Below are 144,179 nucleotides of genomic sequence, written 5' to 3'. Positions count from 1 at the left end.
GTTGTACTCGTACTTAATTACAAACTTGTAACAGTTAGAAAAAGAAAAAGAGTATGCCAATTTATCGCATTCACTTGTTCTTGCAACAGAGCCCCCTTTAGTGCAGCAACCTCCTGCTCCTCCAAAGAGAAGGAGCCATTATAATTTGACATTACACGTGCTAGAAGAGGAGGAGAATGAAGCAGATATGGATATCCCTATGAGCGCTTTTCTTAAGAGAGCTCAGAAAAACAAAAAAAAGAAATGATGTTTTAAAAATCTTCTTTGATAAACCTTGTTGGATAATGAAAGAACTTTTTTTTAAGTAATTATGTATGAATGATGTGTATTAATATAGATTTTTATTTTATGTTAATGAATGTTATGTGATTGTATTGATTGAATGTTATAGTTCATAAATGAATGAATGAAGTATGTAATTAGATGATAATGGGTACTTTAGAATGATGTTAGGGGGAGGGGGGTGAGGCCAGATGAGCTTCCACCTTCACGTGGTTGGCCTTGTTAAGTAGAGAATATTATAGTATTCTTGAAACCAAGTGAAGCCCAAATTTGTTAAGTCTTCAAACACACATCCCAATTCTCTTTAATGAGATTGAAGTTTTTTTGCTTGTAATAGTCTCATTGCAGTCATATTTTGGTTCCTTGAACATATAGTTCTTGCTTAGTTTAAATCCCAATTATTAGATATTTGTCCACATTGGAGTTAGTTTGGCATAGAAACCTGCATATTTTATTATATATATTTAGTCAACTGAAAGAAATGTAGAAAGCATTCACATAGTTGATGTCTAACAAAAGAAGACAAGATACATATACTATTTAGCATGGAAATCCTTGTAGGTGAATTGTGTGTGTATGTACACACACACTCATATATGTATGTATGTATATAGCTTCAAACAAATGTGTAGACTCAATTAGCAAGAGACACCAACCTCAAATCTTGCAATGCAGAAGGAACTGGCCTTTGAAATGCAAATTGTTTATAATGTAGGTAGATTTGCCTTAGATCTCCTTCAAGGTCTTCAACAAATCTGCCTTGTACTTATGAATAATCCACCAAGATTTGAAATAGTGTTTTTCAATAAATACTCTAAACTTGGAATACACCTTCATAAAAATTCTGTCGTAGATTTGCTCATCATATTCAAAATAAGCCTTCACATGTCTGTTCACTTAGGTCTAATTTAGGTCTTCCACAAATTTGGCTTATAATTATGCTCTTGAATCTCTTAAAATCTTCTTTGTATTCAAATGATATTTAATGAATTGATTGATACAAATTTCCTCATACTTGAATCCAAATATCATTGTCATTGTCAAACATAACATGGACATAAAATCATTTTGGTTATTCTCTTGTTATAGAAAGTTAGTCTTATCTTTTTGGTTTTCACAAGTCATGCACTTATGCATCTTTGGGATATCCACAAGCTATTAGAGATGTTTGGATGGTTCATGTCCTTTTTTTTTTGTGTTGTTTGTAGGGTTTTTGCCATGAAGTCTAAGGACAAACATATTGGATGTTTGTGATAGACATGTCCACCTATAAGAAAAGTATCAAATGTAGAAAAAATGCAAAGAAAATCTTGTAAGGGTTTTAGGTGTCTTTAGGCCTAGTACAACTCGTAAGGGTTTTAGGTGTCTTTAGAAGGGTTAGTGAAGTTATAAAACCTTTTAAAAGGTTAGTGAAATATATTAAAGGCATATATGATTGTAAGTTGTCAAAGTTGACACTTTTTGTCAACTTAGACAACAAATTTCAGTTTATAACTAACTAGTAACAGTCAGATAGTTAGACAGCAGTGGTTGTTTACTGTTGTTTGGTTATTTAGAAGGGATTTGTCAAGTGTTTGGGGGAGAAGTAGAGTTGGGGTGGTGAGACAAGGCATTGTGAAAAAACTATAATCAATAAAATGTTAGAATTCTTTAGAATAACTGAGAAGGGGGGGGGGGGGTGAGGTGAATCAGTGATCCAAAGTCCAAATGCCTTATTAATACTTTTTCACTACTTTTAATGAATCCATACACTTTTCATCCATCCAAAATTTAAATCAACCATATTAGCAAGTTACAGTAAATCAACATGCAAAGATAAAACATGCAAGATCAACACATGACACAATGATTTACGTGGAAACCCAATTTGGAAAAAACCACCAGTAACATGCTACTTGATTCTCACTCTTCTGAAGTGATGCCCTATTAAAAGCCTGCCCTGTTAAGGGCTTACAACACACTATTAAATGTGACCTTGTTAGAGGATTTCACCAAACTGTTAGGAATGGGCCTAGTTAAAGGACTTTAGAACATTCACTTGGAATGTCACCCTATTAAAGGATTTATCTCATGGCTATTAAACCAACCTAAGTCCATAGGATTTAAACTTTACTATTACAATTGCTAGAAAGTAACGATAATGGTCTTTTGATCTGATATAACTTACAACATACTTTGCAGATTTTAGATCACACTTTCAGTTCAATCCTAATGCTTGGCTTCAATCAGTTCAGCTCTGACTGCTTGACTTCTTCTCAAGCTTCGTCTCCTTGAGTCTTCTAACTCATTGTACCAATGCATCCATATCAGGGGTCTTCTTACTAAAACAGAGTCACTATGCTCTCTTATCTCCTTAGCACCTCCTTCAGCATTTCATGCTTTCATGCTTGACCGCCTCTCTCTCTTTTTTCATTAACTTATGACTCCTTAAATAGAAATTTGATTTGCCTTTGTCGCTCATTTCTCCCTTTCCAATTTTAGGGTTTCGAATGGATCCTATCTTGTTCTTATCTTCAAACTTTGTCAGTTGTATTCATAAAAATGTTTTACATGGTGTTCTGTGCCACCAGCTCATCATTCTTATCTTCCATTTTAATTCACAAACTTCCAGATAACAACCTTGTCGGCTTAGATCTGGTAAATCTTCAATTTTCAAAATAATGCAGCAACTCGACATTATTGATTTATTGGTACTCGGCACTATTGGTTTTACTGGCGCTCGGCATCTCTGTGTTACTTGGCACTATTGGTTTTACTGGTGCTTGGCATCTCTGTGTTACTCGACACTATTGGTTTTATTGGTGCTCAGCATCTCTGTGTTACTTAGCACCTATCTCTACTCGGCACTCGATATCACTCGGCACTTGAACTTTCTCGGCACTTGAAGTTTACTTGGCACTTACTAAGAATTTTCTCACCACATACTAGCTTGCTCAACTCCTTCTCTCCAATGAACTTAGTTGAGCTTTACAAATGTCTTAGCTAAAACCTTAGATCTTTGATATGTTTCAGTGTGCCCATTCTCTGTATCTTATAGTATGTCATCAAATACACTTTTTCATCAATGGCTTAGTTGATCTGTGTACTTCATTACAACATCATAACTTCAACCTTTCTCTAGGTGTTCTAGTTACATCTTATTGATTGCCTCCTCCTTGACAATCAACTAATTGATAGTATTTGGATCACTAAAGCAATTGTCATTCCTGCAAGTAGCAAGTTTGACATCAATGAAAAAACAATGATTGAGGACATTCTTTACCAGTTCCATATATCATTCCAACAACTTTTCTTATGATCATTTCAATCATTTCCAACATAAAATAATCTTGTTCTCTGCAATTCAGTCTCTGTCCTATGGAACTGCAAGTTCCTATGATGTATCAAATGCATTTTGACTAATATTTAATGTAAGAACATTTTATTTATTTTTTTATCTTGTCCACACATTCTTTTAATTTTCATTGCAGGTTGAGTAAGGAATAATAGATTGTGCATTCAAACCAATGACTGGTTAGGCATAGTCAACTGTACTTATTCTAAAGTTTCCAATGCAGATTCTCTCCTACCACCTGTAGTCACTGTTATTGGTGGGAGACAATGAGGTTGTGATAATTTATTTGTACTATATTAACCAAATGCAGGAGAGTGGGAAAACTTGGTGCAAGTGCAGTGTTGGATGGTAATTGCTGATGGAGGTTTAGCTTGGATTAGACACCAGTCTAATAGACAGTGGATCATTTCATGTTTGAAGATGTTTGGGGGGTGAATCCTTCATGTTTGGGGAGTGTCTCTGTTACCAAAAATGAGATAGTAGAGCACTGCTAGTGTTATGATGGGCAAAATATGTCTTTCATTGTGATAGACTATTTCTAAGTCATCTGTGTTGTTTCTTGCTATTGTCAAGCAGTCTTTTTTTTCCTTGAGACCATGAAAAAAATTATCTACCATTTTTGCTAATGATAAAATTTTGACTTGAACAATGATAAAGTTTATTAGTAATCATTATAGTGGAACAACTTTTGACTTGTTCAAAAATTTTAGTCGAAGGTGTTGGAATTGATAGTGAACCCCAAGCTCCTAGAAATCACTTGCAACCAAAATGCATGTTACATCTGTGTCTGAGAGAAAATATGATCCAAAAAGCATGCCTACTTTGGTGATTTGGCTATTATTGCAGCACTACAAAGTGTCTTATAGTGTTTCTCATTTTCTTAAATAATAGGCAATTAGTTCATGATTTCATCATATCTTATAGTGGAACAACTCCAAGAATCTTGGGTAAATTGCTTGCTATAAGACTTTCTTGTATAGGACACTCAATAATGTGGGCTAAGTGGTGGACACAAAGAGGAACAAGAAAGGATCTGTACAAGTGCACGGTGTAGTAGAATTAAAAAATGAAATTATCTTAGTTTCATTATGATTCTCCTCTATTACCCTCACATACATACACAGCTCACTTCAATTCTTCAATGCTTTCAAACTTATACACATCCCTTATCAGCAGATCTGGTCATAATTCTCCTAAAATTTACAAATATTCTTGGAAATAGCAGCTACCTAAGACTCAGGAATTAGATATAAATGAGTTGAGACCAGCATTTATAATTCTTGAATAGGATTGAAAATAATTTTGATTTTGTAAGATGATTTGATATGCAGCAGTAGAATTCATCCTTGTTTACTTCTGATTTATGGGACCAGTTCCTTATCCATTGGGCAAGAAATTGACTATTGGCGGGAGATCTAATTCAAATAAATTGTATAAGAATTAATCAACTGCAATCACCCATCTCCATTCTTATGCAATATCCCTTTTATGAACTCGTAAACCCTACTGATTTACTGAAGCATTTATATAATTGCTTGAATTAAAAGCAACAATAAAACCAGCATACAACCCATCCAGATTGCATTCATCCAAATAAACCTTATTTAAATGACTTCAAAGTAAACAACCCATAAACTGGAGACAGAAATTGATGATCCACAGATATAGTGTAAATATCCCTTTGTATTATCCTTTTCATATGACTAATACAATAACCAATAGAAAACCAATTGAATGCCCAGAATAGATTGCCATTTTTGTCATTTCAATTTGCTTATCAAAAAGTACAATGGAAGCAAACTCAAAACCTCTGCATACTATTGGACCGACTGAATATGTACTCTTCTTGAAAGAAACAAAAAATTGCGCAAGTCTCAGACCATCTCAATGCCTTGAAAACTCATTTATATAGCATGAGTTGCAACAAGAAAGGACAATTGTGATCTGACAAGTGTCCAAGGACCAAAGCATCATACAAAAGACAAAAACAATCACAACAGAATGCCAGGCATATCAAATATTCCTTCAGGTAGGCCCGTTCCAATTTTTGTTGTGAATCATCAACTTCTGATTTGTCTCTCATTATTTTGGCTCCTCAGAATACGTGGCTACCAAGTTGGCCAAAGAAGGATGATCTTGTGATACCTCCAAATCAGTTTTCTCATGTGGGTTCTCACTCCTTTCACCCTGAGAAGGCATTATTACCTTTTCCCCTTCTTATTTTTTTAGTTTTGGTGCAGAGGTGTCAATAACCTACACCTCACCTTCTTGTTTCTCATCATCATTTGAACTGTCCTCCTCTAACTGCTTGTCCAACAGAAGATCTACCATCCAAGTTTCAAATTGTATATCACCCGGCCAGATGAACTATAGGATATCATTTTTCTTTTTTAAAATATAACCAGCCTCCTTTTCAAAACCAAGAAATTCTTGCTTCAAAGAATTAAAAAATAATTGGACTTTAACCAATTCCTCTATCATGGTGGCCCACCAGGCATGCCCCTTTTCATTAATAACTTTATTTATCCTTGTGCAAAAAAGGTCATCCAATTCTTTACTCCACTCTTCCTTATTTTTGAATTTCTTCTTTCTATCCAAGGCACAAGGAAATAGATCAAATTTTTTATTCTTGTACTTATTCAAATAAGAAACAATTTTCAGTTGCAGAGCAATTCTCCTGTTATCAAAATTTGACAGGTCATTAGCAATATCATACAATTTTTCAACATGGTCATTGGAAGACTTTATAACTGAATAACATAGAAGGGTGATTTCCTTTTCCCTTCTTCCCCATTTATTAACAATAGGCTTCAGAGTATCATCATGAGTTTTCAATTCCTCCCATATACCTATTACTTTTACCAACTAATCAAAGAATAAGGGCCACTCAATTTTGTCCACTAAATACATTAGAGCCTTTCTAAGCTTATCCTCATACTGCATATTTAACTCTACATGTAAGGCCCATAGTTTGCTCTTCTCTTCTTCAAATTCCTCAGCTGTATAATATTCAAGCCTTTGAGGTGTGTCTGGTATCTCTACAAGGGAGGTGGATTTAAAAGGTTCCACTGGAGGACGGGGGTATGTTATTCTTGGCCTTGTGGATTTCCCCATTGCCTTGTTTTCAAGTTCAATTCTCCTTTTTACCTCCCTATTATAGGCCTCAAGAAGTGTTTCATATTTATTCTGTAACTCGGACATAACCTGTTCCTCCTTCTTAGTAGTGGCCAACACAAACTTAGAAGAATCCACATTCCAATATGCTACCTGTACATGTGAAGTGTTAGTAACCCTTCTTACAAGTATATTTCCCATCAACCCAGACTCATCTGATTGTGATGGTGTGGCTTTAGATCCCTTTCTCAATGACCAACTAACCAATGCAACTTGATCTTCAATGAATGAAGTGCCTTGAAAGTCTCTTCTATTTGGGTCTTGCAACTCCAATCTACTTGAAATAGAATTGAAAATTAATGCATTTGCAAACATCCCAATTGGGCAATAATAAAATGTTAGATGCCTTTATCATTTTCCTCCCCTCCTCAGGGCTTATATTCTGCAATTCCTTCATCATTTCTTCTTTAATTTGGTTTTGCATGGAAGTTTCATCCATTTCTGGGTGCTCTGTTTTCATCTTTTTACATTTCTCCTCAAAAATGTTCATGTTTATCCTCCATGCAAACTGCTGAAAATCCCTTGATTTCACAAAACTATCATCAGTCAAAAATTGATGACTTGCCTGCTCTAATACAGGGTCCAACTCCCTGCCTCTATAATCAGCTATTGTTAGATCCAAACTTGGGAGAGGAAGTTCTAAAGGGTTACCCTCATGTAATTCTGCTTGAGTAATAAAAATATCTCCCTGTGATCCCATTTGTTCAACCTGTTCACCAGTGAGTTGCTCTTCTCCAATCCTCAAAGGGGACTGGGTGGGTGAATATTCCTCATCTTGAGGCCTTTCTTCTGTCATTACCTTTTGCCTCTTAGGACTAGGCTCTTCAGGTCTCTCCTCTTGGGCTATACTGGTAGATTCTATTATTTGTTTTCCCTTGTCTATAGGAACCCTTTTATTTTGAATTATAGTATATCCGGGCCTCTTTTGTACAATTATTTTATCAGTTCTCACATTTGGAGTGAAAGCCAACCTCCTCATGACCTCTCTGGCCTTATCAGGATATGAATCAATAAAAAATTATTTCTTTTCATTCATGAACTCCATTATTTCAGGTAAGGTATTCATGAGCTTACTTATTTTGTCAGCCTCTGTAATAGCATTATCCAAAGGATCATATTTATTATCAAAACAATGAATGAATTCTAAGACCCAGGAATAAACTCTCCATTTTTCCTTTTTAGTTTCCTGCTCCTGCAATGAGAATTCATTCCTTATAATATCCTTTGGATAATAAGAATCGTTCTTGACTGGTCCCAACTTGATTCTATGCCTCAACATCTAATTGAAAAATCCCTCAAAATCACAAAAATGAGGATGAGAGATAGCCATCATATACTGCTCCAAAATTTTATGCAAAAAGATCCATCCCCCTTTTGTAATCACAAACTTATGGGCCACTGTGCAGGTAGGGAAAATTGACCCTAATTGCCTTTTCAACAAAAAAATTTCTTCCACTCCCCCTAACTGCCATAAAACTTCAGCCATTCCCACCTTCAAAGGAACTTGGTAAGGCAAAACATGAGGGTTTCCCTTGAAACCATAGATTCTAAAAATAGTATAAATAGGGTAGGGGATGATATCTCCCCAATTATGTGAAACTTTCAAGTCACGAGGGTTATCCATAGGCCTGATGAGACTCATTAGTACCCTAGGGATTCTGGGATTGTCAATCAATATGAGGCATCTCAATTTAGCAGCAAAATATCTATCAAATCTGACAAAACTAGCATTACTTGCATCCCAGGTCATATCTGTACTCCACAATTGGACTGGCAGTATTTCCCCATTCTCCTCTCTGTTTAGTTCCATCTCATTACCAAAATATGTCACTCCTTTTAACAAAAACATATGCATTAATAGAGAGTAGTGACCAAAAGTTTTTTCCACCTTGCCCTTCGCAATACCAACTAAACCAATGTGAATTTCTTTAGCCAAAAAGGAAGCAAAATCAAAAATAACATCTACACTAAAGGAAGCAATCTAAACCATCATGTACATGAAACCAATGGGCATAAATTCTTGCTCATCTTCACCAAAAACTCAGCATAAGGTCCTGTATATCTCTACAGCCCGAGAAGTGAAAAGACTCTTCTTAAAAGGCTCTCTAGAGGTTGTAGTAATTACTAGCAAAGTTCCTATTGTACCAATATGTGCCCTTAGTGCACCTCCCCTAATTACATCCTTCTTTGCTTTATATTCATTCTCTAATTCTAGCATACTAATTTGCACATGGTAGTCTGATAATGGTTCTAGGTGAAAAACCTCACTAATTTTTTCAGGAGTAATCGAGACCAGAGACACACCATCCTTTCTTCTTACAACCCTAATGGGTTGGTCATAATTCTTAGCAATGGCTTCAAGCAAATCATAATCCATGAAAACACTTAGGACTACTAACTTTCCCAAATCAAAATTCTAGACATTAGCATGCGGGACAAACAACTTTCTTTTTGAAAACCACTTTTTAAACAAGATAAGGCTAGTTTGAGTAGTTGTTGCATCCCTAACCCAGTTCCCCTTGTCATATAGGCCATCACCAATTTTAAGCCTAGGGTTTAAGGAAATTAACTTTTTAACTTGTTTAGGCTATATAGTAGATTCTAGGAGTAATTCTAATAAATCATCGTGGACATTCCTATCCATATAATTAATTTTCCCAAAGAATGGTTTCTTAGGAGGTATTTTGACAGTATTGAGAGAATTGGAATGCCACAGATGTTATAATATGGGTACTTACTTGACTTGCTGAACTTTTTCTTCTCTGAACTTCTAAAATTTCTCTCGAACAACAGAAGAATAGTTTCATGTATTTACCAAGCTTAACACGACACAATCAATCAAGCTCTTGTGCTCAAAAAATTTGCAATCTTTGTTCGCATGGGACTAGAATTAATGAAAATCTCTATGTTATACTTTGTTTCTCCCACACGCGAAGCTTTCACTTATCATAAATGCATCGAACAAAAAAATAGAGTGGCATCACACTTTCTTTTTTAAACTTGTGTTGTTGATCCTTGAAAAATCCTACGATCTAGGAATGACAACTAAGCTGACTCAACTTTCTTCTTAACACATTGGCAGTCAAGCCAATAAAACACCTCCACCTCTACCTTTCCTTCAAGGCTGGCACTTCAAATCGGGCCCATGGATGACTACGGACACGTGTCATCAACTCACTAACTCATTATACATAATTCTCGAGCACCTTTCCACAGCGAGCTAGCGATGATCACTGATCTTACTTTAATCATGTGGTAGACAATTGAAACAACCTTTAAGAACATGATGGTGGGTCCATTTCTCGTTAACTCACTATACCTAATTTTTGCACATCTCTTTATAGTGAGTCAAGGAGCGTCGTCGATCTAGACTTGATCTTTTGGATAGCAATTTTACTTCAATAGTGGTGGGCCACACTCGCTAACTCGCTATACTTAACTTTTGAGCACTTCTTCATAGCGAGTCAATGCCACCCTTTGATCTCAGCTCGATCTCATGATCAAAAATCTTTGTACCTAGTACATGGGAAGTGGGTCCATGATATCGTTGTCCATGATATGGGCCCTAGAGATTTCTACCAAGCATTGGTCGAAAGTTCGACCAATGAATGACAAAAAATGTGCTGACAATACCAACATTTTTTGACCACCGTATTGGTCGAAGTTTCAACCAACCTACTGGATGGTCGAATTTTTGACCAAAAAGATTTCAACCAATGCCATCTAGTTTTCTACCATGCATTGGTCAAAATTTTAAACAATGTCCCACAAATTTCTACCAAGCATTGGTCGAAAGTTTGACCAATGAATGGCAGAAAATGGCTCAAAAACCTTAACATTTTTTGATCAACGTATTGGTCAAAATTTTGAACATCCAGTAGGTTCATCGAATTTTTGACCAAAAAATTATCGACCAATTCGTTGGTCGAATTTGGTCGAAGATTGGTCGAAAAATGGGTCAAAATTTTGACCAATAAAGGTCAAAAAATGAGCCCAAATGTACTAGTGTTGGTACTTGTGAGTCAATGTTAGGAGACTTTGAATCCTTGTTAGAAGATTCCAACTCTATTAGGAGTTGTTCCAACCTTGTTAGGAGTTGATAAGAACACAACTATACCCATTGTCCAAACTACTTCAGAATTGTTACACAAAATATATCTCTAGCATAACATATCACAAGTGTGAGCTGACCAATTTACAAAACATTATTTTCCAATATAGTTCCTTTGAGTTTATCAACACAATCTTATCATCATATTCCACTCAACTCTGATTAAATTCACATCCTCAACATCAATACATTAATTACCACACAACATCATAATACAATGACACTTACAACCAAGGAAACAACCTCTTTCCTTTATTACTTGTCCTAATAACTAATTGAGTCAGCCTTGAGGCTTCCCCAATGTACAATGAATAATATAGGGCCTCATTAAGATATTACATTACATGTTACATTACATTTACACATTCCAAAAGAATACAACCAACAACTTGACTAAAAATGAATATATCACATGTTATTCTTTAGTGGCCTTCATTGAGTAAACTCTAGAATCTTATACCTCGAACATATCACCATGAAAATGTGTTCAATAATAATCAAATCACACTCAACTAAATCCCATCTTGCTAAGTAGATACAATTGATTTACCAGTAAACTATTTACAATGTACTACCTATGATCAATCTTTACATATCCAACTCTAACTCATGCAATCCATCAAATAAATTTTCGTGAACATAGATATAGAATCTAGACATATCCATGAACATGACTTCAATCTTACATAGCTTAATTCTTCATATTCTATCTTTGTTGAAAAAATGTGCCTCTATAACTTTGAATGTCATACAAAAAATATATATACATTAATATCAATGAAAAACCAAATCATGAGCATAACACATAAACGAGAAATCCAATTGTTAACCACTCAATCATCTCCCCAAAAATTATAACACTAAAAAGTGAAAAGAAAAGGGGAGAGTAGCATACAACAAGTCCAAAATAATAGAGAAAAGGATTAAAAAACCTACATCTAAAGAAGAAATTGCACAACAAGAACAAATGGAGAAAGATTTGAAAATACTAACACAAAACTTGGATGAGATCAAACAATAACCCGAGGAAGAAAGATCTACTTCAATAGGTTTATACAAAAACCTATAGTCTAGTACTATAAAAAATAATAAATTAAAGGATTAACTTGAGTATGAGAGGGAAAATGCACAAAGAATAAGAACATATATTAAGGTCTAGATGTCACAATTGAGATGAGCTACAGAAGAAAAAGAATACAATTAGAACTTCCATGGGCATCTTAATGAAAAATAAAAATATATTGTCAAGCCTATTAAAAATACATTTGGGGGAAATATTGCAGAGAAGTGAGAAGTTGTATGAATAGTTTGAATTGATTGATACTTTGATAAGCTTTTGGAAATATAAAAGGGCACATTAAGAGGAACAAATATCTATATTTTAGAGAGGATATTACAAACCTTATCTTGCAAGAATTCTACATAATTAGTGATAGGCATTTGACATCCAAGGAATTTAACAACCATGTTTGTTCCTCACTAAAGGCATCATCTGTCATTAAAAATGTCAAAGACTAACAGAAGGAGAGAAAATTATGGAGAAATATGGCAAAAGATTTCCAAGATGAATCAAAAGACAATCAAATTGTTAAATCTTGGTTTTCCTAATGTTGTGGGGTCATCAATGGAATTCATTGGAATAGAGGCTTACAAAAATTTGTTGGAGGAAACAATGAAGTTTGAATTAGATGTATTTCCAAAGGACACAACTCATTAAAGTTTTGCAAATTGCACCAAAATATTGTCAACTTAGAATACAGTATTGGATGAAACATTGGCTTCAAGTCAATCTTCCAAGACAAATTGTTGATGAATTTGTACATCTTTTACTATAATGTAAAAAAATATTGAAATTCCATCAGACAGAGATTGGAACAACTCACAAAAATTGGCAAAAAGATCTCATCAATCATAGTATTTAAAATTAATTCAAGATTTTGTAATATAGTGATATTCTCTATATTTTCATCATGGCTCAAATAAGGTTTTAAGTTTGAACTTTATTTTAACATGAGAAATGTCGTAGTTTCTAAGTTGCTGATTTGGCCTATGATTGTGATGATCATAGACTCATAGATACATTCAACTTTAGGACTTTGTGATTGTACTAAGGTTCTGATACTAATATTGATGTTGAGTCTTCACATGTTGCAAACTAACTTGAAGTTTTCATTAATCCCTTATTTCTACAAAAAGGAATTTAGGGTCATTTGCTAAGGGTTATGAGATTGAAATTAGGTATTGACTTTTAAAAATAGAATGAATGAGTTACATCATATGTGTGAATAAATTAACGAATATCTATGAATTGCTATATTTTCAAAACATTAATGAAAATCTTCAATAATTGTACTATATGAGATGAATAATGCAAATGAAAATCAATATTAATTGTAAAATTTTATTGATACATAAAATATAATCAATTTATCAACCACACTCATGCTTTTGACATTGAAATATGCTATTATGCATGATTAATGATGAGACATAGACAATACATCAATAAGTTTAATAAATACATAGGACTTTCTACTTTGACAATGGTTCAACTTCCCACATCATCTAATTATCAATCCTAAGATTCCTCGCCATCAAGTTTATAGTTTCCTTGATTATTTGTTGTGTTTTCTTCACTCTACATACCTTTGTTTAATTGCATCTCAATTTCAATGCTACTAGTAATAGTACATGAGTCACTGATATCATTGTTTTTGGCACTCTCACTTTAATTTGAAATGTTGCCCAACCCTCTTCTTTGACATTTCTTCCTCCACACATTCAATTCCCTATCGCAAGGAATAGTATGGACATCATACCTAGATGTATAGAGCCTTAAATAAATTTCCAAATTCTTGTCTAGTTTGTTTCTTAGCTTTGACTTTAGGAATAAAAAAACACTAAAATCTCTCTCATCCTCTAGCAATCTCAACATCATGGCTAGACATAAATCATAAAGATTGACAAATTATGATATTGAATCAATAAAAAAAATTCTATGTTGTATTTTTCCAAAGCCTTGTTACCAATCCATCTTTGTGGGGGTTCCAAATAATTTAGTTACTCCATTGGATTCTTTGGTTTTGCAAAAATGATTCATCAAATTTAGTATCTTAGTTCAAAAATATTTAAAATAATTCAAACTCCAATATCAAGGAAACTTAATAGTCATAGATTCAAGTAGTTTGGCTAGAGGGAATCTCACTCTAATTTGTAAGGAAAGATCATAAGCAATGTGCTTCAAAAAAGCAGTTACAAAATCAAAAACTTGGTAAGTCTTCCCTTTTAACTCATGATAGTCACTTCCAAGTGTTCTTTCTTGGTTCCTCAGAATTGACCCTAGAAAAGTAGTGCATTGGTATCTCGACATCGTGTACTTCTGTACATAACTCCCTATTTGCACTGGTTTTTAAAAAGTTATCAAGATTGTCCAAATTTGTGATTCTCATCCAATTGGAAGTTTTTATATCACAATCTTGGTTGGCATCGATAGATATTATCAAGGGTCACATATGTCAATTTATGCAACACAACATATTTTGCAATATTCATAGCTCTTTGTGTTGGTATTTGGAGCCCTGGGGCAGTGAATTAGTGCAAAAAAATAGACTACCAATTAATCCACTAATGTAACTAACCTTAACAACAACTTTTGAAACATATAACATATAAATACATTAATGAAATAAATGTAAGCAACATCAAATGTCCCCACAATCATCACACATACATGATGATTTTTATATGTGGAAACCTTCAGCTATAGGGAGAAAACCACGATGGGCATGGCACCCACAATCCCTTCACTATAGTAAATAGGTTTTTCCCTGTTAAGAGCTACAAATGACCTTTCTAAGTATTCTCCCTATTAGGAGTAATTTGTACATTGTTAGGAGTAAAATGAAATCTATTAAGAACTACCTCACAAGAGGATTTTAGAACTCCTTCTAAGAGTCCCCCTTGTTAAAGGATTCACACCACAAGACTGGTTAAGGTCCACCATATTAAGGGATTTATCTTGTTGTGACTAATAGGGAACATGTTGTATGATCTAGATGTAGCACTCCTTGACTTTCAAATCCAATCTATCATATGCATTCTAATACCACCCTCAACCAAATCTTTTCTCAATACCTCGATCACAACCCTTGCACACCGAGTTCTCCTTCACATATTTATCCAACTTTTTTCACATCAACTCTAATAATTTTTTTATATAGGAAAATCACTTTTGTTTCTTAATACTCGCTACTCATTCAACTGTCAACCTTGGTGCTAATTTACTATGTTCAATTCATACATCTCGATGCCATAGCATGTTTCCCTTCACCATCTCAATCCATATTAGATTTTACATGAGATAATGGTCAAAACATGTTCAACCAACTCTAAAAGTCTTCTAGAATCTTATTTTCACACTTTCTTCAATCTGCCACCTTAGTATACCCTCATCAATTAAGACATGTTAAAATAAATTTTGATCTCACCACTTCATTCATATTGATCATTGATCATTGATTTAAGATTGATAGCTCAAGAAGACGAGTTGTTTATTCTACAACTTCATCTATTACTAAGATTCTTTATTACCTAGCATCTTCATGAGTTGCTTTTGTATCCATAGTTACTACTAGGCATGTACATATTGTATCTATGACTACTCCATATAATTATCATTGTACACTAATTGCTACCAAAATAACCTTGTGTTGTTAGTCTACTTGTATATCCATCATTGTACTTAAGTACTTTCCTTTCTGCCAATTTATTTATTTTCTTACTGGTCATCCTCTTCTCTTAGTGGTTGATCTAGTAGTTTTCTATGATTATATTTCCATAAATGATAACCAAATACTTAACTACCTATGAACACTACACCAAAATTTATCAAATTCCAAAAATCTCCCCCTTTGGCATTGATGGCAACTTCTTATGTGAAAATGAGATATAGGTAACCTATCAACACTTCATCAAAGTTGGTTTTCTCCATTGATCAAAGAAAAACACACAATCCATATGCATGATTCCCCTAACATTGTAAATCACTCAATTGGACTTATTTCTTTGCTAATATTTTCACATATGCCAACACTCCCCCTTTTTTCAACAATGACAAAGGTATAGAAACAAAAAATATGTATAGCTACATGGCTCCTTATACTTACATCCTATCAAATACCTCCTTGAAGTTTCTCTTAGATGAATCCAATGACATTTCCCATGACCTCTTCAAATGATTCATGGAAATTATTTTCCCAAGAAGGTCTATTGTCAACTCTTTCATTGAGTCCAAAGTGCTCATGTTTGGTCAACTAATTAGAACTTCTACATTCTTAACATTTTTTTATAAACACTTCCATAGTTAGGGATAAATATGACTACAAATCCAATAAAGTAATTACCCTCTTCTCATGTTCATCTTGGAATTGCCTCACCTTATGCGTAATCACTTTCACCTTTGTATTGTACTTTGTTACATTGCTTAATATAGGACTGAATTGCTTAATTAGTACATCTATCTCATTTTGCGCATACTCTACCTTCTCCAAATCTTTAGTGATAATTTTGACACCTTAGTCAACAACTATCCAACTTCCTTTAAAGTAACCTTAATTTAATCTACCAACTCTCCAAGTATTTTCCTATATCTAGCAATTATTTCATAAACTTTGTAGCTCTTGTATTCCCACATTTATATTCAACTGACTTTATTGTTGTAGACTCTAACTAAGGAACTTGTCTTGCAACATCAATAGTGGTTTGGGTCTCCTCCTCCAATTCATCTTCTTCCATTGGATTGGCCTCATTATTATATTGTCTCCTCTTCAATCCACTTACTTCTCCTAAGATCAATTTCATCTTTACTATCATTGTCTCCCCGATTGCCTTTTGTTCTTCTTTCTTCTTCTCTATTACAAGTTTTAGTATTTTCACCTTTATAGTGTCTTCAACCTCTTCATAAGGAATGTCTTAAATTGTTATTTTTTCTCTACCAATTTGACCAACATCTTTTTTTTCAATGTCATGAACCTATTTGGGAATGCTAGTCAATACTTCACCAATTATTTTTGTTGGAGTAGATGTTTGCAAAAAGACTTTGTCTTTAACTTCCTTTTATTCTTTGTTGGCCTCATGTTTTATTTACTTCTACATTTACATGATCTTATTCCATGTCTTCATTGTTTCATCATGCACACTATGTGCCACTAACTAGGATCCTTGATGATATATCTCTAATCTTGAAATATTGCTTGTAGATTTTGATTAAGGGTGATCCCCTTAATACCACAAACACATAACATAAACAAAGGAATAACATAAATTAGCGAGAACAAAATATGGGCTTCTTACTATTGTTGCAAATGTGGAATTAATTTTTTTTGATATACAATATGCAAACCCACATGGGCACCTTCCTTACAATAATTTCGAACATAGAGCTATGAACTATCACCTAGAGTCATCCTAGACAATGTACATGCATTCCTTAAATAGGCATTTTTACACTGTCCAAAAAGTTTCTCGACATCAAACCCTAACCCTTGAGACTGAATAACTCTAAAATTGCATATATAGTTGGCCTAATACACCTTTGGCATTGATTTCAAAAAATTTGGTTGTCCCAACTTCATAAGGCCATAATTTTCAAACTATTGCTCTAATTGACTATTATAACTAATTTTCAGAATCCTCGACTTCTAATCTATAGGGTCTAACTCACACAAGCTCTAGTCGACCCCATTTCAAAGCCCATCTAAGGCCTCTAAGGTCTTAAATGGTGAGCCTGAAGCTTTTATACCAAAATTGCACCCCAAAAATTCACAATAAATCTATAAATACTCATGATATAGTATTGAGCCTCAACTGGTAGGTTGATATATCCAAGATGAACATCCACCTTTGAAATTAGGACATTTTAAGATCATGTGAATGACTTACTAAGTAGAAAGCTTCCAAAAACAACTTTGCACTAAGACAACCCTTATTTAAGAAACAAAAATGAAATGTTTTTCAGTGATGCAAGATTTCTCTTACACCCAAGGGTAATTTGAGGATGCTCCTGCATCAGACACTCGGGGTAATTTGAGAAGTAACATCATCATGTCTCAAGTGTTCAGAGGAAAACCAAGATGGTTAACCTCCTCCCTTGCTTGCTATTATGAATCTTCTAGTGGCCTCTATTTCCATTTGACCAGGTACTCTTCACAGGTTTTGTTCCTTGTACTTTTACTAACATGATAGTCTAGTATCCCCTCAATCTCTTATCTAGAAAAACTAGCTGCTAGAATACTCCACTGTGCTTCAACAAATTCATCTCCATCACCTCCACCATAATACCCTATCAAATCTAAAATGTTAAATACTAGTGAAATATTCAATTCAATAGGCAGCTCCACTTCATAGGCATTTCCAGAGTCATGCCTTTGCATTATCTTGCATAGTCCAAACTTCTTCATTTTTCATCTTATTATATGTACCCACTAGAAAATGCTCCTTTCTCAAATGAACCATGACTTCATCTCCAATTTGAAATTCCTTATACATCTTTTTCACATCTACTTTAGCCTTATACTAAGTATTCATCTTTGTAATGTGCTTCCTTGCCTCCTCATAGATGTTCTTCAAATGTTCAACAAGATCTTCTACTTTAGCAATACTTATCTCTCCTTTATCTAACTGCTTCAATTCAAAAAAATTCCTGGGAGTTCTCCCATATACAATCTGGAATGGTGATTTATCTATACTCCTATTAATAGAATTATTGTATGCAAATTTCGCCTGTGGTAAAATTAGATCCCATCCCTTTGGTTTATATCCAACTGCACATCTCATAAAATTCCCCAAACTTTGATTTGTAACTTCAATTTGTCCATCAGTCTATGGATGATATGATGAATTGAATTTTCTTTAATTTATTCCACAATGTTTGCCAAAAATGCCCAACAAACTTGGTATGTCGATTTGAAACTATACTATTTGGTAGACCATGTAGTATTACCACTTCTCTGAAAAATAACACTGCCACATGAACAACATCACTAGTCTTCTTGCACAAAATGAAGTGTGCCATTTTTGAAAATCAATCGACCACTAGAAATATTGAATCATGCCCATGCTGAGTCCTTGGTAAACCAAGAAAAAAAATCCATGCTAACATCCTCCCATGGCTTCTCTGGAATAGGAAATGGCCGATACAACTCAATATTCCGCTTCACACCTTTTGCCATCTGATATACTCTACAACTCTATAAAAACCTCTTCACATCCTTCTACAACTATGGTCAATAATTCTTAGTATCTAAAGAAATGGTCTTATCTCTACCAAAGTGTCCAACCAACCCTCCACTATGTTTCTCCTTGATAAGATTCTCTCTCATACAACTTCTGGGAATGCACAATTGACATCCTTTCAACAACATACCATCTTGGATTATGAAACCCGATCACTTTTTCATGTCAAGTGCAATCTAGGTTATGTACAAGCCTTCCAAGCTATGACAAACTTAGGATCCTCTGGATACAAATTCTTAAGTTCCTTGAACTCAACCACCTCAATCTGCATTTCTGTCAGCAAAAAATGTCTTCTACAAAGAGCATCTACAACTCTATTAGAATTTTCACTCCTCTATTTCAAAACAAATGTAAAACTCTGCAAAACTCAACACACTTTGAATGTGTTTGGTTTAATTTTCCTTGACTATTCAAGTATTGCAAATTTTGATTATAAATATACAAAAAAGACTCCTGAGGAAGAAGATAATGTCTCCACTTCTTTAATGCCTAAACTATAGCATAAGAATTTTAATCATGAGCCGCATGAACGTACTTGGTGCATTGGTTAGCTGATGAATGGTGCTCCCCTTAATACCATATGCACATAACATAAACAAAGAAACATAGAAAATGTGAGAACAAAGTATGGGCTTTTATTTGTGCCACAAATGCAAAATTAAAGAATTGACAAGTACAATATGCTAGCCCACATGGGTGCCTTCATTACAATAATATGCAAGACTAAGCTGTGAATTCCCACCTAGAGTTGTCCTAGACAATGTTTGGGCCTTTGTTAAATAGAAAATTTTATGTCACTTGAAAAGGTTCTAGATGCTCAAACTTAATATGTAGGGTTGACAGACCCTAACAATACATAAAGTGTTGGCCAAATACATCACTGATTTTTATATTAGGAATTCTGGGTAGCCCAACTTTGGAAGGTCATGACTCTTGAATTGCTGCTCTTATTGGCTATTATAACCACTTTTCAAAAATGTCAGCTCGTGGTCCACAGGATCGAAATGTTGGAAGCACCCTTCCATCGAGTCTTCGAACCTCATCCGGGCACTCTAGGCCTCCAATGGTGAGCCTGAAGATTTTTATACAAATATTTCCACTAAAAATTTGCAATAATTTCTCCAATACTTAAGTTGGAGAAATGAGATTTTTATGGTAGCCTTATATCTCTAAAATGAACCTTCATGTAGAAAATGAGAACATTCTAAGCTCATATGAAAAACTTATTAAAAATAGTAAGTTCACATAAATAGTGACCACCCTATCTACTAGTCCTTATTTAAATAGAAAAGACTAAAATTAAAATATTTTTGGGTGATGCAAGATTACCCTCACACCTAGGATGCTCCTGCATCAAACACTTGGGGTAATTTGAGAAGAAACTCTGTCACATCTTAGGTGTTTAGAGGAAAACCAAGATGGTTAACCTCCTCCTTTGCTAGCCATGATGAATCCTCTACTGGCCTCCTTTTCCATTTGACCAGGTATTCATCATAAGTTCTATTCCTTGTACTTTTTCCAACACGACTATACAGTATCTCCTCAATCTCCTTTGTAGCCAAACTAGCTACTGGAATACTCCACTGCGCTTCTTTAACTTCATCTCAATCACCTCCTTCATAATACTCTATCAAATCTAAAATATTAAATACTGGAAAAATAGTCAATTCAACAGGCAACTCCACTTCATAAGCATTTCCAGAATCATGCCTTTTCACTATCTTGCACAGTTCAAACTTCTTCATCTTTAGCTTATTATAAGTACCCACTAGAAAATGCTCCTTTCACAAATGAAACACAACTTCATTTCCAATCTAAAATTCCTTATACCTCCTTTTTACATCTACCTTAGCCTTATTCTGTGTATTCATCTTTATGATGTGCTTCCTCACCTCCTCATGGATGTTCTTCAAATGTTTAGCAATTTCTTCTATTTTAGCACTACTTATCTCTTGTTTATCCAATTATCGTAATTCAAAAGAATTTCTAGGACTACTCCCATATACAATCTAGAATGGTGATTTACTAGTACTCTTATTGACAAAATTATTACATGCAAACTTTGCCTGTGGTAAAATCATATCCCATCCTTTTGGCTTGTCTCCAACCAAACATCTCAACAAATTTACCAAACTACAATTCACAACTTCTGTCCATCCATCAGTTTGTGGATGATGTGATCAACTAAACTTCAAAATTTTCTTCAACTTCTTCCATAATGTACACCATAAATACCCAACTAAATTTGGTATCTCGATCTGAAATTATACTCTTTGGCAAACCATGTAGTCTCACCACTTCCTTGAAAACAAATTTTCCATATGAACAACATCACTAGTCTTCTTGCAAGGAATAAAATGTACCATCTTTGAAAACCTATCAACCACCACAAAAATAGAATCATGCATGCATTGTGTCCTCAGTAATCTAAGAACAAAATCCATGCTGACATCCTCCCATGACTTCTCTGGTACATGTAATGATTGATACAACCTTGTATTCTGCTTTACTCCTTTCACCATCTAACATACTCTGCAACTCTATACAAACTTCTTCACATCTTGCTACAACTGTGGCCAGTAATAATTCTCATCAACTAAAGCTATGCTTTTATCTCTACCAAAATGTCCAACCAACCCTCCACTATGATTCTCCTTGATGAGAGTCTCTCCCATTGAACTTCTAGGAATGCATAATTGGCTTCCTTTGAACAACATATTATCCTTGATCATGAAATCCAACCACTTTGTCTTGTCAAGTGTAACAAGTTCTACAAGCCTTCCATGCTTCACCAAAATCAAGATCATCTAGATACAAAGTACTAAATTCCTTGCACCCAAAGATCTCTATTTGCATTTATGTCAGCAAAAGTCATCTTCTACTAAGAGCATCTACAACTCTGTTAGACTTCCCACTCATGTGTTTCAAAACAAATGTATAACTCTACAAAAACTAAACCCACTTCAAATTTCGGTTCAATTTTCCTTGACTATTCAAATATTGCAAAGCTTGATGATCAATATACGAAACAAACTCCTTAGGAAGAAGATAGTGTCTCCACTTCTTCAATGCTTGAACTATAGCATAAAATTTTTGATCATAAATAGAATACTTTCTTTTTGCATCATTCAACTTCTCACTAAAATAAGCAAGAATAAAACAAATCCTATTGCAATACCACTAGCATCATAGTCTACTTGAAAAATCTTGTTAAAATTAGGAAGTGCTAAAACATGTTGCTCAGTAACTTTCTATTTCAACATATTATAACTCTTATTTGCACCTATAGTCCACTTAAATTCTTTCATATCCCCTCTCATTGTTTCAGTTAGGGGTCCACAAATACTGCTAAAACCTCTTATGAACTTTTGGTTAAAACTAGTGAGTCCATGAAAAGATTTTACCTCTTTTGCACTTCTTGGAGTAGGTCATTCAAGGATAGCCTTCATTTTCTCTGGATCCATTTTCAGACCTTCTCTTGACTACAAATCCTAGATACACCAACTGCTTTACAAAACAGCACTTCTTTAGGTTTGTCAAAAACTTTTCTTCCCTCAACTTATCAAACACCTTGTGAATATGAATCAAATTCTCCTCCAACATCTTACTAAAGATAAAAATATCATCTAGGTAAACAATAACAAACTTACCCAAAAACTCCTTCAATACCTCATTCATGAGCCACATGAAAGTGCTTGGTGCATTGGTTACCCCAAAAGACATGACTAACCACTTGTACAGTCCTTCTTTTGTCTTGAAACTAGTCTTCCATTCATCACCTTCTCTGATATGACTTTGATGGTACCCACTCATCAGATATATCTTTGTGAAATACTCAGCTCCACTCAAATAATCTATAATATCATCCATCCTTGGCAATGGAAATCTATACTTGATTGTGATCTTGTTGATAGTGCAAGAATATGTCCACATCCTCCATTCTCCATTCTTCTTTGGTGCTAATACGGCTGGTACAACACATGGACTCAAACTCTCTTGAATCAGCCCCTTCTACAACAACTCATGAACTTGCCTATTCAACTCTTCACTTTGTGCTAGTGCCATTCTGTGCACTGTCTTGTTTGGAAAACTAGCTCCTGGAACCAAATCCATCTGGTGACCAATCTTCCTCATTGGGGGAAATCCATCAAGTACTTTATCTAATACAATATCAAAAAAATCTCCCAACATATCTGCAACTTTTGCAGGTACCTCCTCTAGTTCTTCTTTACTATCTTTAGGAATTATAGAAAATCACATATGCTCACACTTAATACCTTTGAGAAACTCTTTTTCATCAACAAAACATATTTTGGTAGCACTACATACTTTTTCTTCTTTCTCCTTTAATGGCTTCAACTTATGTTTCACTCCATCCTTGGTCAGAGTGTAGGTATTTTCTCGCCCATCATGTACAAGATGTCTATCAAACTACCACAGCCTACCCAGTAAGATATGACATATGTCCATAGGTATGATATCACAAAGTAGCTCATCCTAGTAGCTTCCAACCTTGAACTTCACTATGCACTACTCATTGACCATGACCTTGTGGTCATCTTGCACCCAAGTAATATTGTATGGATGTGGGTCTTTTTGCCTCTTTAGCTTCAACTTGGTGGCCATCATATCTAATACCGGATTGTCATTACTTCCAACATCAATGATCACATCAAAAAACTTATCTTCACATCTAGACCTTGTACAAAACAAATGCCTTCATTCATCAGGTTCATTCTCACCACTCAGTAGGACTCTTCTATTAACTAGGGCTTATCCTCTTTCAACATCTTTAGAATATGATGAACTGGCATCTTCATCAACATGTGCAACTCTGGCCTAGCCTTTTATTCTTTGATCTATCCTTCGTTGATGTTGGATACATTCAAATTCTCTATGCCTTCTTCTTCGCAATGAAAACATTTCCCACAGAAGCCTCCTCTTCTACATCCTTGTCCTCTACATCTTCCTCTCTGATCTCTATTGTTTTGATCATGGAAACGATTTTAGAATTGTTTCCCCTCTGGTTTTGACTGTTACTCCCAATCTCATCCTTGTTCTTCTGATTGTCATTACGACCTCCATAAGATCATCCACCAGATCTTCCACAATGACCTCTTCCACTATTCTTGTTGTCAAAAGTCTTGCTCAGTTTTTCCTCAACTCTTAGGAAAAACTGGTATGCTTCCTCAATACTGCTCATTTGAACTATACTTAGCTCATCCTGAGTACTTGGCCTCAATCCATTAAGATAATGGGCAATTTTCTCCTTATTAGTTTTTGCATGGACAACTTGGTAGAACTCTTTGATATACTCTTGAATTGATTTTCCTGCTTGCTTCAACCCTTACATCATCTTCAACAGATCCAACTAAAGTGACAATTCATTCTCCTAAAGTTTGATTGGCTATTATAACTACTTTTTAGAAACACCAACTTCTAATTTTAACTTCTAATTTACAGGCTCAAAATGATGCAAGCACCCTTCCATCAAGTCTTCAGACCTCATCTGGGCACTCTAAGGTATCCAACGGTGAGCCTAAATATTTTTTTGTAAATATTTCCACCAAAAATCTTCAATAACTTCTTTGATACTTAAGTTGGAGCAATGAGATTTTTATGGTAGGCTTATATCTCTAAAATGAACCTTCATCTAGAAAATGAGAACATTCAGAGCTTGTATGAAAAACTTACTAAAAATAGCAAGTTCACATAAATAGTAACCACCTTGTCTACTAGCCCTTATTAAATTAGAAAAGACTGAAAATAAAATATTTTTGGGTGATGCAAGATTTCCCTCACATCTAGGACGTTCTTGCATCATTAGCCCAAATGGCATGACCAACCAGTTGCACAATCCTTCCCTTAATTTGAAGGCATTCTTCCACTCATCTCCTTTTCTGATGTGAACCTGATTGTAGCCACTCTTCATATCTATCTTTCTAAAATAGATAGCTCCACTCAAACAATGCATGATATCATCCATTTGTGGTAATGGAAATCTATACTTGATTGTGATCTTGTTGATAGCCCATGAATCTGTGCACATCCTGCATTCTCCATTCTTCTTTGGTTCTAATATTGTTGGTACAACACATGGACTTAGACTCTCTTGAATCTACCCCTATTGCAACAACTCATGTACTTGTCTATTCAACTCTTCACTTTCTACCAGTGTCATTCTATGTGCTGCCTTATTTGGAAAATTGGCTCTTGGAATCAAGTCTATTTGGTGACTGATCTTCCTCATTAGGCGTAATCCATTAGGTATATTATCTGACACAATATCAGGGAAATCTCCCAAAAAATTTGCAACTTTTGCAAGTACCTCCTCTACTTCTTCTTTACTATCTTTTAGGATTACAACAAAACACATATGCCCATACTTCATACCTTTGAGAAATTCCTTTCCATCAACAAAACATATCCTGGCAGCACTAAATACCTTTTCTTCTTTCTCCTTCAATGACTTCAACTTATGTTTCCCTCCATCCTTTTTCAAAGTGTAGGTATTTGCTCTCCCATCATGTATAGCATGTCTATCAAATTTCCACAACCTACCCAACAAAATATGTAATATGTCCATAGGTATGATATCACAAATCAACCCATCCTAGTAACTTCCAATCTTGAACTTCACTAGGTATTGCTCATTGACCATGACCTTGTTGTCGTCCTACACCCAGGCAATATGGTATGGACGTGGGGTTTTGTTTCCCCTCTTGAGACTTAACTTTGTGACAATATTTTTTGATACTAGATTATCAGTTCTTCTATCATCAATGATCACATTAAAAAACTTATCTTCACATTTACATTGTATCTGAAACAAACTGCTCTTTTAATTAGGTTCATTCTCTCCACTCAACAAGACCCTCCTATTATCTAGGGCTTTTCTTTCAAGTTCTTTAGAATGGGATGATTTGGAATCTTCATCAACATGGAAAACTCTAGCTTGGCCTTTAGGTCTTCTACCAGTCCTTCCTTGGTGTTGGAAACATTCAAATGCTTTAAGCCCTTCTTCTTTGCAATGAAAATGTTTTCCATTGAAACTTCTCATTCCATATCCTTTCCCTCTTCATCTTCCTCTTTGATCTCTGTTGTTTTGACTATGGAAATGATTGGAACTATTTCCCCTCTAGTTTTGACTACTACTGGTTGCCTCATCCTTGTTTTTTTAATCATCATTTCGGCCTCCATAATACCATCCACCAAATCTTCCACCACAACCTCTTCCACTATTCTTGTTATCAAATTTCTCATTCAACTTTTCCTCAACTCTTAGGGAAAATTGATATGTCTCTTCAAATCTTTTCATTCAAACAAAACTTAGCTCCTCTTGAATGCTTGGCCTCAACCCATTAAGATAATAGGAAACCTTATCCTTTTCAGCTTATGCATGGCCTGTTTTGATGAGAACCTAGTATAAATCTTATGTATACTCCTAAATAGATCTTCCCATTTGCTTCAACCTTTGCATTTTCTTTAGTAGATCGAGCTTATAATCCAAGGAAATGAACTATCACTTCATTTAAGCTATCATTTGATCCCATCTAGTGATTTTTTCCTTCCCTCTTCTATTTTACTCCAATTGGATCTCTTGCCACCAAATCTTCATGTTACCCTTCAATTTTGCCTTTGAAAACTTGACCCTATCCAAATCTTCAATATCTTCATAATCAAAGTACTCTTCTAATTCATTGATCCAATCGATCAATTCCTCTGGGTTAAGTTCTCCCAAAAATATGGGAACATCAAACTTAGGTCTTTTTCCAATCTTGAAAATGGTGTTAAAAATATTTTCCTCCTCTAGGTTAAGAACTTCATCTACTACTACTTGATCAACATTTCCTTCTTCCCTTTCATCCTCACTTTCATCGTCTCCTACGACAAGATTCATTCGTCTATGCATTTGTTCTTGCAATACTTGTATTTTCCTCTTAAGGGCTCTAAAACCCTTAGGTGTAACACTTACAACTCTCCCACCACACTCTCTTCATGGAGACATCTTCGTGCGTCCACTGAAACCCTAGTACAAACTGCCTCACAATTAGTGATATGTCTACATGCCCAACCCAAACCATAGTCCTAGTGCAACTACCTCACAATTGGGGATCTGTTTACCCGCTCGAGAATAACCTATCTCTGACACCACTTGATGAAGGGTGATCTCCTTAATACCACAAACACATAACATAAATAAAGAAATAACAACAATTGGCGAGAAAAAAATATGGGCTTATTATTATCGCTACAAATGCATAATTGCAAAATTTTGTAATACAATATGCAAACCCACATGGGAACCTTCCTTACAATAATTTGAAACAAAGAGCTATGAACTATCACCTAGATTTTTCCTGGACAATATAGAGCTATTCCTTAAATAGGCATTTTTACATCGCCCGAAAAGTTTCTAGACACCAAACCCTGACCCTTAAGACCAACTCTCCTTAATACCACAAACACATAACATAAATAAAGAAATAACAACAATTGGCGAGAAAAAAATATGGGCTTATTATTATCGCTACAAATGCATAATTGCAAAATTTTGTAATACAATATGCAAACCCACATGGGCACCTTCCTTACAATAATTTGCAACAAAGAGCTATGAACTATCACCTAGATTTTTCCTAGACAATATAGAGATATTCCTTAAATAGGCATTTTTACATCGCCCGAAAAGTTTCCAGACATCAAACCCTGACCCTTAAGACCAACTAACTCTAAAATTACATATAGAATTGGCCTGATACACCTGACACTTATTTTAGAAATTTTGGTTGTCCCAACTTCAGAAGGCCATAACTTTTGAGTCATTACTCCAATTGGCTAGTATAACCATTTTTTCAGAATCCTTAGCTTCTTATCAACAAGGACCATCTTGTGCAAACTCTAGTTGACCCCATTTTGAAGCCCATCTAGGGGGTCTAAGGTCTTCAACAATGAGCCTATGTTTTAATACCAAAATTGCACACCAAAAATCCACGATAAATCCAAAAATACTCATGATATGGTACTAAGACTCAACTGGTAGGTTGATATATCCAAGATGAGCATCCACCTCTGAAATTAAGACATTTCGAGCTTGTATGACTAACTTATTAAGTAGCAAGCCTCCAAAAAAAATTCTGCACTAAGACAACCCATATTCAAGAAACAAAAAGGAAATATTTTTGGGTGATGCAATATTGCTCTTACATCCAGGATGCTCCTGCATCAACTTTCAACCATTACATTAATGTCTTTAAGATCCAAATCAGGTGTTACTTCCATAAGTTCTCTCTTCATAATCTCTTTGTTCATTTTGAGTGTTTTTCTCCTTCTTGCATTGATTAACTAATAAAGTTATTTAGGTAAGATATTATATAGTTCACTAGGACTCCTGCAAAACTTGTACATACTCCATTTTTTCCCTCTAGCTTCCTCTTGTCCTTGTCACTATTGATTTGACAACTTCTAGCAACATTTCCTTATCTACCACTCTTTATTATGTCTTTGGCAACGAAATCAATTGTATGGGTTTTCCTCTTCCCACTCTCCTTTAACTGCTTGACATCCTTTTTCAGACTCAGTTCTGGCATCTTCCTCTATTGCAGTATCCTTTTGCTTTCTCTTTCCTTTCTTCTTTCCTCTCACTTTCAATTCCTTCTCCTTCTTGGCTAGTTATGCTTCTTCTTGGCTAGTTATGCTTCTAATGAATCATTTTTCCTTTCTCTTTTCATGAGGCTTCCCTTTTCTCTTATAGATTTTCACTGTTGCAAGTATCTCCTATGTCTTTGTAGGTGTAATAGGAATGGAAGTGCTTTCTTCTTTACTTCCAAATTTCTTTGACAATGTCTTGATTATCCTCCTTGATGCAATGCAAGGTAGGATAATACCCAAAGGAAATATCCTAGCCCCCAAAAAATAACCATACAATGGAAACACAACATAAGAAATAAGATTGGATACAAAACACAACTCTCTATTCATATAATAACTTATTACATCCAATGTGTTGGGTTGTGAGGCCTTCCCAGTTATGGCCAAATACAAAGCAAGTAATAGTTCTACAAGATCCTCAAGATCCAACCCAAACCCTAGCTAGTCCAGATCTGTAACACAACAACACTCTAGTAGAAACCTCCAACAAGATCTAAAATTGTGCTCGCAAGCCACCAAGCAATCTCCTTGTTTTCCAAGTTGCGGCTACTACCTCTTCTCAAACTTTTCTCCTCTACTTCATCCTTCTCTCCAAGCTTCTAATATACAAAAAGATATCACACCTTGGAAGCTTGATTACAAATTCTCATATGCCTTGCTTAAATAGGCACTTACCACACAACCAAAATGCAACTACCATACAACAAATATTTAATTCCCACCCAAATACAACTAAGCACCACCATGTGGCCAATTAGAAAATTACATTGCCTTTGTGGATCACAACAAATGTTAAATGCATGATTTAAGGAACTTTCCACAAAATTCTAAGATGCCACCTACACACCTCGATAAATGAAATAATAACTATTTTTATTTATTTCCTCTTCATGCCACCTATGCGCCTTGGTAGACGAAGAAGATTTTTTTCTCCATTTTTTTATTTTTAAATTTTTTTAAAAATGTTTCCCCTAATTTTCATTGCTCTCTCTCCAATTTTTTTTTGTTAATTTTTTTTATTACACCCCCTTTTATTTTGTGATGCAAGATGCTCCTGCATCACTCCTTGTCTTTGTTTGTATCATTGATTTCTCTAAATCCATTCGTATCTTTGAGTGGGATTCCTCATAGGTTCCAAATCTAGGTGTTGTCACATCTATAAGTTTAAATAGTAGAAAATATGCATACATCTTCATCATTACATCATCTAATTTATAAGACATGTCAGGCATCTAAAAGGTTCTTGGTTGCACAACTTGAAAAATACAAGTGTCAATATCAACAAGAAAATATATATATCATCTTCATATTACTTTATAGTGTTTCCTAGGATTCTTTCTCTTTTATTCATTATAGTTTGAAATTCTTTGAAATAATTCCACAAATCATTATTGACATTGTCTCCTAACTCTCTAATAAATTCACTTATTTGCAGCACTACATGTTCGTTTGTTTCCCATTGAACCGCTCCTCTACCAAGAAAGATATTTTGCACATAAAAGAAGATATATACTAGAATTGCTCCATACTTGAAAAATTGTTTCTTGTCTCTCTTTATCTTTTCCATATTTACCATAAATGATGAAGGGTTCTCCCCTAACAACACAGAGACGTAACATAAATAGAGAAATAATAGAAAGTTGTGAGAACCGAAAGTTGTCTTTTTATCATCTCCAAAAGTATGGAATTACAAATTTCAAAAATACAACATGAAAAGTCACATGGGCATTTTCCTTACAATATTTTGTAAGCCAGAGCCACCACCAGAAACTCAAAACTACCCTAGAAAACCCTATGGGCCTTCTTTATATAGGTATTTTTCCACACTGAAGAAGGTTTTAGAATATTAACCCAAGACCCTAAGGCCAACCAATCCTAAATTAATATTATTTTTTTAATTTTACTACATTAGAGTTGGCCCAAACAATTTCATTTTTATAGTTTCAAGTAGCACAACTTCTAGAGACCATAACTCATCAATTGTTGCTCTAATTGATTCTAATTACCCCTTTTTGGAAATGACAACTCCTTATCTAGATCACTTAACTTGCACAAACTCTAGTCAACTAGAGCCTTCAAAACAAAGTTCAAAAATTTCATACCAAAATTTCTCAATAACTTGTCAAATACAATTGGTATTGCTATGAACCTTTACTAGTAGGCTAATATATCTAAAATGAACCACTATGCATGAAATCAGAACATTTTGAGCTTTAATGACCAACTTACTAAAAATAGTAAGCTTAAATAACAACTCTACACCGAAATAGCCCTTGTTGAAAAGAAAAAAGAAAAATATTTTTTGGTTGATGTGAGATTTCCCTTATACCCAAGATGCTCCCACATCAATAAATTGGCTCCTCGACATCTCAAATAGGTCATATGTTGCATTTTCCTTTATTATCTGATATGCAACATGAATAGCTCCATCGGGTAAACTATTTATTTGGCTCAATTGATATACTATGTAACTTATGAACATGGAGTCAAATCAAACTGCATGGTCTACTATGTCATTGATGGTCATGGTTTTTAAAATTGGTTTGGGCTCGGTTAACTTGGTAACTAAATTTGTATCTATCGTTCTTACGGTTGGTAACTCACTGGTTGTGCAAAACCTTGTAACTCTGTGAATAATCTCCTTGGTTATTTTGTGTGGTATATCTAGCCACAAGAATTGATCATGGAATCAACTCAAAACATACCAAACATGTTCATGACTAAATTCATTTGGAATATCGACTGGATATGCCAAACCCTTTTTCTTCAAATGCTCATGTTCACTCTTTAACACTTTATCCTTGCACAATGTTTCCTCATATACCTTATTAATGAATTCCACTTATAGTTATTTAAGTTTACAATGGATGTCCTCATTCAATAGAACTCCTAGTGGGATAGAAGACATCACACTAATCATATCATTTTTGTTTGTGTTCATTAGATGTAGCTTGAACATGGGTCATTCATCTACAACATTGATCAAAGTAGGTGTGTCCACTATTTATGTCATGATTCAACATAGAATTACTATCAAAATATTATCACAATCCAAAAGAATACCTCATTCTTTATTGGTTAGTGTTCTTGAACACACTTTCGCACTTTCCATCTTGCAAATCACAGTTCTTTTTGAGTTGGTCACTTTTTGAAAACTACAAGTGTTTGTAAGAAAGTAAAGTGACAAATGAGCTTATTACACAATTTTTTATCATTGGAAGTAGTCATTACACTACTCAATGGTAAACAATACTTTTTCTATCAGTTAACACTATTTAATTGTTGCACTTTATGCATGACCAATTAGAACATAAAACTTTAATGTTATCACCTCAAAATAACATATGACTTTGAAATTTCAACACACTCTATCCAACACATGTAAGAATCGTCCTCAAGCTTTGATATCATATATAAATTTTCCTAAGGCAATGAATGAAAATGCCAAAATATAGAAGCCCAATTGATAGTAGAAGACACACAAATTATATGATCCTAAAATTACTTGATTCATAAATGATAAAAAAAAAAAAGGTAATGGGATACAATATATGTAGATGTGTCTTAATATATACACAATGCATGATAAATAGCAGTGATACAAGTGATAAGCATAACAACTAAGACCATGTCTACTGAATGTGGACTATACTCCATTGTTCATGAAAGTATGTGCAACAATGAGAGGATAAGAACACAAAGGTGTATCACACAAAGTGAGGTGTGAGACAACATCTACTCAAATAAAGTGAAAACCCATATGTGTCTACATGAAAGCTAATATGAAAATGCATTATCCTAAGTAAACTTAAGTAAAGTATAATTAGTAATGTTTAATTACACCAATAACACCAATATACATCTCAATATACAAATTTTTATTACAATTCATATCTTTGGGGGATTGGTGAAAGGTTTCTCTTTAAATGCTCCCCCTAAGCCAAATACCGACTTAGATTAATGATGAATCCTCTAAACTAGGGGATAATCGCTTTCTCTTAGGTTAATTCACTTCTTCCTTAGTGACTTCTTTCTTCATCCATGTCTTCTTCATCTCATTTCTGACTTCCTCAACATCAACAATTTCTTACCTTTCTTATCATCTAACCGATTGAATGATCAATTTCCAAACTTGCAATTTCTAGAAAGATGACCAATCTTATGGTAATGAAAACATGTCATACCGATTGATTTCCATGCTCCAACCTTTCCTCTTCAAGTTCTCATTCTTCAATCAACAACTAGATGTCCATAACTGCCATAGATTGAACATGTGACATTGAACTATTGCTCCCTTCTATAAGGGTTTACTAGTTTTACTAGAGACCTAGGAATTTTCACCTTAGACCTACATTCTTCAACTTTTTGACCATATTTTCCACATGCATAACAATGTCCATCAAATTTTCCTTCACTAGATCTACTGCTAATACTCAATCTACATCCATATGTAGTGTGATCATACTTATCATAATTATAGAAGTATTCATTAAATGTACGAAGCCTAGTGATTACTAGTCGACTCCTACAAACATTTGATGTATGACCAACCTTTCCATAATTGGAACAAATAGGTTTATTAGGTTTCTTACCAGTATTTCTCAAATGTACCTTCAAATCTTGTTGTGGCTCCTTGGATTGGGATGACTCTCCAACTTCTAAATTGCTTTGATTAGTGTATCCAAGACCAGTTGTGTATCTATGTTTTCTCTAACTATTTAGTTGTTCTACAATTTTTTGTCACCTCTCATTAAACTTCTTCAGTTGTTCATGGGCTTCTTTCCCAGACTTCAATTCTTCATTATCTTCCCTCAATCTTTCATTCTCATTCACAACTTGCAGCTTTTTTTTCATCAACACCATGGATTTGTCTCTAAAGTAATGCACTCTCCTTTCTTGCTTTGTTGAGTGGTTCTTTTTCTTTCAGTGCATCTTCTGCAACTTTCTTAGCATCTCGATCATACTTCTTTGCATCCTCAATGACTCTTTTTCCTTCAAGGTTTTCACAGACATTGAAAATCTAGCTTTCAAGTTCTTTTCTTAGATTTGCAATTTTTGTCAAACTCTCATTCTCATTCATTGTATCTATAATTGCCTTCTCAAATTCTTCAGATCCAATGGCTTTTGATAGTTTCTCTATGTAGTCTTGTCTTTCATTCAATTGTTTCCTTAGTTCTTTTCTTTTTTACAAGATGATTCTTCAATCTATCCCTTAGCTCCTTGATCATTATGTTTACATCCTCAAGCTTCTTTTCATGTCTATATTTGCCCATGTTGCCTTCTAGGAATATTTTCCTCAAGTTGATAAGATTCTCTACTAGAAGACCAAAGATTTGATACTAATTATTGCTATTTAGGAGCATTAAGAGGGGGGAGCGGGTGTGAATCAACCCAAACAGGTAGCCTACCAATTCAACTACTAATGCAACTAATCTTAACAACTTCCAAAATATATAACTACAGAAATGAAATAAAAGTAAACAACATCAAACCCCCACACAATCATCACACATGACACAATGACTTTTCTATGACGAAACTTTCAGATAGAAGGAGAAAACCATGGTAGGGATGACACCTACAAGCCCTTCACTGCATTAAATAGATTTGCCTTGTTAGGAACTACAAACACCCTTTTTGAGGGTTCACCCCGTTTCCAAGTTGACAAGTTTGAATGCATAAATGTTTTGGTTTATGGAAACACTCTACATAAGTAAGGTCGCATGGAGTTCAGTTTAGTTTTATTTTTTAGTTGATATGAAAATTACCTAACAATAAGTCAAGATTACAAACATTAGAGATACCATTTTAGTCAGCGAGTTTCACTAGAGTAATATATGTGGCCACAATTTTGTTATATGATAGAATAGATTCTATAAATGATGTATTTATGTCTATTGGTGTTAAGATAATCATTGGCATATGTTTTGGACGGAAAACATGAAGACATGTTATTATCATAGAGTATGTATGGTCTATGGCAGAGATTGGGTAGTTTGGCCTAAGGAATTGAATTGCCTTGTCAATTCAAATACTTGGCAATGTAGGGACAAAATCCTAGATGATAACACTCAGTTAGAAAGTTTTGATAAGATGTATTGGATAAGTGTTTATCATGTTTCATCTTGAAGGTTGACTAGACAAGTTAATTAGATGGGTATATAATAAGGTGTTTTGGATATACAAAGTACAACTATGCTATGATTATGTTATGTGACATTTATGTATAATGGTATGTTGATTTTTTAATGGTTAGATGTGATCAATTGTTACATGGGTATGATCAGACGTGAGATACACAAAGGACTAGTCAAATATTGAAGATATGAATACAATCAATTTTGGTACATTATCTAAAACTCTTGTATGGATTGTATATCATTGTATGAGCAGTGAGCTCCATTGTAAATCAACTCCTAATAGGATTGAGACCTGTAACAAGGTCTAGTCCTCTAACAAGGACTCATTTACTAAATGTATATAATAGACTCGTAACAAAGTATTTTCATATTAGCACACGTCTTGTGACTACCATCCCCATTGAGTTTTTCCTTGGCCAAGGTTTTCGTAGTTAACAAAGCATGGTGTTATGAGTTTTATTGTGTTGTGTACTTTACTTTTTAGTTTATTCATTTATGCAAGTACATGTTAAGTGCTAAAATATATAGTTGGGCAAAATTTGTTAGAATGCTAATTCAACCCCCTATCTTAGTATTCTCTATTTCTAACATGCCATGTTAGGATGTGATTTGTACACTATTAGGAGTACAATGAGATCTGTTATGATCTACCTCGCTAAAAGATTTTAGAATTTCTTCTAAGAGTCCACTTTGTAAAACAATTTAAACCACAAGATCGGTTAACATCCATCCAATTAAAGGATTTCTATTGCTACAACTATCCTTTCCTATCATATCCAATCTATCCTCTGCATTCTAATACTATCCTCATCTCAATCTTTTCTCAATAACTCAATCACAACCCTAGCACATTGAATTCTACTTCACAGATTCATCCAACTTCGTTCACATCAACTCCAAGAAAAATTCTTTATAGGAACATCACTTTTGTTGCTTAATCCTCACCATTAATTCAATGTTAAAACTTGGTGCTCAATTACAACATTCAATTTACATATATTGATAACATAATACATTTTCCTTCACCGCCTCAATCCATATTAGGGTTTACCTGAGAATTATTCAAGAATAGTCAAAACATGTTTGACAAACTCTAACATCCCTCTGGAATCTTCTCTTTACACTTCCTTTGATCATCAATTGCTACCTCAGCATACCTTAGTCACTTAAGACATGTCACGATAACATTTAATCCACTACTTCATTCATATCAATCATTAATCCTCAATTTAAGATCAATATCTCAAGAACATGAGTTGTTTATTCTACAACTTCAATTGATACTGAGATCTTGCTTTCTTGTCATCTTCGCCAGTTGTGGTCATAGCCATTGTCACTACTAGGCATGTACATATTGTATCTATGATTGCTAACAAAATAACCATGTGTTGTTGTTCTACCTATATACTAGTCATTATACTTAACCGCTTTCCTTTCTACTGACATAGTTGTTTATAGATCATCCCCCTATCTTATCGGTTGATCCACTCAATTGCTATGATTAGATTGCTATTAATAACAACCAAATACTCAACTACTTCTAAACACTTCACCGAGATCCATCACAATGTCAATATATTGGTGGGCCTTGTTCATTATATTCTTCATTTCCTCAGCATGGGGAGAGGACCTGCTAACGTTAAGTGTCTCTATATTACTTAACCTTTGAAGCAATAGACAAAATTTTAGTAACTCTGTCTCATCACAACTTGAGTTTACTAGACCAAGCAATGATGGATATTTTGAAAAAGAATTCAATGTGTTGGTCCATCCAGACATATCCATCTAGTATCATTATCATTAAGAGTCTTGTTCCCATCAGTTAGCCTTGCAACAAAGTTTTGAAATTCCCTAAATTGTTTCAAAATTCGACAAAAGTGTTGGTAATCTCTTTGATTAAGAATTCTTTTTTTGTACTAGAGCATGCTTGTTGACAACTCCTAAAGCTAGATTGATTATGTGGGCCATGCAATGAATGTCAGTAACGTAGGGTGCACAAAAAATAATATTCTTGCACAAAGATCATTCATGTGGAATTGCAATATTGAAGTTCCATCCGCTCGAACACGCACCAACTTTTTGGCAATTGGCATGTCATTTGTACCTTCATATTCAATTAGAGAACAATTTACTAGATCAAATAAATTTTTCATCATCACGTTATCCTTCATTTTAGCAACAGTTAGTAGATGATGGTGGTGGATAAAATTTTGTATATTACAAGTATGCATGCATGCCCGGGAAGTATTATCTATTGTTGTAACTTCATCTAAAGGCAATACAATGAAGTTTGTCTCTTTAATCTTTCTCTTTACATCTTTTTCAACCTTGAAAAGACAACTTGTGCATTCTCATCTATTGTTTACTAACCAATGACTATTCAGATAGTTACAAACTTTTAGAAAGTGCATGCCCTCTACTCAAAATATAAAGACAACACTTAGTTGAACAACTTTTCCTATTTGTTCTGCTTTCATTGCTTTTCCAAAAAAAAGATTCAATAGAGCCTTTACCTTTAGTAGGCTTTTAATGAATTTTGAAACTCAAATTAATTTTGCATTCCTAACATGTAAATCTTACATGAGCATTCTATAGAAGCTTGCCTTCAATTGGATTGTCCACTAATTCAATGAATGGATACTTTGACACCAAGTATATTTGAAAATTCCTCAATAGATCCCACTTTCAATCTTTTTTTTGATTTTCTATCCTTTTTTGAATTGTATTTTATTTTCCCCTTTCATGTACCATCATCTTTAACATTCTCAATCCCACCCAAGTTGATTATATCATTCTGGCTACTTGTGAATTTACTCGAAAAAATCTTCTTCAAGTTCATCATGATTTCTTATATCAAGTTCACCACTTTCTTCAATATGTCATGTAGGTTGTAAATCTTGTAAGTCTACTTGTGATGACATCACTTCCTAATTTTGGCCACAAATTTTTCTACCGCCAAAGTACAATGATAAGGTTTTGAATTTTAGTGGCCTCTCTTGGCTTTCCCCATATGCAAGAGCCTTACCCTTATTCTTGCTCAACATCTCCAACGAAATAAAGGTTGCCAAAAACTATATTACCTTATTGAAGAAGTGACAATAAACTATAACATGTATAAATATGATTCATTAGCCCTTCAATCTACAATATAAAATCTGAAAGTGTCATGTATGAGCTCTTTCGAGTGACCACTGACCACTAAATAGTCCCCACTAAATAAGAATAGACTCAAAATCGTAAATAGATAAAGGTGAAATCTCACGTGAATTCAAAATAATATTATAACACAATACACTTCAAAAATTAATCACTTACCTTTGTCTTAATTGTAGTTGCCAATGCACTCAATAGCCTAAAACTTCACTATCGATCAGAATTGATATATCAAAACCATCCAAACCAAATTGTGTAAAATAACACCGATCTGTGAATGTATTCATACCAATCCCTTTTGGAAAATTTAGTGGGAAGCTTGTATGCGATACAATTATTTGGCGGAGCTGGCATAATTATAATACACCTTATGTGATTTCCGAGGTGCTTATGGGTCATCCAATAAATTGCAATGATTAATACATTTGGTGAAAATATCGTTGGTTTGAGAGACATATCTACAAAATGTCAAGTGAATTTAGGGCCTCCTATAAATATAACACATTGGAAAAGTTCTAGTCACAGGTTTTTCCATGATACAAGTTTTTCATCAATTATATTTATTATGCTATATTACTTTTAAATTGTTACATTGAGTACATATGTAGAGATATCCCTTATAAAAATTTCTCTAAAATTATTAAGTTTCATTTGAAAGAGTTCTACTCACAAGTTCACTCTTGATTCTAAATTGTTCATTTATTTCATAATGTTACATCATTTCTAAGATATTACACTAAATTCTTTTATATAGATATCCCCATTTGAATATCTCTAGACCTCCATCACCAATCTCTTCCTCATCATAGCTAGATCCTTCATCCTCTTAGAATCCCTTTCCTTTGCATCAACATCCACCATTGTGCTCTCTCCTAAAGATCTAATTACAAGTCGCCTTATCTTGTTTTAAAAAGCAATCCAATGAATTCATCACCCTGAATCTTTCATCATTCACACACAACATTCTAGGTAGATTTCCTTGTGAGGTATTGTCCCTCTAAGCACAAGTTGATACACATACTTTCACCACACTACAACAATTTTCCAAAGCTTGTAGTCAAAGATTAAAAAAAATACCACACAAGACAACCTCTTATATAGCCAAACTCACTTTTCCATCCTCATCTATCTTTAAATATAAAGTACAAAATATATACTAGACATTTTGGGCAAGATACAAATAGAACACAAATTAGGACACAAACAAATTTTAAAATTTTCAAAACTCTAAGAGAGATAAACACTGACATTCAAACATCACTACTGACCAACATCAACACCTAGACATCATGAATGACTAACGAGAGGACCTAAATTTGGCTCGTCTTGCAAAGATGTCCAACACTAACATAGAAATATTAGTTTCCAATTTCAATCTTCTTTTTAGTTCTTCATTCATAGTCAACATTCCAATATACATGTTAATTTAATTAATTTAAACATATTTATACTTACATTGTCATAACAAAAGTCCATGTCAAAATTATTTTAGATTAGATAAATGTATTGAAAGAGAGAACCTAGGTAACCCATTTGCTCATTCAATTTTAGAATTTTCTTAAAATTAAAAACCTTTTACTTTAGATTAAAAAATCATTATTATTTGACTATTTTGAAATATTTCATCACTTTTTAGTATATATTCTATATTGGATATTCCCCCTTCTTAGTGTTGTTACTTATACTACATGTCGGAAGGTTGTGCTCTCATTCACCAAATTGCCATTAAACTGTCCCTGGATAAATATATTGTATTTGATCAAATATTTGGTTGCCAAAAGATCAAAACAAGTTCAATAACCTAGGTAGCAGGTTCTACCCAATTTTGAAAATTTGTCAATAATCTACACAGACTATACAGCTGATAGCTCGTTTGGCTTTGCAAGCATCACCAACTATGCATGAATTCTCTTTGAACGCAACATTCCAACGTATTCATTTCTTTGCAGGATACTCTCTCGCCCCAAATATGGTAGAGCCAATCCTTACATTTGTGCTTCCCATTTCAATCTGCAAAGTTATGACATTTGAGTTATTACTGAACAATAAGTTATAAAACAAAAGACTGCAACAAACTAAAACCACGGCACTTACTGCCTTCTCAAAGTCGCCTGACATGCCCATTGACAGTTCACATTGGTCTTCCGGTAATTCGAGAGCTTTACAAACTTCAGTTCTACAAGCTGACAATGACTGTATCCACAAAGAAACAACATAATTCAATCCATCAGGAAGAAAAAAGAAACAAATTTTATAGGCACATAAATCATGAATGAGAATGCTCATGAGTTATGACCTCAAAATTCTCGGGTTTAGATGAGTAGTCCAACATTCCTATGGTCATGAGACCTGAAAATTCCAAATTCTGACACTCGCGCTTGACATGCTTGGCAAGCTGTACACATTCAGAGGGCTCAACACCATATTTTGCTGCATCCCAAAAAAATAACACCAAAATGTTTTTAGAATTTTTTATAACAAAAAATAAACCAAGATTTATTTGATACTAAAATCTTAAAAAGCCAAGAAAAATGTTTGATGCATAATACTTGAGAAAACTAACACTTGATTTTGATTTTGAGAAAGTGAATATATTGAGAGAACAACAGGAAAAACATATAGAAGTTTATATTTAAGTAATCGGAGGAAAAAACTCTGGTATATACATCTCACTTCTTCAAAAATGGATGGAAAACAAACCAGTTTTACAATTATTGATTGATAGTATCTCACTCTGCCAAAATCCTATTTTACTTTCTCTTAGTTTTAATCAAGTCTTCATATTGTATCTTGACAATTGAAGTTCACATGTTCTTTCCAGGACCTGCTTTTGTTTTCTCATTTCCTATATCTTTTCCCTTTCTAATTTATGCTGCTGTTGACTTAATAAGCTATTTAATTTTTCTCTTAAACATCTGACTAGTACCTTCTATCAGCATTTTTGTTATCAACGAACTTCACTTCCACTATTTTTATGGAAGCCATTGACTATCTCCATCCCCCTGGTGTTAATGTATAGCGTCAGTTGAAGTAATGTAAATGATTCAGTGAATTTTGTTCTACAGATATTATACACACACACACATATCTGTGTGTGTAGATACATTGAAATGCTCACATTGCCAACTGTACAGTTATCGGCTATTATTATTATCAGGGGACTTGATAGTCTACTGCCGATCACAAAAGGATTACATGTGAAAGTTAAACAAACTAATGTTAATCATGTACCCGTAGAGGCATGACTCTCGGAGACATGACTGTCCACTATGTTATATATATGCGATCAGATTGATGGGACAAATATCAATCCACGGCAATACAAGTCCCAGCGATCTGCATTCTTCTCTCTGCAGGTTAACACATTCAGAATTGTTGATTCTCCATTGATATTATAACCTGAAGATCAAGATACATCGGTTGCCATTCAAAGACGAGGATCTGCCCCTCAGTTTCTGCAATCGACCAAGTAAGGATATTACATTGTTATTCAAATCTGTTATAATAGTTTTATCTATCAGAGATCTCTAAAATTAACACATGGCACTTTGCACTCTTATACACTCCATAGTTCAGCATCCGTAATTCCTTTATCACTTGGATTCCCATATCCAACTTTAAATTTCTTTGTTGCTTTTAATCATATGATCCTCTAGTACCATTTACCTTGTATAACTTTATCCACTATTTCTTTCTAGATTTCTTAAATCCAATTTTGCAGCATATCCATGCAATTGGTGGACTCAATTCCATGTGTGTTGGAAATAGAGATTTTGTCCGTACACATTACAAAGGCCCATATGTGTCAAATAAAATTCATGATAAGGTCCATAACCATTGTCAGCTGCACTGAACAAATCTTTGTTCATGATTTTCCACCAGAAAGAGTATTAAAAGTTTGAATGGGTTTGGACCTTTTCGTAAAGTGTAATGTTGAGGCCATTAATTTCTCCATGCACAAAATAAGTGACTGGACAGACCAAATCAGCAATGTAGCTCATATCTGTACTAGGGCTAGTATCAACCAACCCAACAAACATGTCTCACAGACCAGGTCATTTACCCCTATAACACCAACTACCGCTCCACCATTTTATTTCTAAAAAAATTATAGACAGATCAGACAATCAGAATTCCGGTAATGTATAAAAGGAGTCACTAGAGCTTCGGTCATTCCCAAGTTCATAATATCAGCTTCTGGTATATATTTTGATCTGCCACAACTACTCTTTGATATACACTAATTTGTTAGTAGGTCCTGACCTTCACTTGTTTATTCCTGAAAAATCCACTACTGAAAATCTGGAAGACTAGCAAGGACCAAATTTTATAATATACACCCTCTTCTATCCACAAATTAGCCCCAATGCACATGAACTGTTAACAAATCCACAAGTATAATATTTTGTTCATCATTTTAATTATTTGCTAATTTCTCAGAACATTCAAATTGTTATGTGCAGAAATTTGGGATGACAGTGAATTCATCAAGAAAAATGCTGCTAGCAGGAGACGACAAAATCATAAGAGAAAGAAACAGGATATCCATTTTATCTTCTCAATTTATAAAGGAGTGGTAACGTTTGAAAGTATAATCCTGAATGGATGAAGCCCCCTTAGTTTAATAACGAACTATGATTATTTCCAATTCTAGTTCTTGCCTTGGTAAACATACAAACCCACTCTATTTCATGAAGGCAGTGTTCACATTTGAGAAATTTAGAAGTGAGACAAAGCATAGTAACACAACATCTTTATCATGCTAACTCAAAAGGAGTTGGCAGAGTGACAGATTAAGCCTATACCTAAGCCTTGCTACAAGATGTAAACCTGAACAGCTACAAGACATAAATAATATAGGCAAGGTATCTTTTTGGGACAACCTAGCCAGCACAACCTAGCCTTGTAATCCACCCCAAGTTCACAAAAATAAATGAAACAGGGCACGCAATATAGTTAGAGATATAATTCTAACCTCGGAGTAAGCTGAGATAAGTCTGGAACCTACAACCAAATTAGAAAATAATACAATCCTAATACATACATTTTTACAATTAAGAGAGAAATACACTTATTGCGTGTAATTCTCATGGATTCAACCACAATGAGGGTTGAGATAGGAAGGACATGATGAGGCGCTCGAATTATTCTGGACCTAGGCCCAAGAGTGGAAACTCTATTCCCTTTGGCCTCATTTGGTCATAACCATGTTCATGTGGTGGTGTACCTAAAGGAGTCTGTAACTGTTCCCCATCATCACACTATCCTTCTCCCCTCTTATAACTAAGGATCCCTTTCTTATTTACCTCAATAACTCACCCATATAGGCTCAGAGGGAAGATTGCAATAGGGTAGAACTCGACCCTAGGAACTAGACCAGAATCTATGTCCCCCTTTCCTCCTCCTTGCACTTCTTTTCCTTCCCTAATTTGGTTTATTATAGTAGGCTTATGATATTGTCAATTGTATAGATATAAATACACATTTAATTGCATATGTTTACTATAATCAGTCTATAGAGGAAATTGATACCAACTTCCATACAAATATGCACAAGGAGTTCAATTATTCCTTGATACCACAATGACTTAAGGTATTGTTACAACTTGATCTACTGTAGATGATATTGTTGTTTGATGATTCTATTCTTCCTATTTGATTGTTGTTGAATGATTGATTGAATGAATTATTTTGGTTTAGTAATTTGAGGTATTGGAAAGTTATGATTAAGTAATTTTCAATTAGATGATTGAAAAGTGATGATATAATAAGTGCAAGTTTGACAAATTGATGGATGGTGACTAAATGAAAGTTGATTTAATAAAGTGATGCTTAATTTCTGAGTTGTATGTTTTCTTCATCCCAAGATGTAGGGATGATTATTTGCTTGATCTTTGTAATTGATTATTTGCTTGATTTCTTGAGGGATTAATAATTAATGATGGATTCATGAGTGATGATTAATGAGTCCTCCTTTAATGCTTGAAATATAATCTCCTTTACTAAAGAAAGGATCACCACCTTTCATTAGAATTGAGTCACTGCTTTCCACTGTTGCCTTTGAGAATAATATGTTGTTCCCCAAATTGCTCTCTCTTGGATGTGCTCCTCAAATGAAACATCCTCCCTTATATATTTTCCATTGTGGGGGGGAGTCACGCTTAATCATGACTGCCCTTTGCAAAGGTCACAACCTTCTATGATTACCACCCTTTTGATGAGTCACAACCTTTCATCATCTATGCCCTTTGAAAGTCACAACCCTTCATAATTGTCCCTTCTTGAAAGAGTCACAACCCTTCATTATTATCCCTCTTTGAAAGAATCAATGCCCTTCATAATTGTCCCTCTTTGAAAGAGTCACAAGTACAGCCCTTCATAACTCTTGTCTTTCAAAGGAGACGCTTATTTTCTTCTCACTTCTATTTTCTTTCCTATTGATTCTTCCTTGCTTCACACCTTCCCTTTTCTCTTCTTCCCCCCTTCCAAATGAAGTTCACTTATCCCTTTTTATATCTCATGTTTGAAGGAGTCACAAACTTCATAGGTGTTGGATTTGTACCCTAAAGGCCAAATCCGAATTCGGATTCAGATTGGTGCTTGGATCTATGCCAATCTAGACAAGGTTCGTGCATTTACCCTATGGATTAGGGCAAATCCAGAGCATGCAGATCCGCCTGGATTCACAAGATAAATGCATGGATCCATGCAGATCCTACGAGGATCTATGTGAAACCTCGAGGATTTAGCGAGGATCCACAGGCAAAGAATGTTTCAAGTGGGTCCAACATCATTTTAAATGATTTTAACAAAAAAATTCCTCCTAACCCTAAAACGACCCTTTTATTCAACCTTCAAATATATTTCACTTCACATTTGCTCTTTATTTTGCTCTCTCATTGTTGTAAGTTTGAAGTGAAGTGCTTCAATTCAAAGGAAATCAATTGTGAAGCTGCAAATACCTTGCAAGAAGTGATTAAGGTATGCAGTTCGACCATTTTCTTAGTTCTTTCATAAATTATTAATTTATTTCAAGTTTTTCAAAACTTGTAAACAAAATTCAAGTTTTTGTGTAAGTGTTGAAGCATGTTTTTCTTTCCTTTTTTTTCTAGATTGCAACAATCATACAATGAGCAGTCAAGGTTTAGTGGGTGGGGAGCGATCACAAAAATTCAAAATTGATAAGGGGTTTCCTTTATGGAGGTGCACAACAAGAATTACACAATGTCCTGGTAGTGGGTCATACATATGGAAGTGGTAATTCTTACCATGTATAATATAGAAGCTCTTATACCAAAGTGAAAGTACATTTTTTGGGTCGTAGCGGCCAAGGAATTAACGTGTGTGAGGGCAGTGGGCCACATAAGAAGGGATTGCCAATTGCACAAATAACAACTTTAGCAAAAGAGCAGTAAGATGCACATATAGCACCTGCAAAAGGAAAACTTTGTGCTTTTGGCAAACAAAAAAGTAAATCAACACCACCACCAATCAACCAAGCACTAGAACACATCCTTTCTCGCCTATACCATCTTTGGATGATGAAGTTGTAGAACAAAGTGCAATCACCCGCAAGAGAGGCCCATTTGACAGGGCATTTCAAAATGAATTGAGAGATAACATCTGATCACTAAGTTGGACACTGTCTATTTGCAAATGGTCTTCTATTCAATTTAGTTAGATCACCTTATTGGAGGGAGATGGTGTAAGCAATAAATGCAACACCTTCTGGTTACCAAGGCCCTGGTTATAAAAAGTTGTGCAACACCATATTACATGATGAGAGGAAAAATGTGGAGGCCCGACTTAAACCAATAAGAGATTCTTGGGCTCAAAGGGGTGTGTCTATTTGTAACATACTAAATTTTCAAATCTAAATAATACACTTCAAATAAAGGAAATCATATCTTATTCCTAACCAAATGAATAAAGATACAATTAAATCAGTTAACTACTTAATATGAAAAGGAAATACGAACTAACTATAATTCCAATTGCATATAAAATTGAAAATTGCATCCATCTAACTATCAAATTCACATGACATTCAATTACTTAGCTACCATTTCATTTTGATATAAACTAAAGGTAGCAGCATATAAAACGAGGAATGCATTTGAAACTTGAGAAGATTACCATAACAAGAGCAGTTGATGACACTGAGTTGTTCAAGCCTTGGCATCTAGAAAAGGAGAAGCATTGCCATGGGCTTAACCTCCTAACCACAGACCTTTAGTATCCCCTCACAATCTCCAACAAGAAAGGCCCTCCCTACTCTGACCTCTGGTGATCATGGTGGCTTATGCCATTAACTACCTTGGCCAAGGATTTTGGATGGGCATCTTATGTGCCCGATCACCCACTGCTTGACTTGACAACAAGAATAATACAAAAGATTACCATAAACTAATTTATATTTATAATCAAGTATTAATGCTGATATTATTGTTTCTTTCATTGCAAGTGTTCATGGATTCTAACTCCTTTGCCATACAATCATGTCATTCTGGCCTATGGCATCATAAGAAAATATTCTTATAATTTCTAATTTGTTTGCATCAAACAAGCTCACCATCTCAGAGACGTATTGATCGTGTCTCTGTATGGTGTCCTTTATTCCAGTTCATTAGATATGCAACGTTGAATTTTTTAGCAGAGAAAACTTGTAAATCCACATCATTCAGCTCTATCTTTGCAGCCAAATAAAAGTATTTAAAGCCAAACAATAACTATCAGCACAACAGAAGAAAGACACAGATTATGATGGAACATTTAACTGTAACTTGATTCAAGCGGCAGTCTGGTGTATACAGTAAGAATGTGGAAATACTGGCACCAAGATCTCAACAAATCCGATGAGTCTCACAAGCTTAGCCTCCTGTTAACTACAGCTCTGTATTATATCACAGCTATCCTCTTGGATGAGCTCAAACATACAAACATTTATGTGGCAATGAAATAAGAAAAGTGCTTGGATTGAAATGCAGAGAGAGAAAATATCGAGAGAGACCTCTCGCAGCATGATTTAGGAGTATATGAAAGCAAGCATCGATCAAGATGAGGATCTCCCACAGTAGCTAGATCAAGATTGAGGTGGCAAGAAACGTTGCCAAGATTTAAAAATTCAAAAGAGATACAAACGAATATACTAGCTTGATGTCCAAAAGGTGGTGATTGCAACACAACGATTGATCAAATATCCAAATAAAAGACTAAGGCCCGACTCGAGAAGATATAAAAATAATGGTGGCAAAACATACCCAGCTCATGTCTTAGCATAATAATGCCATCTCCCATTCATCCATGCCTACCCGAGTGATACACACACACACACACACACACACACACACACAAAGAGCAATTTTGCATACATATAAATATATATAGATATATATAGATGTGTACATATATACGTACATATTTCATACTCATACAAGTATGAATATATACGAGATATTATTATACTAAGACATGATAGTTTGTGGGGTACACAAAGAATCAAAACACAATGAGGTAATATTCTTATTTAAATTCTTTATAATGTTTTATTTGTTTGACTGTTTAGCTTATGGTAATTCCTTGTAGCTTCTTGCTTGCCTAGTCATTTTAATCCTTGGTCAAGGTGGTTAGGTTCATACCTGATGGTCTGACAGTGGATTTGGGTGTCCCCCTTCCAAACTCTCATTTTGGCAACACTTGCCCTCGTCATCACGCTCTTGCAAAATGGAAATGGTCCAAGATAATAACATATTTCCAATAATAATAAAAATATCACAAACATTCTAGTTTCTAAAATAATCATTTTCCCATTTTCATCTTCAAGGCTAACCAACAAACCATGCGACATATTAACTGTAAACCGAATTTCCATTTCATAAGAATCATAATATCTCAACAACTTAACTAATAAATCCATTTCACATGAATCATCAACAATTTACTGAACACCTAACTTCACATAAATTTTTCCAACGGCTAGAATATTATTTAGTCTGGCAAAATTTTGGGATGTATCAATATTATTTCGGATGGATGGAAAGATTGTAAAAATGGTCCATTAATCAATGTTATTGTTGTATGCCCCAAGAGGGCAATGTTCTTGAAGGCAATTGATTGTGAAGGGGAACTCAAAGATGCAGAATTTATTTCTCACATTCTCATTGATGCCATAGAGTCAATTGGTGCTGATAATGTTGTCCAAGTGGGTGTGGACAATGTAAAAGTATGGAGGGTTGCTCGGCTATTGATAGAATCTAGATATGATCATATCTTTTGGACACTGTCACCGTCCACTCTCTCAATTTGATGATTAAAGCAATTGGCACCCAAATACACTGGGTAAAACAAATATATGAGGATGTTGAAGAGATTCAAATGTTTGTGGCAAATCACCACATGTCAAGCAATTTTCAGGATTTTCCTGGACTTGGAATTATTGAAGTGTTAGGGTTAAAGAGGCAAAGATAACAATTACATGCAAATAATACCAATATCAGAAAAGCATAAAGCACACAAACGAGAACACAAGACACAAAAATTTAACATGGTTCACCCAATCCTTGGGCTACGTCCACCAACCAGCGAGTGCAACATTCTTATTATCTAGTGATTACAATTTGATTACAATCTGCAATCCCTTGCAACTCAGCACCATTGCAAGAAGGTACTAAATCATCATACATTCTAAAATCCCTAACCCTAAGTCATTTGATGCAAGCTTTTTGCCGCTTACAAAATTAGGGCTAGAATAAGCCGACCAATAGAAAAACATAACTCTCGACACCTTTTACAATAATAGTAAATTCATTTTTGGCTTCGAGGGCACTGACCCCAAGACTCTGAAAGGGGTGTTGCCCCAGGACCTTGCAAGGGGCCTTGCCTCTTGACCCCTAGAGTATGGAGGCACTGCCCTCAAACCCCTATAGTAAAATCTGGGGGGAAACCACATCGAATAAAGTGGGAAAAAAATAACCTCCTAGTCTGATTAAGGTCCACATTACAACATCTTCCAACTAGGATACAACCGCAAAAACTGATAGCTACAGAGCAGATCTTAAAAGTTATCAGAATTGACTAGAAATACTTCCAAAAGGCAGGTTTGTTAGAAGTAACTGCATAATTCAAAAGTTAAGTGTGTTATTCTTGAATGATAATAGGTTTTTACCATATTAGAAGCTACAGAGCATAGTATAAGATCAAGCTGTCACTTAAGAAAGCTACCAATGAATACAGTTGGTTTACAATTATTTAATCCTTTCTTGGGAATGACAATTTGCTTCAACTGTTTTGTAAATAACAAAAATGGTTATGATATAAGAATTTCAAAATGAGGAGATGTGTTCAAAGAAAAACAACTCACATTCTTCGCCACTTGTGTTAACTTGCACCAAAACTTTCAAAGGTGCCCTTCCAAGACTTGCTACAGCGCTATCAAGGTGATTTGCAATCTGGGAAAAAAATATGGCACAGTTTACAAGTCATAAATACAGAATGATATAAACGAAAATAAAATGCAATCAGGCATGAAAAAGGTAAATGCAAAAACTAGTTCCATTAATATTTTCTGTTTTATGAAGATAAACCTTATATAAATAAAAATCACTTAAATGTTTACCTCAGAAGACAACAAACTGTAATAAACTATAAGTTGCATAAAACACATTGAGGTATAGAGATAAAACAGAAAATATATAATTTGTGAGTTCTTATTAAAATAAAGTTAACTCATGCCTTTAGTAGAGGTTTGAAATTGAAAGTTGCATAAAATATAAATTGACATAGACAGAAAAAACTATTAAAGACATAAATCAGGAGTTTCAATTAAATAAACTGAAGCTGAGCGCATGCTTTAAGTACCGGAATTGTCCAGGATACCTCCAAATCAAATTAGATTCGTAATTCATACCAATGCCTAAAGCAAATCACACTTAGCTGGAATTTATAGTATAGAGGCTTTGCAACAATTGCCTTCTTATGCATAACCCCCTTACTGCACACATCTTACATGAAATATTTTGGAGGTTGAGACCCTTGAACTGTTTAATCTTCTTGTTGAAATCTATCTTTCTATGTGTTTTGTTTGATCTTGGTATGCACTCCTGATATCTTAGCCATGTTCTCCACAATTTTGAGATGGTGCAGTCTGGAGGCTGTGGAGATTAGTTTTCAAGATGGACAGCTTTCCCAAGATTTACAGGTAGCAGAGGGATGTGCCCATTTTGAGTAATGCTCCTATAATGGTCATTCGGTTAGGATCTTTCTTTTTTGTAATCAGTTCTTATTTAGAATATTTCCTTTCAATCTTCTGTTTCTATTTTAGAAGCTTTGCTTGCAATCTCTAAGGAGCCTTCATTTCCTTTGTAATATTGAATATTAATCAATTATCATTTCATGGTATAAAAGTGGGCTAAGATTTCTGACAATTTTTCTTTAAAAAAATTGTGGGTATCTACCGGAAATATTTTCCCATTAAATTTTTTTGAGTCATTTTTATGAAAAAAGATAATTTATTTGCTGTTGCAAATTGCAGAAGCATTTGTATAGGATTTTTTAATTTTCAGAAAGAAATAAGGTTTTTTAAAGAGTTTTAAAAATTGTCTTAAAAATTCTGTAAATCTTTTTTTGCATGTTTTTTGTCAAATAATCGTGGGTCTTGCTTTTTGGTGCACAAATGTTGGTTTTATTTGTGCAATGGGGTTTTCCAGTGCTGCAGTATCACGTGACAATGATTTTCATAGCCATTAGAGGAATTTTCATAACCAAAATCATGATTTCTTTTAATCAATGAAGGTTTTCTCAATTTTTTTCCAAAAAAATATGGTTTTCTTTGCTATGGTATTGCTGGTTCTTGAAGATGTTTTGAAAATCATGGCTTTCTTTCTTTGACTAAGCATTTTCACAATTTTTTTCATAAAATTGTGGTTTCTTGTGGATTGTTTTGAATTGCACCTAGGGTATGAGCATTGCATCGAGAGTTTGATGATTTTACAAAAAATAATGGTGCTGCTTAATAGCATCTACTTTTGACATTTTTGGCAAAATCATGATTTCAAAGTTGTTTCCTGATTTTTTTATGAACAGAAATCGAAGTTTTTGAGATGTTAATTTGATGTCTCCGGATAGAGGGATAGCTTTGTTAGCCAACATCATCGTGTAAGGATTACACTAAACTTGATCATATCCAAAAGCTCTGCAGCACCAAGGAGGGTCTCAAGAGAAGGCTCATGCCGCAGACTGTTTAGAAGAAAGGGGCAAGATTCTATATATTCATGACCAAATGACTGTAGATTATGTCAATCTTTTGTAGGGTAAATTAGTAGAATGACCATTAAAGGAGGGTGTTAAAGTGATTGTGTAATGTCATAGATAGTTCATATTTAGAATGTTCCTTTTCAGTTCTTTGTTTCTATTTTAGAAACTTTGCTTGTAGTCTCTAAGGAGCCTTCATCTCCTTTCTAACTATTGAATATCAATCAATTATAATTTCAATCTCAATGCCCGCCCTTTGAAATAAAGAACACCCTTAGGATGCCAAAAAAAACACATCTTAGGTATGTGAAATACAAAGAAAATTGGGAACACACTTGTTCACGAGGGGAATATCCATTCATCTTTATGCTCTCAAAAGGTCCATGATGGTCCAAAGGTAAGCAGGCATCCCTGTGGAAATGAAGAATATTAGACATGTTGGCTTTAAATATATCAAACATGGAGATGGTGTTGTCAAGTGACTCTAAAATTAGGAGCACTATTGAGACTTCTTTTTTGTTTGGCAGTGTAGGTTGTTGCAATATAGCCAACTTTCTTTGTGTGTGCATATATATATAATATCCCTAAAATGGCCCTCTAGTAAACTTCTCGATCCCCATCCCCAAAACATTGTCAAACATAGACTATAAATTAATAATTTGACACACACTAAATATTGATACTACAATATTATTAAAATATGTATTTATTCATAATGTAAATATTAGCTTATAATATATTAAAACATATAAACATTACAATTAGCCGACATTATCCCCCATGACTTCAACAATTGCATTTGTTCAAATTACTTGACCGAGCATAGGAGCAACTTTGACACATAGCATATTTCAAAACTTAGTATCCCTAACTCAAATTCATTTCCTAGCAGAACAAAATTAGCTATCACTAGAGTTTGTTGTAGGGAAGAAACCAAAAAGAAAAGTCAAAAAAACATTTTGGGTTTTTTCCTAAAACTAGTAAATTTATGTCAGGTTCATAGAATTCTTAAAAACTTGGTTGGGTTTGAAGTGGATTCACATTGGTTTGTCAAAGAAGAAACCATAACCCTAATCGACCCCACGACTAGATGGCACCTACATTAGAATGAGGTGCAAACCATTGATTCAAGAAAAAATTATAACTAAAATAGAATTATATGTTCTATAAATTCATGATGTGTGTTTCTCATGTATTATTTAAGTTTTTCTAATGTAAATAGAGAATTACCTTAGTTACCAAGTTTGGACCTTGGAGCTCGGGTCCGAATCTAGATTTGTCTAGGTTCGGATTTGTGCTTGGATCTAGATCCAAGTCCAGGCAGGGTCCCTAACTGGGAGTGTGGGCCATAAAAGTGTTTCAAATTACATTAAAATATCCTTCATGTGCACATTAAACAAACAGCTATGGGGTAATTGATCTTTCCTACCTTCTAGTTTCCCTTGTTACCCTTCTCTACGGTACTTTGAATCGATAGAAGAGCACAGATCATACTGGGGGGGGGGATTAAATCAATATAATAACTTTTGTCAATTAAATTTTTTTATCCAAACAATTGTCTTAATAACTTCAAATGCCGAAATATACAATTATGCACATGAACACTGATGCAAAATCTACATGGAAACCTAATGCAAGAGAAAACCATAGCAAAATAATTGCTTTATATATAAATTGTTATTTTACAATGTTTTGTAGGCTCCAACCCACTCGAGGCTTCAACCCCTATGTTTATGAGCATCGAGTCATTGGAAGCTCCAACTCCCACACTTCATAGGATTTCGACCTACTAGAAGAACCAACTCCCACTGCCTGTCTATACAATCACCAACCCACTACACACAAATTGTTCTTCCTCCTTGATGGTGTTGCTTACTCAACTGATGATGGACAATTAAATCATTTCATTTTATACTTATCTTTGTAGTAGTACTTTATTATATCTCTATTAATCCTCTCTGCAAAGTGATGCTTATATCTGCTTTAAATCCATATTCACATTAACTTTTCTAATATATCTCTACATATTCCTTTTACACCAGCTCTATTCTCTTTTTATATTTGTCTTGCTCTGCAATCATATTCCTTTTTATTGTCTTCTTTATACACCACTCTTCAATTTTTCTTCTTTACTTCACATCTCTACTTCATCATATTTGTTTTCATCACATACCATACTACTTCAAATAATATAGTTTTCTTTCTTTTTATATCTTCTAATTTCAAAAGACGTGACTTTTCAATTCTTAATGAATGTGCCTCTTCATTTAATTAATAACTATTCATTCCATTAATCTACTTTAACGATCCTAGGTCTTTCACCAAATAAATATTTTATCACTATCATGTTCTTAATATAATCTCATTTTCTGAAAATAGTGCTTTCATCTGTCTGGACCATTAACACATTATAATTGACTGTGCATAATTTAAATAATGTCTTTTGTATTCAATCCACCGTCCTTGGTCTGATTGTTGGCTAACTCCCAGCTGCACATCAATGCCCTATTTGATTGCTTCTTATCATAACTAACTAATATTCCCTTAATTGATTATGATTATTTAGTGCTTTTAATGAGACAATGTTGTGCCTAGTTAAGAAGCATAACATCTGATGCTGCCATCATATGCATTGAATCATTTGTCATCTTTTACGGTCTTTTGTGATTGCCATGAAAACTCTTGCTTATTGTTTTATCACTTCTCATCTTTTACTTATTCCCCCTGCAGGTTCGGTAATGAAGCTGCAATCTCATTGCCTATTGGCTTCCAGTTATCGTGGCTTTTACCATATTTGACATAATGCTGCTTACATATGATGTCGCTCGATTTTAGACTTAACCTTGTTCAGATTTTATTATAATTGATGGATTCCTTCCATTTCTACGCTGGCTCCTGGCAACAGGCTTCACATGACATTATTACATACTAACATATCCATATCAATCACGTCTTTTGGTTTCTTTGCATGTTCGTTGTTTTTATTTGGAAACATGTATAATCATTTTTATCCTTATCATAGTTATGGATAGATGAACCATATTTCTTCAACACTTATTGCTGCCCTCAAACATCTTTGATTTGATTCAATGAGTAATTTATTCTATCGTCTCCATGTTCAATTATAGCTACCTTTTATTAACACAATACTGCTTGGATCATATGCTGACTTGTATATACATATATGTCATTGCTTTTAATACATTCTTTCTTGGTTCGATGCCCTCACATAATACAGGTCACATTGTTGTGTTTGTTGTATGGTTCCCAAGCATGTGAAGTGTTCACTTCATTATCAAATGCATGCATGAACATGGAAAGTCTTTTATCACTATTCTAGTTCCTTCATATAGATTGTTGTGTGTAGAGTTTAACTATCCCATTCAGTGGTAATATGAGAGTGCTGTCATCATACTGATAAGATAAAATTCTCATTGTTAAATATTTTGCATTTTTTTTTTTGCTTTGATATCACTACCTTCCATCTTTTTCAATATATCACAGCTTATCACATGAAGGGTGAACATCAATCCCCAATCATCAAACTCCTCAATACTATATATACTCTTCTATGCTTATTGCATACATTGTATATGATTTGTATAAATGCAATGCACACTTTTAGATCCCTCTAGCTTCAACTCTTTCAAGAGTGCATAGTTAACAATATAACCTTGACTTCTCTTTTGGTCCTTTGGATCTTGGGAAATTCTTTCAACATCAATAAATAGCATTCTTTATATGCTACCGGCTGTCTTGAAACTTACATCATAGCTTAGCTTTCTAGTAATTTCATGTTCATACCTCTGAAATTGATGATAGTTGTACAGATAATCTTATTCTTGCTAGTTTAGTGCTTTGACATCAATGGCAATATTTCCATCATGGATAAAGGTCTGAAAGCTGATTCTGACACAATTACTGCTTTCTGATGCATGATACGAGTAGAAGTAGGTTGTTGCCCCTATAACTGTTAAATTGCCTAAATTTGTTGCCTATCAACCAAAGATTTAGGTACTCAAACTGCACTATCATCAAGAACACCCCAAATTTTTTTTTATCTCAATTCTATACCTGGCATTTTTTGTAAGCATAAAAAAATCACATGCACTCGCACCATATTCTATCCAAAAGAGCAAGTACGTATTAACTCTAGTGATGGTCCCAAACTATTCTACACCAAAGAAAATGCATTTATATTTTCTTGTGCCACCATTTGTAGGCATTTGGATTGATAATCTTATTGCCAATTTTTTGAGAGGAGACTTGTGATCATAAGGACCACAAGAAAACGGTGCCAAAGGCTAAGAGGGGCAATCTATAGAAGTCGGTCCTGCTACAAGATAACTAGATTGGGCTTCTCAATTAGCCCTATGGTCACTTACTATGAGGATTAGTTAGACAGAAATAACAACTACATGCAAATATTACCAATATCACAAATGAGTAAAGCACACATAAATGAACAAAAGACACATATTTAATGTGGTTTACCCAATCCTTAGCCTATGTCCACCAAACAATAAGTCCAACATTATTATCCAACCATTTCAACCCGATTATAATCTGCCATCACATGCAACTCAATACTGTTGCGAGAAGCTACTAAATCATCATACATCATAAAATCCCTAACCCTAAGACATTTTATACAAGACTTATGGCAGTTACAAAATTAGGGCTAGAATATGTCATCCAATAGAAAAATAACTCCCGACGCCTTTTTAATCATAGGGTTAATTTTGGCCTCAGGGGCACTACCCCTCAACCCCACCTTGTATCGCAATAGAGAGCACGCCTAGAGCACCGCCCTAGGACCCTACCTTGGGCACTGCCCCTTGACCCCTATCATGGGGGCGCTGCCGCCAAAGCCTTGTAGAAGAAATCTGGGGGAAACTGCATCAAAGGAAGTGGGAAAAATATAACCTCTAAGTCTAATTAGGCTCCACATAACAACACTTACCTAACACACTCAAGTTCATACTTTGATAGACTTGCACCCCCAAAATTCATTGCCATCGCATCTCCACTACATTCTTGATTATGAGAAGCCATTTTTACACTAAATTTCACAAAGTGAAAAAATTTCAGTCTAATTAATAATTTAAAAAATAAAATAAAGTGTTATGAAACTAGTCTGAAGTTTTAGCCCAGTTTAGAAATTCAAATAACATAAAACATTGAACAAGTTACACACTAAAAACACAAGAAATTTCAAACAACAAAATGTAATATTCTACTAGATATTATAATCAAAATTTTCTCACAATAATTTTTCTTTTTACTTACAGAGGATTTATGCAATAAAAATCCAACCAATATACTAAAAATGTTCATATTAAGTACACAGAAAATGTTATTGCATTATAAACCAGCAACACAAAACATGCATAGAATCCAATGTTACAAATAGTAATACAGTCAAACTGGAAACAGGTAGAAGGGAACTTGTAAGCTCAGCGTGAACTCTGTCTCAAATACACTGCAATGATGAATTGGGTTTGCATCCAATCCACCAGAAATGGCCTAGAGGCTTTCGTCCTTAGGTCTGAATAGAAAGTTGTAAGCTCTCCCAAGGTTTCTCTGGGAGGAACTCAAAATCCAAGTCCAAAATAATAAACCAAGCATATCCAAATTGTTGAAAATAGTAGCTTCTGTTAGATAATTTTAAATAACTATAACATCAATAGAATGATATAATCATGTGTATGTGTATATATATACACACACATTTCATGTTCAAAATTATAACATCGTATTAATCTTATTGAATCAAATTACCATTCACAAATCAGATTAAAATAATTATGCTTTTCTTCGAAGTATAAATCTGAGATTATCGATCTGCATTGGTAAATCAGTGTTATTGTTATTTAATGAATACTGATCTAATCCATATTAGAAATCTCGTACTTGTCACCAATAATAAGTGTATATTGCAGTGATCAGATTTACATCTGATTAAGGGGCATTATACATTGAAGATAACAAACAGATCATGATAATATTTAAGTTTTTAACATATGAATCAGTATATATAACGTCGATCTGATTTTGTTATTGGTTTGGATTAGCACGAGTTATAAAGAGGCATGATAATGGATAGACATGTCTCTATATATAAATCTGAGATTATCGATCTGCATCGGTAAATCAGTGTTATTGTTATTTAATGAATACTGATCTAATCCATATTAGAAATCTCGTACTTGTCACCAATAATAAGTGTATATTGCAGTGATCAGATTTACATCTGATTAAGGGGCATTATACATTGAAGATAACAAACAGATCATGATAATATTTAACATATGAATCAGTATATATAACGTCGATCTGATTTTGTTATTGGTTTGGATTAGCACGAGTTATAAAGAGGCATGATAATGGATAGACATTTGTGGAGGCATGCCTATCCACGATCGTACCCCTCTAAAATATATACATTATATATCCCTCACTATATTTGAGAGAGATTATTGTCTTTCTCATGTTACAACCTGCAAGTAAGATACAAAGATTAAAGAATTACATTCTGAAATTAAAAAGACATTTAGAATTTAGATCTGAGATAAATCTAATCATCATTAACACAAATGAATGAAGCCTTCCATCTTTTATTACTCAAAGTTGTGATCCTTCAACTCCCTCCTCCTATCTTTTCATCTTATTCCTTCTTTGTCACAATTAAGCCCACCTTATTTTATTAAATTGACCTCTTTTTACAAATGTACATTATGCTCTCATAACTCAATTTCAATATTATATGAATATGTCCTTAATTTCCTATATCTCAAAATGGGACATTATAGTCCTCGCTCCTCAAGATTGCTTTCCATCAAGAAATCATAAGTCCATAAACCAATACCAGTCCAATATCCATCTGAAAGCCACTCCATAGCTCATACTAGCAACTAAGTAATCAGGATGTGCCATACTGTGGAACCACGAATAAGGATGCAACTCATTCCTCATCCAAATCCTTGGATCCCATATCAATTTGTTAAACATTGTTGTGTTTGTAGGCTGCTCGACTCTGATCATAAATGCATCAAATCTCAAGCTGTGTAGTATCTCAACATAATCCACAAAATGCCAAGTATACATCCGATCAACACCTGGATCCCAAATCAGCCTGCAAACTCAATCCTCAGAGTAGAAATAGATGCTTGGTGAACCACCAACCTTTTGAATTGGCCAACAAAACCGGTGGATGCCAAACACATCCCCCAGATGCATGGAAACCAACTCATCAGGTCTCAAGATGTCACTGCCATAACTCAGATCTGCATCAAGAATGTCTACAATGTCCTCATCCTGCCTTTGTACTGGAAAGGAAAACCTCTCATTTGGAATATCCCTAGAGTAAAAATAACTACGCAGATCTGTATTCAACTCAATACCTCTTGTAGACCCTATTATTTCTAAAAATATAATGATAGACCGAATAGGATAACTGTTGACAACCGAAAAGGACATACAGTTAAAATCAGCTGCTAGCAAATAAAGAGCATCCATCTCATGAAGACTTGCTCATATATCTCTGGATAATCAGTAGAAACTATCAATATACGTTAAAAAAATTCTGAATTTTCAACACCACCATAAGTATCATCACTCAAATCAATATCCCCATTAATGAAATGATCACCAACATTGAAAACTTCAGAACTAATATCACTTTGATCGACATTGTCCTCATGATGTGGTGACGCTGTGTAACTGTTGTTATCAAAATCAAAATTCGTGTGGTTGACATTTTGTTGGCCCTTAAGGTCTTCTTCAACATACAATGTCTCACTTGGATAGGGGAAAGTGAAAATACCATGTCTACCTTCATTCTCACCAAGGGCGTGGATCCCTTCTATCATTGGTATGATCTCCTTGGCCCTGGGGTTAAAGTCATTTTCTTTGTGAGTTGCTGCCATCGAAGACTGATTTTCAGCCTGATATAAAGAGTAATGTGCCATACTTTGCTGAAGACAAAGCTCATCTACCTCTTTTTCCTGATCTTCCACAAACTTGATAGCAAGATTCTTATCCCAAAACAACAGTAAATAATCTGATTTCAACCTTTTAAAAGCTTTTTTGATTGTGTGCAACTGAGTACTAGTGATCCCACACGGATTCCCCTTTTGCCTCTTATCCATTTGAGTTTGCCACATAAGGTCTTCAATGTATTTACAAGACTCGTTTGACCTTGTTAAAATATGTCGAACCCGCTCCTCTATAACCAACAATCTTCCCTTCAAGTCTTGCAATGATAAAAGCTTTAGTTGAAATTCATCTAAGGGATAAAGGGTTGTCACAGATCATATTTTCTAATTTGTTTCAACTGTTAAGGCAATATCATTATCATGCTTAATTGCTTCTATAGATGATGTCATGCACTTTTCATATAACACAAATGGGCCGGGATTTGATTAACTATGGTATCATCAAAGGAGTTTCTCTCCTTACCAATATGGATTTGCAATCGCCAAGAAAAAACTCCTGAATACTCCTCACCTTTACTGATTGGTTCTTCCTCCACATGTTTTACTGATTGGTTTCCCGGACGTGGGGCAAAAAGAGGGGGATGTGTCCCCATGTTACTATACTCTTTCCTCTCCGCTGTAACAAACAATGTGAGATAGAAATGAAGTTTATGGGGCTTATGATGATTTAGAGGGCCCAAAATGGGACCCTCAATATTTTAGGGTTCAAATAGAAGCAATTAGAAAATAGAAAAGTAAAACATGTTTTTTTATGTTTAGACACCAACTGCTGACAAGAATGTCCCCGATACAGTGAAAGGACTCCTGGGATTTCCCTAGAGGTCTCGAGGACGTCTAGGCATCCCCACGCTCTAGACGCATCCTGACGGCAGCATGGTTGTGGAGTGGCACTTGTGGCAGTAATTGGGTACTTCAAGCACCCATCCCAGCACCAAGTGCTTTTGGGTTTTGCCCCGGGTGCACTTCCCCGAGTTTCACAGCTAAATGTTCAACATTGACAATCATTATCCCAATCCCTAGATGAAGAGTGGACAATGTAAAGGCCTTTCAAATGCCTTCTTTGTTCACTAGTTTAATGGCTCTTGACTAAAAATATAACAAGTACTCTCTCAAAAATCACATACTAATTTTCCCACCCTCATCTAAAATAGCACTAGTACACTCTCAAAAATCACATCCCAACATTCGTATCCTTCAGCAGATAATTCAATGGCTTTGTTGCCCTACACCTGCTGTTAATTTATTGTCTCCAATGCTTCGTCATAGCCCATCACCCCACTTCAACATTTCAGGATACAAGAATGATTTAACAAGCTGCATCTCAATCACATGCCACTTCCAGAGCATTTTTTTCTGCAAGCTACCCTTGGAAAGATACCACATAGTCAACTATGATTTTGTCTGTGAAAAGATTGACTTAATGATAGTAAGATTCTGTGAAAAACTTGCAGAACACGGACATTTATTAAAGACATTCATTGAAAGTAATGAGAAGGGTCTATCTTCTTTCATGAAATGACAACTTAGCATGATTGATATTGAACCTCTTATCTCAGGCCCCAATTTGAGCCACCATCAACTTCACAGCTCCAAGTCACGTGCTTCATCCAGTACATGTAAAATGGACATCTTCCTTATCAAGAGACTTGAAGACCATTTCGACACTCCTTATTCCATACAGTTCACTGCTGAAAATGACAGACTCCCATTCCCAAAAACTCATTTCTGTGTCTACAGACTCAGAATGACACATTTGTTGCCAGACTGCTGACCATTCTATTATAAAATCTATCTTTTTTTTGAGTCTAGAAATACATTTGTAACAAAAAGTTATGATTAAAGACAGTTACTATGATTGAAAGTTGCTTCAGGTTCTTTCCTTCCTAGCCACTCTTGATTCATTTTGTTTCATGCCTTTTCATAACAAAAGCCTTGACGAAGGCTGATTTTTTATATGCCTGAAAATTTTACTGACATTCTTGTGTTTTATGATGGTGAAAAAAATCCCAAAAAGTTATAAGTGGTCAATGAAAGCACAAATTGCTATGATCATCCAACAGTGAAGGACCATTAAGGGTAAGGGTATGTAGCACCCCATATGAAACCCCATAATTTTTATACAATTGCAAAGAAGTGGATATGGGTATTATACATCTAGGCATGCAATAACAAGAATAAATTTTGACATTATAGACTTCTATAAACAGCAGCCATAGCAGGGAAACTGAAAGCATCTAAGTGGAATACGATAGTACTTTTCTTTTAGGATGAGTTATTCTTTAGCTTTTTCATTTAGAGTATGTGAGGGTATGTTGAATGGGCTCACTCGTTTTCTGGGAAGAATGCTCATAATCTGGGTATACCCTAGTAAATCCTGGGACATGCCTATGCGTGTCACATCCTCGTATTCATGACTCCTTGGAGGGTCAGTATGCACATCCACATAGGTTTTCAGCTGTGCTCATTACACTGTTCTAAACAGACTCATGCCCTGCCCTCCAAGACCATCCTGGACATATATACATTGGTTGCATTGTTACCTTGTCCAAGTAGTCAACAGCAGCTCAATCTCACCATCTGAAGCACATACCACTTAAGTTCCAGTAGGAAAAAACATCAAGGCTGTTTTTTTTGAAATCCCCAACTTCTAAATTCATGGAATCATGTCATTTTCCTTTTGTTAATAGGAACTGCCATTTTCCATCAATATCTTTCCAAATGATACTTCATCTTCAGGTTGTTCAAACCATCGAATTCAGAAGTTATATCACTCCTAAATACAGGTTGTTCAAACTTCAAACCATCGAATTCAGAAGTTATGTCACTCCTAAATAAACATATCAAATTCATCTCTCCTATCCCATGCATTCCTACTTGGGCATTCCTTTGTCAACTTTGTCCAACCAATACCTATCTCCTTTGCTATGCTTAATTAGTTATTACCCCCATATTTCATCCATTGTTGTACCTGTATCTACGCAACATCTTTTGCTTCATATCACAAATCTTCTTCGGACAATCCATTCTCTTGTTTTATGACCATCTATTGTCACTAGATGTCATTTGTGGACATTAAATATAATGTCTTTCTTTCTCTTAGCAATAATTACATTATGACCCCCTTACTCCATGTGGATCCTGAATTACTAAATGTATTTCTGTTACGTGGTTGCAAATGCCTAGACTGCAAAAATCTACAATGATGGGCCCATTAACCACCTGATGTTATTTGATTATTAGATTTTTTCTTGCCTCTAAATTTGCAAATGGCTGCTCCAATTCCTTGATTTCTTCTGACATAAGTTTAGTGTTCTTCTCAAAGCATATTATCACTCATATCATCAAATTGGTGTCAAGCAGTTCAAAACTAATTGGCACTAGGATCTTCTCTCTCTTGTATGGCCTACCATATTGTATTTATGATTTATCCATTAATCACTAAATGATATGCTTCAAATCTCTATCCTTTGCCTTGTGAATATCCAATTGATTTACTGGGTTGATAATGTATACTCGCAAGCTGTATCATATATTATTATGAATATACAAAATGATTACATATCCTGTCTTGAAGCCAAATTTCCATCTTACAGTGATGTGTTCCCTATTTCCTTTAGGGCACATTGTATTTTATAATTATATTTGAGACCTGGAATGTATGTTATGGATGTTTCGTGTCAGTAAATCCAAGGTTTAAACTTCACATATAATACCTGTCTTTTTTCCTTTCATGAATTCTACTTATCTGCCTTTTCTCATGCATATTATGTACTTAGTACTTAAAGACACATATTCACATTTATTATGATATGGAATCTACAAAAGTTTCAAAATTTGATATTTTCATGTAACTAGTTTGATTTAGATAAATTATTGCTAAGAAATTCGAATGAAGCGGGTAGAGAAATAACTAGATGCATCTATGCAGATATGCACATGACAACCATTTCATAATTGAGTTAGTCAATATCTACAATAATGAGATATTAACTATTTGCATAATGCAGTTTATGCAATTAATCATATTATATAGGGGTAAATTTGAGATTAGGGATGAAGATTTATTGGCTTTTTTAAGTTTCTGATGCAGCAAAAATATGGTATAGACTTCAAGATACTGCCAACCATAAGAAAAAAACAAATTGAATTTCATTATTTAATCAGAAAGAAATAAACAGGGTTTGTGAATTTACCTTGGAACTATCCACACTTTCAACCATATACAAGTTGGGCACACCAGCTGCCATCACAAAGCTCAATATTGTGATATAGCATATATACTTTGTGTTAGTATATTAATTCAATATATGCCAAAGAATTCATCAAAAGCTAAACAAGTAGTTGTAAGTGAACATATCTGACGCATAAATGTCTTCAGTCTTCCTTACAAAGAATAAGGGGTAAGGACTTAAACATACATCACAATCTTCTCAACAAAAAATGAAACTAAATAAAGAAAACAGTCTAATTTTTGCTAAACAGAATGCTGTCAAGTGGTGATAGCATCAAAGCTTCCATAGTGGTATGCCGGTTCAATTTCTAGGAGATATTGTTACGTTTTGACACAGAAATGTAGATAAATAGCAATCAAAGAGCATAAAAAATACACAAAAGACACAAAACATTTATCCTAGGAAAACCCTTCCACTTGAAGGGAAAAGCCTAGCCACACCAGAAAAACATCTCTTTTATTGATCAAGAAATGTCCAAAGTACAACAAGCCTTTAACTTGATTGATCTACAATATACCAAGCAATAACATAAATAGAATGCATAAGAATCTTCATCTTTCACATAAAGGTCTCTTTGAGTACCAAAAATAGGACCCTTCATATTTCCACACATTAACACTTCACATTTCCATACGCATGCCTTTTTGCATGATGTATGACACGTCTTCTTATATAATATTAACTTAAATAATCTCACAAATATCTCTTTCAGTTGAAGGTGACCATAACCATCATAACAAACATATTTTCATTTTATAAGAGCAAAGATAGCAAAGATAAATCTCTATCGCAGCTACAAACTTCAACATTTTCGTGATATGACACTTATCACATCTAGATGCTCATGGAGGTGAAGCACCCAAACTTATCGAAATGTCACCCATCCCAATACTACTCTGGCCCGAGTGCATTTAGCTACGGAGTTTCCTCCATGACTAAACCCACATTGCTTAGAATGAATGACACTCATTGCATCCAGATTTTCGTAGAGGTGAAGCACCCAAACTTCTCGGAGGTCACCTATCCCAATTTTCTCTTTGGTTCAAGTGCACTTAACTGCCCTTAACTACTCGTTTTCCTCCATGGCTAAACCAACACTACCTAGAACAAATGTTACTAATTGCATATAGATGCTCATAGACGTAAAGCACACCAGAACTTTATTGGAGGTCACTGGAGATCATCCATCTCAGTATTACTCCACCTCGAGCTCCATTTAACTATGAAATTTCCTCCATGGTTAAACTTACACTACTTGTAACCAAAGTGCCAAGACTTTCCGAGAGGTTGCCTATCCCAGGACTACTTGAGCTTAAGTGCGCTTAACTACAGAGTTTCTTCTATAGTTAAACCTACACTGCTTGCAACCAAAGGTGAAGCGTCGAGACTTCCCGGGAGGTCACCCATTCCATTACTATTTGAGCTCAAACATGCTTAACTACGGAGTTTCTTCTATGGTTGCAACCAAAGGTGAAGCACCGAGACTTCTCAGGAGGTCACCCATCTCATTACTACTTGATCTTGAACATGTTTAACTAGGGAGTCCTTTGGCTTGCAACCTTCCCAGGAGGTCACTCATCTTGGTACTCCACAGTACTACTTTCGCTTGCAACTTTCCTAGGAGGTCACCCATCCTGGTACTCCACAGTACTACTTTCGCTTGCAACTTTCCTAGGAGGTCACCCATCCCGGTACTCCATAGTACTACTTCTAATCTAATATTTGTGGATGTTGATATGATCTTCCCATTAAGTGACGCTTCTGTGTGAGGGATGAATTAACTCGAATCTTTGCTGTCCTTTTGCTTAGGTTTCAATAGTCCTAGTAACTTATGGATGACAAACATAGCCTTTGCAATACAAAAACTAAAGTAACCTATGGAAACATCATAGAATGATCTATTTAATAAGTGATATTTGATGACTCATTTTTCTCATATGTAGGTCAAACACAGATTGATAAATAGTAGATTCTAAGAAAATAATCCAGCTCTTTCATTTCCAAAGATTTTGTGGATGGGTAATGATTATAAATAATTCAAAATATGTCAACAAAATAATCCCAAAAAAATCATTTTTGCCCTTCAGCTCAGTGCCTATATGTTCTTAGCAGGCTCTTTAAGACCATTTGAAATCAGTCATTTGAGATGCTCTAGTCCTTTATGCTTCAAATTAAGACACCATGGTCTCCTGAGAACTAGATCATTGAATGGAGGCTAAGAAATATGAAGCCATTGGAAACATCGAATTCAATGTTTTTGTCCCCTTACAAATGAATTTTGATGTATAATCTTTAACCTGTTCGAGAAAATGGAATCGGTTTGTCTCCAGAACATTATCTTGAACTTAATGGAATCTGCTTACATCTGGTTGCTCTCATCAATAGCTCTAAAACATTAATTTTTTTTAAGTTGTATTTTAAACTTCTAATTCTCATCTTTATACTGCGTAATATTATAGAGTTTGCTGGCCAATCTTTTGCAGGATTTAAAATACTGGCCTTCCCACGCAATCAGTTTACTGGGGAGGATCCAGGTGACAATAAGCAGATCACAGAAGTGGCATGTACTTGTTTTAAAGCAGAATTTCCAGTATTTAGAAGGTAAGTACACATCACTCCCATTTTGTTATTTCCTCACTATTCGGTTTAGCTACTTATGTGCATTCATCTGTCATAGGGGAAACAATCTTGTAAATATGTAATAACCAGCTTATCTAGTATGTTTATTAGATTTTCCAGCATTTATATTGCAGCTTTGCAATGTAGGTTGAGGTCAATGGTGATAATGCGGCTCCTATTTATAAGTTCTTGAAATCAAGGAAAGGCAGCCTTTTGGGTGACAAAATTAAGTGGAACTTCACCAAATTTCTGGTGGACAAAGATGAAAATGTGGTTGATAGATATGCTCCAACTACGTCTCCCATGAATATTGAAGAACTGGACAATCCCTCTTTTGTAGTTTCATGCCTTCCCTATACACTTTCTTTGATGATTTACAGTTTGTTCTTTCTGCTGCATGTATATCATGGTAACACCAAGAACCTATTTTAAAATAACAAATGTTTGATGTGTCAATAAGATAATCAATAATAGTTGGACTTTATGTTTGCAGAAACATATCAAGAAGTAGGAACTCCCTAATTCTTTAGTATAAAAAATACACCATTTCTACAGTGCCTACATAGTGCTAAGGAATAAGATGCTGTTCTGTTACAGAACAGGATTGCAGCTGGAAAAGTTAATTATTTCGAAGTTGTAATGGCTCAAACTTAATTGCTCAGTCTTCCACTTTTTGCTGTGGTGCTATGAATCTCGTTTGTTTCACATGTTTGAATTATACTGTAACTAAAGACTGTGTTCCAAATCCCATCATATATTTTCTCAGAATAAGAGCAATTTAATTTCTTAAGGATCGCAGGCAATTTTGCTTAGCTAGTCTTCTTAAATGGAAAAGAGATGTTTACATGTTTTTCCTACTTTTAACATCAATAACTTGCAAGCTCCATGAATTGTTCTCAGCAAATTGTTTACTTTCACTTTTTTGTCGAGCAGCATGATGAGAGATACCCTAGTGTCTTTTATTAATGTGAAAGTAACCTTCTAATCTGTCAGATCAAATGTTTACATTCATTGTTTCCTTATGGAAATGATTGTATTTAGAGAGGTTTGTCAGATTCCCAGATTCTAAATATTTGTAATTAGTCTTTATCAGCTTCACAGTAGTTAAACATTTGTATCTTTGATTGAGATGCCCATTCAGGTCTTTGTTTTCCGTGTTTTCAAATAAACTGTTCTTGATCTCCAGTCATGTTGTCCTACATATTTCTTTAAACTGGATCCCAATTTTTATATTTTGAGCCATATGGCAGTTGGCTTTCTATTCTATTAAAACTTATTTTATGGATACGGTTTTCGTTTTTTAAGGTTTTATAACAAATTCGTAGATTTGTATAGTTATTTAATACAGAATAAATGTTAGGTTGAAGTTTCTTCAGCGGAGAGTCAAGGATTGAAAATTTGAAAGGTATTGATCCTGTGAAAGGATTCAAAGATATTGATCCTGTCGAAGTCATTCAGTGAAGTTGTAGGGTCTCACACCAACTTCAGAATCTTTCAACTTTCCCAAAAGAAATATGGTCTGCTAAAATTAAGGCCGCTGAGAACAAAGCTTGTGAAAACCCAAACTGCAAACTGCTGCAACTGAGGCTGCTGAGAATGCAGCTTCGTAAACCACAAACTGCAAAAATTAAATAGAGTAATTAATGATCTCTAAGCTCGGCTTCTTAGCATAATGGCTTCCTAGAAGCCAAACTCAGAAAATTGAAGTACTTGCCTAATGAATGCTTTTCCATCTATAGTGGGAAAGTGGACAACATTTAGAAAAGAGATTATATGTATCTTATCAAAACTGCAGGTTTATAAATTTTTGTTGACATCAACTTCATAAATGTTATCCATTATTACCTTGTGTTCCCATGCAACTACTGCTTAAATTTGTTAAGTGTTTTCGTAGAAATTTTAATTCTATGGAGGGGGCTTCCTTAAAAATAGAGTGGTGGCTGCTGAGAGTTTTTATGAATATTTAAAGGTGAACGCCCCATGAATTTTTTTAATTTGTTTCAGCTTTACCATTTTGGTTCCTTGATTTAAGGAAGTTAGTGATCCCATGAATATCACCTTAAGAATTTAAATTTATGATGTCGTTAGTTTATTACTATCATAATTAAATTTTAAAATAATAAATAGATTGTTGACAGATGGCCAGAGAAAATTCTTAAGCTGGTGGGGTTGTTTCCAGCCCCACCCCATTTTCACCTGCTGAAATTGAGAGGGCTAAAAAGTTAAAGCTCCCATTTTGTACGAAAAGATTCCAATTGGACAAAAATAAAGCCCAAGCCCCTCTCCCATGGGACCCCTGCCTTAGAATCTTTAGCATTTTATTGAGCAGCTATTATTTAGTTATTTTAGTGGAGTAGCTATTATTTACCAATTGAAAATAGCCTCATGTCTTAGAATCTTTAGCATTTTACCGAGCAGCTATTATTTAGCTATTTTAGTGGAGTAGCTATTATTTACCGATTGAAAATAACCTCATGACTCTATATAGCTATTTAAGTGCAATGAGTGCTCAAATTCAAGAAGTTGGGAGTGTTCTTATGCCATTTATAATCATGGGGAAAGAATAATTTGGATTTTATCCCTACTTATAGGGAAAGAATAATCGGGTCATTCCAGGTCTGTTAGACCCCCTACCGGCTTTCTTGCACCAGCGGCACTCCTCTACAAGCTCACAGAGACAGATCAGAGCTTCTATCTATCCGCAGTCATATCCTTCTGTGACTGATTTCTTTTTACTAAGAAAGGACTCTTAGTCCTTGTCTTGGCCTCTCTCTGTTTCTTCTCTTCTTCTTTGTTTTGTTGTACACTTTTCTTGGACACCGTTTGGTGCTCCTGTTGTTGCCAGCTTTCTTATTGTAATCCTCTAGTCCCATAGACCTTTTGGTGGTCTTTTGTTGGACATTAATATCATTATCTTATCTTATGTCAAAAAAGGGGGTTGAAATAAGTAGTCGCTGCTTAAGGAAAAAATGATATATGGCTCCACAAGGTTTTTTCCCTCTATTTTGTTGTCTCTTATTTTCTCTCAAATTATTTATTTACATATTATTTTATTAAGATTTTATTTAAATATTCTATTTTGGTTGTTTTATAAAAAGCAATCACCAAAAATCAATAATCATGGGGTCACCAGATCCATAAATTGCTGTGAAAAATGTTGAGTAGCAATTGCTACCTAAAATAAGTTTAGTTGGCGGTCGCATGGGAACTTGCTCTAAGCTAGGGGAAAGGAGGAGGGGTTGAAAATAAGCAATGGTTGCTTAATGCAAAAACAATACATGGCTCCACAAACTCTTTTCCCTCTTTTTTCTCAAGAGTTTATTTCTATTTTGTTCTCTATAAAAATGCTATTCAGTTAATTAATTCAGATTTTAAGTTTCCTACTTCCTACTTAAAAATAAGTAATAAAATACATACTTAGGGGTCACCAGCTCCACAATTATTTTCTAAAAATGTTGAGTAACCACTGCTAACCAAAATAAACTAAGCAAGAACATGCTCTTAGAGAAAGTGCCAAGTTATATAGAATGTAATCTTTTGGTTATTTTCTTTTAAATTTTATTTTATTTTTATGTTGATAAGCATTCCACTAATTAGTATATGGACGAGGTATTTTTCACAGCAAGTCAAAATATGATATTGTTATCATGATTCAATTGTGTAGTTTTTGAGTCAAATTCGTTGAACCATGTTTCATGAGTAGTGGTTTACAAGAACCTATTTCTTATAGAGGTCAAATACTCAAACTCGCAAAAGGCTATCCATCATTGTAGCACTACTCCAACTCAAGTATGTTTAACTATGACATTTTCTCAAACTCAACTCCACTTAGTTTGCAACTTTATTTTGGTTAGAGTTCAACTATTTAATTCAAGAGATTGTAAAATAAATCTGATTTAGACAAATTTCTTTTAAAACAAATTTGTTGTATATAATGACTTGAAGCTTTATGTTTCTATCATTTTATGTTTTGGAACAAAATGACATAGCTATATATTGTTTGATGTGACATTACTTTAATATTTAAGGAAGTTGGTATTACGATAATAGATAAGTTTCTATTTTTAGTTAATGATTATCTATTTGTAATCTATGGTAAATATTAGAATGTTTCTAATATTCATTAGTATGTAGTTTATCTGTTACCTTTCTTTAGCATTCATTTAGCTAGAATAGAATGTTTCTATTCTTTACAATCGTTTCCTAAGGAAACATCGTTCAATTCTTTTGTATATATTGACCTCTCGGTCTCTGTTAATAACAAGCCAGTATTTTACCAATTACATTGTCATATGGTATCAAAGCCAATACTTCAAAAAATATTTATAATTTTATAATTTCTTTCGAAGTTAATTGCTATAATTTTTCAAAAAAAATTCTAAGATTTTCTATACAAACCATCTAGGGTTTTTGTCTTTGAGAAATTCATTTGTAAGATCCTGCTTCATGATACCTAGTTTGACCTAGGGTTTTGATTCAAGGTCAAAAAATCGCAACTAGAAAATTGTGATTTCCAGCACGTGACTAGAAATTTATCTACAAATCGCGAATGGAAAATCGTGACATTTCTTCTGACATGTTTTATGGATGCATTTTTGGAGAATCAACGCTCTTTGTTTGCGATTTCTGGACGCAATTCAAAGTCATTTCATTTGGTTTTTTTGCTAATTAATACACTTTTTTTGTATAAGTTTATATAGATGTTTTTTCCAAACATCTATTGCAACTATTACTCCTTATTCACCCACCTATTACACCATCTTTGGTGTCATTTCTACAATCTCCAGCCTTGTCTATCCATGCACGCCCATCTCTGAAAAAAAAAAAACATTTTTATCTATAACTTTTTGCCTCCATAGCTGTCGACAAGGGTTTTGTTCGAAACCCTAATTTTTGGGCTCGAAAAAAATTCTGATTACAAATTCTTAGAGGTTTTTTGAGAGCTCAATTGGGTTGTTGTCAATTTTTTTGGGCACCTCAATTTTTGAGCCTACAGATCTGGAAATCGACAACATTATTTTTGGGTCTTTTGAGCTCTCTTTTGAGTACCCCTTAAATTTTTCAAGATCTTTCATTTTTTCGCCTCAAAGTACATACCTTCGCAGATTTTCACGTTTTTCCACTGAAAAGCATTATATGGCATCTCTGACTAATATTTTGCTCAAGAACAATTCAAAATTCAATGGTCGAAATTATGGGACTTGAAAGCAACGGATAATAGCAATTTTTGAATATCGAAATACTAGTCAAGATACATGGGATCTGAATAATTAGGAAGCGGTGAGGTTTTTCAAATTATCCGTAGCTCATAATCAGCTCTCTCAGATTCCATCCGACAAGACAGCTGCCGAGATATGGGCACATCTCAAGAATCTTTATGAGACTTCTAACAAAAGCAGAGCTCTCTTCTTGAAGAACACTCTATTTTCTATTATAAGGGATGAGCGAACATTGCTCAAGGCTCAGCTGAGTAGGACTCAGGAAATCCATGATCAATTGCTTGCCATTGGTCACAAGATGGAGGAAGAGAACATTGCGGTTATCACTCTCCAGAGTTTACCCAAGTCCTACAAGCATTTTATCGAGACTCTCAACATCACGTCTTCTGGTGTTAATATAAATTCACAGATCTCTGCACACTTCTACTTCATCAAGATCGGTGGAAACAACAATACGGTAGCAATTCTAGCTCCACCTCCACAAAGCAAGCCTTTGCTACTAAATCCTTTCAAAAGGATAAAGGCAAGTCTTAGCAATCTTCTCAGTAGAAGTCCTCTGCTCCAGCTTCAAAAAAGCCCCTGGAAGAGCATTCAATGCAACTATTGCCACTAGTTTGATCACGTGAAAGTTGAATGTCAGAAACGCTTAGCTACCCAATCTAAGGAATCAGGTTCGCAACCCAAAGCAAACAATATAGAGCACACTGAGTAGATGAAATATGTCTTTTGCACCTTCATGGCTAAAAGACCAGCAAATCATGTGAAATCGTTTGCCTAGTACATTTATTCAAGTGCCTCTCATCATTTCACCCACCATTGATATTGGTTCACTAACTACCAGCCATACTTGGATTCTGTTATTTTTGGTGGCGGAGAAGAGTACGTTGTTGTCGGCAAAGGCAACATTCAGATTCAGTTTGTTGGGAGGAATCTCATTTTCCTCGATGTGTACTACATTCCAAGGATGGAACTAAATCTACTCTCAATCACTTAGTTGCTACGACATTCTCCACAATTGGATGTCACCTTCAGTTCACATCAATGTAGCATCACTGATAGATCGACTCAGTCTATTGTTGCAGTGGGTCTTGAGGATCGTGGTCTTTTCCGACTTACTGATCCTAGTGATTCTCGAGACTTAGCTATGGCTACTCGGCAGTATTTTGTTAGCACACTTTGGCATCAACAGTATAGGCACTTAAATGTGCATTATCTCTCTTAGCTTGCTCAAGAAGGGCTTGTCCTCGGTTTGCCAGAGATTCAAATTTAGAAACTTGGAGTTTGTGATGCATGCCAGGGTGGGAAGCAACATCACACACCTTTCACTAGTGGCGATTCATGTTACATCCCAATTTTTGAACTAGCTTGAAATATAGCCGTTGAGGTTCACATGAAGTCAGTTGGTAGTTTAATTTGATATTGAAATGTCCCTTTTCTGATTTTGTATGATATTTCCAACCTCTAATCAGATTTTCAAGATCAAACAACTAATATCACAAAGATCCACCAAATTTCTCAAGAAACCCCAAATCGGGTATGTCAGAAATTGTGCCAAAAACTTCACAGCTTCACCTATTATTAATAAATCTGAAAGTGGACACTTTTACAGAAATTTCAGCAACATAACAGCCTACAAAATGACATTTCCAGATCCGTATAGCCTTTACACAACAGTTCTCAAATGTAGGACAAAAACTATGCTCATCAGGCTCCCGAAATTAACACAAAAATGCCCGGAAACACCACAAAAACACTAATAATCTATCTCAGAAATTTAATCACGTCCCAATACATATATTCAGCTCTATTTTAACACCTTAAAGTCTGAAATACAGCAGCAACCCAAACTGATATGAAATACTCAACTGAAAACACCAAACTCATACAAAAAACACACCCGAAAACCCACAAATCTGCACTGTTCAGCACAAAGGCAAACTCTGTATGAGCATGCACATGGAATGGCTTCAAACTCCCGTTCTTGGGTCTCCCTGGAAACCAGTAAACTCCCGTTCTTGGGTCTCCCTGGAAACCAGTAAACTCCCGTTCTTGGGTCTCCTTCTCCACAGGTTTGGCAGCCTCTGAAGAATAACAAAGAAAATGAGCAAAATCAAGTTCTGGAATCCGCCCAAAATGCCTCCAAACTCCTTAAAAGAGGGCATAACCGTAACTCACGTCCAAGAGAGGTTAATGAACATATTTTAATAATAATTTTCATTTATTAGTCCAACGGTTTCCAAAGATTAACCCCCTTTTTCCGAAACTTCACTTGCTTGGGCCTGCCTGCCTTAGCAAAGATTATTATTTTTTAATTATTTGAAAAGGGGACATGACAAGTCCTCCCCTCCCAAACATTGCTTGTCCTCAAGCAATGGCTGAACAATAAACCAATCAATCCACCTGGATCCCAAATGTAGTCATGAACTATACTACTACCAATTAACACAGGCTCCTGCAATATCCTCTGCAATATGACCAAGAGGAAGCCATAATCAAACTGACAATTATAGCTCAACCAAACTCCAAAATCACCACTACCACAGTCAAAAACCCATGAGACACAAACTCTTAGAACATCAAAACCCAAGTAAAGTGGACAAATCAAACTACCAACACAGTAAATACCATCAACGCATCCCACTGGCCTATACCGAATGTACAATCCAACTCTGCAACAATGGTGAATGCTCTCGAATGAAACTGTACCAAGTATGGAGAATCCACACACTGTACAACTCCTGCAGTCAACACAACTCTGCAAATCACCGGCCACTATCTCATAACCATAACTCCCATGCAATACTGATGGTGAAGACATTAGAAGATAAAGAGTAAGAAATGGAAGCCAAACCAAATTTGCCTACCATCAACTCCTCAAAACAAGGATCAAATGCTAATTGATGTACATACCCTACAATATAATGTTGATTAAAAAAACCAACCTCAGTCAACAGCTCACCATGAACAAGTGATACAACCCACTGTGACTGATCACTAGCTAAGTCAGGAGATGTCATAGCCAAAGGAGTAGAATCAATAACAACACCTACTGAAGCATCACTCCCAAACTCCTGCTCTAAGTCACATATTATCAAGCTGTCAACTGCAGAACCTATCACCATGTCATGCCCATCACAACTCTCATCTTGAGACATCAAACTGTCCCATAACTGATGATAAGCACTAGGAACCAAAGTATATCTCTGTATCATCATCTCATCAACATGGTCATCAAAGGTAAATTGATGAGCGTACTTCATAGTGTAATGCCGATAGAATTCGCCAATCTCAGTCAGTGGCTTAGACTGTAATCTAGATGAAACTAACTGCAATTGATCATTAACCATGTTGGAACTGACTACTACCTCCGAAGATATCACCAAGGGAGTAGTATTACTAGCCGGAACCATGCCAACTGCCGACTCACCAACATCACACATGATCTTTGATACATATCTAGTCTCCATGCCATCAGTACTAGAGGCCACCACCATGTCAGGCATACAACAATCTGCTACAACACCCAACTCAACTGAACCTGACTCTAATGGGAATGAACCTGATATGCCAATGCTAGTATCAAGGATGGATGCATCCCTATCTCCATTGTCTCTGACAATCTCGGCCATGGACATCCTCGGATCACCAAACACCACAGCTTGTGACTGTATAGAATCAGATAAAGACTGTAGTCACTCTAACTCCATGGTCACCTTAGCCAAATGAAACTATGACTCCTTGAAATCCAATAGTGTACTCTCAAGAATCTCAGAAGTCACCTCAAGCTGCTGAGTAAGCTCACTCACCTCATCTTCCTTGGCCAACAATGCATCATATGCTGTACTGCCCCACTCCATAAGATAATCTTTGTCGGCTACCAACTGCATATAATTCTGTCTCAAAATCCGAATAGCCTCCCATAAAGAGTGGATCTCTGTCAAGGAAAGATAACTGCCTTCCTGCTCATCACTAGTAGGAGAACCCCATCCATAAACTGCTAACAACTGACGAGCAGCATCAAAATGCTAGCCAGTGACAGCAATGTCTCGGTCACTAACTCTCAATTGATTAGACACATGATGGCACTGGCTTGACTGTCTCCTACAAACCTCCTCTGATGCACTATCTAAAGGAGTATCCTCAAAGTTACTAGTCTCTAGAGTATTACCATCCATATCCTGTGAATCAAATCTAAAGCTCATATCAACATACAGAGTATCAAAAACATTAGCATTGCTGTCCAACTCCTCTGTACCCGAGGAAACTAAGTCTTCAAAACTGCCCATTGCATCCTCCTGGATGTCATCAATGCCAATATGATCCTGGGACTCATCTGTACACACTACCAAATATGAAATATCATCAACACATTCCAGCAAGTATGGTCGACTGGATATATGAACAAAGCCCAACACCGGTGTATAAAAACTAATACCAACATTGGATAAGCTCCTGGCACAAGAAAAAACAACACCGTGCAATCTGCTAATCAAATCCATGATAGCACCCAAACAATCACTGCTACCAAAAAGTGTTAAAGATTTCCAGTCAACTGAATCCCAAATGCCAATATAACAATCTCGAGTCCATATCCGTAAACTATAATCAGCTAGTAACTCAAGCAAAATCTTCACTTGAGTAATATGACCAATACCAACTAATTTCACATACCTGTCATGATGAGATAATGTAGTCACAATACTGTCTTCACTCACCTTCAACTGGCGAGATAAATCATGTGAAGTACTACTAGCCTCAACCTCATGTGACGAAACATCTAACTGTGCCTGGTACTCTCTCTCAAAAAAGTCATGAATGCTCAATGTCTGCTCATCTCTACCAAGTATCTCACCATCATGCACAACAACATCCTCATAATCATCATCCTTGAGGTCAAATCTATCTATCACTCTTTGACTAAAATCATCAAATGTAGTTACTTGATCATGACCTTGAGTATTCATTCCATGATACCACCAATCATAGGCTGCATCTTCCAAGTGTAGACTTGCAATTTGAACAGCATCACTCTCCTTCATGGGGTTAAGTGTGAAGAAGGTCTGTAATTTTTGTAGCCATGCTCTAACTGAAATTTTATTTGTTCCATCAAATGTAGGTGCTATAAACTTGCTTATTTTATTTTTGAGCTCTCTTCCACTTATGTCATGCTCCCTTCTGTACTCTTTCTTGGGCATCAAAGTGTTCATCATATCCACATATTCTCTAAAAGGAACCGAACTACGAAAGTCATCATCTAAGCCATTGTAAGTAGCTCTTAATGTAATCAAGTTACCTATAACCTCTTCCACAGGATTAATGGCTGGATTTGGTACTGGTGGCTCATCTGCAGGCAAGAAAATAGTTTTGGTTGATTTAGATGGTGTGGATTTCAGATTTCTTGGCTCCTCTGAAGTGCTCCCTTTCTCATTAATAGATGCAACTCCTTGTAGTTTTTCTGTCAATATTCGCAAAGCCTCTCTAGTTTCTGCCAAACTATCCACTGTTTGCTTCTGAGTATTTTGGATGTCTTGGAAGAATTTCTTTGCCATCTCATCTGGATCAGCCTACTTTTCCCTTCCTTGGATTTTGTACTTTTACTTTCAACTGGAGGTTTGATCAAAATTTCTTTATTCTTTTCTCGCTGCAAATATCTTTTTTCTCTTTCACTTAGTTGCATGCAACCATAAATTTTGACATGCAGCTGATTAGAAGCAACATGCAACCACCAAATTCACCAAGAACTAACATGCAAATGATTAAAAGTAGAATGCAACCATAAATTTTGACATCCAGCTGATTGGAATCAACATGCAACCATAAATTATGACATGCAAGATTTGGGTAGTTATCAAAACTGACATGCAAGATCTGGGTAGTTGTCAAAACTAACATGCAAGATCTGGGTAGTTGTCAAAACTGACATGCAAGATCTGGGTAGTTGTCAAAAATGACATGCAAACTTCTACAGACCCTCAGGCTGGCAAGATCATGGCTCTGATACCACTGAAATGTCCCTTTTCTGATTTTGTATGATATTTTCAACCTCTAATCAGATTTTCAAAATCAAACAACTAATATCACAAAGATCCACCAAATTTCTCAAGAAACCCCAAATCGGGTATGCCAGAAATTGTGCCAAAAGCTTCACAGCTTCACCTATTATTAATAAATCTGAAAGTGGACATTTTTAAAAAAATTTCAGCAGCATATCAGCTTACAAAATAACATTTCCAGATCCGTATAGCCTTTACACAACAGTTCTCAAATGTAGGACAAAAACTATGCTCATCGGGCTCCCGAAATTAACACAAAAATGCCCGGAAACACCACAAAAACACTAATAATCTATCTCAGAAGTTTAATCACGTCCCAATACATATATTCAGCTCTATTTTAACACCTTAAAGTCTGAAATACAGCAGCAACCCAAACTGATATGAAATACTCAACTGAAAACACCAAACTCATACAAAAAACACACCCGAAAACCCACAAATCTGCACTGTTCAGCACAAAGGCAAACTCTGTATGAGCATGCACATGGAATGGCTTCAAACTCCCGTCCTTAGCCTTCCTAGAAACCTGCAAACTCCCGTTCTTGGGTCTCCCTGGAAACCTGTAAACTCCCGTTCTTGGGTCTTCTTCTCCACAGGTTTGGCAGCCTCTGAAGAATAACAAAGAAAATGAGCAAAATCAAGTTTTGGAATCCGCCCAAAATGCCTCCAAACTCCTTAAAAGAGGGCATAACTGTAACTCACGTCCAAGAGAGGTTAATGAAACATATTTTAATAATAATTTTCATTTATTAGTCCAACGGTTTTCAAAGATTAACCCCCTTTTTCCGAAACTTCACTTTCTTGGGCCTGCCTGCCTTAGCAAAGATTATTATTTTTTAATTATTTGAAAAGGGGACATGACAGATATAATCTGGCGAAATGGTAAGATAGTTAGTTGTTATGATGACATATTAGTTGATCGTTAATCGCAAATTCATGGAATTAAGATGAAAGGTTAACTGATATGATTATTTATAATTTATAATTTAATTGCGGAGAAATTCCTTGCAGGGAGCATGTCGAAAGCGTGGAAGCATTGTCAGAAAAGAATTAGGTAGGTCATCACCATCACTGGCAGACTGATAGAAGACCTAGCGATTTGAAACAGGATACACCCATGGAATTGCATGAGTTATTTAATAAATAATTTAGATAAAATAATTGAATTAAAATATAAAACGTATCTTAAAGGGTTTTAATTTATCTTTTGTCATAGTACTTTTAATAATTGTTTATAAATGTTCATTTAAATAATATCCAATAATTTGGCACCATTATCATTTAATAATTTAAAAGTTGTATTTTATAATAATGTTCGGATTATAATAATTATATTATTATAATCTTCGAATTTTTAATTTTCTAATTCTATTCTCTTCGTTATTTCAACCGATTATTATTTGGCATTTTTAATAGTATTTATATTCATTTGGACTTTTGGGAATTCGTAATGAATCTTGTAACTGTAGGAAGACATAGAGGCATGCTTGGAAATTTGAAACTTGAAAATTTGAAACGATTATAATCTTCTATATTATGCTCTTGTTTTTAATTGATTTACTTGGAATTAAAGTTTGGAAAGCGTATAGTTTTCTTGATAATGTGTGGAAGTCAAGAAGTTTCGGTTTCAACCTTTAAGAGCCATGGTCGGGTTTGTTTATAAGGTGCCTCTCGAATTCCATGAGGGGGATACGGGGGGTGTACACTTTCCATATGGTTGAGTATCTACCTATTATGCATTCGAACTTTTGCAAGCAACTTTAACCTACTTTTGTGAATCCCGACATATAATTTTTGCTATGAGAGAAAGGACGGGGCTCAACCAATGTGTTGCAGGTGAACAGGTTATTTCCAAGTCGCAAGTCACGCTCTTGTTTGGCATTGTACTGGGTGGCCTGAGAGATATCCGACGCTTTCCTTAATACCTTTCTCTATTACGGAAGCATTAGAATATACACGTCTTTGTATTTAGAGAGTTAAATGGTCTTCACATTCAGAATTTTAATGTCCTTGCAATCAGTGTTTATACGTCTTTGCATCTAGATTAAAAACATCCTTGCATCCATAAATAGTTGCTATCCGTAGAATTTGAAGGAGGCATTGAGTCCAGTAAGGTTTCTCTTCTGAACTTCAACACAATGCTGAGTCGGTTATAGGTTTAAACTTATGCAAAGTTGAAATACTTTTTACATTATTATTGAAGGTATGAAGCCATACGTTTTCTATTCAGCCTTTCTACTTTATTTTTAATGGAAGTATTAGATAAAGCTGATTGCAGTCATTCCAAATTTATACATTTTCAAGTTTAAAATGACTACCATGGCATTGATCCAGTTATAGGATTGTTCTCACCATAATATCTGAATATGTATTATTTTGTAGATTTTCTTTGAATGACTTTCTATCTTGATAAAAGATAATATATAGTATGGAATATTGTTTAAATCTGAATTGAATATCAAAACATAGTACCAAGGAAATTTTCCGGGCTAAGAGCCGGTTTAAGGTGAAAGAGGTACAAGACATATCAGTAAAAGTTAATTGTTTAGGCACCGAGGAGTCACCGGCCTAACAACCTACTTATGGTGAGTAGATGTAGATGGACCTGATAAAATGAAATACAAAATTGTTGATATTTTGAGATCTCTTAAAAACATAATCTTAAAATATGAAATAATAGTTGTATGTAATCTTTTTGAATAAATGAAAGAGAGCTGTCTGATCTAAAAATCCTGAATACCTAGAACTCACTTGGCGGTGAAACCAAGATGATGGGTGTTGAGGTAAGAAAAAGGATTCATCATTAATATGAATCAATATCAATTAAAGACATTTTAATATTTACCATTTTAAATGAATTTAATCAATAGCTCATGCATATTCCTATTATGATGATCATCTGTTGCCAAGTCATATGGCGAGTTTATATCTTGAAGTTTAGTGGATGGTAAGATGTTCCCTGTCAATTCCGGGTAGGGAGGGCCTTTCTCGATTGAGATCGTGTGGAGAAAATATTTGGTGCGAGGCTGGGTGGTAAAGCCCCTGACAATGTTTCACCTCACTCAAAATGTCAGATATGAGACAGACAGAAGTAAGCTACACATTCAATCATTTATCAGAAGCAAGTATTATCATTCTTATTATGATGAGGTAAGATTTAATTTAAGTATTTCATTGTTATCATCATTTTACTTTCATATAAATGAATACTGAATATAAGTATTTATCTAATCTTGAGAAACTGTCACAGATAAGCAATCGAAGGAAAAGAAATCCAAAAGCCAAATTGATTGTATGACAACTGGACCCTTAATTGATACAGTGGTATTGGAAGCCCTAGTTGAATCCGTGGTTGCAGAAGCCCTAAATTGAATCCGTAGTCACGAAATACTCTAGATAGAATCCGTCGTCACGGATGCCCTAATTGAATTTCGTGGTTGCGGAAGCCCTAAGTGGTAAAGCGGTATCAGAAGCCCCAAATAAACCGATGGTGATTGATGCCCTAATTGGTAAGATGATATGTGATGCCCTAATTTAAATTATAGTTGTAATTATTAAATGGTTTTTGAGATAGCAGTCGACTTGAGAAATTGTTATAGTGTATTTGTGGACTAACCCGAGTGGTTGCAGAAACATACTTAGATGATTTTCAATCTCAGTTTTCTGAGGTATGTGATTTCAATTTCTGAAATAATTTCATTAAAGAGTATTTCAAGCATTTAGTTAAGAAATTTTTGTTTAACTGACTTTAACGGTAAATCTTCTTCACTTGAACATGAATGATGAAACTGCCCTCCCATGAAATGAAGAAGTAACTGTATTCCTTGAGTAAGTTAAATGATAAATTAGACCCCGAGAAATCCGGATGTTACATATGGTATCAGAGTGTTGGGTTCAACACTGAAACCTTGGGTCCAGCACTGTTTTTGAAAAAAATGAAAAAACAGAAAAGTTGAAAAAGATTTATTTTTAGCATATCTGGATATTGCAATCAAAACTGGAAAAACACATTGGAAAATCATTCAGAATAGCCAAGAAGGCTGAAATGATATAAAGTAAACAAATGTATAAACAATTAAAAAGATAAAAAAGGATTGGCAAGCTGAGTGGTGGAGATCGGGTTTGACGACCCAAATATTGAAATCCTTGGCCAGGGTGGAATTAGGCAAATTTGCTAGAATAATTGATCTTGTTGATTATCCTAATGCTTCAATGATTTTGTCGAATAACTGTTGGGACTTCAACCCACCTGATTGCTCAGTGGCTAGACCAGAATGTTACATATGTATTATCCCTGGTGGGAGGGCCATTCTTTGTCGAGAATGAGAAGATTAAAAGGGTCCCGATGCCTAGACTTGCGCAATCCAAACACAGTTTAAAATCTTGATAAAATGATATCTAAATCCATCATGAGCGGGTTTGTCGACCCAAATTAATGAAAGAAATAAATTGTTACCAATTTGAACCTGAATTGAATGAAAACAAAAGTGTGAACCATGATTTTTTTTTTTCTGATGTTGGTTAAACGAAAAGATTATTATGTGCTCCAGTAAGGAGTTGGAACTATCAATGTTTGTTTACAGATGTAAACTTTTGATGAGATGGGCACGAAGCTTGAATCATAGAAATAGAAAAGATGAATTTCCAAGTATTTACAATTGAATGATGAGAATCTTATGAATTGTTTCAGATACTTATGATCTTGATTTGATGAGCTTGTTTAGTATATCATGTTTTTACCCTTTGACACATTGTTATACATGTATAATACACATGCGAATTTGACTTTACTTATTGAGCTGTTGTATATTGTTTTGGAGATATCCTACCATGAAATGATTATTCTAATGAAATATTCGGCTTGAAGGCCAAGATGGAAAAACATGGATTCACTAACCTATTACAAGTAATCTGTAAGTTGCAAGGATGATCTATCCATTAATGAGGACTTTGTGTCAGATGGTACGTATGAGTGATTTAAATTATGATCAAGTTATGATCTAAACTTGCTGGTTGAAGAATTTCAATTTTAAATGCTTATCCTACTTTCGGTCATAGAACCCTGAAAATTTTCTTAAATAAAGATATCAAAATGAAATTGAACTAATGATATGGTGAGTGCCTACATAAGTATGACAGGAATATGAAACAGAATCAACTCAACCAATGCTAAGATGACCATCGTTACAGTAAAGTGAACTCAGGTGAGTGCGTGTTCAATTTTATGTTACCATACAAGTATCTTTCTGGAAACTATAAAGTAAAAATGAATCTTGAGTTTCGATTATGATTTTCATTCTGACCCAATTGAGAAAAGAAATGATATCACAATGTTATATATATCTTGTATGTGGAATATTCTTTTAGTGACTAAAATGCAGAGGTCATCGAGGATGATGAATCACAAGGGGAATGGTACGTTACATTTCAATTTTAAAATACTCCTTTATAATGATCATTGCAATTTTCAGTTCATCGAGGACGATGAACCTCAAGGGAAATGGTATGTTACATCCCAATTTTTGACCTAGCTTGAAATATAGCCGTTGAGGTTCACATGAAGTCAGTTGGTAGTTTAATTTGATATAATCTGGCGAAATGGTAAGATAGTTAGTTGTTATGATGACATATTAGTTGATCGTTAATCGCAAATTCATGAAATTAAGATGAAAGGTTAACTGATATGATTATTTATAATTTATAATTTAATTACGGAGAAATTCCTTGCAGGGAGCATGTCGAAGGGGTGGAAGCATTGTCAGAAAAGAATTAGGTAGGGCATCACCATCACTGGCAGATAGATAAAAGACCTAGCGATTTGAAACAGGATACACCCATGGAATTGCATGAGTTATTTAATAAATAATTTAGATAAAATAATTGAATTAAAATATTAAACGTATCTTAAAGGGTTTTAATTTATCTTTTGTCATAGTACTTTTAATAATTGTTTATAAATGTTCATTTAAATAATATCCAATAATTTGGCACCATTATCATTTAATAATTTAAAAGTTGTATTTTATAATAATGTTCAGATTATAATAATTATATTATTATAATCTTCGAATTTTTAATTTTCTAATTCTATTCTCTTCGTTATTTCAACCGATTATTATTTGGCATTTTTAATAGTATTTATATTCATTTGGACTTTTGGGAATTCGTAATGAATCTTGTAACTGTAGGAAGACGTAGAGGCATGCTTGGAAATTTGAAACTTGAAAATTTGAAACGATTATAATCTTCTATATTATGCTCTTTTTTTTAATTGATTTACTTGGAATTAAAGTTTGGAAAGCGTATAGTTTTCTTGATAATGTGTGGAAGTCAAGAAGTTTCGGTTTCAACTTTTAAGAGCCATGGTCGGGTTTGTTTATAAGGTGCCTCTCGAATTCCATGAGGGGGATATGGGGGGTGTACACTTTCCATATGGTTGAGTATCTACCTATTATGCATTCGAACTTTTGCAAGCAACTTTAACCTACTTCTGTGAATCCCGACATATAATTTTTGCTATGAGAGAAAGGACGGGGCTCAACCAATGTGTTGCAGGTGAACAAGTTATTTCTAAGTCGCAGGTCACGCTCTTGTTTGGCATTGTACTGGGTGGCCTGAGAGATATCCGACACTTTCCTTAATACCTTTCTCTGTTACGGAAGCATTAGAATATACGCGTCTTTGTATTCAGAGAGTTAAATGGTCTTCACATTCAGAATTTTAATGTCCTTGCAATCATTGTTTATACGTCTTTGCATCTAGATTAAAAACGTCCTTACATCCATAAATAGTTGCTATCCGTAGAATTTGAAGGAGGCATTGAGTCTAGTAAGGTTTCTCTTCTGAACTTCAACACGATGCTGAGTCGGTTATAAGTTTAAACTTATGCAAAGTTTTCATACTTTTTACATTATTATTGAAGGTATGAAGCCATATGTTTTCTATTCAGCCTTTCTACTTTATTTTTAATGGAAGTATTAGATAAAGCTGATTGCAGTCATTCCAAATTTATACATTTTCAAGTTTAAAATGACTACCATGGCATTGATCCAGTTATAAGATTGTTCTCACCATAACATCTGAATATGTATTATTTTGTAGATTTTCTTTGAATGACTTTCTATCTTGATAAAAGATAATATACAGTATGGAATATTGTTTAAATCTGAATTGAATATCAAAACATAGTACCAAGGAAATTTTCCGGGCTAAGAGCCAGTTTAAGGTGAAAGAGGTACAAGACATATCAGTAAAAGTTAATTGTTTAGGCACCAAGGAGTCACCGGCCTAACAACCTACTTATGGTGAGTAGATGTAGATGAACCTTATAAAATGAAATACAAAATTGTTGATATTTTGAGATCTCTTAAAAACATAATCTTAAAATATGAAATAATAGTTGTATGTAATCTTTTTGAATAAATGAAAGAGAGCTGTCTGATCTAAAAATCCCGAATACCTGGAACTCACTTGGCATTGAAACCAAGATAATGGGTGTTGAGGTAAGAAAAAGGATTCATCATTAATATGAATCAGTATCAACTAAAAACATTTTAATATTTACCATTTTAAATGAATTTAATCAATAGCTCATGCATATTCCTATTATGATGATCATCTGTTGCCAAGTCATATGGCGTGTTTATATCTTGAAGTTTAGTGGATGGTAAGATTTTCCCTATCAATTCCAGGTAGGGAGGGCCTTTCTCGATTGAGATCGTGTGGGGAAAATATTTGGTGCAAGGCTAGGTGGTAAAGCCCCTGACAATGATTCACCTCACTCAAAATGTCGGATATGAGATAGACATAAGTAAGCTACGCATTCAATCATTTATCAGAAGCAGGTATTATCATTCTTACAATGATGAGGTAAGATTTAATTTAAGTATTTCATTGTTATCATCATTTTACTTTCATATAAATGAATACTGAATATAAGTATTTATCTAATCTTGAGAAACTGTCACAGATAAGCAATCGAAGGAAAAGAAATCCAAAAGCCAAATTGATTGTATGATAGCTGGACCCTTAATTGATACAGTGGTATTGGAAGCCCTAGTTGAATACGTGGTTGCGGAAGCCCTAAATTGAATCCGTCTTCACGAAATACCCTAGATAGAATCCGTCGTCACGGATGGCCTAATTGAATTCCGTGGTCGCGAAAGCCCTAAGTGGTAAAGCGGTATCAGAAGCCCTAAATAAACCGAAGGTGATTGATGCCCTAATTGGTTAGATGATATGTGATGCCCTAATTTAAATTATAGTTGTAATTATTAAATGATTTTTGAGATAGCAGTCGATTTGAGAAATTGTTATAGGGTATTTGTGGACTAACCCGAGTGGTTGCAGAAGCATACTTAGATGATTTTCAATCTTAGTTTTCCGAGGTATGTGATTTCAATTTCTGAAGTAATTTCATTAAAGAGTATTTCAAGCATTTAGTTAAGAAATTTTTGTTTAACTGACTTTAACGGTAAATCTTCTTCACTTGAACATGAATGATGAAACTGCCCTCCCATGAAATGAAGAAGTAACTGTATTCCTTGAGTAAGTTAAATGATAAATTAGACCCCGGGAAATCCGGATGTTACAATTCATGGCGAGCTTCTCAAGTACTTCAGCTTGTTCATGTCGATATCTGCGGCCCTATGGCCACTCCTCCTAAGCTTGGGTCCAAGTATTTTCTATTGTTCGTTGATGATGTTAGTAGAAAAATGTGGGTTTAATTTCTTAAAAAGAAATCAGATGCATTTCCTGTCTTTCAGAAGTTTAAACCTTTAGTTGAAAAAGAGTTTGGGAAATCTATTATTACTCTTAGGCCAGAAAATGAGGGGGAATTTGGTTCTAATAAATTCTCTAGCTTCTTGGATAATCATGGCATCAAACACCAATTAACCACACCCTACACACCACAACAGAACAGTGTAGTTGAACGTAGGAACGAACAATCATTGAGATGGCTCACTACATGCTTGAACACAAACATGTTCCGAAGAAGTTCTAGGCAGAAGGTGTTAACACTGCAATTTATCTTTTGAACCGACCACCCACAATCGCGGTCAAAGGTAAGACTCTGGAAGAGCTCTGGTCAGGTTGCAAGCCCAAAATCATCAACTAAAAGTTTTTGGCCCCCTTACTTTTGTTTGGATCCCTGATGTGTCACACACCAAGTTGGATGGCAAGAGTCAAAAACTCATGCTTGGTGGATACAGTAATCTTCACAAGGCCTACCGCTTGATTGACATTGAGACATCTCGTCTCCTGCACAGTTGTGATGTAGTCTTTGATGAGCAACGAGGACCATTCATGCATGTTTCTCATGTTCCTAATCCAATAGACCAGCCTATGAAGGCTCGTGATCTAGGGGTTAGACTTTCATTAGGTCCACCTGATGAGAGGGCTCTAATAGCTCCGACAGCTCCAGTTATACAATGATTCATGTACAAATACCTCCAACTTCTTCTGCAGGATCACCCAGATTTATAGATGTTTCACCTGAGTTTGACCTTGATTCTTCAGATGAGGAACCAGGTCATAAAGCATCTCCTAATACTAATGTTGGTAATTCTCCTCTCTGGTGTAAGTGGTGGGCTAAGACACTTGTTGATCTTCGTGATGATGAGCTCATTGCTGGGAGAACTGCTCGGAAAAAGAGAAAACCTACAAAGTTTGTTAACTTTGCTCTCATGACCAACATTCACAGTGTGTTTGAACCTCAAACATATTCTGAAACTAAAGGAATTCCAGAGTGGGAACAGGCCATGACATCTGAACACCAAAGCCTGCGAAAGAATAACACTTGGGTCCTTTTTGATCTTCCACCAAGGAAGAAACTCATTCGCTGCAAATGGGTTTACAAAATCAAATACAAATCTAATGGTACTTTGGATAAGTTACAAAGCTCGTTTAGTTGCAAGGGGTTTTTCTCAACGTTAGGGTATTGATTATGAGGAGACTTTTGCCCCTACTGCAAATATGAGCACAATCATATTAGTCCTAGCCATGGCAGCACAATTTAGCTAGAAGGTCCATCAGATGGATGTCAAGAGTGTTTTCCTGAATGGTGATCTCTACGAAGAGGTCTACATGACGCAACCTCCTAGTTTTAAGGTTGTCAATAAAGAACATCAGGTTCTCCAATTAGTGAAAGCTCTCTATGCCTTGAAGCAAGCCCCTAGGGCTTGTACATGAAAATTGATTAGTACCTCAGTGATCAAGGCTTCCAGAAGAGTTCTTCAGACTCAAATTTGTACATCAAAACTACTGACAATGACATCATCCTTCTGGTTATTTATGTGGATGATTTAATCATCACTGACAATTTGGCATCTTTGATTCATGGAATCCAACAGAATTTATGTCAGTCTTTTGATATGACTGACCTTGGGCTCATAGACCATTGCTTAATAAAATAAGTTATTAGTTTATAGGTTGGTCTTAGTTATGTTATGTTTTGAAATCTATATATACATGAATTGTATTGTGAAAATATATGACATAGTGAATACAATAGGATGTTTCTAATTTGATATTTTATTTGCATTGTATATTATATTATTTGTATTTCAATTCTTTTATTATTTCTGTATTCCACCAATTAGTATTATAGCAGAGGGATAGAGAGAGGTCTGGAGAAATTAGTATTAGAGCAAAGGATAGAGAGAAGCCCGAAGATATTTGCAGCAAACTATTAGAGTGTGAAAGGAGAGAGGAAAAATTTACAATAGTTTGAAAGAGATCTACAGTAAAAACTGGTAGTAAAAGGTTGAAAGATTCCATTTTCTTTTGGTGATCAATTTATCAAATTTCATTAAAGGTATATAATATAAAAGAAGAAACACATTTATATACAAGAAGTACTCAATTTGTGCAAATTTTATTGAAGTTTTTGGTAATTTGTTATTGATATTGCTCGAGAATTAATTATCTGGAAAAGTATTTTGTGCATATTTTCTTTGAGACGGCAAATTTGGCTGGAACATCAGAATAATGATTCCCATTTTCTATAAAACATTTTTTTCTTATTGGAATATAAGAATGTAAGCTTTATTAAAATCTAATATTTGTGGGATGGTGTAAGAGTTTTGAAAAAACTGAAGATATAGATGCACGACTAATCAATTTTTAAAAACAACTTAAACGAAATGAACATTAAGACTATGAAACATTATTTTTAAGTCAAGGTGCATTAAGTCAAATTATATTACCTGGTATAAGTGGTGCTCATACAACTAAATTGCAAATACAAAGGAATTTTTTTTTATTATTACGAATCAAAATGAACTCATTAACAAGTTTTTAACAGAAGTTATATGGATGATAAATCAAATGAGAATTGTAAGGGATGATATAAGTAAACATGTGATTAGATAATTCTAAGAAGTTGGCCTTCCAAATTTGATAATGTTGTTCCTACAATTGAAATTTCAAGAGATTTTAAATCTATGAAAATTGTGTGTTAAGTCGTATTTTACTAACAACAAAAGAAAGATTGTATAGTCAATAGCCTTTAGAACACTGCTATCCAAGGCAAACATAAGAAATAAAAATCATAGGGGTACTCAGAGGTCTGATGATGGAATTAATTCCAAATTTGGGACATAGAGGTGAGTCCAGTTAGAAATTTAGAGGCAGGGGCTATGATACAGGAAGAGGATCTAATTTTCAAGGAAGAAACAACAATTTCAGAGGGAGAAGCAGAGATGGAAGCAAGGATGTTGGTAGAGGCGGAAGTTATCTGCATTATTTCAATTGTAACAAGTTTGGTCATTAATAGTCTTTACATTGGCATAAACAAACTACAACTAACACTACAGAAGATAACAAAATTTGTCTTTCTTGTCTGAATAGATGTTCTAATGAAGAGAATTTATGGCATACTGATTCTGGTTGCTCCTCACACGACTTCTAATGAAATTTTGTTTATCAATTTAGATGAAGATTATAATAGTTCAGTAGTGTGAGGGACAATAAAATTCTTGTGGGTCTAATAGGAAACATTAAAGTAACAAATGAAAAAGAAAAAATTAAACATATTTTTGATACTTTGTTAGTTCCTACTCTAAACAAGAATTTGCAATTAGTTGGTTAGATGTTTAAACAAAATTATCAAGTTATTTTCGATAGGAATGCATGCATAATCAAGGATAAGTCACAGAGATATGCAATGGTTGACCAAGCACAAATTAAAATGGATCATATGTTTCCCCTTCACTCCTCTTCAGGCAAACAAATTATTTTTCTAAGTCTCTATATTTGTTTTTCTGTTTTGACAATTTGCAGATCATCATATCATTTTATTTGTTATGAACAGCGAATGAAAGGACCAATTTGAGCTTAGGGCATAGAGATCATGTTAAAAATGTTGCCACTAACAAATTTATTCTAGAAATTTAATTTTCTTATTGTAATAAAAAAGGGCATACATAAGAAAAGTGTTTTGATTTACATTCTTGTATCTTACGTGGAATGAAAAAACATTGTAAAACTGAAAACACATGTTCGAGTAGAACATTGAAGAATGAATCTATTTCAGGATACATTAAAGTGGATTGTAGATGGAGTTTTGGATCAAGTTGGTGCAAAATGTATGATGAAAATATTATTTAAGCACGAGTGTTGTCTTGCTTAAAACTTTTCACTCACTGGCATTAACCAATGAGTCTTGTTCAAGAATCAAACTGTCACATCACTCTAGATTACTCATATTTTGATACCTTGGTTATGTTGATGCCCTAAGCAGTATTTAGTTTCTTTCAAACAATGGTTGTCTATGGATTGATGTCTTAGATCGTTTATAGTATATCCTAACCATGGTTTTGCTTAATTTAAGCTCTAGATGGTTTCAAATGTTCAAAACAATGGTTTTTGAATAAACGATACCCTAGATAGCAACTGCTTTTATTCTTGTTTCATGATGCCTATGATTTAGATAGCATATATGGAATGTCGTGATGAATTTCATTTGTATCTCGAATATATGTATTTTCTTATCTCACATTATGCATAACTTTGCAAATGGGGTTGCAAGCTTTGGGTTCAACCATGGAGAAAACTCCGTAGTTAAGCGTGCTCAAGCTGGAGTAGTGCTGGGATAGGTGACCTCCCAGGAAGTCCTAGTGCTTCACCCCTGTGAGCATCACCTAGATCCAATGAGTGTTAAGTGTTCCACTTATTCTCATGAGAGATGGATTCATGATGAATCACTACTCATGAAACATGGGTCAATGAGTTTGACTCAAAATCACACAGTTAAATTCTGATAGCAATCACAATTTGACTTGCCATGGAAATTATCTCCTACTTACCAATTGATGAGATTAAGGGGCTTTCTAATGAATGGTTCATAAGGCACAACACTTGGTGAAGGTTTTGCAAATGGGGTTTGCAAGCTTTGGGTATAACCATGGAGGAAACTCCATAGTTAAGCGCGCTCAAGCTGGGGTAGTACTGGGATGGGTGACCTCACGGGAAGTCTCGATGCTTCACCCCTGTGAGCATCACCTAGATCTAATGAGTGTTAAGTGTTCCATTTATTCTCATGAGAGATGGATTCATTTTGAATCACTACTCATGAAACATGGGTCAATGAGTTTGACTCAAAATCACATAGTTAAATCTTGATAGCAATATCACAATTATGCATAATTACTGAAATTATATACCATGGTTTCGGATTGACTAATTTTGATTTGTACAAGTGGATGCAGGAACAACTTGGCCTCCAAGTAAGGGGGGAGTGAAATGGTTATGGTCAATGATTGACTAGATTACAGAAGACTAGTAAGTACTGACTTGAATTGGCTAGTGCAACCTTTGATGACCTAGGACCATATTAGGATCTTGGGGGGAGGTGTGTTTACTGATGTCTCTCAATCAAGACTGGTAAGTACTGACTTAAATTGGCTAGTGCAACCTTTGATGGCCTAGGACCATATTAGGATCTTGGGGGGAGGTGTGTTTACTGATGTCTCTCAATCAATTTGGCAACAGCCCTAGGAGTGTAATGTTCCCTGTTGGGACCTTAGTTTATCCTAAATTTCTCAATTGAGGTTTGGATTGTAATGTCCTTTGGTAGGATTACTAATTCAACTTATTAAGTTACTTGCATATTTGTTTACACTCATATCCAAACTTTTTACTATTCCAGCTCAAAGTCAGGAGTAGGTATTAACCAAGTTGCCTAGAAACCAACAGTGGATTCCCTCAATGTTTACAGGTCCAATTCCGTATCTATCAAGGCTCGTGGAGCACTAACCCCTACCCTATCTTGGATCAAAGATACATTGCTTGAATTTATATGAGCCCCTCCTTGGAAACATTATAACCTTCCCTACTTAGGACAAACGCAATTAGCAAATGGGTCTATGTTTGTATAATGCAACTGATGTATAATTCTGATATTATTCTTATTAATAGACTTATGTGGTATATATATTAGACCATATACGGATTCTTTATCCCTGATAAAATTTAGATTTAATATTTTATTATTCACTATCTGACTCAAAGATGTGTACAGCATCATTTTCTGTCACACTATGCTTGACTGCAAATTAAAAGATTCATTTATTTTCTTATCTCTTCCTTTATAATATATATATATATATATATATATATATATATATATATATATAATTTCACTGTCACACTATGCTTGACTGCAAATTAAAAGATTCATTTATTTTCTTATCTCTTCCTTTATAATATATATATATATATATATATATATATATATATATATATATATATATATAATTTCACTGTCACACTATGCTTGACTGCAAATTAAAAGATTCATTTATTTTCTTATCTCTTCCTTTATAATATATATATATATATATATATATATATATATATATATATATATATATATATATATATATATATATATATAATTATAATTTCACATAATTCCTCTGATCGGCAATCAGTATACGTATGATCCGATTCCTTATCGGCAATCAGTATATGTATGATCCGATTCCTTACTGGTCTTCTGATATAATCAGTATAAATGTGATATTTGATCTCTAATCTTCTTATACTTGAATAAGTGGTGAGGATGATCTTCTTATACCATAAATCTCAGTGATAAGATTGGATGCCAAAAGTCACACCTCCTTTACTAATTGTTGCATTCACAGATCTTCTTACTAATCATTTACCTCCTTAGAGTTTTATGACTGCTCAATGAATCCCTTGTCCTTTCATCGATATTATTTGTTGTCAATATACTCTAATGGCTGTAACTCAATATGGAATGTTCATTGATCATTTGTGAGGCCTCACCCTTACCCATCATAGCATAGATGCTTTGTTCACATTTTGATATACATGACTCGATATTTTGGCATACCTTTGAGTTGGATGTACAGTGACTTATATTACCCATTTGATTGTGATATTTACTTTTGGTGATCTTCTCTTATGATATGTACTAAGACTTAATTTAGATACTTGATTTAATAGTTATGGATTCAGTATTTTATTACTATAATAGAAAATGGATTATGATGATATTCAGAATGTTAATTTGGTTATGTTAAGTAGAGATTAATGTTGATATGCAGATTTTGAAATTTCAATGTTTCGAATATTTCAGATGAAAATGATTAGAAAGGAAAATTAATTGTGGTAAGTGAATATGCTAGCCAATGTGAATTATGCAATATAAATCTGTCATGCACATATAGACATGCATTTTTATATGATTTCCATTGGACTACTAATGCTCGAGTTAGTGTGCAGGAAACTGAACCATGGAATTTGATCGGGGAACCAAGGCCCAAACTTATGTGAACACAGTATAGCCAAGGTGAATCTTTGGAAGATTCAAAACCTTGTTGTTATGTGTTTTATTCCGTAAACGTGAATTGTATGTGTGTAATAGATTTAAATTCATCTGTAATTGGAGACATGTCATTATGATGTGTAATGCGCTTTAATGTGTCACTTGACACTTGTATTGTCCATGTATAGATGACATGTCATTTAGGGTTATCCGGCATGAAGTCACTTAACCTAAATTCAATCCCCATCAAGTATTCAAGTTAAACCCACTTGGGAGAGTGTTAACTTGATAGGGACTTTAGAGGGCCTAAATGTGGTCCCAAGGTGCCATTTTAGTGAAAATAAGTCACGCACATGATACTATAACATGTTAGGGATCTAAATTTCACCATTTAAGTGCCTAGCTAACTTTGGAGACCCTCTAAACAATGCATTCTTTAACCATTTCGAAAATGGAGGTGTCCCATAATTTTACCCTCACCTTCCCACTTGATCAAAGTTTCATTTTTAGAAGGGACAATAGTGTAAGAGATAGTGGGCTTGATGTTTTTTCCAAAATTGTGATTGTGATGGTGGGATTGAGGTTAAGGCCTTTTTAGAGGGCTTGGGGCAAACCAGTAGAGTGTTCTCCCACTCTCTTAGTTTAGAGACAATAGGAGATATTGGAGAATTGGAAGCTAAGGGAAAGGGAGCTCTACAACAACTATCATTTGCCATTTGCTTGGACCAAGGTTGGTGCTCATGCCATAGTTTTTTCATTGAAGCTTGCATATTGGTGTTGCATCTATGTTCATGTAGGAACTGTGAATGTATAATGTGCATTATGTTGTAATTGTTGTGTTGAGTTCTTTGTTGCATTTTGCTTCCCTTTGGTTATCTTTATTTTGCATTGAATGTTGTTATTGAGGTGTGTAGGCTTCACTCATCCTTTGGGAGGGAAGAGAAGCCTTGGGTGAAGGGGTTAGTTGGGCTGAACAATTTAGTTGAGAAACTCTCCTCTTGGAGGGGAGATAGTTTTAATGGAGTAAGGACTCCATTGAAGCCATATGCCCTTCTAGTGTGTTATGGGAGGTATAATGAGGTGGTGTAAAGAGAAGTATGTTATGAGAAAGCCTTATTGAGGCATGTTGCAATTGCAAAATTTATGTGATTTATGTGGATATGGCATTCTCCTCTTTGGAGAGCGCACCTTCACCCAATGTTCATGATTCCATTTATGAATCATTGTGAATACCTTGGTTGGGGTTGTGAAATGTTGTGTGTGTGTGTTGTTCATGCATTAGAGAGTTGTTGTATGTAACCCGTTTGAGCCTTGTTTCCCCTAGCTCGGTGGGTGGCCTCCAAAAGGCCTAGGATGGGAGGTGAGTCTCTGTGGTTCTTGTTTAAACATTTTGCAGGCTTTGTGCTCATTGGATCCAAAGAAGAAGCTAGGGTCACCCTATGTATTGATGTAACAAGGGATATGTCATTTGTGTATTGCATTTGTAAAGATGAAATCTCCATCCTATTACATTGTTGTGGAGTATGATTTCATGGGAGTAATGAAGAAATTGGGAAGATGTCCATATGTGTCTGCAATATAGTTCCAATAACATGCATTTAGATGTATTGGAATGGAAAGTTGATGTTTCATAATAGCCAAAGTTGGAATGCAAAGGAGATTCATCTGAAAGGATAATCTAATGCTTTTGATACTCAAGGAATGAACATGCATATGTTGTATTATGCTCATTTTGAATCATGAATTAATACAAGAAAATGTGTTTCAAAAAAGATTGTTAATTTCATTTTAAGTTTCATTTTTTATAGGAATGATTAATCTATTAGTTTCATATTTGATCTTGTTTCAAATGCATTTCATGTGTTAAATTTATTGTTCAAGTGATTTTAAATAGGTTCATTAACCTAGACATATACATTGGAATGTTAGAAATAACATCAAACTACTACCAAGCCAAGATTCTTAACATCATAGTTGAATAAAGAAGATAAATGAAAATGATAATATAGCATAAACTTCCATAAGAAAACAAGCCTATAAGTGCAAATTTAACTCTTCAGATTTTGTATGAGTGGAGAAAAATAACACCTAGTCAACTTTTAGTACAAGTCAATGTAATAATCAAGAGAATATTCCATGGAATCTTATGCACAGAAAAAAAAACAATAAGGTAAATAGTCATAGACTAAATTAACAATAACCTATAGATCTAGTAAGGAGACTAATACATGTGAGACTTGTGACTTGGACATGGTGCATGAGTCACATCAAAAAAGGGGAGACAAAATTATACAATACCTTATGACTATACTCCCATGTTATAAGGCGACCTAAGTATTAGTAGACATAAATAATAATAAAAGAAAGAAAGGAAACAAATTAATATAAACTAGATTAAAAGAGGAAAGTGGCCCTTTGGGTCGGGCCCACTTCCTCACCCACCCTCAACTTCCATCGCACTTGGCACAAGGGCCAAGGAAGGAGCAATGGACTTGCCAAGGACGAGCCCTTTTGTAGCTATCAATCTTTCTTGTTAGGTCGTCACCCTAGCATAGGGGTTTGTGGAGGTAGAAAAGCCTAGGCACGTGCGCCTTGGATGGGACAAGGTAGGGGAGTTGGGGAATAGCGCTTGGTAAGTAGGGTGAGGGATTTGAAATTTGGTGCTAGAAAAATTAGGGAATAAACAATGTGTATAAGGCTTATCCCATTAACCAAGCACTTGACATTAGGGGATAACAAAGTTAGGATATAATATTGATAAATTATGTATTACTTTTTGCATAGAATATGTAATGCCTACCCCTAGTTGACTTTTCTGATTGTATTGTCGAATTCTTTTAGGCTAGTTTTCGGATTGTGTTTTATGATTATCGGTACTTGGTTACCAGGTTTGATTATATGTCATTTCATACTCAGTTTATAAATGTGATGAGTTAGTTATTTCAGGTGTTTATGATTGTTTCGATGATGATATTATTAGAATAATATTTTAAAAAAATTTAATGCTCACTATTGTATCTTATTGTATCTCTATAAATATTAGAATGTTTATAATATTTAGGTGTAGTCTACAATAGAATGTTTCTATTCTATTCGACTCTCTGCTTTGTATATATAGATCATTTGATCTCTAATTAATAAGTCCAGTATTCTGCCATTTATGTTTGTAACATGGTATCAGAGCAAGGTTGGATTTTTTTTTGAAAATAATAATTTCTTATTGAAATTATCTGAACCTTATTTTCAAAATTATTCTTTTCCTAAATTGTTTTGCTTCATTATAAGGGTTTGGGATGAGAAATGTCTGCAACTCAGGTCTGTAAAGCGCAGCATCAATCTGCAAATCACGAGTTCCTTGATTGAATCGTGTAGGGTTTGTTACTCACGATTTGCAAACAGCCAGTTCCTAACTTGTGTCAGGTTTGTTACTAAGGGATTTGGCCTTTGCAACTACAGCAATCACGCCTCTTGCCTGCAACTTACACGTTTTCTCAAATTGCGTTCTCTACAACTTGTGTTTTTTCTGAAGTCACGGTTTGCCAAACACAGCGTTTTTAAGGGTGAAATCACAAATTTTTTTTGCTAAAAACTCCTTGCCTATGCTGTCTCAGACAAAAATGCCCCTGTTCTGATCAAAATCGGGCATTTTCAAACCTACAAACACCATTTTTTTGTTGTTTTGACCTCCATGTCCACCGATTGGTTTTTTGTCTCGAAACCCTAATTTTTGGGGTCAGAAATTTTTTTTATTTTTAGATTCTTGGTGGGTTTTTCGAGATCTCAAATGGGTTGTCATCAAATTTTTCTAGGTGCCTTGATTTTTGTGCCTCAATTTTCGAGCCAACGGATCCAAATTTCGACAACATATTATTTTTGGGTTTTTTGAGCTCTCTTCTGGGTACTTCTCCAATTTTTTTGGGTCTTTCATTTTCTTACCTCGAAGTTTTTGCCATTCACATATTATGAGCATTTGTATCAGCAACATTAGAAGTCAGACTCAATTAAAAAGCAAGCCAATGCTGCCCAACACTCAAAGCAGAATGAATCTATCTACCATGCCTTTATGGCCAGCATACCTGTAGATCATGTGAAATCTTCTGCTTAGTACATAGATTCTGGTGCCTCCCGACATTTCATTCACAGGCGTGATTAGTTTGTTGAATTCACTCACTATTCTGACTCAATAATCTTTGGAGGCGGTGAAGAATACAATATTGTCGGCAAGGGCAATGTTCAAATTCAGTTCAGAGGAAGAAGACTCATGTTCCTCAATGTATGTTATGTTCCTAGCATGAAACATAATCTTTTGTCTGTTAGTCAGATTATGAAGCACTCACCTCAATTGGATGTCGTTTCAGTGGAAATAAGTGTTCGATTATTGATCGTGCTTCTCGCACTACACTTGTTGTCAATCTTGAGGATCATGGTATTTATAGGCTTGTCGATTCAAGCGATTCCCTTGAGCATGCCTTCATCGCCAAATCAACCGCTCTCGGCAGCCTCTGGCATCAGCGATACGATCACCTTAACATTCAATATCTAGCACAACTTGCTCAAGATAATTTAGTCCATGTCCTACCTGATATCCAAACCCAAAACCATCGTGTTTATGGAGCTTGCCAAGCAAGGAAGCAACATAGGACACCATTTAAGGATGGTGAATCATGGTGGGCATCTAAAGTACTTCAGCTGGTCCATGCTGATGTATGTGGTCCTATGAATACTTTTCCTGTTACTGTAAATAGGTACTTCTTACTCTTTGTGGATGATTTCAGTCGCAAAATGTGGGTATATTTTCTTATGAAAAAATTAGATGCTTTTCCTGTATTTCAGCAGTTTAAAGCCCTGGTAGAAAAAGAGTCTAGTTCCACCATCTGTACTCTTAGGACCGATAATGGGGGGGAATTTTGTTCTTCTGCTTTCTCTACCTTTTGTACTACTCATGGCATTAGACGTTAGTTCACCACAACTCACACCCTCAGCAAAACAGTGTTGTAGAGTGTCGAAACCATACCATCACAGAAATGGCTAGGGCTATGCTAGAAAATAGAAATGTTCCTAGAAAATATTGGGTAGAAGCAGTATCCACAGTTGTCTACCTTCTTAACAAGTCACCCACCCTTGCAGTTAACAATAAGACTCCTGAGGAAGCCTGGTCCGGTTGCAAAGCTAGGATCAACCATTTGAAAGTTTTTGGCTCTCTAGCATATGTATGGATTCTTGATGCCAAACGCACTAAGTTGGACTCCAAAAGCCAGAAACTCATATTTATAGGATACAGTCACACACATAAGACCTACAGACTGATTGATGTAAACACTGATCGTTTAATCTTCAGTCGTGATGTTGTGTTTGATGAGGAACTCGGACCATTTCAGCTCTCTGTCTCCCCGCTGCATTTTGAGATTTAGTCTTCAGCAACCTCTGACTTAGTTCCTTCTATTTTATATAAGTCATCTGATGCTATTGATACACCACCTTAGCCACCTCCAGATAATACAACTCCTGCTCTTGCTCCTCATCCATCTATTCCGACAACATCTGATATTGGCTCCTCTACTCTTCGGCCAAAATTTTGGGCTCAAACGATTAGTGATCTTCGTCCTGATGAACTCATTGAGGGTAGAATCTCCAGAAATAAGAGCATTCAACACAACACAGTTAATGTTGCTCTTATGGCCAACACCACAGTATCCCTGAGCCCCAGACATATGCAGAGGCCAAAGGAATTCCAGAATGGGAACAAGCAATGGATGCTGAGCTTCAGAGTCTTCAAAAGAATCACACCTGGGTTCTTTCAAATCTTCCTCCTGGGAAGAAAACCATTAGCTGTAAATGGATCTATAAGGTCAAGTACCATGCAGAGGGTACCTTGGACAAATACAAAGCCAAACTTGTTGCTTGAGGGTTCACCCAGCACGAAGGCATTGACTATGAGGAGACCTTTGCCCCGACATCCAAGATGAGCACTATTCACCTTCTTCTTGCCATTGCAGCTCAGTACGGTTGGAAAGTTCATCAGATGGATGTGAAGAGTGTTTTTCTCAATGGTGAATTACAAGAAGAAGTCTACATGACACAGCCCCCAGGTTTCAAGGTGGCCAATTCAGAACCAAAAGTATGTAGACTCCAGAAGGCCCTCTATGGTCTTAAACAGGCCCCTCGGGCTTGGTACATAAAGATTGATCAGTACTTGGTTGCTCAGGGATTTCAGCATAGCCCGTCAGACAGTAATCTGTATATTAAACACTCTAGTAATGATATTCTTTTTCTTGTTGTCTATGTGGATGATTTGATCATTATTGGGAGTTCAAAACATTTGATTTCAGAAATCAAACAGGATCTATGCAGAACTTTTGATATGACGGATCTCGGATTGCTTCATTATTGTTTAGGTATTGAGGTTTGACAGACTGACAACAGTGTTTTTTTGTCTCAGTCCAAGTATGCCAGAAATTTGCTTGACAGGTTTCGAATGCAAGATTGGAAACCTACCTCCACTCCTATGGAGACTAGTCTGAAATTGTTCGCACAATCTGATTCTTCTCCCGTAGATGAAACACTCTTCAGGCAACTAGTAGGTAGTCTCATCTACCTTAGTACTACTAGACCTGATCTCAGTTTTGTAGTCAACCACATCTCACGGTTCACGACGAACCCCAAGACTGATCATTGGATTGCAGCGAAAAGTGTGTTGCGCTATGTACATGGTACTTCAGATTATGGTTTTCTTTACACAAGGAATGCTACTCCTCGGCTCAGTGGATTCATCGATTCCAATTGGGCTGGCTCAGTTGATGACAAGAAATCTACTTTTGGCTATGTGTTCAGTATTGGATCTACAGCAGTTACCTAGACCAGTAAGAAGCAACAGGCATGGGCACTCTCCTCTACAGAAGCATAATATAGAGGAGCTGTCAAGGCAGCTTGTGAAGCAGTTTGGCTCCGTCAGATGCTTGCAGATATGCATATTCCTCAAGCAGGTCTGACTTCTTTGTTTTCAGACAATCAGGGAGTACTCAAACTTGCTAAGAACCCAGTGTTTCATGAGCGAACCAAGCACATAGAGCTTCATTGCCATTATATCCGACAGTTAGTAGAAGATGGATCTATTCAATTACTCTATGTCCCTACCTCAGAGCAACTAGCAGATATTTTCACAAAACTCCTTGGTCTTGACAAGTTTGTCAAATTCAGGGGATCTATTGGTGTAGTAAATAGATTGAGCATTAAGGGGGGGTATTAGAATAATATTTATGTTTCTTTTTAATGCTCACTATTGTATCTTATTGTATCTCTGTAAATATTAGAATATTTCTAATATTTAGGTGTAGTCTAGAATAGAATGTTTATATTCTATTCGACTCTCCTCTTTGTATATATAGATCATTCGATCTCTGATTAATAAGTCAAGTATTCTGCCATTTATGTTTGTAACAGATATATGTATGTTAAGTTAGTGATTTCAGTTATTTCATGATGGATTATTTATATGTGTTTTCTATGGTTACTTAACCCATACTTGCATGTTTTGGTGTACATGTACGTTTTCTTTATGTTTAACGTTCTTGATGTGGTAGAGGAAGGGAGTCGCAGTCACCTACTAGTCAAGATTTACACAATGTACCACTCCCTGCCATTGCATGTTTAGTTTATAATATATGTGTTTGTACATGCGTGGATTTTATGCAGATTGCAGATACCAGGTATCGACTTCTCTGAATTGTCAAGATGAGCGTAGCCTATCGCCGTATCTCAATGGTATAAGTGGGAAGATAACTCTTGAATCCAAATCCTAACTTAAGCCAATTGTCCTAGAAACTAGGACAAGCATTTGAGTTAGTTTCACCTTTCTGAATTTGTCAAATGACATGAATTCATGACTTTGACCCTAGAGTTTAACTTTGTTCTTTGACTTTCAGTTGAGTTGTCATATTTGGTTTTGTGGGTATGTGATGATTTTCCAGTCATAATTAAATCAAATTAAAAAATAATTTAATGATTTAATTTAATGGAAATTTAATAAAGAAAATTCAATATTTAATTATATTTAATTAATTGAGAAATTAATTAAATGAAAGAACTAAGCTTAAAAGATTATATTAAAGTTCCATAATTTACGTATTTATATTTATCTAATTTAATGATAATTATTTAGGAGTTTTATTTTAATAATAAACTCTAAATAATGTTATTAAGTTAATAAATATATTATCAAAAATGTCTCGTGAATTAATTAAATAAAAGAATGAAACTTAAAGATAAAGTTATGGTTCTAATTGTGGTGTAGTTATATTTATTTAATTTAATGATAATTATTTAGGAGTTTTATTTTAATAATAAACTCTAAATAATATTATTAGTAGAATTAATAAATATATTATTAAAATGTCTCATAATTAACTAAAGAGAGAAAACACAAATTTAATAAAGTTTATTTTAATTAAACTACATAAAGCTTACGCATGAAATTAAAATATAACAAATTAATTAAAGAGAGAAAGCTAATTAATTTAATAATGATATTTTAAATTGCAAAACGTGTGCATGAAAATGTAAAAAATAATTAAATATTAAAAGATATATGATCACCGAGTTCCCTCTCGTGATTGCACAATCAGAGCCCCAAATTCAAGGGAGAACTCTTTATCAGAGATCTAGAGCTCATTGTTGCAGAAACCAAGTTTTGGATAAGTGATTTTCAGAGAAGGAAGCTTTTCAGAAGGAAGAGGTTTTCTTGCGTGCTTCGTGCGTTTGCGTGTTAGCATCAAATTCAAGTAGAATCTTCTGATTAATTTACGCAAAAGATTTCCATTTTCCAATCTTCTATCTGCTTCGTGTCTGGATAAATCCATTCTCAAAAATTCGTAGATTTGTTTCATATCATTGATAAATTCCTGTTGTGAATCTTAGTTTATTTTCATTTCGAAGTTATCTGTGTTTGAGAAATGAAATCTTTTTGAAACCCTCATTCTTTTAAATTTTAATCAGATGGGTTTTGGATTAAAAAATTGAATTCTAGAATGAAAATTCAAATGCTTTTTTTGGGCTTCCCTATTAGAGTATTGTTCACAATTTTATAAATATATATATATACACACACAATATAATTACACAGTAATTGGTAATTACTGTGTAATTACATTATTAAATATAAATAATGATAAAAACGATTTTTTTTGAGGAGGCCTATGATTTTGAACAGACGAGGGAGGCGTTGTTGTTTTGTTTGTATTTAATAAAAATAAAATAAAAATTTGTTTGGGGAGGCGGGACCCCAACCCCACCTCCCTCCTTTTTTCTTTACCCCTGTGGCTGCTATGACAATGGGAATGCGTTTTAAAATGCATGGCATGTGATTCCTTTTTTTTGTATTTTGATATTTTAATTTTAATTTTATTAAATAAAATTTATAAATTTAGTTTTTTAATGAATATTATGATTATTATTATTAATATTAATAATTTAATTATTATATTATTTAGTTTAATATTTATTATTAATAATAATTTAATATATATAGATATTATGTTATTAATAAGTTATAAATATAATAATTAATACTTAATAATTATTATTAAATTTTGATAATAATATTTAATTAAATAAATTTTGTTTAAAAAGATATTTTAATTTTTTTTTAATTTTATATTTGAATAATTAAATAAATGAATAGAGGTTTTTCTTTGATAAATTAAGAATATAGTTATGGAGAACGTTATTCTAGAAGGTATTCAGTTGTTATGAATATTTGAATCCAATAGGAATCTTAGTTTATTGAAAACTTGGATTTTACTGGATGATGTATTTATGGAAATGATTTCTATTATTGTGGGAGATTGATTATATCTTTTGATTATTCAAAAAAACCTTAACAAGTATAATACTTTGAGAAAATGAAAACTTGAATCTTAGTGTTAACTCAAACTGTTGTGTTTTCAAAACCTAATATATTGTGAAAGTTACTTCTGTATATAATTTTTATGATGTGTGATTTTATTGTTGGGTTTTCGTGGTTTGACTTAGCTTTGACCAAATCAGGATGTTACCAAAGGCTCAGGAGTTATGTTTTGTGATGTCATGATGATGTTTTGATCTCGATCTTTTATACTCAACCATGGTAATGTGTCTTGTATACTCTATGAGGTGTTTTGATCTATTGATCGTTATTGCTTTCCAGTGTTCTTGTGTGAAACTGAGGTGAATGGTGTGACCTATCTAATATAACCTTAGTCTTCAATCAGTTGTATTTTGATTGTTTTCTAATCACTTATATAGGATTGAGGTGTTTGTATGATTTGTTCTTGGTGATGTCATGTTATGACATGGATTGGTTTATGTGTACTCTCTTCGATCAATCCTATTAGGATGATCGTTTTAGTGATGCTTGTATTTTGACCAGTGATTTTGGTAAATGTTAGTTGCTTGTTTAAGAACTTGTGTGGTTTATGGTCGTATGAGACCTTTTGATTTTGCTGAGCTTAAGGTAGGTTATCTGTATGTCATGTTGGGAAGTAGCTTGCAATAGAGGCTGAGGCCCTAAAGAGGCTGATGGGTAACCCATTGTAGGTTATTTAATAAATGATAACATTTCATTAAATGGGTTTAAAATGAATTAATAAGATATTGGTACCACAGAAAGTCACTAGTCAAGTAACCTTAGAGCTGACTCGTTAGTATGCCTTGTCAGTACAAAAGGATACTAGTGCCGCATAGAGTCACTAGGGGGCCAGAGGATTAAAAGACTAGCCAGGTAACCTTAGAGTTGGCTCGTGTGATGACACTTGCCCACATGCATAGTAGATTCCCTACATGTCTTTGTTGCCTCTGGGATTAGTTGATATTTGTGTCTCGGTACCCTTTAGATAGTTTTCTTTCAGGTGATTCCTTGAACCTAGTTGTTGGTTTTGACTTTTGTGTTTGTTATCCTGTTTGGGACTTGAGTTTATCTCCTCAACGTGGTGGAAGTGGGCCTTTTTGGGTTCCACGAGGTCGAGTTGTAGTGCATTTTCTTATACCACTGAGATTCGACTGTCGGATGCCGCTAATGGATGTGTTTGTGCAGATGTTCCTTTCTATCTATTCTTGTATTTCTATGATGGATGGTTATACTTAGTGTATTGTATTTGATTTCATAGATCTTACAAGATGATGGAATCTATTTCATGATGTATATTATTTTAGCCTCTCATACCCTGTGACTTGTACAGTAGATGATTGTGCATTATAATTACTGCCAAGTGCCATTTGAGATGACTGTATATTATTTAAATGGATTCATACTTGTATATTATTATTTGATGTGGGTTTATTATATATTGATTTCGTGTTAATTAAAATTAAATGTGATTCATCGTCATGGGACCCTTAAGAGTTGTAACCTGTTTATGTGTTGTTGATGTATGAGTGTATGTTAATTGCTTTCACTATATTATATCTATTGTTGTTAAGTTATTATCTCTCTTTTTTTTAAATGTTTGGCAAACTTAGTGAAACTTTAGGTTAATTTCTTTTGGGTCACATGGCAGGGCATTACAGAATAAAATAATGGTTTAGGATAGATTATTATTTGGATAAAAAAAAATAGTATTTAGAATTCATTAAAGGAATATTTTTTTAAGGGCATCATGGGAATCAATTAGCTTATGGCGGTGACTAATTTGGAATTTGGTGATTTATATTGTAATAATGTATGTTATGTAAGTTAGTTAGCTCTTGTTAAATAAGCTATTTAGAAATAGGGAAAACTATATTGAATAGGAATAAGTGGCTTTATAGTAGACGTTACTGTGGAAATTTGAACATAAAAATGAGTAGTAAAAGTCATTGGTGATTGAAGTAAATATAATAATTAGGGTATAGAGATATAGAAATGTTAGTAATTAGATGTATTTAATTGGGAAAGTATTAACCAAATAGTGAATTGTAGGGGTGCAATTACTTGAGATAAAACAACGAAATTGATAATGTAAAACGTAGGGTACACTAGTCAGGAGGAGTGTAGTAATAGTTATCTACCAATATTGCACATTAATGCTCAAGTTCAAGTATTTTAGTGAAACCTTCATTTTGTTTGACAACCAAAACATTCAATGACCCTGAACTTCAGCACACTTTTATAATGTTAATATATGCATATACGTTAGGTAATGAGGGTCAAGGACGTAAGTATAAATTAGTAATTATGACAAGTAACAAGAGACAATTACGCATATTTCATCTTCCCAACATCATGTGACCCTACCATGGAGTTCAAAATCAAACATGACTATGAATTTATTACACTTCAACCTATACAACTATGGATTTAAGATCATAAAGATTCTTATGTGATGCTTTCGAAACACAAAAACATATCTTAAGGTTAGGTTGATAATATTACTGGATTTCCTATTATTGATAATTATACTGTCAAACCTTATAAGCAAACATCCCCTTTTGAAGATGGTTACCTAGTCCATAGGTCATGACAGATAAACTAATGAACCTTAGTAAATGATAGAATTGAGAATTTTATAAGATTTGATTTTCTTTCCCACCAACTTATCGATGCCGCATCAAATTGAGTCATTGAATCGTGATGCCAACTAGAATTGAACATTCAACTAACCTATTTAGGGATCACTTCGGTTAGTGAGTGTAGTATGTAGCAACCTTAGAAACATAACTGTTACCGAAGACCTTGACTAGATGTGTTTCGAACTCCTACCCAATTGATAACCTAGTTGCCAATATATAAGTTCTTATGTGATGTTCTAAGTTTTATCTTCAAAAAAAAAATTAGTTGTGTTTTTGCCCCATAATTTTGGGCATGACATCGTTTGTCATATCTTAATATCAGTTGTTTTTTAGCTATAGTATTTGTCAAAGGCACTACTGTTAACTATTTAATAGTTCCTTTCATTTCGCTGCCTTCCCAAATGTGATGTTAGCTTACTATTGTCGGATCTTGTCAAAATGTGGAATTGTTGTCAACATAATCATCGTATCTAACTTCAATTGCTTGACAGAACACACTTGATGATGAATCATATAGCAACTAGATGTAAACACTCAGCATTGGTAATCCTCTTCATAAATCGATGATGGGTTACTACTAATAATGGTTACCGTTACATCTGAATACTTGATATCCTTTCTACGCGGTGCTCAATCATATATTAATGATGACATCAAGACTTGTTTTCATCGACTTATACTTAGCTGACTCTTTCCTTCATCTTACTCCTAAACAATATCAAAACAATTGCTGGCTTATCCTTAGAGATTGATTATCATTTTCCTCCATATAGTTTTCATAAACCAATAATATATTGTGAGTGATTGGTATTCTAGTAGTGAGTGATCAATTACTCATCACTATTCTAGTTATCAATCAGTTGATATATCTTAATCTCTATCATCTATAGTATAACAGACTTCTTATTGATTAATTTCTTTAATAATAATAAACTGTGTTAAACGATGATTATGAATTGATTACTTATAATTATATATACTTATTAATTGACAATTATCTATTTTAATAGATTATTATTCAATTATCTTTTTAGTCAATATATCCAATTAATATATATTTAATTTATTTATTAAATGTTTATTATAGACAAGGTTGTTACAGGGAGCCACTAGATTTCAGTGTCTCTGACATGCATCATGTTCGACTTTCTTATCTATGCTACTTTTGATTATGATTTCATTAATAATCTTATCAAATATTGATATATATGTATAAATGTATTTTCGTAGTATGCATATACATATAAATATGCATTTACATGTGCAAATAAATAAATGAACAAGGTATCATGTTGTATTGTCTTAAAATGGAAGCACTCGCTTTTAAGACCTTTTAGCCGTCCTTAGTGTGGTTTGGTACACTACGACCTTCGATTGCATTTAATTACTTAAATCAAGGTCCCTTCTTCCAACCTTGCTCAAAACTCTATGTTAGTGCTAATTTCTATGCATGGCTTCCCATTTATTCTCCCAACCACATAAATCATGCTTCAAACACATTTCCAACTGTTTTCCCACATATATCACAATTTTTACCTATGCCAAAGCCCATTTCTAAGCCCTTTTTACCTTCAAGTCAAGGACGACCTCATCCCTCAAATGGGGTAAGGGATGAGGTTGTCCCTTACCTAGGTGGTTACGGATGACTTTGTCCCTTACCCAAGTAATTTTCCCAAAGAAATCTCGTGCTCAATGTTAAATATTGCTTTTCCTGCTTTGTTGAGTCAACCATTCTTGGTGTTTGTTTTGAAATCGCTATTAAATAAGGCATTCTCTTTATTTGGGCATCTCTTGCACATGCAAGCAATCTATTCTATAGGTAAGTTATCCACATTCAAAAGCAAGTGCAATCAAGAAGTTTCACGCAAGCAAGGCATTTTTCATTCAGGCATTCAAGATCTTAATCCTTCATCATGCAATCCTCTTCCTAGATCTAGATTCATTGTGGAGTTTGGCCATCAAAGAGGATATCTACTTCCACATAAGCAATCATCATTAAGGCATCTTGCAAGCACATCCCTACATGAGGTTTTGTCTTACATGATTTCCTTTCGGGTTTTTGTGTTGAGTCAAGGCCATTGCATTAACATACTTGATCGCATATTAAACATAATTGCATCAATATTCTATGATATTCTACATTGTTACTTCTACTTCTACTCCATGTTAGCAATCTTTTATTTATCTCTATTTCAATTTGAGGTTGATTTCTCAACCTGAGCTTGACCAACGCAAGCCCCTTCCCACCAACCAATTTTCCCTCTCTATTGTCTATAGGTGCAGATTCGGAGTACAATTTCAAGCAGATTTAAGGACCACGTTTGAAGCTCTTTTCAGGTCCATATTCATTTTCAATATCCATCATTCTAGGGTTGAAGAGGAGGTTGTCCTTGTCAGCCGACTGAATGGTTCCGGCGGTGTTTCTGTAGCCGACGGATTGACTATCGGCAGTGTTTGTATTTTGTAGCCGACGGGTAAATAGTTTGTAGCGGATGTAATGTTGTGGCCGACGGAACCCTTCGGGAAGGTTCGGCGGTAGTATTTATATCCCGTCTGGGATCATTGTAAATCATCAATCATCTACTATTACTGAGATTGTGAAGCATAATGTATGTCTGTCATATACGAATATAATTCTACTGTTCGTGTTTGTGTTCCATTGTTTGTATATGTCAAATTCTTTACCAGTACGGTAAACAGTCCTTGACCCAATACATTTCAGTTGCAGATCAATCGCATTTCAGCTGTCGCAAGTGCGAATATGGCCCTTCAATCAACAATTTCTCGCCTAGGTAAGGGATAATGTTCTCTCTTAACCAAGGTCAAGGTCAAGGTCATCCATAATCTCCAAAGTCATACTTATCCAAAGCAGAAACAAATCCTTGCCTAGATCAAATTTCGCAATTTTCGGGGGTGCAAAACATGAATAGGTCATGTTGGGCTTCTACTTAATGGTAAATCATCTATTTGGCCATTTTCCTTCTTTGATCTCAACAGTGCACGTATTCTTATCCTTATACCTTACATTCCCTTTCCTAGATTAGGTTTGCATATTTGTTATTTCACTCAATCAACACCATGGAAGTCGCCAAACTTGCAAAGTTGAGGTCTCGTGCTTCACCCCTTTTTTCCCTTAGTAGCTCTTGCCAAATCTACTTTGTGGGCTTGGTTCCTTCCTCTTGATTCCCCATTGTAATGGTGGAGTGCTTACCATTTCATTTATTACACATGGTTTGTAATTAACCATGTATATGTGAATGCATAATTATATGTTAGAATATTACAAACATTTATATACCTATATATTTATATATTTATATTAATAAGAAGATTGGATAATAACAATATTAAATATCAAACCAATGATTAAGTTATCACTTACCATTTAATCAATTTATAATAATTACAGAATAATTTATAAAGATCAAACTGATGATTAAGTTATTACTTACCGTGCTCTTTAATCGGGTTATTATTTCATGGCCAGAACTTTGGTTTTTAGTATTAAAATATGGCAAACATTGTGTGCCGTCAGGTGGATTCTTGGTACATTAGAACCACTGAACTTAAAAGCAAAAAAATGTGATTAACACTGGACAAGAGAAAAATATTAGTAATATCTGAGTTCACGAGCAGATATGAACGGTAGCCAGAATGTAGTACCTTGTCAAATGATACGAAGGACGGATATTGTAGAGAGAACAGCAATTTTGTTTTGAGCCTTGGGAAATATCTAACCAGTGAGAATGTTCACATTCTTTTCCTGGCTTGGTTTACAAGATGGGAAGAAAAGTCATTCTTAGGGCAGAAGTTTTTATTTTTTCCAATATTTCCTCTCAACTTCTGAATGGCATAAGACTAGTGGAACTTTTCATTCTGAACTGCATTGGAAAAAATTTAGGTGGCAAAGCTCAAAAGTGTTCTTTCTAGGAAATTATATACAGTCTCTGTATTCTGGAAATTTGCAGACGCAAAGAGAATTAGAAAGAGCATAGCAGATGCAGACTGATGCTATGTCTGATGTGCCGTAAGTTTGAAGGTCTTGAGAGTGTGAGCAGATTCATTCACGATAGCCTTGTAGGTGGTACATCCTCAGCTTTCTAGAGATTTCTGGGCATGTTGAATTCTTGCTGACTCTCTCCTCGTTTAATAAGCTTATATACAGCTAGGATTGCTACATAATCTTTTGTAGCTGGTAAAGATCATAGTTGCTGCAGTACTTCAAAAAAAAGTTTCCATAATCACGTCATCCTTTAAATAGCTGAAAGAGTTCATAGTTTTCAGGATAGATTTGGCCAAAAATTAAAACACATATTCCTATTCTCATTCTCAATTCTGATTTCGCAGACCCAAATGAAAGATGAAGATTTCAGACATAAATGCCTTAATACCTCCATGTCCATGTTCTTCTGGGATTAGGTTGCTCGAACTGGAATTTGGAGTCACTGATAGGAAGAAAGTTACTCTCCTTTCTTTGCTGTCAAGCAGCTTGTCCTCAAGTGACTAGTTGACAATAACATTCTTGCAAGTTCTCAAACATAGAAAATTCTTAATGCCTCCATGTCCATGTTCTTCTGGGATTAGGTTGCTCGAACTGGAATTTGGAGTCACTGATAGGAAGAAAGTTACTCTCCTTTCTTTGCTGTCAAGCAGCTTGTCCTTAAGTGACTAGTTGACAATAACATTCTTGCAAGTTCTCAAACATAGATGCTGTCTCAGACTTTGAAAACTACAGAACTTAATGACAGTCAACTAGACCATGGTATTCTTAAATCCTGTCAAACACAGTAGGGAAAAACTGTGAAAAGTGAACAAAACTAGAGCAAGACTTTCTGCTGTTCAAGTATGCATACAGGCTGCAACTGACATTCACTGAGCTATATCACTAGCATTTGCACCAAAAGGAGGTGCAAAAGTTAGGGCGATAGTAAAATATAGTCAAGTTGTAAGAAAATACAAAATTACATTGTTAGGAATTGAAATAATGATTAGAATTAGATTCAAAAGTTGAGGATAGGCTTAAGGTTAGGATTAAGAATGTTAGGAAGATGATGGTTCAACCTTACAAAAATTAAAGGTTATTGTTAAAATAGGAGAGACGGGGGTTCAAAGTATTGCCCCCCACAACAGGGGTTCTCCCTTGTCCCAAAACAACTCAGAAAACAAAATTCTGTATAAATTTTGTCATTATGAACTGACCAACTACCTCTGCATCTTGTTGAGTACTCCTAAACTTCCTAATCTTATGTTAATACTAATCCTAACTATACATGATTTCTAAGAGTGACTATTTACTTTGATTCTAAACCTAACCAGACTTACTTCTTAGAATGACAACTTATTTTTTTACCAGCACTAAGCTATAGCTTTAACTACAATGAAAGAATGATAAAAATTATATAATTTTGGTATATGTTGATTAATACTAACAATAGATAGAAGATTGTGAATTGATTTATAGAAAATAACAATATACATAAGTTAATAAAATAGTTTTATGAATTTTCTAATCAATTTTATTTCAAAATGCTTTTTAAGATATTTTAGTTTTTTATAATTTTTAAATTTTAATAATTTGTAGTTATCTAAAATGCACATAACCATATGCTATTTTTAATATTATTTATTGCTAACTCATAATCTTAGTGTTGAGGCCTGTGGCCATCCCTTGACCAAAATATGTCATAATCTAGAATAATAATAAATTTAATAGATGAATATAAGATAAACTATAAATAATTGATATCTAATATAAATATAATAAATTAATTAATCTATAGTTTGATTAAAAGTAACAATTGAATTAATAAATTTAAATATAATTATATTAAATTCAACATTTAAAAAGAAAACCTGATTTTGTTGCAAGAATGTTCAGGTGTTAAGTAGACTAAAAGCGGCCAGAATGACAATGACTGCATAGCAAATAAGGTTTGATTCAATCTTAACTCGTATTTACAAATCTTTACAATGTCGTCAAAACATAGTCCTCACTGTTAAAGCCCCACACAAACTCCTTGAAATTACACAAATAGATAAAATTCACTGATAGAGCGTGAAGATTGCAGCACTAACAAGCCAGAGACCAACAAGGAATGCTCCTCAATTCAGACAATGACATCCTGGACATCAGCTTCCAGGACCGGCAGGTTCGCCTCCATGGATGATGAACATGAATCAGAAATTTGGTTCTGTAATGCAAGGAATGGGCCCTCTTATGTATCAACCTCCATTCGTGGGTGGACAGCAGCAACAACATCAACTTTCTGGATTTGGGGCTCTGCCAAATATGAATCATGCTATGCTACCTAGTCTGCCTTCTGCACATATGCCCTCTGGGATGCCACTATGTTCAATTTTTCTTGGATCGCCTGCAAGCACCTATGTCCTTTGAGATGTCACTGGGACCCTTACCAAGAGGACCTCCTCCACTTCCGAGAGGCACTTATGTGCTTCCTCCTCCAATTCCACCACCTTCATTTATTGTTTTCCCTTCAGGAGGTGCTATCCCTCTCCCACCAATGCCACCTCCGTCTCCACCACCTCCACCCCTTCTGATCTTCTTTACAGCCTAAAATCTGTCTTCAGCAAAGGTTTACAAAGTTACTAAAAATGTAGTCTTCTACAGTGTGGTTCTGAAACTGGCCTATTTTAAGAAACTAAAGAGTTCTTCACCTATCCATGGATAGATGGGCCGGATTTAAAACTCTGAGGGGTGATTCGTCTGAAGGTAGTGTGCCCGTGTGTATAGTAGTGTCCTCTGCAGCACAAATTTTTTTAATTTTAAGTTGCAATCTGATTTCTTCGAGCACAACCCCCACTTTTTTCAATGGACAATCAATTTCCAGTGCCGCAAATTTTAAATATCGGTATGAGACATGACGCGCTCCGGCGAATGTCTCTTCAATAATAGCCCATCTGCTAATAAATGAAAGATAATAGTGCTAGCAGCCTTCTAGAGAAAGAAAGTAGAAAGACACAGTGACTGATTCTCATAAATTATTATGTGAACGGTTGTCAGAATTGCTATGAAGATCTAACTCACTAAAAAATGGAAACTTCTCCATGGGCCATTTAGCATGGACTGACACAACTTGAGCAAGCAGCTCTAGCACAAGCACTCCTTAGGATCATATGAGGACCCTAAATGAGTACATGGGCTTGAGAGGTTGGATTGTGCAGTTCCATGGTGAATGGATAACATGCTTATAATTGGTTCAATTCTAACAATAACAAATAGCACAAGAACCAAGATAAGATGTCAATGTTCATATGCAAGACAAATGTGTTGGATAATATACAGAACAAAGTAGAATAACCTTTTTTTCTCTCAAGCTTATCATTAACCTATTGTGTCTCTAGGGGTACAAGTTGGAAGTGTTGACAACTTTACAACACGATAATCATGTGCAGTGAATCCTTGACCAAGGTGCACTGACCATGTGTTAGGGCTTTTCAGTTCTACGACCAGATACAGTCCCTAGTCAAGAGTCAACCAAGAGAGCAGTAGCTATAGGGTGTGGCCAACTATGATTGTAGGGAGGATCAGGTTACAATCCAAGGTTGGGTGGACTAACGCCTTGGCAATATCTTTTCCCCCTAAAAGGTCTCTTTGGAAAAAAACTGTCTTCTATAATCATATAAAGATTCAACTAATTACCAATATCGTTCATCTTCTGGGAAAAAAAACATCTTAGAGCAATCTTAGTCTCCAACACATTTAAGTATTGTTAGAACTTCACCAATGGAGGATGTCAATATAGCATTTATTACAACATCTTTTTGTGGATCTACAAGGCATGGTAATAATGAATTTCATTAATCTGTAGTTGATTGGAGTTTTATTGGGCCCTGAAAGGCTCAATGCATGCTACAATTTTGCATCGGAATTAAAGGCTTCTCTGGTGTTCATGTTTGTGGCCTCTATATAGCTTATCAGCTGAACCTTGGTGTAATGTGGGTTTGGTTGCTCGTTCTTAGTGGTGATTTTTTCTCAAGAAGCATAGGCTTTCTAGTATACACACGAATGGCCGATAAGCGAAGTATGGCAAAGGCAAGAACTTCAAGCATAGCCATGCACTGTCAAAGGGTTCTAAAAGTTAAATTAATGGAGGCAGGAAACGGGCCGAAAACAGCCCCACATATCAATCTAGTCACAAACTTGGTACATTTTGTACCCTATGCAAATCTAAGAAACTGTTTGTTAAAACTGTTCCTGTTCAATCAATTCAGCTACATGGAGGGAAGTTTGCAGAGGTGCCCAAGGGAGCTAAGGAGGAAGTTATATAACTAGAGGATGTAGAATCTATGGAGTCATCTGCAAGTTTATTGTATAGGCATGATGAGCTGAAGGACTTCGCCACAAGGTTTTCATTTTGAGTGCAATCTCTTACAATACTGGTAAAGTGTTGGCAGGTATGCATATAAACATTGTAACAGCTATGCAGAAATAAGTGCTACTTCTCCATTCTGGTGTTTTGTGGTAGCTCAATTTGTCAAGCTTGTTGCCATAAAGGTATTAGCTTTGCTCTGCAATTCGCATCTTTATCAGGTGCAATCCAAAGGGATATTGAAATGGCAGGGCTCCTGGTGCATTTGTGTGGGTGCAGAAATATGTGGGTGACCAGGAGGAGGCTGCTGCTGGTGGACAGAAATGGGGAGTTGTGAGCAGGTGGTTCAGCCTTGTGCTGTTATAGTATAATTTTGAAAGCATATTCTGGCAATTGTACCTTTTGCTGTTATTTCTCAAAAGAGTATAATATTGTGTTTTTGAGATAAGTTATAAGAAACAGTTGATGGTAATCTTCACCAGCAAAGACAATACCATAAGAATTTATAGGATCCTCCAGGGTGTGGTCCCGCTAGAAACCCCAGCTATTTTATCTATAAAATGAAAACTGTAGGAAAGCCATATAAAAAGAATAATATTTGAAAAGAAAGTTGAGATGTTCAAAGCATACCTAGAAGAGGTTTTGCCTTGTTACTCTGAAGGTGCCCAACAAAATGCCATTGGATATCTGCAGGAAGCTATCCGAAAACAGTAGATGGATAAGAAATATGGCCAAAGCATCAACCTTCCTAAAAAATAATTCAATATAAATTGAAAAATTGGAATACTTGGACATATGAAGATGCTCATTAGAGGACAAACTTAAAGGACAAATAATGAACTTTAAAAAATATATATTCAGATAGTCCCAGAACTACAATATTTCATTAATAATGGAGTTGACTATAAACAAAAGCCCAAGATAAAGTATTCAACAGAAAAATAGGTGAACCAAAAAGCAAGTAGCCATAGATGATTCCACATAACCAAAATTATTGCCTATATATATATATATATAGGGAACCCAAAAATACTGCAAAGTTCAACCTCTAAATGACCACAATATGATTGTATGACAAGTTTGGTTATCATCTAAACGTTAGTTCTGAGAATTTTGAAAATGATTGTGCAGATTAAGAAAACCCAACCATTTACATTACCACCTCGCCCAAGATAAAGTACTCAACAAAAAAATAGTTGAAACGAAACAGCCTAGAAGGAGGTCGCCATTGATGATTTCACATAACCAAAGTAATTGTCTAAATATAAAGGGAACCAAAGCAGTACAACCTACATATTACCTCAAAATGATTCTAAAATGAGTTATGGTTATTATCTAAGCATGAGTTCTAAGAAGTTTGAAAAAAATCGTACACTATCATACATAAATAAAAATTATTGTATAGGGTTGTTCTTTGGTAAACGTACAGTAATACCCTAATATGCATTACTGCTTGATAGTGTACTTCCCCGAGGATTTGAATATTCATCAATTCACCAATCAAAGAAAAAAAAAAATGGCTAAATCCAAGCCCAAGCTTCTTCTCTTCATTGGAGGAATTAGTTAGCATACTTGAAAAATTGCAATATCATCTAGTAACCTCTCATCCTAGAATAATTCACTCACTCTATGACTGGACCTTTCAAATGCGTGAACTGTAATGTCCCTTTCTTGAATCACCTTATACTTTATTTTTGTGCCTTGTGTAACCTCCATTTTTTGTGAAAAAAAGAGAAAAATTCTTGTGTTTGTAGCAACTAGTGATTGTTTTTGTTTATTTGTTGCAATATGCTAGTCAAACAATGCCTTAGAAGTCTTTGATGACTCGAAAAAGTATTGCAACTTGTGTTTATCCTTTGTCTACACTCCTTGTGCAACCTAAAATAAGAGCATCAGAAGAACTATGTTTCTAGCAACTAGTAATTGTTTATATTTTTTGTGCAATGAGAAAATCAATTAACATCTCAAGAGTCTTGATAATTCAAAAAAAGATTGCAACTTTTGTGTATCCTCTACTTCTGCACCTCATGCAACCTAATGTAAGAAAAACAGAAGAGCAATCCTTGTTTACATTGTAATTAGTGATTGCTTTTGTTCTATAGTCCCAGCTATTAATCAAATAATGTCTTAGGAGTCTTGATAACTGAAAGAAAAATTACAACTTCTATGCATCATCTACTTTTCTGCCTCATGCTACCTGTATTTAAAAACAACAGGAAATTTGTTGTGTTTTTTACAGCTAGTGATTGTATTTTTGTTGTAATTGGTTAATCAACTAATGTCTTGGGCAACTTCCAGGTGTAAAGTAAGAAAAATAGGAGCAAAATCCTTTTGTTCATAATAAAAATTTGTTTGAATGGGGTAATCAAATAGTGTCTTAGGGATCTTAAATAACCCTAAAATGATTGCAATCCTCTATATTTATATTTTGTGTGAGAAAAAGAAAGAAATACATATTGAGAACCTTTGCATGGAAGCAAAAATTGAATCTTGAGTTTTTACATTATATGACGAAAAGTATGTTTTTTGTTGTTTTTGAGATGCTAGCATGAGTTCCTTAACCTAGGTCACAATGAAGAGTAGTTTTGCATGTTGGAGAAACTACAAATTGAAAATGGAAACAAGGGAATGGAAAGAATAGATAAAGGGAGGACTCAAAAGTGTCTGTTCAATTGGGAATAACCTAAATTTTCATTTCCCTTCCAAGTCACTGGAGATGTATTTGAAGGGGTCGTTCATTAAGAAGACTCATTTGTGGTAATTTGCAAAAAGATTGAATGATTAATATGAATGTTATTTTCATGGGGGCTCACCTTTTGAAAAAGAGGTCCCTTGAATATAATGGGAGCATTAGTAGATTGAATGCACACTACCTACATATCAGTAGGGGCATTGAGGTGTGTAAAATGCTTTCACTTGAACAAAGGACTAGGATAATGTAACTGTATATTAGTGATATCTCCACACACAATATTTTTTCGTTGGAACCTTCTTCTAGAACTAACTATTGGTAGTCAAAACAAGCAAGTTAGTACTTTGAATCAAACATAGGAGAGGATAGGGCAAGAATTAAAGCAACAAATTCAACTCAAAATCCAATTGTAGATATTTGGAATGTATAGGCCAAAGGCAATGACATTATAGCTGATGCATGTCACAAGAAAATTATTCTTTGCCAATGACATTCCATTCCATTTGTTTGCTCTTCTTATTTGAAGGAAGCCATGTCCAAGGTTATACAAGTAGACAATATGCAAAACCAAGGGATACAAATTTGAGGACTACTATCAACTATTCCAAGATAATTTATCAATGGAGTAAAAAAAAGCCACTTCCCTGCAACATTATTATGGATGACTAGACGAACTTAAAAAATCAACCACCCATCAATAGCATGGTCACGTGTAAGGGGATACTATGCTTTCCTCAAGGAAATTGATTGTTCAACACATAGTTTGCAAACTCTATGAGTACTCTCAAAGTTGTCAAGTACTCTCTATTTTTTCACTCTAACAGTTTTTACGGATTTAACTTGTGAATAGGCACAAGAAAAATGTGGGTAAAACTACTTACACGGATAACATGCATTTTTCACACATTTGTGGTGACAAGAAACCATGCATTTCTATTTTAGATGTCAATTTTTAATTTAATACATTTTGAAATTGAACTTCGCAAAAAAAACAAATTTTACTTTCTAAGTTGCAAAGTTTTTGCCAAGTTCTTCCAAGTTTTTGCTAAGTCAGAAATTTTGGGCTTGTCAAGTAGTCTTTAAATCCAAGTCTGCAAACTACCGTTCAAGGCACCACAACTATACAATTTTTTTTTAGATTCTCAAAGATGCCTATAAGGTCCCCTCTTTGAGATTGCCCTAAATCGTGCCCTAAAATCACAAATTCCAATCAAATAAGAAATGTAAGATAGTCAGAAATATAGGTTTACTATTTTTTAAAATTATTTTTTACAAGATAAATCCTAATTAAAGTCCTGCTAACATATTAAAGAATATTGGATGTGTGTGCAATTCAAAAATCGCAATTATATCCATTAGGGTATGTAATCACACACATAAATACAAATACATATAATTATCATATATATGTAATTCATAAATCTCAATTATCTCCATTAGGGTTAGTAATCACACATATAAATAGAAAAACATATAATTATCATGATTCATTAGATAGCTCTACTCATAATAGAGTTTGAACAAAGCCTGATAGGATCAAACCAAAAAAATCTTCACACTATGCTCAATAGCAAACGCACCCTCTTGAGTGGTAGGCACCTTGGACATCTAGCATGGGATGGTCTACCTAGTGATGTGCTTGTATTTGCACTATGTATCAATGTTTCTTTATTCATCCTCTTTGGGAGTGTGATGGGCTTCAATCAAAGGTTTTACCTACCAAACAATCTACACTATGGAATCCCTCAAATCACATATAAAGCATTGGCAGCCTATCCTTTCCAGTCAAGCCCGAGAGCATGGAATAAGCACCTAGTATTCGACCACTAGGCCCCGTCCCGAGGGTTGACGTACCTGATGGGGTTGCTAGTGATGCTGCTTCATGATCATGTATTTCTCCCTTCGCCCCAAATTGTTTGGATCAAAGTATCAAAGGAATCCTTATTAAATAATTAATTATGCACATATTTAGAAAATGATAGCAGAAATGAAAATACATAATAACAGTAATTATATATATATATAAACACCTATTATTTCCAAGCACCTTGTAAAGGTCAAAGTCTGCTGACTTATAAACTGATCTCCTTTTTATGAGTACTAATTAGTTTCTATTGTACTGATCTCCTTTTTATGAGTACATATATATTAATAGATGGATAGATGTGTGTGTGTGTGTGTGTGTGTGTGTGTGTGTATATATATATATAGAGAGAGAGAGAGAGAGATTGAATAGATGGAAGAATTGATTGCTGGTTTGCTTGCTTGATCTCCAATTGATGTTTAAAGGAATTTGAACTATTTGCTTGATTTGATGATTTGATATATTAGTGTTAGGATTGAACGAATGTGGGTTTCATGGTGTGATTACTGATGATTGAGCGAGTGTTGATTTGATGTACTGGAATGATTTCTCCTCTATTGGTGAAAGGGTCACCACCTTTCATGAGAGCTAAGTCACCATTATTCATTGTTGCTTTCGAGAATAATATATTATTCCCCAAATTGATCTCCCTTCCACCTCCTCCTCAAAAGAAACCTTCTCTCCTTTATGTCCTCCAATGTGACAGAGAGTCACACCTCTTCATGACTTCCCTTTGCAATGGCCACAACCTTTCACCAATAACACCCTATGAAAGACCCACAACCCTTCAGCATTTCTCCAATATTAGAGAGTCAAAATCTTCATAACTACCACTCTTTGAAAGAATCAAAACCCTTCATCCTTTCTACTTATATAAGGGATCAATTTTGTATCTTCCTCTCATTCATCTTTACTCTTCCATTAACTCCTTGATTCACACCTTCCCCTTGCTCTTCATTCTTCCTCTCTTCCCTTTCAAATGAAGTTCTCTTCTCCCTTTTCTGTCTAATGTGTGAGGAATCACAACTTCACATTTTATGCCTCTTCAAAAAACTTAACTAAATTTTAACAGTGTCATATTTTATTTTTATTCTTGTATATTTTAAATTGTTATTGTTGTTTATTATTAAATTCTATTACATAGAGAAGGCTCAAAACATAGCCGCAAAAAACTTTATTAAGAATAATTTGGCAAACCAAAAAATAAAGATTCCTTCAACTAATGGAGATAAATCACCTTGAAAATTGTGCCCATAGTTTTTTTAAAAGCAGCAATAGGACCTGCCCTATCTACAATTAGTTCAGGATTTCTGTTGGTATGGCCCAAACAACAAAGCATGGGTTTGTGGGACAGCTAAGAAGCTGAAGTTGCATATAAGCACATCTAGAGGACTCCTTTTTGTGTGCATGCTTGGAAGTTTGGAAAGATACACTAAAGGATATCAGCAAAATCGGGTAGATCAAGCATACTTTAGCCAATGTAAAATATGTGTAGAAGTTTATCTACAATCACCATACATCACATGCACTATTTTGGTCCTTCTCAAGAAAGCTTCTCAAGAAGGAAATCAACACATTAGAGTTGTATATGCATCCTACTTCATTCTAATAGAGAAAAAGGAGTTGCAAAAGAAGTCATTGCAACTAATGGTCATGATAGTAAATAAGTGGGTCAAGTTGAGGACACAACAAGTGTTTAAGGCAATGTTCCATTGGGTTTGGGATCATTTCCTTGAGGGGACAAGGGCCAAATTTTGGGGACGGGTACTTGGGGTCTAAGTTTGAGAACGATTGGCAGACGGGGGGGTGCAATAGGGGAGAGGTACTGACATAATACATTTAGTCTAGGTTAATGGGTTCGTACCCTGTTGCCCGAATCCTGGCCAAGTTCGCGCAAGTTTGGATTCCTGCCTGAGTTTGCCACAGGTCCAAATAGGATCCTTATTTTGGACTATGGGTCCACGTTGGAACAAGGAGGTCCCACTGTCCAAAATAAGTGCCCTGACGGAACCCGCAGCGAACCCAGGAGGGCCCATAGGTTTCTCTTCTTTTTTTGTAAATATAATGCATATATATATATATATACTCACAAACCCACCCAGAAACCCAAATGGGAAAAAATATTGCCCGAACCCACAAACACAAACTCTAACACGAATCCTTCCCCGAACCCGAACTGGTAGCTTAGCATTTAGTATAACTATTTGAATATATGGTTTTAAACAGATAAAGATATATAACATAATAACTAGAGTCCAGTAGTAGTATTCAAATATAGACATTGCCATGAGAAATTTTGAAGTTTTACGTTTTTCATTTCATTTTCATATTTATCACAATCCAATGTCCGTCAAAATTACAATCAACTGACCAAGTTATCAAGATTCAACAATATTCAACTTCAAACTCCAAAAACAAAACACTAAATAGTAAATACTAGAAGTAAAGTCTAATGACTCTAATATTTCCCAAGCTCTTCTCCCAACTCCTCTATGTCCTCATCACTTGAACTATTGGACCTCACATTCTCAAGCCCATCCAGATTAATACTAACCAACCCTATCTCTGTAGTATCATCATCAAGTTGTGCTAGCTCTTCTAGCTATTGGACTCTCTTGGTTGCAAATGACACTAAATGTCTCTTTTATAATTTTATTAGCTTTAGGCAAGTTAAGTTTTTTGTTTTTGTTGAAAATGATAGCTTCGATTAGACATATAACAATCAATAACATGACATATATTACGAAGTAATTGGTAAATATTTGTTTGATATTAACAAAGACCTTGATATTAACAAAGATTGAGAGGTCAATAAATACAAATGAATAAAATGATGTTGCCTTAAGAAACTATCATAGAGAATAGAAACATTATATTCTAACTATAAGAAAGCTAACAGATAACTACAGACTAACTAATATTAAAAACACTCTAATATTTATAATAGATTACAAATAGATAACCATTAACTAATTATAGAAGCTTATCTACTATCATAATACCCTCCCTTAATGATTAATCTATCCACAACACCAAGTTGTCCTCTGAATTTAACAAACTTATCAGGACCAAGGGGCTTGGTGAGAATGTCTGCAGTCTGATCCGTGGTAGGAACATATTGCAAGTCTATTGTCATGTCTTCAACCAGTTGTCGTATGTAGTGACAATGAACATCCACATGCTTGGTTTGTTCATGGAAGACTAGATTCCGTGCTAATTTGATAACAACTTCGTTATCAACAAACAAAGTGGTCGGTCCTGCTAGTAACATTTGCATATCCCCAAGCATCCGACGAAGTCAAACAATTTCACTACCTGCATTGACTGTCCCTTTGTATTTGGCCTCTGTGGAGAAGAGAAAAACTATCTGTTGCTTCTTACTGGTCCATGTGATGGCACCAGATCCCAAACCAAACACATACCCAGAAGTTGATTTTTTATCGTCAACAAAGCCTACCCAATCTGAACCTATGAACCCAATGAGTCTAGGATTAGAATTTCGAGAGTCAAGAAGGCCAAAATCTATAGTGCCCTTCACATAATGAAGCACATGCTTTGCTGTCATCCAATGATCAGGCTTAGGAGCTGTCATAAATGTGAGATGTAGCTGACTACGAAGCCAATATTAGGCCTAGTAGCAAATAGGTAGATGAGGCTGCCTACTAGTTGCCTATATGTAGTACCATCAATGGGAGGAGAATCAAACTTGGCTGATAACTTGAGACCTTTCTCCATAGGTGTAGATGCAGGCTTGCAATCCTATATATGGAATTTGTCTAACAAAGCCCTATCATAGTTGGACTGAGAGATGAATATACCAAAAGATTGTTGCCAAACATCAACACCTAGGCAATAGTGCATGAGCCTAAGGTCAATCATATCAAAAGATTGGCATAAATTTTGTTTGATTCCCTGAATCAAAGATGTTGAACTGTTAGTGATAATCAAATCATCCACATAAATAATCAAAAGGATGATGTTATTGTCAATAGTCCTGATATACAAATTTGAGGATAAAGAACTCTAGAAGCCTTGATCACTAAGGTACTTATCAGTTTTTATGTACCATGCCCTAGGGGCTTGCTTCAAGCCATAAAGAACTTTCACTAATCTGAGAACCCGATGTTCTTTACTAGCAACCTTGAAGCCTGTTGGTTCCCAAAACCGCCAATTGGAAATCCAAGAGCCTGCCACTTCTCTGATAGGATTCCGCAATCAGTTTTGGCCAATGAATAAAAATACTTCTCGATTCCCCTGCACTTCAAGCTCCGCTACACCTAGGCAAGTAGACCTTCTCTTTGAACCAGATCACTTGATTCAAAGCTTTTCTAAAACGAATTTAAGCTTTGAAGAGTTCTTTGGCTGGCAAAGTCCTTGAACTCAATTAATATGAAACTGAATGCTGAGTGTTTAAAATGGTTGGATGTTTTGTATAATATTTGTAAATAATGGATTTGATGCTTGTAGGAAGGAAGTATAGATTTTCTGACTTCAATAACAGAAAGACCAGTGTCTCTGCTCATCCGAACAATAGAGTCAACTTCAGTGATTTTTCACGTACAACTTCATAAAGTTCTTAAGCACTTATACTACCAACAATTAAATAATCAAGATGTGATAGATCAAATATTTATGCAATCTTAAATTAGTCCAGATTGAATTTTAACTCCTCTAGTAGGGAGACAAACTGGACACAAATACGAAAACAATTTGATATTTCACAATATCTGTGATGATCAAATTTACAATTCTAAATGACCATGTCCACTTATCTGACATTTAAATTGTCTACAGAATTCCAAAAAATAATTACAAAGGACGTCTCATCTGCAGTTTAACTCTCCATGCCATTTAAAATAAACAAAGAACATTTTATTTTATTATTAAAATAAAATAATTGAATTTATATTACAAAGTCATATGGGACCCTTATCCCTCCGTACAAGTAATATAAAATACTTCTTCTTGAATATAGATGTTCAATGTCGAATCTTTTTTTTAATCTGTCTTCTTGTTTTATCTCTGCCCCTATATATTACCCATTTTTCTAAAATTGTGACTTCTCAAAAAGTAGTATTACACCTCTTACTAATTAATCGCACGTCTTCATTCACCTTTTAATATATGAGACTTTAATCATATTTTGATGTCTCTAATATTATAATAAACACACCCATTGACCATTCTGATTATTGGGCTGAATCTCTCTTGCCGTCAATCCATATGGAGATTGTTCTCAGACACGGCTCAATATATCCAAAAGCGAAATCATTTCAAGTACCAAAGATATTGAAGACAGCTATCGTGAATCTCCTTAATCGCATCTTCTCAACTAATAACCATAGTCGATGATATGAGGAATTTAATCACTTTGTCGTTATCTTTGTGGTTGCTGCTCTGTCCATTCTCCTACACGGGCTCCAGGAAATAAATTCATCTATTGTTTCAATCGCCCCATTTTGAAGTAAAGATGGCATACACCCTGATGTTTCGCTGGATGACACCTTAGATATGGCTTTAGAAACCTGATACTCCTCTTCACTGTTGTCCTTATGTCATTCTTTTTAGGTCCACGTCATTTTCAATTGTTGTGTGCATCCATTCATTCGTTTCTATGTTATGGCATCCATACAATAAGCATCGAGTTTGACTTCCTCCGTTTAATACTAAAGACTTTCAGATGGTTGTTGTATTTGTCTTATTCTTGTCAACTTATGAATCACATTGAGTATGTTGTCTGGAATACTGCCTTAACGCATTGATCACTATTGGTCTGTAACTTTCTTGCCAACATCATACTTCAGATACCATCATTTTGTCGTTGCTCCTATGTGTGAGTCTTCATATTTGATAGAGTCTCCTATTTAATTGTTGTTGCTATGAAGCTTTCAATAACATCTTTCTTTAATTTGCCACCAATAAATGTACAGAGGCAATATGCTTATTTTATGAGGTTTTGTATATATGAAATCTGCAACACTGAGATGAATCAGAAAACTCTCCAATGTCTGTGCTTACTGTGGTTACATTATATGCTCGTATCATATTACTCCAACCCTCCCCAAATACTGAACAGGAAATTGATTCTGTAATCTACCAATGGATTCAAAATTAAGCTTCCTCCGCAGCTTCTATATATGCTGATACACTTCAATTGACTGCAATGTAATCACTGTTCACCTACTGCATATTATGTATGGGAATTGATTTCAGAACAGTCACTATGTCATCATTCTTTGTTAATATCATTACCTCTTGTCAACTGGAGCTTGGTATTGTTGAAAGAAGTCATCTTCGATATAGTATGTACATATACTATCTAGTTGTACAACATCGATATATGTTTGAGAACAGAGATGCACATTCTGCTTCAGAATAAATTATTTATTCAAATCTTTGCACAGACACCTTTCGTAAACCTATGAAATACTGATATGCACATCTTTCTCCATACAAATGATTTCATATGATTATGATGAGAACTCCTGAAGTAGGGTTTGTTTATTGTGTACATCAGCCACACAATATTTTTAGATGAGTTATTCTACACGTTCATTTCAGAGTTAATTGATCGGGTTCATGATGTACTCCTCGTGTATTTCATAATTGTCCACCTTAGAAAAAGAACCGTCTGTAGGCATAGAAACTGTGGCATTAACATGTTGACTAGAGACTTGTAACTTCTTAACTCACATCTCCTTCTCGCGTCAAATAGTCTATATAATATATCTTTATTATGGATATTGATTACATTTTTCATCTGTGACATTAAAGACGCCTATATTTCACCGAGTCTCCAACATTATTTTCAAATGGAGACTCTAATCCTTTGCAAAAATTAGAGCTCCATCAAAACCAGGAGGTTGCGTCATGCAGAACTCTCCATGGAGATCACCATTCAAGACAGAACTCTTGACATCCATCTTATGGACCTTCAAGCCAAAATGTGTTGTCATGGCCAAAACTAATCTGATTGTGCTCATCTTTGCAGTAGGAGCAAAGGTCTCCTCATAATCAATACCCTAACACTGAGAGAAGCCCTTTGCAATTAAACAAGCTTTGTACTTATCCAAAGTACCATCAAATTTGTATATGATTTTGTAAACCCATTTGCAGCCAATGGGTTTCTTCCCTGGTGGAAGATCAGAAAGGACCAAGGTGTTATTCTTCAACAGGCTTTGGTGTTCAGATGTCATGGCCTATTCCCACGCTGGAATTCCTTTAGCCTCGGAATATGTTTGAGGGGTTCAAACACACTGTGAATGTTGGTTGTAAGAGTAAAGTTAATAGACTTTGTAGGTAAAGTTAACAGACTTTGTAGGTTTTCTCTTTTCCCGAGCAGTTCTCCCATCAATGAGCTCATCATCACGAAGATCAGCAAGTGTCTAAGCCCACCACTTAGGTTGGAGAGGAGAATGACCAACATTAGTATGAAGAGATGTTCTATGATCAGGTTTCCCATTTGAAGAATCTAGATCAAACTCAGGTGAAGCATCTACAAATCTAGGTGATCTTGCGGAAGAAGTTAGAGGTGACAATACAAGGATTACTGGTATAATTGGAGCTGCAGGAGCTACTAGAGCCCTCCCATTACGTGGACCTAATGGAAGTCTAATTCCCAAATCATGAGTCTTAATAAGCTGGTTTGTTGGATCAAGAGCAGGAGAAACAGGCATGAATGGTCCTTGATGCTCATCAAAGACTACATCACGACTGTACAGGAGATGAGATGTCTCAGTATCAATCAAGCGAGAGGCTTTGTGAAGACTATTGTATCCAACAAAAGCATCCAACTTGGTGTGTAACACATCAAGGATCCAAAAACTTTTATGTGACTAATTTTGGGCTTACAACCTGACCAGGCCTCTTCTAGAGTCTTACCTTTGACCACCACTGTGGTTGACCGGTTCAAAAGATAAATTGCAGTATTAATTGCTTTTGCCCAGAGCTTCTTGGGAACATGTCTATGTTTGAGCATGGAGCAAGCCATCTTAGTGATTATTTTGTTCTAGCATTCGACTACACTGTTAGTTGTGGGGTGTGGGGTGTCGTTAACTAGCATTTGATGCCATGAGTATCCAAGAAGCTAGAGAATCAATTAGAACAAAATTCCCCCCCATTGTCTAACCTAAGAGTAATAATAGATTTCCCAAACTCTTTTCCAACTAAAGGATTAAACTTCTAAAAGACAAGATTTGTATCTGATTTATTTTTAAGAAAATATACCCACATGTTTCTGCTGAAATCATCAACGAACAACAGAAAATACCTAGACCCAAGAATAGGAGTGGCCATAGGGCCTCAGATATCGGCATGAACAAGCTGAAGTACCTGAAAATCTCGCCATGAATCACCACTGATGAAAGGTGTGCGATGATGCTTCCTTGCCTGGCATGCATCACAAACTCCAAGCTACTAAGTTTGAAACTCTAGCAAACCAAGGACAAGCCCTTCTCAAGCAAGCTGAGAGAGATAATGCACATTTAAGTGCCCATATCGTTGATGCCAAAGTGTGCAAATAGAAGACCGCCGAGCAGCCATAGCTAAGTCACGAGAATCACCTAAATCGGTAAGTTGAAAAAGACTATGATCCTCAAGGCCCACTACAAGAATAGACTGAGTCGCCCTATCAATGATGCTGACCACCGAGCAGCCATAGCTAAGTCCGAAGAATCACCTAAATTAGTAAGTTGAGAAAGACCATGATCCTCAAGACCCACTGCAACAATAGACTGAGTCGCCCTATCAGTGATGCTATACTTGTAATGGACACCCCTGGATGTACCAAAAACTAAACCAAATTGCTGAAAGGAATTATGTCAAACAGTTTGCATTCAACTTCTTAAAACCCCTTATAACTCCGAAAATCAAACGTTTATTTGTTTGTTGTGTTTCGTGCATAGAATTGGTATCATACAACATAAACAAGAAAGAAACTACAATAATATGCAAAGTGGAAATGAACTGCTGCTAATAAAATGTTATTTTCAGAATTCATAAAACCAAATACATGGCAGATTTATCAACTCACTAATTACTTCAGAAATATTGTCATAATACTCCAGCCCATGCTTACGAACTTGCTACTACAATACTTTGTCCTCCAATCAGTCCACTACCTTCATAATACCATTCCCTCCAAGCGGCGTAAGCGTCGGACAAGTAGTGAAAAAGATATGAGCAAAATATCAAATCTGCCTGTAGCCGGAAATGCAACTAAACTGCCTGATAATGAAGCCAATAAGAAAGAATTCCAAAGGCCAAACCCCAAGGGAATGACGTCTAGAATGTTACAAGAGAGGATAGACGTCCTCAAATGCCAAGAACAAAGCTGCAACTCACACACCAATTTCTTCTCATATTCAACCTGCCTAATGAAGCCAGAAATGCTTCCTTTTATTCTATTTCCAAGGGTCCGCTCAACTCATATGGGCAATGTGGGATAAAAGATGTGTAATATATAAAACATATATTAAAATACCCCTTATGTCTCCCTTGGGTACACATCACCATAAAATAAATATTAAAGTAACACTTTAATATTTTACAATTAAATTAGACGTTACTTTAACAAAACTTCAGGCATTAAAATGTATTAGCAATCGGACTCCGAATAATGCGAGTGATAGCTCATCGGAAAGCTCTCACCAAGGAGTATCGAATCCAATCACCAGAATTGACCTGCACTGTGTCCTGCCGACTTACTAAAAATAGTAAGTATGCTTGAAACTGAGTAAATCAACTTCATTTTGACCCAAACTGCAAATGACTAGGCCAAAACACTCCAGGATCCCATTAAACCCTTTGTTAGCCCTCGAGACCATGTAGAACAAGGCTAACGCACACACACTTGGTCAACTACTAAAAGAACGTAAAGGCCAAAAGATGGGATCATTACAAATCCGCCCTCCTTGAAATTGCTTGTCCTCAAGCAATTAAGTAACATAATGGACTCCAACCTCCACCTGGATCCCAATAGGTGATATCCATATGGAAGTTAAACCAACTGCAAATCCGCATCCTCAGGACCAACCCCTGTAGCCTAGCATTCAAAATTTGTGCTGATGAAGTCAGAATGTCACCATAAGGCAACTCCATAGAAGATCTATGAAACGTCTTCTTCCCTTTATCCATCCACATAATATATATTGGACTGGAATGCATATTATCACCATCATGCATTGAAAAAGATGTAGTTGTAGGTGAACCATATGTACTCATGCTAATTGTATCAACAATAGGTGTTGCCGCATCGAAATATATGGACATAGGAACAACATTAACTGCTGCAACAGAAAACTGAACTGAATTTGTAGTTGATGAAAACTCATAATCATTAACATGTGTGGCTTCATTAGAAAATACATCAACCACTGCATTTATACCATTAAACTCCTCATTAGATGGTTCAACTGACATAGAAGTGGTTGTTGATATGACAGTTCCCTTGCATTCTCCTAATTCCACTATTGCTACATCATCATCCCCTGACAAGGCTTCATATGTGGTCTCCTGACTTTGCATGCATGTCTCTACTGACTCTGTCAAAATGCCCACATCACCAACATCATAACTGGCTGGCTCTATACATGTCTCGATCCCACCTGAGGAATCAACTACCTTTTGCTCTGGGGCAGCATACAAATCATCAATGTTGATGCCCATCTGTCTAGCCATAAGTTGCAACATCATATCCATTTGCCTATTTTGCTCCTGTTGCATACGTTGCCCCTTCTCTAATGTACCCAATAACTGTCTGAACATCACATCTTGATCTGGACTAATATACATCTTTATCCGGCTATCAATATGATCTCCACAGGATGGCAGGACTTATAGCTCTGATACCACTGTAATGGACACCCCTGGATGTACCAAAACCTAAACCAAATTGCTGAAAGGAATTATGTCAAACAGTTTGCATTCAACTTCTTAAAACCCCTTATAACTCCGAAAATCAAACGTTTATTTGTTTGTTGTGTTTCGTGCATGGAATTGGTATCATACAACATAAACAAGAAAGAAACTACAATAATATGCAAAGTGGAAATGAACTGCTGCTAATAAAATGTTATTTTCAGAATTCATAAAACCAAATACATGGCAGATTTATCAACTCACTAATTACTTCAAAAATATTGTCATAATACTCCAGCCCATGCTTACGAACTTGCTGCTACAATACTTTGTCCTCCAATCAGTCCACTACCTTCATAATACCATTCCCTCCAAGCGGCGTAAGCGTCGAACAAGTAATGAAGAAGATATGAGCAAAATATCAAATCTGCCTGTAGCCGGAAATGCAACTAAACTGCCTGATAATGAAGCCAATAAGAAAGAATTCCAAAGGCCAAACCCCAAGGGAATGACGTCTAGAATGTTACAAGAGAGGATAGACGTCCTCAAATGCCAAGAACAAAGCTGCAACTCACACACCAATTTCTTCTTATATTCAACCTGCCTAATGAAGCCACAAATGCTTCCTTTTATTCTATTTCCAAGGGTCCGCTCAACTCATATGGGCAATGTGGGATAAAAGATGTGTAATATATAAAACATATATTAAAATACCCCTTATGTCTCCCTTGGGTACACATCACCATAAAATAAATATTAAAGTAACACTTTAATATTTTACAATTAAATTAGACGTTACTTTAACAAAACTTCAGGCATTAAAATGTATTAGCAATCGGACTCCGAATAATGCGAGTGATAGCTCATCGGAAAGCTCTCACCAAAGAGTATCAAATCCAATCACCAGAATTGACCTGCACTGTGTCCTGCCGACTTACTAAAAATAGTAAGTATGCTTGAAACTGAGTAAATCAACTTCATTTTGACCCAAACTGGAAATGACTAGGCCAAAACACTCCAGGATCCCATTAAACCCTTCGTTAGCCCTCGAGACCATGTAGAACAAGGCTAACGCACACACACTTGGTCAACTACTAAAAGAATGTGAAGGCCAAAAGATGGGATCATTACAATACTGATGTGAACTAAAGGTGACATCCAAGTGTGGAGAATGTCACAACAACTGACTGACTGAGTGTATATTTAGTTCCATCCCAACAGACTGAATTTGAATGTTGCCTTTGCCGACAACAGTGTACTCTTCTCCACCACCAAAAATAACAGAATCTGAGTAAGGATGGTAGTTAGTGAACCAGTCTCAATGGTGGGTGAAATGACGAGAGGCACTTGAATCAATGTAGCAGACAGAAAACTTCCATGATTTGTTGGTCTTTTAGCCATTAAGGCGTAAAAGGCAAATTTTGTCTACTTAGTTTGCTCTACACTATTTGCTTTGGGCTGCAAACCTGATTGCTTAGATTGGGCAGCTAAGCATTTCCCACATTCAACCTTCATGTGACCAAACTTGTGGCAATATTTGCATTGAATGTTCTTCTAGGAGCCTTCTTAAGCTAGAGCAGAGGACTTCTGCTGAGACTTGGCTTTATCCTTCTGAAAGGATTTAGCAGCAAAGACTTGCTCTATGGAGGTGGAGTTTGAACTCCTACCGAACTATTGTTTCCACCAATCTTGTTGAAGCCAAACTGTGCAAAGATCTGTGAGTTTCAGATCAACACTAGAAGATGTGATGTTGAGAGTCTTGATAAAATGCTCATAGGACTTGGGTAAACACCGAAGAGTGATAACCACAATCTCCTCTTCCTCCATCTTGCGACCAATGGCAAGCAACTGATCACAGATTTCCTAAATCTTATTCAGGTGAGCCTAGAGCGATGTTCGCTCATCCATGATAATAGAAAATAGTGTTCTTCAAGAAGAAAGCTTTGCTTTTGTCAGAAGTCTCATGAAGATTCTTGATATGTGCCCGTATCTCGACAGTTGTCTTGCCGGATGGAATTTGCGAGAGTTGATCATTAGCGACGAATAATTTGAGAAGCATCACCGCCTCCTGATTAGTCAAATCCCATGTATACTAATCAGTACCAAGGGCAATCAGACGCTATGTAACACCCAAAACAATATGATCAGTATTCCGATATTCAAAAATTGTTATTATCTACTGCTTCTGAGTCCCATAATTCCAACCATTGATTTTGAATTGCTCTCGAGCAAAATATTAGTCAAAGATGCCATATAACACTTTTTAGTGAAAATCTGTGAAGGCACGTACTATGATGCAAAAAAATGGAAGACCCAAAAAATTTGAAGGGGTACCCAGAAGAGAGCTCAAAAAATCCAAAAAGAAAATGTCATTGGTTTTTGGATCCACAGGCTCGAAAATCAAGGCACCCAAAAAAATAGAAGACAACCCATTTGAGATCTCGAAAAACCCAACAAGAATTATTAAAATTAAAATTGATCCAGTACAGAAAACTAGGGTTTTGAACAAAAATGGCCCTGCTGCAAAAAAAATCACAAAAAAGGCGGAAATGTGAAGAAAAAACAAATGGCAGTTGCAGAAAAAAGGTTGTAAGAAGCAGATATCACAGAAAATAATTTCGAAAAATATTGCTCTAATAATTTCGAACAAGAAATTATATTATTTTTCAAAAAAAATCAAAAAACTGGCTCTAATACCACATTACAAAGTAATTGGTAAATATTTGCTTAATACTAACAAAGGTCGAGAGGTCAATATATACAAAAGAATAAAACGATGTTTCCTTGGGAAACGATCATAAAGAGTAGAAACATTCTATTCTAGCTAAAAGAAAGCAAACAGATAACTATAGACTAACTAATATTAGAAACATTCTATATTTACAATAGATTACAAAAAGATAACCATTAACTAATAATAGAAGCTTATCTATTGTTGTGTATATATATATATATATATATAAAATTTGAAATAATATTAATCTTATTGAAAACAGTTATCATCTATATATCAGATCGTAACTTCAGATGATTCCAAGTATATCATCGATTTGCATTTATAGATTATTACTTGCAGTTATTAGCATTTCATGTTCCATATAAGATCCCGATCGAGCATCATTCTCGGTGATCATTTTCATATTGGATATTTATTTATTTGTGTAAGATCAATTTGGCCAAAACCTGATAAACATTTGTGTTTGTTAAGTAATAAATACCGATTAGAGATTGGATGTCTAATTGAGATGAAAAGGCACATTCATGGGGCGTCCCATGAATGGACATGCTTGCTCATGGGATGTGTCTGCTCATGGGATGTGAAGGCATGTCTGCTCATGGGATGTGTCTCTTCCGTGTATACTTAATGCAGATCCGTTCTACAAAAGGGGACATCAAAATCAATTAATGCTCTGCCTCTTGGAGATCAGGTATCACCAAAATCAGATTCAGAATTGCAAAATTATATTCAGTGTTTTTCAATATTGTTCGGCATCACATACACAGATCAAGATTATCAATATTCTGATTATAACCTGCAAAGAATGTACAGAGATTAGTAATAATCATATTCTGCAAATTGAAAAGACATTCATAGTTCTAATCTGAAAAAAATTTAATCATCTTTAACATGGTATTAGAGCCTTGCTAAGGAAGATCCAATTAAAATTTGAGAGTTCAGATTATTCAAAAGTCAAAACTCAAATATTATCCTTCTTGAAATTGAAATCACATTCCATTCTTCACGGTGTAACACGGGGATGCGTCCCCCCCCCAAAAAACTGGGCCATCTCGGAGACGGGGACGTCCCCGAGACGAGGGGATGACGTCTCAGCGTTTTGGGTGGCACCACTTAGAGCACCACCTCTGCTGGAGATGGCGAGACGTCTCCTGTGTGGGTGCAGGGGGACACAACAAAGTATCTTTTATTGTAGGGGGGCGTGATGGAGTCTCCTTTATTGGGGGGGACGCGACGTAGTCTCCTTTATTGTGGGTGCAGGGAGACTTGTAGTTTTTGTTTGCATTATAATATTATTACTTATTTTGATATCATGATTCGTGACACATGATACTAATTATAATCATCTTTATGTCATGACTCATGACTCACGACTCATGACTCATATGATCATTGATTACTTTTAGATAGTAGAATCTAGATACTCATACTATTGATTTGAAGACTGATATATAGACTAATATTTATTGACATTCAATGTCAATGTTCATTGTTTGTTTGTCATTTCATCATGAACCATGATGTTCCTCAAAATTTCAATGCAATGTTCAATTTTAATTTTTTATTGTTTAAGTTTATTGTTTTTTACATCTTTATATGATTATATCAAGTTATATTGTATAATTGTAGTACATCTTTTCATCACTAGCATTTTAAGTATCATATGTATAGTATATACACCCCTGCTATCCCCCACCCCCCCGTCCCCCACTGTCATCCCCCCGTCGTTCCCCAGTTGTCCCCAAATCAAGGCCCCTTTGTCCCCCCATCTCGGAAACTTGTCCCCCCGTCTCGCAGGGCAGTGTAACTATCATTCTTCATAATGTCGATTATAATCAGATTTGAGGATTGTCTTGAAGGTGCAATAAATTTTACATCATGAAAATTTAGAATCTTGATGATATTGAAAGAAAACAAATTAGACTCATTTGTGAAAGAAAACAAACCAGAACTAGAGAATCATCTTAAAAAAACTCAATGGATCGAATACAATGAAAAGGCTATCAAACTTAAAGTAGATGCAGTTAGGGATTATATAGTACCTATCTTATCAAAACAAGATACTGCATATCTAACGCTTAAATCCGTTGAAAGTGCATTTAATCCTTGCTCTAAAGAGGCAACTTAATCATGTAAAAATGAACAAGGGAGAATCGATCGCTGCATATTTCATGAGAATCACATAACTAAGAGATCAACTCTCAACATATGGAAATCAAATTGAAAGCAAAGAGTTAACATTAATAGCTCTAGGTTGCCTACCATTTTCATGGGAGTCATTTATTCAAGGAATAAGTGCAAGGTCAAAACTCCCTAAATTTTATAGATTGAAAACAGATTGTTTGCAAGAAGAATCCAGACTGATGACCAAAGGAAACAATAAGAAACCCATAAATGAGGATATTCACGTATTAAACACATTCTTATAAAAAAGGCAAGAAGAAAATTTTCAAAAGAAAGAAGAATGCTTATTGGAAGGGATCGTCTACGAAGAGGAAAGACATTTCCCAAATACAATGTTTTAGATAAGATTAGTATGGACACTATGCAATCAAGTGCCTTGATAGAACAAAACAACAAGCATCCTTTGCTAAAGTTGGAAAGACAAATATAGAACATGATTCTAAGAACTTTTCTCTTCTACTCAGCATTATCAAGCCAAGTACCAAACAAATTCAATACTTGGGTGATTGATAGTGGTTTATCAAGACACATCACAAGATTCAGAGAACACTTAGATATTGTGGTAGAAGAAATTGACGAAGAAGTAACTACTAGGGATGATTTTGCACATCCAGTAAAGGGGGTTGGAGCTTGCACCATAAATTTGAAGTCTGGCATCTCTCTACAACTCATTGGAGTATTGTTTCTGCCTGGGATAAAGAGAAACCTAGAATCCATTTCTCCTCTTGAAGACAATGGATATAGGATTACATTTATGGATGGAAAAGTTTTGGAATTGCAAAAGAACTCCACCGTAAAGAAAGCACAAACTATAGGTATAAGACAAGAATACCTTTACAAACTTTGCATAGACATAAATCAAGCCCTTATTTATGAGACCTTTGACTCAAATGATATTTGGCATCAAAGATTAGGACATATTCATTTCCATGCCCTATCTTCAATAGAAAAATTGGTGACAGGGTTGCCCAAACTAAAACAAATTCATGAAGGAGCATGCAAACAGTGTGCCCTGGGAACAAATACAAAGGGGACCTTCGAAAATAGTTTTGGTAAAATAAAAAACATATTAGATTAGTTCACTCTAACATATGTGGACTCATGCATATACCCTCTATGGTAGGTTTCTCATATTATGTAATCTTTGTAGATCGTTTTTCTAGAAAGACCTTGATATAATTTCTTATGTGTAAAGAGTCAAAAGAAATCTTTAAAAGGTTTAAGGAGTTCAAAGCTCTTACAGAAAATTTGATCAGAAAGAAAATCAAAGTACTAAGAACAAATAATGGGAAGGAATACAGCTCAGAATTTTTTAAGGAATTTCATGTAAATGTTGGGATTAGGGAGTTTACTATACCCAACAATCCACAACAAAATGGTGTTGTTGAGAGAAAGAATAGAACTATTGTAGAAGCCTCTACGACATTTATCTACATTCAAAATAGATGTTCCCAATCATATCTAAATAACAAAACTCCCAAAGAAGCATTTACCGATGTAAAACCTAATATAAGTCACTCAAGGATTTTTGGCAGCCCTGTCTACATCCATGTGCCTAAAGAAAAGAGGTTGAAATTAGAACCCACAAGAAGGAAAGGGATATTTGTGAGCTATAGTGAAACATTGAAAGCCTATAGAATATACATACTTGGACATAAACAAATTGAACTCAGTAGAGATGTCATCTTTCAGGAAGACATTGATTTCAAAAGATCTCGAAGCTCTCATGAGATAGAATTCAAGATTCCCCTAAAGACGTAAAGGAGGGTCTTGCCCTTGAGATTCAGGGGGAGTTTTCTATAGAAACCATAAATGAAAATCAATATGCTCCAGTAGAAGATCCCATCAACAACTAAAAGAGACCACTTTGGGCTAGAAAGATGATCAAGGAAGCTGAAAATTATGCAACACCCAAAGGGACTTTTAGAGAAAGTAAGAGACCCCACAAATTTTCCAACTATGTTTCCTTGACGAGTGAGATCATTAATTCAGAACCACCCAATGTTACAAAAGCTCTCAAACATCAAATATGGAAAGATGTTATGACTAAAGAGTATCAGTCCATTGTAAAAAATGATGTATGAGATATTGTACCTTGACCAAAAGAGAAATTTGTTGTCTCTTCCAAATAGCTCTTCAAAATCAAACATGTTGCAAATGGCAATATGGAGAAACAGAAAGCTCATTTTGTTGCTAGAGGTTTCTCATAAAAGGAAGGTATTGATTATGAAGAGACATTTACACCTTTTGTCTAGTACACCTCTGTTAGACCAGCAATAGCTTTGCAACAACTAAAGGCTAGAAGATCCATCAACTAGATGTGAAAAATGCATTCTTGAATGGGATCATTGAAGAAGAGGTCTATTTAGAGCAACCTGACGCTTTGTGATAGATAATGCAGATTCACATGTATACAAATTGAAGAAAGTCCTAGATGGACTTAAACAGTGCCCCAGAGCCTAGTTGTATCTCTTCATAGAACGGGGTATGGAAATGGGGAGATACTATTGTCTATGGTGATCAATGAATAAAATTTTGTTGAATTCTCTCCATATTTTGTGTTGAATACCTTGATTTTTTGTCTATATGCAATAAGTTCCTGTTAACCTAGGGTAAACATTTGACGCCATTGTCGACCGAATCTAGGAAGTGACGAAGGTAATGGAATATGATAGATAAATGGAACTACCTATTAACGGAATATCATAACCAATGATGATGGAGTTATAGAACTTTTCGAAGGAGAACATGCCCTAACCATCAACTTCCACATTTTGTTTCAAGTGGCCATTGAGACCTTTGTACAAAGGGAGGTTGTATGGGAAGAGGATACCATGTGAGACACGTTGAACGTAAGCCCCATTGCAAATAGGTTGTTGCACCACCTACCCCCTATGTTAACACAAGCATCCCTCATTCAAAGGAACCGAAGGGAGGAAATCGAGTGGGAACAACACCGACATCATATCCTATGAAATTTGGCTGAAAATAACCGTCAGGAAGAAGAAGAATGCAATGGAACCTGACAAAGGACCAATCCATGAACTTTAAACCTCTGAGAAAGGGAAAAAAGGACACTGGAAACTTGCAATGACAAGGTCACACAATTGACCCACATTGTACAGAAACATGAATTAATAAAAAGTGATATATTTAAACATGATGTTTTGTTAGAGAATTGATGCCCAATTTATTGAATAAAGGTAGAAATAAGAAGGAAAAACTGAATTCCTTGGAAGCCACACATGAAGCTCTAATCCTCATACAAGTAGAACACTGACGAAGGTTATGACAACTCGCTAAGGGACAACCAATCGAAGGATTACCCGAAGGGGACCATGGAGGTGTCAAGATAGATGACCACGGAGGTGTTATGAGAGGTGCAGCAACTGAAGGGGAACGTTATTGCTCACCATAACACCAACAAGTAAGAAATAGCAAAGAATTACTTGAGAAAACATGACAAAGGCTATATTTGATTAGGGAAACATGAGAACAATTTATAGACCTATCTCGCACACCACGAACGGAGGAAACCTGAAGCAATAGTGAAGAGGGAACCAATATGGCTGAAGGAGCCGAAGCAGCACAAGCACAGGGTAGCCAAGACACTTTGTTGGATCCTTGCACGCCAAACGAGGGAATACAATCTGATAAACTTTACATCCAACCCCACCACACCTCAGTGCAATACAAGCAACACAGGTGCACAAACACAAACCTTGCCACCACCAAAGGGAGCACGACCAGCACAACAGCCAATAGTTATGGCCTCAAACAAGCAGAAATTGCCCAAGTTCAAGGGCTAGGCAATATAAACAATGAAGAATGTATCCATTTTACTTGTTAAATCTTTTCAATTTCATCTACAACTAATGTGTTAGGTCACATTCAAGAAAAAGTTGCTCAAGAGAGAGTAGCCATGAAATATCACAGCGGCGTCTCATGTCACCACATCAAAGTCTGCAATCAAAGATATCATAAAGTCTCTCTACCTTGATTCATCTAAATCCAAGCTCACACTACTCTACAAACTCGAGGGCTGGATAATCTTTGCACAACTGCTCCCTCTAAGGCTATGATAGCCAATTATCTTGATGAAGAGGGTTCAGTGATTGGCACCAATTCTCCCTTGTCTGATATAACATTTTGCTCTTTTTCCTTCCATAACTTTCTTTCACAAAAGTCTTATTGACATTCTCATAGCTTACCTAGTTAACGCTATTGTTCCTTCTACCATTATAGTTATTCCTTCTGACATTAGGCATTCTTCTATTGTTCACAAATCCATTGAATCTGCAATATTTGGTTGTATGCCCTAGAAATTACACTTGTAACATGTAACAACTGAATTTTCATACCTTGGTTCATTCTGATTTACTTGCAATCTGCAATCTCTAGCAATGTGTCCAAAATTGTTGTATTTGAAACACATAGTTACACCGCCCTGGGAGAAGGGGGTACGGGGGGGCAAGTTTCCGAGACGAGGGGACAGAGGGGCCTTGATTTGGGGACAGCAGGGGGACGGTGGGGAAGCGGCGGCGGGGGATGGGGGGCTGGCAGAAGGAGCAGGGGTGTATATACCATGCATATGGTTTAGCATATAACATATCAACTGGAATATCATGATTCATGATCAAATGACAAGCAAACAATGAACATTAAACATTGAACATCAGCAAATAATAAATATTAGTCTAAACTCTATATATCAGCCTTCACATCAATAGTATGAGTATCTAGATTCTACTATCTAATAGTAATCAATGATCATATGAGTCATGACATAAAGATGATTACAATAAGTATCATGTGCCATGAATCATGATATCAAAATAAGTATATAATGCAAACAAAAACTACAAGTCTCCAAGAGTCCAAATCAAAATGTCAAATCAATGGCGACTCCTTCGCATCCCCCCACAATGAAGGAGACTTCTTGGCGTCTCCCCTCAATGAAGGACACTCCTTGGCGTCCCCCCACACTCGGAGACCTCTCGCTGTCTCGGAGACGTCTCCCCCGTCTCGGAGACCTCTAGCCGTCTTGGAGACATCTTGCCATCTCCGACGGCAGTGGCGCTCTAAGTGGCGCCGCCCGAAACGCCAAGACGCCATCCCCCCCGTCCCGGGGATGTCCCCGTCTCCGAAACGGCCCAGTTTGGGGGGGGGGGGGAAGTGATGCGTCCCTGTGTTACACTGTTGAAACATGAAACTCCAATAGATTTAACATTGTTATTCCCAATAGGTCTTCTTGCATTAGGTCTAGCGTTGTGGTCCAACCTCTTTTGCTATCATTTTTTGCATGCTGAATATATTCCTGTTTTCAACAATTATATCCAAGAAAATATAAAAGATGTGTCATTGGGAAAACTACACTCGCTGTGATAGGTAAGGCTAAACTACTACCATTTCAAATGCTTCTGTTACTTCTGCTGCCAAATCCCCTTCCATCTGCTGCAGCAAGCTAAATTTCAGTTAGCACTGACTCAAGCACCTCATCTCCAATGCAATGCTAATGTCCAGATTCATCCCCATAACATCCTCAAGACCAACTCATCCCTATAACAATGTGTTGTTTTTCAAAGCTTGAGGCAAATCTCACTTTCAAATGGAAATATTAAGGAATAGAAAGAAAGAACCAGTTAGCCATTAAAACTTTGCCCATTTCAATGCCAAGTTAAAAGATGCCCGTTTCCTTGCTCAGCTTGTGGCCATCCGTCGCATTCTTTAAACAGATGTTCTAATAGGTATTTAATTAAGAATGCAATTTACTATACGTTATTTCGACAAATATTTAAATTTAGAATAAAGTCTCCATACTTCGTTTACTTGTCTTAATTTATAACTTTATGAACCAGTTTATGATCATAGACCTGTGTAATCAAAGCCAATATCATTATATAATGAGCCTCTAATAAGAAAATGGGCTTCACCCGCAAACGTATATATCGGTTTTTTTTTTTTTTAATTCTCTCTCCTTGCATCCTAAACACCACATCAGACTTCAAATTGCATATAATCTAATTAACCTATATCAAATTGAATGCCGAATCAATTTTAACAGATGATCGCACCAATCCACTGTTTTCCGTCATTTGTTAATTTAAAAGTGAGGGTGTGTTGAATGGGATGACAAGCATAATGCTTCTCTCAATAAACGCCCATATTCAAATCTGACATAAAGTGTGGGAAATTAGAGAAACCAGTGTATCCCAAAACATTGAATAAGATATATTCCATGGAACTATGGGTGTGTCTTGGATGAAAGGGCCAGGCGATAGTATTAAATGAATGATGCGTGTTGAAATATAATAGGAAAGAAAACATTTCTTAATCCAAAATGATCCTCCTTTAAATTGACGAAATTTTAAAAATAGTAAGTAAAAACAATGGCAGGTTACTTGTGGTGCTTTATCGAGCAGCTCCTGCGCATAGTTTTCCCCGAAATAACGATGCCCAGCATCATAGACTTCTTTTATCAGAGACACCGGCTTCGTCTTGCTCACGGCAACAACCCTTATCTGCGCATCATTAAGTAAATTAATGGAATTTTATATGCTGAAGAAAAGAATTAGGGCCGATGGAGATCTTGAGCGTAGACTTACCTGAGAGGATTGCCTGCCGGATAGTTCAGCCGCCTTTTGAACGCGGAACAGCACACCGCGCAGTGCGTTTGCTACTGCACTCTCCATTGCGGTGGCCATTTCCTGCCCAACAATTTTTTTTTTTCTTCAGCTTATGATTGCAATGGATATATTGAGTACCAAACAATAATATATCGTTACCATTATCTTTTATGTTCAGGAAAATCGATGGCTGGTCTTGTGGCGGGTGATGTTCTACGGGCAGTTATCGTCTGCATTCGACTCGCTGGCTCAGTCTTTTTGCTTACAATTTTTTATCAGACGGTTGTTGAAAATTGGGATTTGCTTTAAAATAAAGCAGTATAATTATATATATATACCTAAGCATTTTTTTACTCTTAAATGTTTGTTGGGGATGTTTTTTTTAATTCGAGTAGAATTCTTCCGAAGTTATTCATGGGATGATCAAAGGGCTTGTATTTAAGATTTGATCTGATGGAGGATACTTATGCATCTTATTAGATGCCATATTGTTTTATGTGACTAATTATATTTTTGAATTTGTTATCTTGTATATTCTTTATTTATAGTTTTGAAATTTATGTACATTTAATTAATTTAGTTAAAATAATTTATTTGGGTTGATAGTGATAAAAGTAGGTAGAAAGAAATAAATTTATATATTTTTTATTACAAATAAATTAATAAAAATATTGACTGATAGTATAGCTGGAGAAAGTGTATTATTTTTTTATGTTAAAGTTTTTAAAATATCTTCTTTTTTCGTCTTTCTCTTTACATTTGAAATTTGTTCTACACACAAAGAGCAAGGTCGCTCACCGAGATCATGCAAGTTATGATCTTTTGGATTAGGATTTACATAAGTTTTTAGGCTTTCGTTCTGTTAAAAAATTAAAAGCTCTCAACTTTGTGATCAGACTTTCATTCTCTACATCATAGTTGTTTAGGATTAGGGTTTCCAAAAAGGGAGGAAATGCTATGTGGGACATTAGACATAAAGGAATTATAGGAAATAAAGAAAATGTCATTTTGGTCTTGTTCAAGTGGGCATGTGTATAAAAGCTTTGGATTTGAGCAATTTTATTTTAGGGTTTGAAAGGAGAGCAATATGACAAAGAATTTGTTCAAAGGATTTGACATTGAATATTAGCCCCAACTGATAATGTGTCATTGACATCAAGCCTTACTTGGTGAGGCATTATGGTGATTCAGTAGAGTGTCATATCATTTGATTGATGAAGAGGATTGAAGATGTAAGTGATGATAAGTGCACGATATTCAATGGCACTTGAATGAGTTAGACTCTAACAATATAATGTTGGTTTGATTGTTTTACATGATTTGAATAAATAATTGTTATCGTGTATAAGCAAGCCAGTTTGGTTGGTGAATGAATAATCTTAATATTAATCGAGCTATTACAGTTGTCACCGAGCACCTGATGAAGTGTGAAGGAAGTGTAGTGTTAACTGAGCAGAGTCAGCATTAACTAAGCCTAGTGCTGACTAAACAAGACATAGTGTTAATCGATCATGGAAAGAAAGAACAGTATGGAAAAGATGTAATCTAAGGCCAACATTTGATGAGAATAAAAATTGATCAAGAAGTTTCAAGGATAAGGATAAAGTAAGTTATGACATAAACGACTCAAGAAATTCAAAAGATATATGATGGAGGAGATTGAATGATGTGAATTGGAAAAAAAATTAAGGTGAAGGCATTTTTAACCAAGTAACTAGATTAAATAAACCCAAACTAAATGAAGATTTGGCAATTGTGATTCAGTAGCAAAATGGATGGATCTAATGGAATGACCATGAAAAAAGATTTATATTTAAGAGATGAGTGTGATGTTCATTATTATTGATCAAGTTGAAGAAGTTGATAGCCAAAGGATAACCGAGTTGGACTACATGTTGAAGATTAAGCAAGAGAAGTGCTAAGTGGATAAGTTATTGAGTGGATTAGGTAGAAGGGGTCAGAAGGAAGAAAGAGGAAAGCTGAGATAGAAGGAAATGGAGATCTAAACAAGTAAAGGTAGTACTAAACCTAACAAATCATTTCATTTTTGCATTCCAACCATTGTAGTAGAAAAATATTTTAACTAAGTGGACCTAAAAATCTTATTTGTAAATCCATTTTATGGTGACATTTAGTTGAATGTTTTATAAGTCCTTTAGAGCAGACCACTCTATAAATGTTTCATGGAGTGATAAGGTCTATATGATCTTTCGTGAAAATCCTCTAACAAGCTCACATGTAATGATGTGTATGTAACCTTACTAAAAGGTAGGCTCCTAGCAAAGTTCACTTCAGATGAGTTAAATTTTTGGGTTGCTAGTTCCTAGATGATTTTTCCCTTAACAAGGTTTCCAGATTAAATAAGGTGTTAAAATTGTGTGGATGCTTATTGTTTTGCATGTGATCATTTCATGTTTATTATTTATTGTTGCAACTCGCTATATACACAAAAATTTTACTCTGATATTCAGGAGATGAAGTATATGGAAATGATAGTTTGATACAAAGTTTATATTATGATATTCGATATGATTACCGAGCTAATGGTTTGAAAGTAGAAAGAGTTTAAGTTTATGAAAAGTGATTTAAAGGCTTGGAGGATAACTAGTTATAACTGATTCACCCCCCTCCCCACTCGTAATTATCTAACACTGAAATCATTAGACAACAAGAAATTGTATAGTTTATTTCAACCCACAAGGTTTACAAGTAATTGTTTGGAATTTGAAGGCATGTGGATTTTCTTGCGTATGGGTTTTCCAAGTACATTGAATATGAAGTGCATTTATTTTCTTTTTTGTGAAGATGGGCTCATTAGCATAGAACGCCACATTGGAAATAGTTATGGTTATTGCATTGAGTTATGTCATTAAGTGGTAATAATAGGTGTTATTTGTGAGATTTTTAATTTTATTTTTGATTCATAATTTTTTGTTTCTAGTTTTTTGAATTTCTCAAAAAAAATCAGTTATTGAATCATTGTAGGAAATATTTTGAATTTGTTCCTACTTTAGTTTGCTTAATGGTGTGAATTGTACTTACTAGAATTTTTGCAAGGCATATGACATT

At 35.1% G+C, this 144,179-nt stretch overlaps 1 protein-coding gene across 1 annotated transcript; it reads right to left on the bottom strand.

Moving 5' to 3' along the window:
* Nucleotides 1–39,856: 39,856 nt before the first annotated feature.
* LOC149571998 (uncharacterized) lies at nucleotides 39,857–141,417 on the bottom strand. Its single transcript, XM_089813369.1, has 9 exons — nucleotides 141,270–141,417; nucleotides 141,090–141,191; nucleotides 140,886–141,005; nucleotides 114,781–114,847; nucleotides 63,576–63,622; nucleotides 49,497–49,584; nucleotides 40,434–40,567; nucleotides 40,232–40,330; nucleotides 39,857–40,147 (listed from the first exon to the last, which is right to left on the bottom strand). The coding sequence occupies exons 1-9, from the start codon at nucleotides 141,270–141,272 to the stop codon at nucleotides 40,073–40,075; spliced, it is 735 nt and encodes a 244-aa protein (XP_089669495.1). The 5' UTR covers nucleotides 141,273–141,417; the 3' UTR covers nucleotides 39,857–40,072.
* Nucleotides 141,418–144,179: the final 2,762 nt, after the last annotated feature.

The sequence above is a fragment of the Cupressus sempervirens genome, chromosome 2 (assembly GCF_028749045.1).
Source record: "Cupressus sempervirens isolate cs-2001-9-10 chromosome 2, ASM2874904v1, whole genome shotgun sequence".
Taxonomy (NCBI): domain Eukaryota; kingdom Viridiplantae; phylum Streptophyta; class Pinopsida; order Cupressales; family Cupressaceae; genus Cupressus; species Cupressus sempervirens.
This window is presented reverse-complemented; position numbering and strand designations above follow the sequence as displayed.

What these genes read in the sequence shown, in the direction of transcription:
- LOC149571998 (XM_089813369.1), bottom strand. An exon ending in CAAGGCAAAACCTCTTCTAG is followed by an intron (nt 63,623 to 114,780) that starts GTATGCTTTGAA and finishes TTGTGATGGCAG; the next exon opens with CTGGTGTGCCCAACTTGTAT. An exon ending in CTAAACCCGAGAATTTTGAG is followed by an intron (nt 40,331 to 40,433) that starts GTCATAACTCAT and finishes TTGTGGATACAG; the next exon opens with TCATTGTCAGCTTGTAGAAC.